This window comes from Vigna unguiculata, chromosome 6 (assembly GCF_037176805.1).
Source record: "Vigna unguiculata cultivar grain cowpea cultivar isolate G323 ecotype 2 chromosome 6, ASM3717680v1, whole genome shotgun sequence".
Taxonomy (NCBI): Eukaryota; Viridiplantae; Streptophyta; class Magnoliopsida; order Fabales; family Fabaceae; genus Vigna; species Vigna unguiculata.
Window position 1 is genome coordinate 40,704,850 of NC_140797.1, and position 140,643 is coordinate 40,845,492.

Sequence of the window (140,643 nt, forward strand, 5' to 3'; positions counted from 1 at the left end):
TTATTTCGAGCTTACTCAAATGCATACTTTCTTTTCACCAAATGGGAAGCGATGACTGAAACTAGTAAACCCAGAAAAAAGTTCCAGTGAAACAGTCAAAAGAAAACTAAAGGTCTGTTATTGATATCATAATATAGCAAACTGCTTCCATAATTGGTAGTAACTAGTAATGAAATCTGCACATGGCATGCTACAAACATTGATTTAGGATAGTATGAAACTACAAATCTTTACCAGCAAGAAGATTTTAGACTGTGGTAGCAAAAAGTCCTTGACTTTGCCAAAATCACAGTCATGGACCAATATCAAAAGCCTTGTTCCACTAGCCATCAAATGAATTTCCAGACAGAAACAGAATTAATCGGTGTTCCTTTCCACCCAACAAGAAGGCACTGTCCATTCTTATCAAACGTGCAAGAACTTCCACAAGGAAATCTTTTACTCACCAAATCTGCTTGGTATAAAGACAAAGTGCTCAGTTCTTTCTCCACCATTCCAAAGCGGGAGAAGAAGGCCCTCCACACATCAATCTTCACATTCCTAGTCTTTCTTTCTGCTCCTTCTGTGGCCACAATGTTTTTGATCCCATGACTCAAGTATAGTGACTCTATAATCATTCGATTCTTCTCATCCCTCTTCATGCAAGCCTCAAGACAATCAAAGAATGCACTGAAGAAGAAAAGAGCCTCAATGAAACGGTTTACAAAAGATGTGGAGTTGTGATTTGCCTCAATTTCAGCTACCACCATCACATTAGGATTCAAGGATCTAATCACTCTCATGATGATTTCAAGCTGGTCTGATTGTTGAATCTTGGCTCTGAGTGCAAACTGAGAATAAACAGCAATCGCTTCCTCAGGATCGATCTCAAAAAGATCTTCTCTAAGATCTAATAGGTCTGGTACCATGACAATGTTGAAAGAGAAGGGTATGTTCAAACCTTGAGCAAAATCCTTCAATCTCTTACCAGTGTCCTCAACCATGTGTCTAGTGGTTCCACTTTCAATAGCGGTAATCTTCAGAAGCTCAACTGGACATTGATGCCTTGACGCAAGGGCTTGCATTAGGATAGCCCAATGGCCCCCCTTTCTGATTTCAAGATCAATAACATGAATCTTCTTTGCTTCAGCTACATCTTCTATTATAGCTTGAACTGCAGTGAACACTGAAATTTGACAAAAGGGAAGCTCTTCATAAAATGCAACAATAGCGGGGTTTAGTTCCTTGGCTGCCACTTCAGGATCAAATGAATGGCCTTTATGCAGATCCTTCGATGAACCTCTTCCTGTTTCTCTATCTATCCTGTGGAGAAGTGCTTCAGCAAAATAATGAACAATTCTCTTAACGGGGCTCCCAGTTTTGCTTGACAATGATTCGCAGTGACTTAGCAACTTGCTTGCACGTTCAAATTGTTGATCACCAACTTTCTCAGCACAAGCCAAGAGGGACTCAGCTAGTGCCACGTCCTCTTTCTCCTCATCAGAGAATCCAGAGAAGGAAACCCCATAAGGGTGAGTTTCCAACAAAGTCAAAGGTTCTGACTCTGAAGATGATGACTGTATGAACCTTGTTCCTGCTATCCTCATGATATCTTCAGTTGAGAGCTTTCTAAAACCAAATTCATCTGTGGCCACAGAATCAACCACTGGCTGCAGGGATTTTCCTTCATTGGAAAACCTCTTGAATCCCTTGCCGTAGTTCTTCAAGATCTCAAGTGAGGCTAAAGGGATAGCTGAGTGTGGCTTATCCTCTGTTGTGCCACACAGTGGAACCCTGGTTGCATATTGTGCATCAAATTGAAGTGATGGAGAAACCATGTCAAACTGAAGGTTATCATCGAAATGGCCATAATCATGGTATGATTGTTGCTGGTGATACTTTTCTTGATTAGTGGATATAAGGTATCCTGGTGGATGATCTGGGGAAAACTCGAAATTAGAGTAAAAGGTGTCTACTCCCCCATAAACTCTATGATCTTCTGCTCCAGAAAAGTGTACCTTCTTTACTTCATTCAGCTCCTCACTGCCCCAGAAAATATCAGTGGATGAACTAGAATTTTCATCCACTGTACTGAAACTAACATGGTACAAGTCTTGCATCACAAACTGTCACTAGTTTTGCTTCAGTATTATCAGATTCATACTAGGTTCCTTGAGTAACCCTTATTGATAAAGTAATTAACCCTTTGTTTGTATTACCCTTATTGATAAAGTAATTAAGGATATGGTTTCTGATTATTTTTATACAAAATTGATGCGTGCTAAAGCTAAATCCGTCCAGTACGGTTAACATTAATGTTGTCACCATAACATGCCGATGTCATCAAGGTGGCCTGCATACAAAATGCCGGTGAGATAATTAAATTTCAATAAATTGCTTGTTTTCTTTTTTATATTTTTTAATCTTTTTCATGTTCTAGACGAATTCTGTGTAAGAAATTTCCTGTAAGGTAGGTCGAGAAGACAACAATACCAGAAAAGTTTGGAAAAAGACAGTAAATGTACATACAGGATCCAATAGACGTGACTAATAAATGTGGTCTAACAAGGCCCATTTAAACCTCAATGGTTTAACAATTGTCTATCAGGAATCAAACACGTAATTTGTCTCTGATACCAATTGTTTGGATCAAGCGCTTACCACTAGGTCAAAAATTATAACCATTATTTAGGCTACAACTCTTTTCACTTAAGAGTGTAACAGTCCAAGTGCCACGATTCGATTGTGACCCGGCCCACTTGGCCTACGCCACGGGACAATTGATGCCACATGCAACAATCTCCCCCCTCAGTAATTATCTTACTAAGAATCACATGTGGATTGTGACTTGGCCCACCTGACTTCCACCACGAGACAATTGTGCAACCCACAACATTGTCATATTGTTTCATTACAAGAAAATCCTTAATTAGAAACAAATTTAATTTTAGAAACAAAAAATAATTGTTACTATAGAGACCAATTTAGATATCAATTTACAAAGTTAAAATTTATTGCTTATTAAAATAGTCACTATTATAAATAAAAAATTATAATTAATCACTAAATTGATCACTAATTGATTAGAGACTAATTTAGAAACTAATTCATTTTGGTAGTCAAAACCTATATAGCTAATTTTTAGTGATCAATTTTCTTTGGTAACTAAAACTATGATAGCTAATTTTAAAGACCAACCAAGGGACCAATTATAATTTTTTATTCCTAATAACTTTTAGTAACTAATAACTTTTAGTTTTTAATAACTTTTAGTTTTATAAAATGGTATCTAAATTGGTCGTCATATCGTCATATCGTCATATCGTCATATCGTCATATCGTCATATCGTCATATCGTCATATCGTCATATCGTCATATCGTCATATCGTCATATCGTCATATCGTCATATCGTCATATCGTCATATCGTCATATCGTCATATCGTCATATCGTCATATCGTCATATCGTCATATCGTCATATCGTCATATCGTCATATCGTCATATCGTCATATCGTCATATCGTCATATCGTCATATCGTCATATCGTCATATCGTCATATCGTCATATCGTCATATCGTCATATCGTCATATCGTCATATCGTCATATCGTCATATCGTCATATCGTCATATCGTCATATCGTCATATCGTCATATCGTCATATCGTCATATCGTCATATCGTCATATCGTCATATCGTCAAAATAATAAAACTACATGTGACGACAATTGAGTAAGGTGACATGATAACATAAGAACTATGTCAACCACTTAAGAGCCACATCACTAAGTTAACAAAAAAAGTTAACATCGAGGATTCAATTGAAAATAAAAAAATAAAAAATTGATTGAGTACTATGTATACTATAAAAATTTATTAGAGATTCCATTGAAAAGGTTCTAAGACAAACCATTGGTCTCTTAATCCCTCATCTATCATTCCCCTTAGACCTTGACTGGAAGCTTATGTTTCTATCACACAAATAGTCTCATACCATTTAGGAGTCGCGGTCTAAGATAGTTTAAATACTTCTTCATCCTTCTACCCTCTAATATATTTTTTAAGGACAAAATTGTGATTGAACACTATGCATACTTGGAATCAGACATCAATAAATAATGATCTTTTACTTATTTTGGGCTCTTCTATATATATATATATATATATATATATATATATATATATATATATATATATATATATATATATATATATATATATATATATATATTTAAAAAAAAACAAGCCTTTCCGTAATTACATTTAAAAAATAAAAACTAGCAATCATTGTAAGACAAAATTACAAAAGAAAAGGACAAATAAAATGTAAGATATAGTTCACGACTAGGCCATCATCCAAATATTTTTGTACTGATTTAGAATGTCCTGTTTTCTTATTTAATCATGGTAAGTCAGCTAATCTGTGATGTTAAATTAATGTATAAAATAAATAAATAAATATGATTATTTCAAGGATCGTCTTTGAGCTAAAAGTGGTAGGCCATATTATATTGAAGTGTGTACCTTTTTGTTAGAAGTTCATTATTTTATTTTATTTTTGCAAAAGTTTGATAATTAATTTGATGTCGAATGATAATTGTTTTCAATTTTTATCATTAATTTTAACCAATAATAAAAAGTGGAAAGTGGAAATTATTTCTTAGATAAGGTTAATTTTCTATTATTTGTTATGCATTATAAAGTAATTTTCTTCAATTATGTTTGAGTTTAAAATTAATTGACAAAAAAGTGAAATTATAAAAAAGAAAAAATACACTCCAAGAATTGTAGCAGGTAACGAGGTACTTTCTAACATTTTAACATGTTTTCTTAACTTCAACTTGTTGATCTATCTTTTTTTTTTTTAATCTTTCTTCACAGTTCCAAAATACAGTTACAAGGAAAATTAGGAAAATTCAAATACAATTTCTATGGAAATGGAGAACACAAGAAAAGAAAATAATATGGGTAAAATGGTCAATAATTTATAGACCCTAAAATTAGGAGGATTAGAGTTAAAAGATTTACAAAGTTTTAATGAGGCATCACTTACAAAGGTGGAAATGGAGATATGAAATTGTACCTGGAAGAGGCATCTCGTTATTTTATCGAATTGAAAGGAGACTATTCTAGCCAGTAACTCGAGTATCAAGGGGCTATTATTTTAGAACCAAGAGTTGTATATGCAAAAGGCTATGATTGAAGAAGGAGGGTCGGTATAATTTCGAGGTGCTTGCAGAAGATTAAAAAGGTGATTTTTAAGATAATTGGTTACCGATTTAAGGATATTGTTTTTAGACCGATCACTTGAATTTAAAACCTGACAACAGTAGCAACGAGTTTTACCGAGGTGGTTTTTTTTAATATGGTTGAAATTAGATAGGGTTATGATCCGATATTCAAGAGATTGGTTAATGGGGGAGATTTGGAGGTTATTTTTCAATAAATATTTAAGTTGTTATTTTTAGGGTTTTTAGTTATTATTTTGGAAAATATTTTAGATTATCTTTAAAGAAGATAATTGTTTTATATTTATTGTGTATATCTACAATATTTGTAATTGATTGTGCTATAAATAAGAATTTTACTCCCATGATCAAGGGATTGATGATTTTGACTTAAGTGAGTCAATAGCTAAGATTGAAATACATCTTTTACTTGTTTCGGTAGTCAAAGGTTATTTTGCACCTTTTTCTATAGCGGAACAGAAATAAAATCCACATGTTTGTGGAGGAGTATATTAGAATATAAATATGGAGATTTGAGAGAACTAAATCAACCTAATCAACCCAAACATGAATTTATACTGTGGAAGAATTTGAAAAAAACAAGTGGGGTAAGGGTTGGGCAACCATAGTTTAACAACAATATCACATGCAGTAGAGTGGCGGATCTTGGCCAATAATATTGAGGGGAGCAAAATAATACACTCAAAATTTATATATTTTATTGTCATTAATGAAATAAAAATTAATACATAATTTAGTGTAAGTGTAACTACAAAAGAAATAACTCTAATAACTATAAAAGAAACCACACATTGGATATTCCTATATTTGAAGATATCTTCTCACATTACATTCCAAAAAATAAATACGAAACCCCTCATCTGTAGTCATTCTTTGAATCTTAGGACATGACTCCTTTAATTGAACAATTAAACTATTAGTATCATGTTTCCTAATATGTACAGAAGTCAAATATATTCTTCTAAAATATAAATCTTGTTATGAATTAATGATTGTCCATTGATTTGATACATTTACTCATATGATTCATTACTCTCTATGGTAAATATTTGTATTAACTAAGTTGATTTGTTTCCTTTATGGATTACATATTGTATCTATAAATAGGACTCTTCCTATGAATAATAATACACAGATGAGTTGCTCCCTATTCTCTCATTCTCTATTCTCTATTGTTTCTTCACTATTATCTATTATTCTCTTTATTATTCACTTTATTTCATAACACGTTATCAGCACGATGCTCCAACCAATTGAGGACTAGTGGAAGCTTTTTCTCTATAACGACAGTGTTATGCGTGTCTCAATCCAGGCTCTTTCTAATCCTTTCTCAAATTATAATTTTACCTTATATTCTTCCTCTTGTGATAAGAATTATTTAACTTTATCAATTTTCATCTTCGTCTTATTATTTTTATTTTTATTATGACGGTGATTATTATTATTATTATTAATATTATTATGTTATATGCTAGTTCTAAACACGCGAAAAGTTGCAAAATTTGGATTTGTGACTCTGGATATTACAAGGAAGAATTCCTTATATTGGAATTTTAAATGTTGAAATACATTTATATGCAATTGATATTGGGATACCATTGAATAAAGAAATAAAGCATCTAAGCAATTAATTTGCTCATGCGACAAAAATATTGTGAAAAGAGATTTCACAAATATTATGAATTTATTTCATGCCTATGTATGGCTGGCTGGACAAAGCAATAAAGCTTTTGATGAAAAATTATGAGATCCGCCTAATCTGCTCCATTCCCAGAAGTGAATGCAGCAATAAATATTATGAATTTATTTCATGTCTTTGTATGGCTGAACAAAGCAATGAGCTTTTGACCTCAAGAAAATCATGAAACATGTCCAAACTGGTTCTACTTCATTCCCAGAAGTGAATGCAACAACATTTTGTTTATATTTTCATGATCGTGATCGTGATTTTGATTATGGACATGATTATAAAGAAAATTTCAAAGACACATTTTGTTACCAGAAGTGGCACAATAATGTGAAAAAAAAGGAAAATGTGAAAATATTGACAAAAAGATGAAAGTATATATTATCATTACGGTGGTAAAGACCATTTGAGTTGTACTTATTGTACACCAGAGCATCTTACAAATAATGAGAAGAACATAGAAACACACTTTGCTTATGAAGATGGTGATTCTGATTATGGCCATATGGATGCTACTCATAATATTGTTATTTTCTTTGCTAAAGCAAATGAAAGCATTGATCACCTAATTGATTATGAGAGTGTTGAAAAAAATAAATCTCATATTGATATTTACGTTTATATGAAAAACGAATGTTTGCACTAGTACCAAAAAGATATGTGTCTTATTGATAGTGCAACAACTTATACAATTCTCAAGAGTAATAAATTTTTCTCTTGTTTGATAATGCGAGACATCAATGTTAGTATTATTTATAGTACTACAAATATATTTGAAGACTCTAGAAGAGCTATTATACTTCTACCAAGAAGTTGAATAGAAACTTATTAAGTTTCAATGACATTTGTCTAAATGGATATTATATTGAGACAAACAATGAAAAAGCTATGAAATATCTTTATATCTCTATGATTGAGTTGAAAAAGAAAGTGTGTTGGAGAAATTATCAACATTCTCTTATAGTTTGTACTACAAGTTTATTAGTACAATTAAAATGTATGTCATAGTAAACCAGAAGTTTACAAATCAAAATGATTGTCTTGTTTGACATGATCAGTTATTATGATGCGAAAAAAAAAGGGTTGAAAAACTCATGTGGACATGTTTGAAGCGTGATAGACCTATTGGTTCCAAATATAAAAACTCTTGAATGAGAAAGGGAGCTAAAATGCAAAATGACCTAATCGAAAAGGTTAAAATCCCAAAAGATTCATTTGACATAATTAATGGTTCGGTTCCAGAAGAACCTCAAGTACTTGAAATTGTTGAAATGATGAGATCTCAATAAATTATGTCATGAATCATAGAATATGGAACCAAAATAAAGTTAACATTGGCAAAAATTTTACTTATAACATAGCGATGAATGTTATGAATGACAATGAGGATCAATAAGCAATGATCATTGAAGATTGTCGACGAAGAAAATATTGGCCAAAATGAAAAATGCAAAGAAGCAAATTGTATTTGCTTACTGAACGAAAGGTTTTTGGACGTATAGTTCGCACACCTGAAGTTGTGAAACTTGTTGGGTACATATGGATTTTTGCGCAAAAATCAAATTAAAAATGATGAAATTGTTAGATACAAAGCATAATTGGTTGTTCAAGGTTATTCACAAAACCTTGTATTGATTAGTGAAAAAACATGTTCACTAGTATTTGATGCAACAACATTGCAATATTCGATTATCCTAGTTGCACAACAAGGTTTGCATTTACATCTAATGGATGATGTTACAACCTATTCGTACGGTTCTTTTGAGAATCATATTTATATGAAAATCCCTGAAGGATTTTATTTGCCCAACAAGACAAATTCTAAAGAGGGTTATTCAATAAAATTGAACATGCTCTTTTATTGATTAAAGCAAGGATGTGTGTGGTATAACCATCTTATTGAGTTCTTATTAAAACAAGGATATGGAAATGATCCTTTTTGTCCTTGTATCTATATGAAAATATTAGAAAATCAATTTTTCATAATTATTGTTTATGTAGATGACATAAACATTGTTGAAACTACTAATGAGCTCACAAGGCAATTGAAAGAATTTGAGATGAATGATCTTTGAAGGGCAAAGTCTTGTTTGAAATTAGAAATTGAGTATTTAAATAAAAGTATTTTTATACATCACGAGGCTTATATGATTAAGGTGCTTAAAATGTTCTAAATGGACAAGTCATGTCCATTATGCACTCCAATAGTTGTGAGGTCGTTAGATGTTGATAAAGACTATTCTTAGACCTCAAGAAAATGATGAAGATCTTCTTGGTCTAGAAGCACCATATCTTAGTGTCATAGAAACACTAATGTATCTTGCGAATTATACTCGATCTAATATTGCATTTGCTATAAATTTGTTAAGCAAGATATAATTCTTCAACTACAAGAAGAAAATGGTTTGGAGTAAAACATATACTTTGTTACTTTAAGGGTACTACGAATATGAGCTTATTCCATCCAAATGATTCAGATTCAGACCAATGGGTTATGGATATGCATGTTATTTTACATATTCTTACAATGTCACAATGGTTGATCACAAACAAGATGTTTGTTCACATGTGGTAGCACAATGGTTTCATGAAGGTATATGAAACAAACCATAGTAGCAACATCGTCTAATCATACAAATTACGAGGAAAGTTGTGAATATGTTTGGTTAAGGTTTATAATTCAACATGTGCAAGAAACTTGTGACTATTCCCGAGAAAGATGGAATCAACAACCATATATAAAGACAATAGTGTATTGTTCAATTGAAAGGATGATATAGATATCCAAAAATTCGTTCATCTGAAAATATGACAAGTCTATTTGTAAAGTTTTTTCCAAGAAAAACTTTTGAGCAAATGACTCACAAATTCGGACTCTGTCACCTTAATGATGTAAGTTTACATGAGGGGGAGAAATAGAATATGTGATGAACAATATTGTATTAAAGAATACAGAATGTTGTACTCTTTTTCCTTCACTAGGTTTTTTTTTTTATCCCAAAGGGTTTTTCCTAGTAAGGTTTTAACGAGGCACATTCTTTATCAATGGACACTCAAGGGGGAGTGTTATGAATTAATGATTGTCCATTGATTTGATACATTTACTCATATGATTCATTACTCTCTATGGTAAATATTTGTATTAACTAAGTTGATTTGTTTCCTTTATGGATTACATATTGTATCTATAAATAGGACTCTTCCTATGAATAATAATACACAGATGAGTTGCTCCCTATTCTCTCATTCTCTATTCTCTATTGTTTCTTCACTATTATCTATTATTCTCTTTATTATTCACTTTATTTCATAACACGTTATCAGCACGATGCTCCAACCAATTGAGGACTAGTGGAAGCTTTTTCTCTATAACGACAGTGTTATGCGTGTCTCAATCCAGGCTCTTTCTAATCCTTTCTCAAATTATAATTTTACCTTATATTCTTCCTCTTGTGATAAGAATTATTTAACTTTATCAATTTTCATCTTCGTCTTATTATTTTTATTTTTATTATGACGGTGATTATTATTATTATTATTAATATTATTATGTTATATGCTAGTTCTAAACACGCGAAAAGTTGCAAAATTTGGATTTGTGACTCTGGATATTACAAGGAAGAATTCCTTATATTGGAATTTTAAATGTTGAAATACATTTATATGCAATTGATATTGGGATACCATTGAATAAAGAAATAAAGCATCTAAGCAATTAATTTGCTCATGCGACAAAAATATTGTGAAAAGAGATTTCACAAATATTATGAATTTATTTCATGCCTATGTATGGCTGGCTGGACAAAGCAATAAAGCTTTTGATGAAAAATTATGAGATCCGCCTAATCTGCTCCATTCCCAGAAGTGAATGCAGCAATAAATATTATGAATTTATTTCATGTCTTTGTATGGCTGAACAAAGCAATGAGCTTTTGACCTCAAGAAAATCATGAAACATGTCCAAACTGGTTCTACTTCATTCCCAGAAGTGAATGCAACAACATTTTGTTTATATTTTCATGATCGTGATCGTGATTTTGATTATGGACATGATTATAAAGAAAATTTCAAAGACACATTTTGTTACCAGAAGTGGCACAATAATGTGAAAAAAAAGGAAAATGTGAAAATATTGACAAAAAGATGAAAGTATATATTATCATTACGGTGGTAAAGACCATTTGAGTTGTACTTATTGTACACCAGAGCATCTTACAAATAATGAGAAGAACATAGAAACACACTTTGCTTATGAAGATGGTGATTCTGATTATGGCCATATGGATGCTACTCATAATATTGTTATTTTCTTTGCTAAAGCAAATGAAAGCATTGATCACCTAATTGATTATGAGAGTGTTGAAAAAAATAAATCTCATATTGATATTTACGTTTATATGAAAAACGAATGTTTGCACTAGTACCAAAAAGATATGTGTCTTATTGATAGTGCAACAACTTATACAATTCTCAAGAGTAATAAATTTTTCTCTTGTTTGATAATGCGAGACATCAATGTTAGTATTATTTATAGTACTACAAATATATTTGAAGACTCTAGAAGAGCTATTATACTTCTACCAAGAAGTTGAATAGAAACTTATTAAGTTTCAATGACATTTGTCTAAATGGATATTATATTGAGACAAACAATGAAAAAGCTATGAAATATCTTTATATCTCTATGATTGAGTTGAAAAAGAAAGTGTGTTGGAGAAATTATCAACATTCTCTTATAGTTTGTACTACAAGTTTATTAGTACAATTAAAATGTATGTCATAGTAAACCAGAAGTTTACAAATCAAAATGATTGTCTTGTTTGACATGACACAGATGAGTTGCTCCCTATTCTCTCATTCTCTATTCTCTATTGTTTCTTCACTATTATCTATTATTCTCTTTATTATTCACTTTATTTCATAACAAATCTATTCTTTTATTTTTCATAAATATATCTACTTTTTTAAGTTTAAGATTAAAAAATAATTTATCATAATCAAATAAAAAATTCAACTATATGCAATTACTAAAAGAAAATTTATGATAATTGAGCCACAATTAAAATCAGTTATGAAAAAACACTTGTATTATTTTCTCTTCTAATAAAAAATGAATATTCAAAGATTTATGAGAATAAAAAGATAATGTTAACTATTAAACTAATATTTTACTATCAAGTTAGATAAAAAAAAGTTACTTTTTTTCTTCAAGAATGAAAGAAAACAGATGGATAAATGAGAGTAAAAATAATGAGTGTGTGTCTAACTTACTTTTTTTTTCATAAACAAAAACAAAAATAAAAACATGTGAGAGTGAAAAATGAATACAAATATGTGATAAACTCAATAGACAATAAAAAAGAAAATAAAAAATATCTTATTAAATATAATTTATTATACTTGATTTTATGTTTTATTATTTATTAACATTAAATGTTGTGTTATAAATATATATATATATATATATATATATATAAAATTTAATTTTCATCGATTTCTAATATATAAACTATACATAATTTAAAATTTTTTTAAAAAATTAAAAATGTTAAATATATAAGTATATTATTTTAAAAATTTTCAAAAATTTTGGGGGCATGGTCTCCTGTCTCTTAAATCATCCGTCATTGATCATGAAGTATAGGAAGAGTATAACAAAGCTAAAAAATTTATTTGAAGCACAGATAGAAAATAACTAAAGAGATAGAGAAGGTTTCTTTTTCTGATTCAATTTTTGTAATTTTTGTTTATGCTATTCTTTTAAGTTTTTCAATAGTTTAGAGTTCTTTGGATAGACATATGTATCAATTTTTTTTTGTCCAAATCAAAATCTTTATCTTTTGTAATATCTTTATCTTTTGTAATATACACTTTTGTTACACATTTGTATACTAGTTTTGCTGTATATCAATTAATGTATCCAAATACATATTCATATTTATAAATTCTTTTTTTAATATAAAATAAAATATCCTTATGTCTTTTGTTGATGTAACAAAAGTTAGATAAATATTTTTTGTTTCGAACTCAAATTATATTAACATGAAGGGCCGTGAGTGGTGTCACAGATAATCTCAAGTTCGTATTTTGGTTGTTGTTATTGTTGAAATGATTATTTTTTAAGTAGATTTGATTCTAAATCAAATACATCATAAAATAGATATTGATTAATGGACATAAAGTGAGAGATATTGAAATCTCTTTTACAAAACTTAATAATTTTACAGCTTAAAACATTAGAAAATAAAATAAAAATTATATATTTATAATAAATTAAGACTTAAACAAATTTAGACTTGTTTTCTAGTAGGAAATACCAAATGTTTCAAGCTGAACAAAAGTGTAAGAGTGGTTGGGATAGGAGGTACTGGTGGAGGTTTCAGAGAATTGTTGGTAGAGGAAACATTTTCCCATGTTATGATTACCATGTAAGAAAGATAGAACTGAGAGTGAGAGTGAGAAGAACTCTGAATATTATGTAAGAAAGATAGAAGAAGAAAAGAGATAGTATTGTAATGAATGTATCTTCGGAAAATATCAGACTTTGGTACTTTCAACATATAGAAAACAGTAATATACAGAGAAAGAAGAGTAACCGGTAAAACAAAATCACTTACTTTCTTGTGTTGAGTTATCAGCATGCTTTGAACTTTATATTTCCAACAAGGTTTTGGTCAAACAAAAACTAAATATGTATAAAAAAATCAATTTCAAATTTCAACTTCATGCTCAAGAACACCAAGAATCAAAACAAGTGCAGCAATTTTTTAGCACAAGGTGGAACGCCAATTACCAATGTTTTTCAGGACAATAAATAAACACTAAAAACCCTGATTCCAATAGATAACTAGCATTAGGCAAGGTCCAATATTGTTTAATAGCGAATGCATATTTCACATTTGCACTAGCTCTAGAAAACCCACCAAAGTTCAAAAATTAGTAAATATACAATTATGTATGTGAATTACATTTTGAAATTAGAGAGTAGTCAAAAAGTTAAATATCATGTGATTACCAGGTGGAAGGGTAAAAAAAAATTGGGATAGAAGAATGAAAATTGGATTAAAGGAAGTATTGAAGTTGATGTGAAATATATGCGAAAAGGCAGGGAGAGGCGAAGAAGAAGGTTGAATTAAGGAAGGAAGAAGGATTGATTAGAAGAGAGACACGTATCTCAGAGCAACCGAACCACTTTCCCCTATTTTTCAATTTCTGTTTCTTCTTCTTCTTCGTCGTTTCCATTCCCAGCCATAATCACTGCTAGCTCTAGAAAACCCGCCTATAATCATGTTATTGGCTTCATTCTTTATTTAGATTTGTCTCTAAAAGTTCAGGATGATGTAAAAATGAGTAATGCGTAGGTGTAAGAAGCATAAGCACATAACGCACTACACCGCTCAATAATTAACAAAAGGTTCAACCATGCTATAGACACAATGTCGACATACTATATTTATAAAGTTATAAAACATTAATGTTTTGGACTTTAATCTTTTTATGCTTATAAATATTTGATGTCCTTTCACCCTGATAATTAAAGTGTACTGTTATCTTTTATGAGATTATTGTTCTGTTGTTTTCTTGGTCTTAATGCTTTTACTATTATTTTGGGGAGAAACAAATCTCAGTGCAGACAAATGACAACAAAAGTGAGAAAAAACAGTGATGTACATGTTTGTGCATCTTATTTTTGTTTTGAAATGGTTTGGTTGTCACTGTTGCTCAATTAGTCATTGAACCATAAACCCAAATGACCAATGCATGTGTCTTGTACAAAGTTGGTCACGAAATGCATGCTCATTAACAGTGCTATTTGCATGGAATCTGAGGGGTGTAATTGTCTAAAGAAAGAATCTCTGCCATTGTTGAAAATAAGCGGGAACCTGCAAAACTTTTAATCTCACATGCTAGTGAACAAGGTTGTTTGACAGTGTGTGACAGTGAAATAGGAAAAAAAAATGAGAGCCATATAAAGCTGAAGATTTTGAGGGGAAGAGAACTTCAGTTATAAGCGGAAATCACCATGAAGAGACAGACTTATAATTCCAGATTTCAAATTAAAACTCAGTTATCCACCACGATATAACTCCCATATAAACACACTTAAGTGTCTTCACGCACTGCAACATTTGATGGATTATTATGGTAACCTTTTTTCTCTTCCTATCACTTGTTTTTGGAATTCTAAATGCTTACATTATTCTAATATAAGTTATTCAGAATTTCAGTGAGAAATGTTGCACAATGTTGTCATATCTATATCTTATCTCCTAGTTCCCCTATCATTATTTTCACTATTAGTGATGGAGCTGTTAGAGAATGCATTTGGTTGTCACAACGCACTAATTTATGCCTCCTGAATCCTACACTTTACTTATTTATGTCTTCTTTCATATCGATTTTTTACGTATAGAACAGTGATTTTGTCTTTTCCTTTTAGGATGGTCATAAGCAATAGTAACTTTCTTAGGTGACTTTGTCTTGAATGTAGTGCGGCACTGCCTCATGCACTTCACCATTATTTAATTCAGAGATAAACAGCAAATGGGACTCTTACATCAAGTTGCACCAAAAGTGACCATCAAGCAATAGTATATAATAGCCTCTAAAGCCTGAACAGAAAGTGCACTTATGAATTAGCATTGAAGGGTGTTGTGAAACTGGAATTTAGGGTGAGGAGCTAGCAAAAGTTTTTGCGATCACTCATTCCTCATTCCTAGTTCCTCTGTGCAAGTTGTTTCACACTAGAATGGAGAGCCAACAGGAAGTGATGGTAGTAGAAAAGGTATGTGAAATCTATGAGGAAATCTCCAAACTTGGAGACCTCAACCCCTCAAGCCATGTTAACAACCTCTTCACCCAACTTGTCACCATTTGCACCACCCCATGTCAAATAGAAGTTTCTCAGCTGAACCAACAGGTTAGAGAAACCATAGCAAAACTGATTAGACTATGTGGAAAAGCTGAAGGGCTTCTTGAGAGTCATTATTCAACCCTCATAGGATCACATGAGAACCCTTTAAACCACATGAAACTCTTTCCCTACTACTCTAATTACCTCAAACTAAGTCACTTGGAGTTCACCATGCTCACCACACACTGCACCCAAGTCCCCTCCCAACTTGCCTTTGTGGGCTCAGGTCCCCTTCCTCTCACCTCGATCATTTTGGCCACCCATTACCTCACACAAACATGCTTCCACAACTACGACATGGATCCTTCGGCAAATGCCAAGGCTCATGGCTTGGTCTCTTCCAACCCTGACTTGTCCAAGAGAATGTTCTTCCACACTGATGACATTCTAAACGTGTCAAATGGCCTCAAGGACTATAACGTGGTCTATTTGGCTGCACTTGTGGGCATGGACCATGAGGAGAAAGCGGAAATTATCAAGCACCTTGCCAAGTTCATGGCCCCAGGAGCTATTTTGCTGCTGAGGAGTGCACATAGTGCTCGAGCCTTCCTCTACCCTGTGGTTGATCCTTCTTCTGATCTCAAAGGTTTTGAAGTTCTCTCGGTTTTTCATCCCACTGATGAGGTTATTAACTCGGTTATTGTTGCACGCAAGCATTTGGTGACTCAAGGGACTTATTCAGCAGTGCTGGCTAGCAAATGCTCTGGTGTTGAAGGGTTTAATCCCTTCATCCATGGGAACGTTATTGAGGAGTTGACAGTTGAGGATCAAGCTTGAGTGGACATGGTGGTTCCTTAATTTGTGTCGTCGTCTATCATAAATGATCATCTTCTAACATATGATGAGATATTATATTAGCCGTTATTATCAAACAAGAAGTGTATCACCATCCTGACATTATCGTTGTTGGATAATAAAACTGTTTAGTTAACATCTTAGTTAGGGATGTAAAAAATATTTGCGTCCACGATATCCGCAGATAAAATCTGTGATGAACAGTTAATACTCGTGGGTAGCGGGTATTTTAATATCCGCTTATAAACAGGTCGGATACGGGTATCATACTATCCCTACTCGCAGGTCCCCATTATTCGCAAAAAATTAAAATTAAAATTTAATTTATATTTTATTAAGTTAAATTTAACTAAAATTAAAATTAACAATATATTTTATTATGTCAAATTTAATTATAATTAAAATTTAATTTAATTTAAATTTTATTTTTATAATTTTATATTAAAAAAATTATAAAATATATAATTTTTTAAATATTTGCAGGTATCGAGTATCCATGGGTACCCGCGACTTTTAAAAATATCCACGAATAATTTTAAACAGATACCCGACAGGTAAACGAGCAAATAGCAGACACGTATCTCAGAGCAACCGAACCACTTTCCCCTATTTTTCAATTTCTGTTTCTTCTTCTTCTTCTTCGTCGTTTCCATTCCCAGCCATAATCACTGCTAGCTTTCACCGCCGACAATGGCCGACAAGTACAACCTCAAGAACCCCGCCGTCAAGCGCATCCTCCAGGAGGTCAAGGAGATGCATTCCAACCCCTCAGACGATTTCATGAGCCTCCCTCTCGAGGTTCCTTTTTTTTTTTCTCCCTAGATCATCTCCGTCATCTGTGCCTTGTGTGCTTTCATTTCGCCAGGTTGTGACGAGGGATTTGTGTGAGATCGCGGTGTTGTGCGTGTGGTTCAATGGGGTTTGTCGTGGTGCGTGGCGAGAAATTGTGAATTTCTTTTTGATTTGTGATTGTGATCGTGATCGTGCTTCTTATGCGAAATTTCTTTGTTTGGTGTTTGGATGGGGAAATTTATGATTTTTATAAATTATGATGAAATTTTCGGGAAATTGTGTTATTGGGTGTTTTATGTTTAAGGGATTTCATTGTACTGGCTGCTCTGAATTCTGTGCAATTTTTAACATTGTAAAAATATGTGAGCTCAAATCTCGTTGTCAATTTGAGTATTTTGCTTTAATTGTTGGATAATCTGTAACTATAAGCATTATTCTTGTCTTCATACTTGTTGTAACCGGGGTGAGTATCGCCCAAACTTCTCAAATTTTATTTTTGAAAAAAAAACAACAAACTTGTGGGTGTGGGCGTTAATAGTTTATTAATTTTACCTTGATATCACTAGCGTGATAAATCTCCTTAAGAGTTACTTGCCTTATCTTTGTTTTTGTCTGTAACTTGTTGCTGGTTTGAAACTCGTAATTTGGTTATTGTGTATTACTTTTGTATTTGTTGTCATATCTTTCTTTAGTAACTTCAGTGTTGTGATTGTTTTCAGGAAAATATATTTGAGTGGCAATTTGCGATTAGAGGACCTCGTGATACTGAATTTGAGGGTGGTATTTATCATGGACGGATCCAGCTGCCTTCAGAGTATCCATTCAAACCCCCTTCGTTTATGTTGTTGACAGTAAGATGTTGCTCCCTTCCTCCTGATTACATTCTTGTGTTAATTTGTGTATCCTTTTGTGGGATTATGTTTCATGAACTGTCTTTTATGTTTGAATACTGAATAAAGATCAATTCCTACTTGCTTACAAATTTAACTTTTGTCTGTCAGCCAAATGGTCGTTTCGAGACTCAAACCAAGATTTGCTTGAGCATTTCAAATCATCACCCTGAGCATTGGCAACCATCATGGAGCGGTAAAGAACACTCCTTTTTACTCTCGACTTTGTTTTTGGTTACTGTTTTGCTAGCTATCTATTGAGCTCCTGGGTCATTTTCTCATAAATGTCGTGTATTCTTCATTCTGAATATACAATATTAAAACTGTTTAGTTGATGATCTGGAATTGTAATTTATTTGACTGCATCCTTTATAATTTTCCATTATTATTGTTATTGTCTTCCAGATGGGAGCATTCTATGCTTTGGGACATAACTTGACCTTCTCTAGATTAAACTTGGCATAGCATTAATTCCCATGTCTTAGATCATCACATTGGTTTGTAAAACAATTACAAATACAACCAGAAAAACTCTGATCAAACTACGTAGTTGCATTTTAATGCTTTTGTAGTTTGCAGAACTGGAATGAAAATGTATCTCTACTGTTTTCATCATTCTTCTTTATGCATTAGCTACATTTTTCATCCTTCTTAAATGCATTATCTTTATGACAACACAGGGTGAGCCATGTTAATTCCTTTGATGGTAAAAGGTCACACTTTAATTGATGTAAATATCTTTTGGCAGTGAGGACTGCTCTAGTTGCACTGATTGCTTTCATGCCAACCAACCCAAATGGTGCATTGGGATCTTTAGACTACAAGAAAGACGAGAGGCGTACCCTGGCTGTAAAATCTCGTGAAGCTCCTCCTAAATTTGGGACTCCTGAACGTCAAAAGCTGATCGATGAGGTAAAATGTTGTTTACTGTTTTCACCTCAGTTTCTGTTTTCTGTAATATATTGTGATGCTGATTATACTTGGTTATCTCAGATACACGAGTACATGTTAAGCAAGGCACCCCCAGTTCCTCAACCAAGCGCCACAGAGGCTTCCGAAGAGCACCCTAGAAATGAGGAGGCTGAGGCGCTGGTTGATTCACCTAATCCTGAGTCTTTACCAGCTGGAGAGAGGATTCCAGATGAAGAAGGTGATGGAATTGTCGAAGAACAAGAAGTCCTTGCAAATGCTAACCCTGCAGGAGTTGAAGTTTCAAGGGAGATTCAATCAAATGTTTCAAGGAATGAAGTGCCCCAAAGGTCAGATACAAGTGCAAGGGTTCACAATCCCAGGCCAGAGACAAGGGTCCAGAAACCTGATGATAGGCTGTTCACGGTGGCAGCTATCGGACTCGCTATTGCTATTGTGGTTCTTTTGCTCAAAAAGTTCATTAAATCTACCGAACATGGGGCACTTTTCTCCAATAATGGATCTTGAGACATTTGTGTTGCTGATGTTGGTTTCAGATATTAAAGTTCTTAGCCCTATGCAGTGAATAGAAATATAGAGCTCTCTAATCTCTAAACTCAAAGAGGTGGTTTTATTTGTTATTTTATTTTTTGTTATACTCTCTTTGTAATTATGGTAATATAGGTGTGCTCCTGCGATAAATTGAGGAGCACGCCCTTTGCTTCTACTTGATCATGTGGAGTAGCTATTATTCCCCTTTCCAAATGCCGTGTAACTTGATATGTATGGACCGACCGAAATTTATCATCAGTGTCTGGTTATCCTAGGTCTCATTATGCCCCTGTAGATTTTTATTCTTCGGAGTGCTTTTACCTTCTTTCTTAAAAAATTGCATTTGAATATTTAAATTAAGTAACTATAAATTATCTATCAGTAAACAAAAATAAATAATATTTATACTTTCGTGAATAAGATTATTCTCTGATATAATCCAAATGAAATTCACAATAAGATTAGTCTCTAATGTAATCTAAATAAAATCAGTCTCCAATATGGAAAATAGTTTAAAATTTTATAGACTATAAAAATTAGTGCTTCAGAGGAAAAAACTTGTAAATTATTTTATTTTACTTCTCTCGACATAAACCAAACGAAAAATTGTACTGTCCCTTCTTTTTCTTTTAACCCTGTTGAGATTGACTTAATCCTTGAATTCAATGCATTATTTTTATTTTTGTGCTTGTTGGGCCTAACGTTAATTTTTTGAATTTTTTAATGAAAAATGTGCATTTCCAGATAAAATATATAATTAATTACAAACGAACAGTTAAAAAAATCCCCAAGATAAAAAAATTGAGTTTGGACTTTATACTTCTTTGGTTTTCATTTATAAAAGCGAATTAGAGTACTCGCAGGGTCATGGTCCCCTCCACCAATTTTTTTCTCTTTTATATATATAAAATTTATATATATATGGTTTAATTATGTATTTTATATTTTCAAAATTTTTATATATTTATTTTGAGTTTAATTATGTTTTTAATATTTCATGTATGAAATTTTAATACATTGTTTTTCCTAATTTTAAAAAAGAATAAATATATTATTTTTAATGTAATTATGTCAATTTTTTTTAAATATCAAACATGATTCATACTATTATTTAAATTTATTACACTCTGTAATACATTTCCATTTAATATAGACAAGGAAAAACATTTGACACATGAAAAAAAAATTTATATAATTAAATTAAAAATATTATATTCATTTATTTATGAAGTTTACGGATTAAAATAAATTAAAGTTTTTCGGTCAATAAAAAATTTTATTATGAAGGATAAAAATGTATTTAATTCTTTACTTTTCTAAATTTTGTCCAAAAATAGCTGCTGCGTACTTGGTTGTTGTATGGTATTAAGGTTCTTCATTCTTTTAAGATTTAATCCAACCTTGTAGAAGTTGTTATAATTTAATTCAGAAACTTCTATATCCAAATATAAATCATAATTTTTGTCTGTGTAACACTTAAGTTATGTTCCAATAACACTTCGTCTGTTTTTTTTCTTTTTAACTGCCATGATTCCTTGAACAAATTTCAGTTAGTTAAATTTTTTCTTTTAATTGGTGGCTGCGATATATAGAGTAATTAGTTGTAGAGATATGGTATATGTTTTAACTTTGTAGAGAATTTTTTTAGCCTTTCTTTTTTGTAAATTGTTTTTTTGATGGACAAATAATAGGAGTAGAATTCTATAGTTTTATTAGAAGAAAATTCTTAAATATTAAATAGTAACCAATTAAGGATAAGAAATAATCGGTCACTATAGTTACAATGACTATAATTTAGATATTGATCTATAAATTAAAATTTATTATTCATAAATTATTATAAATAAAAAATTATAATTAATTAAAGAAAAAAATTGACTAAATGATCCGGATCGTCTCATGGTGGTGTGGGTTGCGATTTCTTGTAAGCAGATGTGAGTTCTGGATACAGTTCCTCTGGGTCCTTCATTGCCGGGCTGTCTGATGACGATTCCACAGAGGCTTCCGTCGGATCTACAGATGTCGACTCTTCCGATGTCGTGTCCTCTGTTGACGGATCAGGCAATGACGGGTCCACGAATGTCGGGTTAGCCGATGTCGGATCCACCAACGGTTCCTCCGATGCGGTCTGAGACTTTTCGACGCTGGGTGAGACGCGCGCGTTGCATATTGCAAAGCATAGGACAAGGGTTATCGAGAAGAGGGTGATGAAGTTGATGTTGAGTTTCATTGTCTTTTGCTTTTGTTTATTACTTTTTGTGTTTTTTTTTTTTTTTTTAAGGTGATTGAGAAAAAAAGGTGTTGGGTGCTTGGGAAATTGGGAAATTGGGGTTTGGGAATATATATATATAAGTGAGGGGGATGGTCAAAAAATAGAATATAATTTTACACCCATTATGTTTCTCTTATATCTATTTTAGAACTTTTTTTTAACTAATAAAAGTATATATAAATAAAATTTTCATAAAAAATAATAATATTTATGGTTGTTAAACAGTGGTATAAAATAGAAACTGTCAAACTATCATGCTCCGTGAAAATAAAAATAGGATAAGGAGATTAGTGATTATTTTCTAATGGTGATCAGTGCGAATGTTTCCGCATTTACTTATGAGTGATTAATGATTGATGTCTAATGGTGGATAGCTATCCAAGGAGAAAATTACTCGTTTGATATCCACTTCTTTTTATCAGAATACAACTAACATATTTTCCAGCTCAATTTAGAAAGTAAGCAATTTGAACAAATTTTACCAGTAAATCATCACCATATATGTGATTTTAATAGTTTATTTCTTAGATCTATAACATTTCATTTAAATAAAATAATTTTATTAAATAAAACATCACATAATTATGAATAAAATAGAACACACAACTAAAAGTGTATGTATATCAATCATTACAGTCATCTATAAAATATTGAGAGGAGAAATTAAGGTTCACAACAATTGTCAATAATCTAACATAAAAAGAGCAACAGTTAACATAATAAGATTTGCTCAAAGAGCAATTAATTTGAAATGTAATTGTGCAACAAAAGGAACCCAAAACCAACTCGTGGACCACTAGACTCCTGCATTCCCATCATGCTGACGGCCACTAAGAATTTTCACATCTGTTCACACCAATTAATTTGGTGATTATTGCAAAAAGAAAAAGCCAAACAAAAAGGGTAAGCTAGAGTGAAATACTTTTGATCATGTTATTGAGCAAGTAAATATTAAATCAGGTTATAAACATACAAAGCAGTAAACACCCAAACCATGTTATAGTAAACAAATACAAGATCTTCAGACTCAATCATCCGGATTATACTCTTGATATAAAATTCTAAAGGAAGTATGCATCTGTGCTGATTTTTAAACTTTGCAGAGTCTAGACAAAGGGGTTATCACTCAACCACACCTTAGGGTTAATCTCATGATCATTTAAGACCATTATCATGTCAAAGACTGGAACCTCCAATCACTCTCACCAGATAAATAATTATGCTCTATATGAACGATTATTAGAGTTTATGTACCTTCATTTATCACGTTCTGCTACATGATACAAGAATGATAAAAAAAAATTATTTTATTTCATGTTATTTAACTTTTTTTAATTGAAAGTTTCTCCGTACTTTACTTGTCTTATTATTTTATAATCTTTCATTTGCTTTTATTAATTAGTTGCTTTCATTTCATTGGTCTAAAATCTAGCTTACCATTCTCTTCATTTATTTTTCAAATCATTATGCTGTTTTTTGTCATTTAAGTTCATGTGATTTATGTTTTCATAATCCTTGTACATTTGTTTTTAATCTCTTTTGACTTGTTATAAATTTATGTGCATTACTTTATAATTATGTTTTTTATTTCAATTAGGTCACTTTAATTCAATTTTTTATTTCTTGCAACTTTTAACTTTTTAGTTCGAAGTTTGTTCTGCCTCAAATTCTAAAACGTTTTGTAGTAGAATTATAATAAAATATAAAAAATGGTTAACGTTTACTTACATCTTTTTAATTCAAATGTTGAATTTTTTATGATATAAACTTTAACTTTTATAGTAATAAGTTTAGTATTTTCATTCATTAGTTGTTTTAAATGTGTAAAATCTCATAAAAATTATACTTTGAGTTGAATATTGTACAACATTCTTAGTCTAAATATTTTTTTAAGATATTATATTTTCACTGAAAATAAGTGGACACTTTGTGACAGTTTAACAATGTCGAAAACTGGTTTACATGGACTATTTCATGTTGTTTTGTATATGGTGATTATAAATCATAAAATAATAACATTGTGACCAACTTTTCATCGTTTTATATTCCAATTTAAGTTAAAATCCTTCAGAAGTATATCCTATGGAAGAGAGAGAAAGTAATAAACAAATAAAGAAAATGAAAGAAAACGAAGAAATAAGGTGAAGTCGAGACACTAAAAGATCAAAGTTTATAATAAGAGAGGAAGATTACAAATTAGACAAGTGATTGATTCTATTTTCTATTTTTATTTTTTATCGAGTTGGAATGATGAAGAAAATGAGTAGTGAAGAATGAAATACATAAGAAATGAGAAAAAGATAGGTTGCGGTTGTAATTACATATGTAATAATTTTTTAAAATATTTAATAAATGTTGTATGTATGAAATTTTTATTACAACAATAAAATTTAACCTAACTCAACTTAACAAAATAAATTTATAAAATAATTCATTTATGAATTAACCTCTTCATTTACGAATTAACCTCTTCATTTACTTTAATGATGACACGACAAATACAATAAATCAAATTAAAATATATCTTAATTTCATATTAAAAGTTTATAAAATAAAAATTATTCTTATTTATAAACAATAAATTATTTTATATTTAATTAATATGAAATTCTTAAAAATACGACTAACTTTCAAATATCTTGAGTATTTTTATAAGTAAAATATCAATCAAAGTTATTTATATATCTTAAGTTTTGATTTTATAGGTCTTTACTCGTTTTATTCTATTTTTAAGTTTCAAATATTTATATATCTTAAATTTGATTTTATAGGTCTTTACTTTACTTGGTTATGATTAATTAGTTACCGCCTTCTCACTCTATATGATTTTGATTTTAGACTATTTATAACTTTAAAACTTTAGTAATAATAGGACAGTAAACATTATAATAAACTTATAGACTAATGTGAGAAATAAATTATTAGATTTATTAAAATATATATTCTGTTTAATTATGTTTAATAACATATCAAGAGGCACTACATATGAAACACACTATATATATATATATATATATATATATATATATATATATATATATATATATATAACTTTTGAAATAAAAATAAAAGACATTTTTTTTACTAAATTAACATGTTTTTTTATAAACTTTTTCTCCTTTTTTTTTTATGTCTTTGTAGTATTATACACCTATGTTTAGATGAATTTATTTATAAATATTTTTAAGATAAGTAAAATAAAATAGTTTTATTGTAAATAATAAAATTAACCTGTAAAGAAAATTCATATCCGATTTTCCTAAAGTTTATATATTTTTTTAAAATTTCTACTTCTCCTAAAATAAAAAAAAGCATATATATCCAAGTAGACGTTAAATCTATAATTTTGTTTGTGGACTAAATATCTGAAAACACATTAAAAATATGAATGAATAACTCATACATCCATTCCATAAAACAAAAATGGTTTGTTTTTAGTTGATGCTTGACAACTAAACTTTTATTTTACAAAAAATACCATAATCTATATTTATATGATAGAGGTACCAATGCCCTAGCCTCAATCTTTCTAAGAGGGGATCATGGAAGCAATGGAGAGACAGTTGCTGACGGTTACGCTGACCATGCCTTCAGCACGAGTCCTAGCCAACTTGAGGTCCTCGAAGCCGCTCTCGCAGGCGGAGACATCAGCCATGACGGAGCTCAGCATGACGGTGACGGTGCCGAGGTCGTGAGAGGTGAGGGCAGTCAAGGCCTGCTGCAGGCTCTGGAGGGCGTTGGTGTACTGCTCCTTGCAGTTAGCGAGTGCGGTGGCCATCTCCGATGAGGATTTCATGTGTTTTTCGACAATGGAGATGGTGTAGTTCGTCTGGAAGGAGCAGGCCTTGATGGCGGCGTCCAGGACACTCATCAGGTCGAATTTGTTGCCGAGGAAGGGCACCACGGTGGAGAGGCAATCGTCGGGGTAGTCAGTGCGGGAGCAGATTTCCTTCACAGAGTCACGGTCGTGGCGGTTGAAGTGGTTCAGCATTGTAATTGTCTTGCTGCCGCGCAATGACCCCATGCGGATTTCGGCGAAGAAAGAGGAAAATGCTTTCTTGAGTTGCCCGCCGCCACCGCCGCCAAAGAAGCCTTCCTCGAAACGTGCTTGTTCCTCGCTGTTTGGTGACTCGGCCGCTGGCGCGTCGGCAATTGACAAGTCCTCAGATACCAGCTCCTCTGGTTCCTGGCCCTCCGATGGTGGATCCGCGGAATCCAGGTCCTCTGATGGTGCCTCGGCGGCTACCGAGTCCTCTGATGGCTGGTCCTCTGACGGCGCGTTCGCCGATTCCGCTTCCTCTGATGGTGGGTCCGCGGATTCGGTTTCCTTCTCTGCAGGGGTATCTGTTGCCTGCTCCGCAGGGGCTTCCGTGGTTGCTTCCTCGGATGGAGGGTCCGCCGATTCCGCCTCCTCTGTTGGCGGTTCAGCCAACGTTTCCGCCGATGCTGAGTCTGTCGATGCTGAGTCTGTCGATGCCGAGTCTGTCGATGCCGAGTCTGTCGATGCCGAGTCCTCCGATTCTGCTGCTTCCGCCGTTGCCTGGTCCGCTGTAGAGTTAGTCAGTTCCTCCGATGCGGACTCAGGCTCTTCAGCGTCTGAGGCGTGCACGATGCATATTGCAAAGCATAGGACAAGGGTTATGGAGAAGAGTGTGATGAAGTTGATGTTGAGCTTCATCTTCTTTTGCTTTGGTTTATTACTTTTTGTGTTTTTCTTAAGGTGGATGAGAATACACAATGTGATGGATGATGTTAGGGAACTCGAGTGTGGGAATATATATAGGTGAGGGGAAAGAGTGCTACGTTATGAATTGACGGTGAAAAAAATAAAATATAATTTTACACCCATTTTTTTCTCTCTTATCTCTATTTTTGAACTTTTTTTAAGTCATAGAATATTACATTTAACTAATAAAAGTAAATATAAATAAAATTTTAATAAAAGATAATAATATTTGTGGTTGTTAAGCAGTGATATAAAATAGAAACAGTCAATAGGATGAGGTGATTAGCGATTAGTGCGAATGTTTCCGCATTGTTTTGCTTACTCATGGGGTGATTAATAATGTCTAATGGTGGAGAGCTATCCAAGGAGAAAATTACTCGTTCGATGATACCACTTCTTTATACCAGAAAATAACAAACATATTTTCTGACTCAATTTAGAAAGTAGGTAATTTGAATAACATAATAAAAGTATTTTTTTTTTTACTATCCAGAAAGCTGGACTTGAAAATATAATTATTTTAATATCTTCCTTCGGTTCCTTTACTTGTTTTATTATTTTATAATCTTTTCATTTCCTTTTATTTAGTTGCTTTTATTTCATTGATCTAAAATCTAGCTTACCTTTTAATTTATTTTCAAACCATTATGCTGTTTTTTTATGATTTAATTTTATGTTATTTATGTTTTCATAATCCTTGTACATTTGTTTTTAATCTCTTTTGAGTTGTTATAAATTTATGAGCATTATGTTTTTTTTTTCAATTAGGTTACCTTAACTAATTTTTTTATTTCTTGTAATTTTTAATTTCTTAATTCGAACTTTGATCTGCCTCGAATTCCAAAACGTTTTGTCAGAGAATTAAAAAAGTAGAAAAAATGGTTAACTTTTAGTTACATCTTTTTAATCCAAATGTTGAATTTTTTATAGTAATAAGTTGAGTATTTACAGTCATTAGCTCTTTTAAATGTGTAAAATCATAACTCATACTTTAGGTTGAAAATTGTACAACATTCTTAGTCTAAATAAAAAAAAATTACAATAGTGTTTATTTTTTTAAGACTTTATATTTTCACTGGAAATAAGTGGACACTGTGACAATTCAATTTGTGACAGTTTAACAATGAAGATAAAAGCGAGAAGTGAAGGATGAAATACATAAGAAATGGAAAAGATAAGGAAAAGATAAGTAGATAGGTAGAGGTGTCAATTTGGCTCATAGTTTATGGACAAGTCTTGGCCACTTATCATTAAGTCTCCTTTTAAGGAGTTCCAAATGAGGAGACCAAACAAAAGTCACAGTTCCCAAAGCTCCTTCTCCAGTGGATTAGGGTCAGAGCTAAGGTGGGTTAGGCTTCCTAAAAATATTACATTAAGCTAAAGTCAAAGATCAAGTTGAGCGACCCGAACGAGTCCTAAGACCCAAATAGGCCGAAGGACCCAAACAAACCTGAGGACCCAAACGGGCCCAACGACCCGAATGGCCTAACGATCCCGATGTGCCCGAAGACTCGCACGGGTCCTACGACCAGGACGTGGCCAAAGACCCGGATGGACACAAGGAACCAGACGGGCCTGACGACCCGAACATGCCACACAACCTAGACGGGCCATACTACACAGATGATTCGGACGGGCGCGACGACCCGAATGTGCAACACAATCTAGATAGGATTGATGACCTGAACGACCCGACGACACGGATGGGCCTGACTACTCGGACAATCTTGAAGGCTCAAACCACCCGGACAAGTCATTGACCCATTTGGGGTTGTCGGGCCCGTTAGGATCATAGGGCACGTCCAAGACGTCGGGCCGATCCTGGTCGTCGGGTCTATTCTTATCGTCGGGCCCGTTTGGGTCGTCAGACTTGTCCTGGTCATCGTGCTCGTCCGAGTCATCGAACCCGTCCGGGTTGTTTAACTTATCTTGGTCGTCAGGTTGTCTGCATCATTGGGTCTGTCCAGGTCGTCGGTCGAGTCTGTATCGTTAGGCCCTTCCAGATCGTCAGGTATGTCCAAATCTTTGGGCACGTCCGAGTTGTTGAGTCCGCTCGGCCAATTCGAGTCGTTGGGCACATCTAGGTCGTCGGAAAGTTTAATAATATATTTTAAAATATAATATTGATTTCATGTTTAAGAAGAAAGCTCATGGGCTAGCCTTGACCCACAGGGCTTTTGTGGAGTTTTTAGCCCTGTGAACTTTTTTGATGTGGACTTTTTTTCAATGTGGACTTTTTTTACACTAGCCCGCATGGTCTAGGACCAAGCCTTGTAGGCTGGGCCAAATTGACACCTCTAGTTGTGGGTTGTAATCATATATGTAATATTTTTTTAAAATATTTAATAAATGTTAGATATATGATATTTTTTATTACAATAATAAAATTTAGTCTAGATTATCTTAACAAAATAAATTTGTAAAATAATTTATTTATAAATTAACCTCTTTATTTACATTAATAATAACACCATAAATACAACAAATCAATTAAAATATATTTTAATTTCATATTAAAATAATAAAATTTTAATTTAATTAAAATTTATGAAAAAAATTTATGAAATAAAAATTATTCTTATTTTTAAACGATAGATTATTTTGGTATATTTAATTAATATGAAATTTTTAACATTTTTTCATAATTGAAAACTTTTATATATGTATTACTGCTAATTTTCAAATATCTCGGATATTTTTATAAGTAAATTATTAATCAAAAGTTATTTTATATCTTTCTGCGAGAATCTTTATTGTTTCAGGTATAGTCATATATTATATATTAGTTTTTTATTGTTTTTGACATTTCATGTTTGTATGCAGGTTTAAAGATTTATATAAGAAAACATTTAATAAATGAAGTTTCATTTTATCATTATTAATTTTGATTAAGCAAATATTCATTCAATGGTCATATATTATTTTTAAAAATTGGTATCATTAAAATTAGCTTTTCAAGAAGTTGTTCAAAGACATTTCATTTTTATTTCCAGAACATTTAAGTCACCTAATTTTAAGATTCTTATTAGAAGTTAACACAATATTTCTTCTTTATATGGTGAGATAATGAGATGAGTTCATGTTCCATAGTGAACGCTCTAAAAACTCACAATGTAATGAGAAGACAATGGAAGCCTGAATGACAACTATATAGAACAAAAAAGAAAGAATATAATATAACATAATTGATCAAATAGTTGGAATTCATTCCACGACAACAAATGATGAAACAACATGTCTTGTGTGACCAATTAAACATATTGGTTTATCTCATATCTCTCTTAGTTTCTAACTTCAAATGTCAAATAATGACTTATAACACTTATACCCCTTTTTGACACAAGTCATACAATAAAGAAGCCTTTCATTGGTAATTACGGCATTCACCATACATCTACCACACCTTGATCTAGCCAAAAAAATTGTCAATTTAATCATTTCTCGAGATTTTCAGTAGTTATAAACCAACCGACTATTTTTTTTAGGTTTAATTATTTGGATAATTCTTATTTTGGTAGAGATGTGTTAATTTAGTCACTGTTATTAAAAAATGTCAATTGTATTTTAATTTTTTAAAAAGTGCTTCAATTAGACTTTTTTTTTGACAAAAATTACTAATGCCGTTAACAGCGTGTCACATGTCAATTTGTGATTTTTTTAATTGTTTTTTTTTTGCAAAAAGAAAATGTTGTCACGTGTCTGGTACCTAGTGTGATTCATGGCATTGTCAGTTCCACATGGCACTTGCCATGTGTCATTATCATTATCAAATGTTCAATGTCATTGTCTTGATTTCAATTTAGTCTTCATATATGTCTTATTGATTCAATTTAGTTCCTACTTTTATGTCTCTAATTCAATTTTCTCCATTTTTTAAATAATTAAAATATTTTATTAATCCAGTTTTTATAAGATTAAAACTAATTAAATATAAATATTTTTACAAAATTAAGTATTGATATTTATATTACAATTTAGTGGTAAAATAAATGTTATACTAATACAACAATATAGTCACCCAATTTCTTTTTTCAAGATAGATCAATATTGTTTCTCTCCACTTTAAGACCAAATTTATTATTTGTATGTATATTATACTAATATTTTTGATTAAAAATAACTTTTTAATATATTACATTATTATGCGTTATTAACTCATGTTTTGTTTTTTTTTTCAAAATAAAATAATATTATCTCTTTTCAATTTGAGATCAAATTTATTATTTATATGAATGTTATTCTAATATTATTCTATTAAAAATGACTTAATACAATAATTTTTATCACTAAATTTTAATATAAATACCAATATTTAATTTTGTAAAAATATTTAATATTTTCATTTTGTTGTTATTAATTGTTTCCATTTTTTTTCATTTTGTTTTTTTTAATATTTTTCTTCTTCTATTCAATACATCATTATCGTATGTATAGAGATGTGTCGGGGTTTAGAAATGCAGGTCAATTTCACACATAAAAGAGAAGCAACTGTTGACAGTTTCTAATGGAGGCAGCATAAAAAAAACTAAACACACCCTCTTTAGCCGAAGGTAAAACGATTGCACAACATTCATTCACCGAAACACTGCTATTTCAGTATAGTCTTGTCTCATTTATTTCTGTTGGGATAATGAAAGTAGTATTACAATTAACACATCCTATTCCTTTACTGAGAAAAAAGTAATTTCAGAAACAGTTGAATAATACACGAACACCAGAGTCTTGAACAGAAGCAGGTAGAATAGTTCGATTATTCCTACATCAGATCGGAAAATTAATGAAGTAACCAACGGTTGTGGTCTTAACTTAACCCTTCACCACAGTGACAGGACAGGTGGCATTATTCACCACATAGTTGCTGACGCTGCCCATTATGACCCTGTAAAAGGAAAACGAAAAACACAGAATGAAATTCGGATCCTTGATTATATCAGAAACGTAAAAAACCTCAGCATCTGCTATGCTGTGTTTTGGAGGATTTGATTGAAATAGTAGGCACCTTTGAAGAGGTCCAAGGCCTCTGTTCCCGATGGTAAGGTAGTCTAGAGGTACTTGATCAACAGCTAAACATAACTTCTCACGAGCATCTCCCCAATAGATCTTCATTATCACCGTAATCTGCCACCCCAAAATCTTGGAACTTACTCTCATGTAATGGAAATTGCACACAACTAACAAATATTTTGTAATTTAAAAACTAAACGCAGATTCACTCTAAATTCAATATTTATAACCCTAGCAGAAAAATTTCCAAAACCATACATTTTTTTGTCTGGCAGCAGTTTGCACTATATCAATTACTTGAGGTTCGGGGTTGAATTCATATTTCTTCATCACCGCAGGTTCAGCGAACTCAGACACAGGTATCAGAGCTGCGTTTAGATCAGTGAATAAGCAAATTAAAATCTCAAACACACGCCGCTCCCCAAATTAGGAACAGCAAAACGACCACGAAACAAATTTTGTTCTACCTATATTTTTACGAATTGTACGTAAATAATTTGTAACAGATAAAATCATTAGAATATGCGAATTAAGGGATTAGCGTTGCTAACGTGAACCAGTGGTTTCCCAGAGCTGCATCTCGCCGTGCTCGTAATTGGAAGCATGGCGAACGACAACAAGAACGAGGTGATCGCCTTCTTTGACCACGTTATCCACCGTCCATTGCAGTGCTTTGATGCTGCACGATGAGAAATCAACCGCCACGCCCACTCTCCTAGCACTTGCCATTTTTTTTCTCTCTCTGCAACAACCTACGATGTGGTCTCTTAGTAATGTTTTTTATTTGTGTTTGTGTCGATGGGATGTGGGGTTCTATTTTGGTTTGTTGTTTTGGTCTGCGAAGGTTTGACACTGAAAAGGCGCAATTTGTGAGGCTGATACTGGAAGTGCGGCAATTGAGCTCGGAGTTAGTGGTTCACACTGTTCCACACATTTGTTGCCTTTGAATTTGAGGTTCGATAATTGTCACACCATCTAAAGAGAAACCAATCATTTCTTTTTGGATTGTATTATACTATGGGTTGGCTTTGAACGAAGTTTGTGTTTAAACTTCAAGAAAATTAATGAACTGTGATTTAAATTGTGCCAGTTCTTCATTTACTTAATAAGTTGCACATTTATTGACATTTTTTTTATAGTAAGAAACTAAAAAAGACAATGTATTAAATGATATAAAAAGTGTATCAAAATAATTTTTTTTTCTTTTTTAAATATGGCGGATTATCATCGGATTACACCAACTGGTTTATATAAATTTTTTTAATATATTGTTAAAACATGTAATATATATATATATATATATATATATATATATATATATATATATATATATATAATGTATAATTGTATAACTTCCGTTATGTAAAATTTTGAGTGTTTCCTAGAAAAATCCAGATATACATATTTATTAACCTTCTGTTTAAGACCATAACAAGGACATCATATGTCGGATTTAAAAACCCTATAGGGCAATGGTCATGTAGTAACAAGGATAAATTTCAGATAACTACGTGGAAAGTTCTTGGATTGGGAATAGGGATACCAACGTACCAATGGTGGTCGGTTCTTTTAACCAAATTTTATTAATTTTATTTGACGTTTCAAATATATTTTATTATAGTATTTTAGTTTGTTTACCATGTGACACATGTTTGTTTCAATGTTAGTTGAGAAACACGATTGAAACGTCAAATTAAAAAATAGTTTAAAGAACTAAATCCATATATTTTTAAATATAAGGAACTAAATTGATTTAAGACTTGACTTCCAAGAAAGACTAATTTCAATTTTTACTGAAAGTTGAAAGACAAAAACATATTTAACTCTAATTTTTATATACTATTAACCATTAATTGTGCTAAAGTCCTTGACGAGGTACGTAATGTTGAATTGTTATCCTTCTACGTGTAAACAAGAGTAAATATTATCCATATATCAAAACTATAAATGTAGTATAAGAATATGGACTCCTTATAAAGATTATTAAATTAAGGCACTTTTATTGGTTGTGTATTTATTCGATTTCTAAAATGCATGTCCCGATAGAGTTGATCGGGACAAGAAACAAAACCCTGATATCATGGAGACTATATTGCTATTAAAAACATGGCATAAGAAAGATGGATAGTATACATTAACACCATTGATGATCATTTTACATGTAGAGGTAGCTTAAGTACATAAAAAAAATGTCTTCTTAGTTAAATTAAAAAAATAATAGACATGATACATAATATATACATATCGAAAAGTATTCAATAATTTTTAAAATACAAAAAAAATATAATTATTATCGTATAAATCTAAATTAAAATCAAATATATTAAAATTATTAATATAAAAATTTATTAAATTATTATTATTATAAAATACTATTATTTTATAAATTAAATATTTTATCATTAAATACTAATAAAATATCTTAAAGTACTGGATAACTGTAATTGATAAACAATTACTTATTAAGGGTAAAATTAAAAAAATAAAAACAGAATTCTCTGCGATGTGAAGAAACTTTAAAATTTAAATATATTTTAGTTAACGTGGATATGATTCGGAGAAATATATTTATTAGGTTTAAATGCATGGCATTAATTTCTAATCGTTTGTAGTCTTTATTATAAATCATTGTCAGTTTAAAATTTAATTAAGTGTACAGTACATTAAGTGTTTTTAATTAATTTTTTATTAAATTGTTTTTAATTATTCTTTGTATCTTAATTAAAGTAATAAATTTATTGAAAGAGTGGAACAAAGTTTAATAAAAGTCTTTAAAGAAGTAGCATACATTTATTATTATTATTATCCATATCTGTGAAAAAACTTTAAAGTTTAAATATTTTAGTTGATGTAGATATGATTCTATCTGTGGTGCAAATATCATAAAAAAAAATGATTTTTTCCTATTTGATATATACAAATCATTTTCCTATTTTACTTTTAAAAACACTTTAAATTTACAATATAAAATTTAAAATAACAATGTCAATATAAAAAAATTAAGCACACATTAAAAAAACTAACATATAATAATTCCACCTAAATTAGAAAAATTCCATTCTATAAAAAATTAATATATAAATTTTTAAAACATTTAATTTATATAATTAATTTTTATTACAATATAGTTTCAAAACAATATGCGATAAATAATATATTTAATTATTTTATTGAACTTTTTGTGGTTTACATGTCACTGTGTAGGAAGTGCTTCACTACTCCCATGTAGTACAAGTGTACAATGCTACCCGGTAACAACAGCATCAAACAGTTTCCTTTATCAACCCGCAAACTTTCTCCTCATTCCTTCATTTCTTCAACCATTTTCCTCCAAACAAAAAATCAAACCAAACTCAGCCCAACCTTCTCTAAACCCTAGCCAACTGCTTTTCTCTGAATCTGCTGTGAAGTTCTTCCAATGGCGTTTTGGTGGCTCTTGCTCGTTCTGGCATTGGCTTTCGTCATCTGCAAGTTCCTTCTCATTCTCATTCCTCCCAAGGTTCCTTCCATTCACGTCGACTCCTCTGACGGTACTCTTCTTTTTCACTCCCTATTGCACGTAAATTTGTTGCCACACTGAAAATGTAATGTTAATTTATTTTTATTACTATCACAGTGTTGGATGATGGGAATCAAACACAAGAGAACGGATTCATATATGTGAGTGTTTATGCATCTGCAATTTTATTTTTCAAATCGCTGGGTGGTGTCATATGGTTTGTTTTATGTCGGCTTTCGCGTTTTGTTTGATAGGCGTGTAGTTTTGCTTTTTCTTTGAAACTTAAATTCCGAATTCAGATTAATTGAAAATGCATGGGTGATATTGAATCCATGGATGTAGTTTAGGGATTAACTTCTTCCCGACGTGGCACTTTGAATATTATCTATTGGAGTTAGAGGTTTATAATTTTGGCCTTTTGTGCTGTAGAGAATATGTATATGGCTGTTTCGATGTCATTGATGATTGATTCATAATCAGGTGCCTCCAAGGGGAACGGCACAGCAATCGAACGGGAAAGTTCAGTGCTATGAACCTGCTACCATGAAATATTTGGGATATGTTCCTGCATTAATGCCCGATGAGGTTTGTGAGCCTATGCTGATTATGAACTGATAGTCTGATGCATGGTTTTAGTATCTAGTTTAAGCACTACTTGTTTTAAGATGCACACTTTTTTTTCTTAATTTTTTATCCTTCGGCATTTTGTGTTTAGAAATTTTTATATTTAGGAATAAGAATGTTAGAATTTTCTGTGGCTTAAGAAAAGTTGGAGTAGTCTATAAGGGTATGATGTTGAACTGATCACATCAGATGAAGTTGACATGGCATTAGCTTCTAGCTAAACTTGTATGTTAAAGTTTCAATTTTGGCATTTGCATACTTGTCTATGTTGAAATCAATTCAACGGAATTGTATTTAAGGTGTATATTTATTGATCTTAAATATGGAAATTGCTTTTTGCCGTCGTTGATCTTAAATATTATTTTTCCTGCATATGAATGTTTGTTAAGCCTGTGCCTAGTTTTAAGGATTGATTATTCAATTCACAATAACATGCTATTACAAAGTGTTTATAAAATATTGGTTGTCAATTTGACTAGATTTATGAGTAAAAGTATGGCAATAATTAACTATAAGTGTGATGCATGTATGAATAGGTAAGGGAGCAAGTAGAGAAAGTACGGAAGGCACAAAAGATGTGGGCGAAGACGAGCTTCAAACAAAGGCGCCAGTTTTTGCGTATACTTTTGAAGTATATAATTAAACATCAAGAACTTATATGCGAGTAAGTGCAGTTCTTCTTCATGGTCATTGAAAGAAGATTTAAATGTTAGTACTTTTTAAACTAACATAATGCTGATATTCTAGGAAACATCCTAGTGTCTTTTGGTTCTAGCTATCACATGGTTTTATTCATTAGTCTAAAATATATGAGTTATACTTATTGCTAAAGAATATTAATAAATTTCTTAGTATATTTTAATTCGTATGCTTTATCCAGAATATCTTCACGTGATACTGGGAAGACAATGGTAGATGCCTCTTTTGGGGAAATAATGACAACGTGTGAGAAGATAAATTGGCTGCTGTCTGAGGGTGAGCAATGCCTAAAGCCTGAGTACCGGTACCTGCCTCGATCTTCTCTCTATTTCTCTCTCTTTTTTCAGTTTGGACCAAAAAACTAGTATATCTATACATATATTTTTCTTGTAAGTGGGTACAGCGTGGTCCTTCTCCACCCCGCAGTATTTGACACTTTCTCCCTTCTTAAAGTAACTTTGGTATATTATCTTTCCCTGGTTTTTATAATGTTCTTATAAATTATTGCCCTGAAATTGTAGTGTTTTATAATTTCCACTGATTATTTTAGGAAAAGAGGTATTACTCTTTTAATACACTTAATGATATTTTATGCTAAAATTACAGATTTTCTTAATGCATTTTCATGACGAGTTTTTTCTTTTTTGTGGTAAATAAAAAAACTTACAGATCCTCTGGAAGAGCGATGTTTCATAAGAGAGCTAGAGTAGAATTACATCCCCTTGGTGTTATTGGTGCCATTGTGTCGTGGAACTATCCTTTCCACAACATTTTTAACCCTATGTTGGCAGCAGTTTTTTCTGGAAATGGCATTGTGATTAAGGTATAAAATGACATAATGCCTGCTATCTACCTTTCTAAAATTGTTCATTCCATGAATGCACTACGTGTTTTCAAGAATAACATTGTTGACTGATATGCTTTAATAGTGATTATATTACATTCATTGACAAACTTATATTAAAACTGAGACAAATGCATGGGTTAATACCTCTGCTCTTACTAGTTACTATAAAATCATGTTTTCAATTTGACAGAAATCCATATGACTCTGATTGTAGGTTTCAGAACATGCAAGTTGGTCTGGATGCTTTTACTTCCGAATCATCCAATCAGCCCTTGCTGCTATAGGAGCTCCAGAGGACCTTGTTGAGGTGATAACAGGGTATAGCCTTATCACCCTTCGTTCTTCCCTTTGGTTTCAGTAACATATGCATCTATAGCTAATAGAGCTTTTCTTACCAGGTTTGCTGAAACAGGAGAAGCACTGGTGTCTTCTGTTGACAAAGTCATTTTTGTTGGATCACCTGGGATAGGCAAGATGGTATGATTCCTTTGGCACTCATCTCTAAATTGTATTCCATAATAGTAACAATGGTTTTTTTGTTTCAATTCTACAAAATAAGCTTCTGAATGAGTTAAGCATGGTAGATGTTTAATAAAGGAATTCAAGAGAGTACACACAGAAATTGTTTAACTGAGTTGTATATGTAACTTCAAAGTTGCTGTAGAACTCTGGTTTAGAGTGCTGTCTTTCAGGTAGAACGAATGCACGGGATAGCATCTACCTTTTAATTTAATAAGTGTCTGATGATTTGCTGCATTCTTTTATATAGATAATGAGCAATGCTGCCGAGAAACTTATACCAGTTACACTGGAGCTTGGTGGAAAAGATGCATTTATTGTTTGTGAAGATGTAGATGTGGATCATGTATGAATCTTTTCCAACTTGGCTGGAAAATGTTAACCTTGCAACTTGTTGGAATATTCATTCTTGAGTGCCATAGTTTTAACTGGCTGATCTGCTGAGTATAGGTTGCTCAAATTGCTGTCAGGGCTGTTCTTCAGGCAAGTGGGCAGAACTGTGCTGGGGCTGAGCGATTTTATGTCCACAGGAACGTATATGCATCCTTTGTCAGTAAAGTTACCAAAATTATAAAATCTGTTACAGCTGTTAAGTTTCCCTTTAAACATTTAATTTGTAAAATGTAACTGCTGCATCTCTCTTTTTAATTCAATGAGTTTATTGTTACAGAATTGCTATTTCAGTAATCAATCAGCTTGTCTTTACATCTGCTCTAGTCATGAACGAAATTCTGGGACCTTGACAGGAACTAAATATTTGTTACAGAAAAAGATAGGGATAAACCCCAATTGTAGAGGGCAAGAATGACTCAACCAGAAACAAATAATAGAACCCAACAGATGTTCATATGATTCATGATATGTTTACATTGTCCCTTTTAAAGTTTGTAGCCCCAATAAGCTTTTCAGAGTTAAACTATTTGCATCAAATAAAATACTGGCTCTGTATCTCATCTCTCTTGAAACAGATACACATGAATTTTTATATCTTTAAACGCTTGAAATTGATATGTAAGTAATTTTCTGGTCAACTAGCAAATTGATTGAGTTGGGTCTAGACAGGTTGGGTTGAGTCTAACCTTGCAATTAAGTTGCAAATAATAAAAGTTAAGGACTAATTTATAACTAATATAAAATATGTATAGGTTAGCTTGCAATTTATAATGTTTTAGGGACTTGTACAATTTTGAAAAGTATTTGTAAATTAAGGTCTTTTTTTAGTGTTGCACTAGGCCAAATCCATTTTGGCCCTAATCCTAAACCACTTTAAGTGAGGGCTTTGGGGACTAAGGCTTTTTCAACAAACTTATTTGGTGGGTCAATAAAAGAGGATTCATTTTAGGAGTTAGTTAGAGTTAGAGAAATGATAGGTTGACACCCACATTTGACCACTTTTTTTACCACCTTAAAATTAACTTGTAACTTAAGACAAATTAACTTGTAACCCATGAAGGTGGTAAAAAAAATGGTCAAATGTGGGTGTCAACCTATCATTTCTCGTTAGAGTTAATATGTAGGTTACGTGCCAAATTGACAATTGCAACTGTACTATCAAGAACCCTTTTCACTTATTGGAGAATAGACGTCTCCTTCAGAACTATTTAGTATTAAGAACTCTCTTTCCTAAAGCTTTTCAGTTATTGATTTCTTGCAGGGCCCACCACTTGCTGGAAAATATGATATGGGAGCTTTATGTATGCATGCGCATTCTGAAAAGCTTCAAAGCCTTATAAATGATGCTTTAGAGAAAGGAGCTGAAATTATTGCACGAGGAAGTTTTGGACATATAGGTGAAGGTGCAGTTGATCAATATTTCCCCCCTACGGTGATTGTGAATGTGAATCACTCAATGAGATTGATGCAGGAAGAGGTAGAAAACTTGGTGTTTTCTTTGCCACAATAATTGTTTTGTTCTTGTTTTCATGTGTTACGTTATCAACCATCTATGTTGCATTTTGATCATAGAAGAAATTGTTCATATCTTGACTAGAAGGCATTGGAGATTTTTAGATATGGATAATTGTTGTGTCTCGTGTCATATATGTAATGCAACTATGCATTTATATTCAAGAATATCTTTCTCTAAATTCACTACTCTATTTCAATGACTTCTTTCTAGGCCTTTGGACCAATCGTGCCAATTATGAAATTTAGCTCCGATGAAGAGGTTGTGAGGCTTGCAAATTTTTTTCTTTTTTTTTTTGATCGGCAAAGTATAAGTATTTATATGTATAGTGGAGTACTTGGGGTACTCCAACCCATATACAAAATGATTCAAAATTTGGGCTTGGATGTGCTGTTTTCTCAGGCAGTCAGAGCCGGGCTAGAGATATAGCTTCCCAGATACATTGTGGGATTGCAGCGATTAATGATTTTGGTGCGACATACATGTGTCAGGTAAATTTTATTTTACTATTTTATCGTTATCTCTCTCTCAGAAGGGGGTTGACCCTAAAGGACTTTAGTAGCAGTGATATGATCTATGCTATATTATTTGCCAATTTGGCTATGGAACCAACTATTGGCTTATTCATGAGAAAAGGCAATTTCTTTACTGTTTTAATTTACTGTATCGACTACTTTGCCACAAAAATGCCCCTTTGGATGGAACTTCTGGTTTAAGTTATAATATATATGAATGTTGTATGAGGAGAGTTTAATTATTTTATTGGTTTTTTGGCTTGTAATTCTGCAGTTCTTTTAGCCAAATGGCTAGGATATGTTCCCTACTCAACCTAGGTTACATCTAATTATAATTTCCACTGAACTAAAGTTGTATTAATTGTGTATTTTCCATTATTTAAGTCGCTGCCATTCGGGGGTGTGAAACAAAGTGGATTTGGACGATTTGGTGGTGCAGAAGGTTTGCGGGCATGCTGCCTTGTAAAAGCTGTTGTTGAAGATAGATGGTGGCCATTCATCAAAACCGTGATACCGAAGCCTCTTCAGGTTATTCAGGAAAACCTTTCATAATTGTATATTATTTTACTTCGTTTGGAGAGGAAAGTTATACTGAGATGGTTCTTTTCTCTGCAATAGTATCCTGTTGCAGAAAATGGATTTGAGTTCCAGGAATCGCTTGTTGAAGCACTATTCGGGCTCAGCCTATGGGACCGTTTGCAAGCATTGGTTAACGTGCTGAAAATGCTTACTGAGCAGAGCTCTCTACGTGGCAGTAGAAAAAAGAAAGATGATTAACAGTGTCAGGACGGGTAACATTCCAAATGGTTCATATTCATATCATCATCATGGTCAAATAATTTAGGGCTTTTGGTTTGTCGTTTATCTCCCAGAATCCAACTGTAATTTGAGCTTTAGCCATTACTCACTACTGCCATGTTGCTGTGCTTATTCGATGACAATACTGGGCTACTTGTCTGATGACGATCATATGAATTTTATATCAATATGTTGATGAAATTACACCATACTACTACCATTCTGGTGTCTTTTTCTTTTATTAAATCAATGTAGTTTTACGGTTAAATTACTTTATCCTCCCTTGGTGCAGCTCAAAAACACTTCACCTCCTCTCATATTATGAAATTTGACATTTTACTACTCATTGTGGTTTGATTATTTGATTCATAAACACTTTGGCTTGCTTGATGCATTTGTTTTTGTTTTTAAAACTAATTTATGGCATTCTTTTAAGGAACTGTTTTTAATGAAAATAAAAACAAGTTATTTGAGAACTTGAATTTGAAAACCTTAGTTTATCTGGGGCATGAGTCTATGAGACTTGGGGCACCGTCCTATGACGCCTCTGTGGGGTGCTTTGCCAATGTCTGCTGGTTCTTGTGGTGCTCCACTCTCGACATTGTTGGGTGAAAAACAGATACTGTCGGTGAGTAGCCTCACTAGACAAAGAATAGGTGGTTCTTGTGTTCAGTTACATTGAAAAAATGAAGGGTGTGAAATTATAGTGTGGAAGAATATGGTTGCGGGTGACGAGTGTTTGGGGTTTAGAAATTTATTTTTAATCTTTCATCAATGAAATCACTCATTTGCAACACTGTTACCGTGAAATAGAAGGATTTTGAAAACGTCTTCTCGGTTTTGAAATTCCCAACAAATTAATATTTCTCTATCTTGCTCCAGTTTTTAAAACTTGAAATTGGTTTTTGACAAAGGTATTTTCCGCTTTTAAAATAAAGGCATGTGAAGTTAAAAGTGAAGACTAGATTTATTTTTTTTTTCGCTTTACGCACCTTTCATCTTAGATAAAAAATTATTCACAAACAAGTTCTTGTCTTTATAGTATCATGACATTTTGCATTTATTTGTGATTTGGCTAAAAAAACTGACTTGTGTTTAAATTTGGACATTCATACTGTCTGTATAGTTATTGTATCATCTTTTCACAAATTTCATTTTTAGTCTTTCAATAATTTATTAACCAGTGAAAGTTTCTTAATTATTGTTTGTCATTGTTTTTATTTTCTCTTATCAACTGTGGTCAGATACAAATTAGCATCTGGACTGTTAATTTGAAGTGTTAATGACATGGAAAAATGCTATTAGCTTGAGAAAGTTACATATATTTTGACAGTGTAGAACAAAAAGACAAGGGGGGTTCGAAATTTTGGAGTTGAAGATGTAAATAAGCAAAAACAATAACTCTCGTTGCATAAATCAAACAAACCATCGAACTAGGGTCCAAAACACAGTCAACAACATTCCATGGCAAGAAAATGAACCATAAATCACGGTCAAAATCCAAACCATAAAAAACAAACAATCCTTAATTTTTGAACCCTTTTGAAACCCTAATTCTCAACTTCACATCTCAAATAAATGCTAAATATCCTTCCATTATAGTGTGATGCTTTTACTAAATATAACACGATACTATGACTTAATGTGCAACTGTCATTAGTTTTTATCAAATTATTTTTAGATTTGGAGAAACAAGTGTTAAAATAATTTAGTGAAATAAGATCATTATATATCATGACAGCTACATAAAATAGAGAAAGATTACTTGATACCGAATTAATATGAAGTATCCTGATCAATGCATAAATAAAAGTAGGGACACATAATATGATTCCAAAGAAACTAGAGAAACAAAAATAGATGTGTAATTAATGTAACTATTGTTTAGATGCCAGGGAAACATATTACTTTAATAAAATACCATTATATCTGGAACTGCCACCGTAAGTTTAATAATTCAAATAATAGGACATATAAAATATGAATTCATTAGGGTTGGCATAGAGTAAGAGGTTTTTATAAGTTGTACATAATATATGAATTCATAAGGGTTGGCATATATTGTAAAAGTTTTATAGGTTGTACATAATATATGTATGCTCCGATTCCTTCTTCTCATCAACAAAATTTGTAATCGAAACAAATCCTATGTTTGCTTACACCTGTCCTTGGAAACCCTACCTGATAAGAGACACGTGGTTAGGTTTCCCTTTATCTGTTATTTTTTGTAATTATCACTTCTCTAATTAATTCTGAAAAAGTGAATAGATTTTGAAGATGGAAGGCACAAGTTTTAATAGAGTTGGCATGAATTGGGGAAATGCAGGATGAGGTTTATTGGAAGAAGAACAGCTAAGGGCCAAAGACTACTTATTGGCACGCTGAAACATGAGAAAAATTATAAAGCAAGGTGGCGCAGAAGAGAACCCAGAAATTTTCACAAGATCTTCAGTGCTGGAAGTATCAATAATTAAACTGGTAGTCAGAAATGATAAGTTCTTTGGTAGCATAACAGAAAATTGAGACAACAAAATAGGAATCTGACAAATGACATTGCCATAACTCCATGTTTTACGGTATTTTCTGTCATTTACAAAGTTGCTTTCGATGACAATCTCTGAAGCAGGTGGTGAAGGACACAGCAATTATTAGTTTAGTGACTAAGCTAAGAGAAGAGCCAAGAAAAGAACGAATATTCAGAGAGTTATTGAACTGTATCCCATTCTTCCTCCTCCGGCAGTACCCTCATCTAATCACGTGCTCTCCTCTTTCTTATTTCAGTATTTGCCGCCTCTATGATGTAATGTAAGCTTATTCAACATTTCTCTGCATGCCCTCATCTTAGTTATATATTGTCTAATTTATATATAATAAATTCTAATTTTTATATACCTATGTATTCACACAGTAATGTTGGGAATTCAAGTCTGAGTTTAAGTATCATATATAAGAAGATATAAAATTAATGTAAAGAACCTACAAATCCTGATAGAGTTAATATTTTAGAAGTAAGAATATGACTATAATTGCAGTATCTATTCAATCATTGCGATATTTTTATATGTAGGGACGTTTAAAATGAGAAAATAATTTGAGAAATTGAAAAATATAGTTATAGTCAGTGCCCTATATACACACAAATAAACATATACGTGTCTGTCATGAATGCCACACGACACATTAACTATTTGTAAATGTCTGTACTTTGACGTTGAATACTATAGTTTTCTGTTATTGAATGAAGAAAATATGGACAAAGTGTCCATAACATGAAACCAAGGAATCGGGATTTGCCTGAGTTGGGGGAGGAACACTGTAGCTTTGTGCTCCTGTTGTAGTTTCTTTGTTCAACAATCCAAAAGCTATTTATTAAGAATAAAAAGTCTTGTCGGCAAGTAACTTCAAAATCCATCTATATGTGCGATAGTTTTGCATGATTTTATCTATAAACAGATGAGCACCATCATTTTCTCTCTCAAAAAATACTATTGGTTGCAAAAGAAATAAGTACAACCATGATTTTGGTTCTTGAGCACAGGAAAATAATATTTAAAATTAAAAAAAAAATGTTGAATATGTGATGATTCCTATCAGACAATCTCACATATAATCTCTATTCTGATCATTATATATGACAAAAGACATGCACCTGTTCATGTAGGAGTGTTTGGGATACAATGTATTGAGGTACATTACAAACATTTTCCACAATGACTAGTGAGAAACAGCTTCAGTAGATTATCACAAATTCTGGCTTTGACTTCGGGTCACAACCAGAGGAGTTAATAATTTTTGAAAATAGTTCAGGTGTGAATAAAAAATATCATATTAATAAAAAAAATTAAATATTATATAAAAATAAAGATCTACAACATTATTGTCTTAAGATTTTGGAGTTAAAGTGATGTTAAATACTTTATACTAATATTATATAATCCATATGAAACCACAATATTTGAGGATTATAATCATAACCCATATATAAACAAGACATATGAAGAAATATAAAAACCCAACAATAATGTATTTATTAATGGAGTTTAATATTTTCATTTGCAAACTTTTCAAAATGCTCTGTGTCTCTGTTTTAATAACCATTAACAAATACTACCTGTGAAGTTATTTCTATTTAGAATAATAATAATAATAATGGAGAAATCAATTTATTGAAATAAACTCACTCTTTTTGTGAATAAATGATTTTGAATAAGAAAGAGGGAGTTATTGATTTGGAGACGTAAGAAGGAGAAAAAAATAATATTTCATTTGAAAAATAAAAATATCAGTCATTTTGAAACTTCTTCGTATGATTAAAACTACAATTTTCTTAGAATGGAGGTAATAAAAAAACTTTGTAAATTAATTGATTACTTCTGATAAAAGAAAAGAAAGTAGAAAGTAATCTATTACCTTATCTGATACTTAAATTTTTTATTATTAAACATAAATATAATTAAATGAAGCGTTTGATTTATCTCAATCCGCATACAAAAAGAGAATATCATTTTAAAATTGATTTCCACAAACAATATAATATGAAAAATTATGTTTAGAATAAAATATATGCTGATATTATGAATAATTAAATCTAAGATCTAGCTAGTTAACTACTCAAAGTAGAAACCCAGGGACTGTTTAATGCTAAAAAACATATAGATTGAAAAAAAAAATACAAAGCTGAAATCACAGAAACACTAATTATTTATACTCACATTTGAATTAAAATGTTTTTCATTAATTATTTATTTATTTGCTTAAAATGTGGTAGAGACTTCTAATACAACAAAACAAAACTACATGAACATGTGATCATATTCTAATTGTCAATTATACCTGAATAGGAAAAAGTTGTATTATACATCATATTCTTGACTATTATATTATTTACTGAAAATAATACATAATTGTGGATATATAAAACAAAATATGTGTTCTCTTATTACAAAGTAGTTGATGATGTGTGTTCATAATTTAAGGTTATGTGTTGTCTCTTGTAGTTGGTTGTTGATGCATGTTTATAGGTCAGCTTTTTTATTATTATGCAGCATTGGGATTAGTTCGTTAGCGTTTTTTTAACATGAAAATTATATTTAGTTCAATTGTAAGAACAAACACAGGGACCCAATTTGCTCTGTGACAAGAGGGGTTATTAGAATGAAACCAATATTGAGCAGCAAATCAAATTTGACTCTTTCAAAAGAAAAAGATGCACTTAGAGAATTGTTCGTGTTAGAAATCAATCATACTTAAAATTATGTACATAATTAAAAATTAATTACAAACTCAACTTCAAATTTTTAATTAATGAATAAGTTTAAATATGTTTTTGTTGTTTATAATATCCCACTTCAAACTGTAGAAAAATTATTTTGATCTTTATTTTTTTGTGTTAGTTTTTTTAATGCTTTTTTTTTATTTTTATAATAATTTGTTAATTTAGTTAGTCTTATTAAAATAAAATATGTTAGTTTTTTTTATTTTTATTACAATATTACCAAAACAAAAAGAAAGAGTATTTTACAGGAATTAAAACAACACAACTAAGACCAAATAAACAACCGAAATTCCACAATAACTGTTTTAAAAACTTTTTATATATGAAGAGTAAAACTAGAAAAATAGTTTATTATAAGGGAAAATGTATATATAAATTTGATTATATTGTTATTAGATTTTATCCTAGTATATATTTCTTAGTGAAATTCTTTTGGAGTTTATTTTTATCTAGAAGGGCTATATTACCAAGAATTTGGATATATATTAAGCCTGGATCGGTGCATTTTACTTCACAGAGCATCATTCTTACAACGTGGGACTTTACAACTTTAATCACTGTTCCTGCATCAGATCAGTTTTGAAATAGAAAGAAAAAACGAACAGGACAATGATAATTTCAACGGGTGCATCAATTCATGTGTTGGAAAATATAGTATGTTATTGTGTTCAAGTGACGACAACAGAAGAAAATGAGGAAGGAATAAAAGAAAACAATAGTTCGCCATATATAAGGGTTCAATGTGAATGTTGGTCTGCATAGATCCAAATCAAGAAAGATCCCATAATGATTTCCATTCCCACTTCCTCACTTGCTTCATTTAGCCAAAGAGAAGAAATGGTTGACCGTACAAGGAGCAAGATTCTTATAAGAGAATATAACGAAGATAAAGATGTTAAAATGGTGAGAAAACTAGAGAGGAACTCTGAGATTGGAGCTAAAAAGGTGGTCTCCATTTTTACCAACATGATGGGTGACCCTTTATCTAGGATTAGGTTTTTCCCTCTTCGTGTAATGCTGGTGGGTGACTATCATCATATCCCTACCTTCCACCTCACATTCTTGCTTTTCAAATACTCCACATAAATTCAAACTTGCTTTTCTGCAGATTTTCATAAACTGTTCTTCACTTTTCTACCATGAAACACATATATTTCCAAAACATACATATACATAAATGGTTTATCTAATGACTTTCAGGTAGCTGAGCTTCTAGAGAGCAAGGAACTAGTTGGAGTGGTTAGAGGAGTCATTAAGAATGTAGGGACTCTTTCTGGGTCACTCTTGAAGATGGGTTACATCCTAGGCCTCAGAGTCTCTCCTTCTTACAGGTAATACTCACTTTCATTTGTACCTAAAAAGATCTATTTTTGTTTTCTGGTTAGTGTTTTAATAATCCTGAATTTATCTTCTTTCATCCTCTGAAATGATCTTGTGAGTGGGTTAGAATTTTTCTTTTTTGCAACTGTATTAGATATATTTATATATGGTATTTACATGATTACAAAAGCAGCATGTCTACCTTAGCTGGGTGAAGCTCTATTATATACACACCTTATCTGAACTATCATCTCTTAAAATATTTCATCTTTTCCATCTCAATTTTCTTGCTCATTGGTATCTCAATACACTTTGACAGAATGATGTATAGGAACATGCTGCTAGATATCAGAACCACTGTTGCTATGTGAACACCTTTTCCTATTCAAACTACACATTGTGAGGCTTTTCATTTCCCATCCGTGATAATTTCCTTCACCTGATAGAGATTTCAGATTCTCCTTTATTGCAGTGTACCTATCTGTCAATTTGTTTGTCTTCTATTGAGATAGAATAAGCTGTCATTTGCATTTTCATATTATACACCTTTGACTAACCTATTCCTAACCCATGTATGCCTTTATCTCGCACAGGGTTTGAATAACTTTTCTACTTTGCTCTATGATAAAAAAATTTGCTTATAAAAAGATGTACCTGAATTTTGAACTTAGTTGAAAGCAATAAGTTGCGGACATTGTTTTAAAACCCTAATTTGTAGTGAATTGAGAAAACATTTCGATATCTGCAGGAGAAAGGGGGTTGCACTGAGACTTATTGCTGCAGTTGAAGAATGGATGGTGAGAAATGGAGCTGAGTATGCATTCCTAGCCACTGAAAAGGACAATGATGCTTCTAAAAACCTATTCACAATCAAATGCAATTATGTGAACCTAAGCTCACTTGTCATATTTGTCCAACCAATTAGTTCCATCACAAAGCACATTTCCAGGGACATAAAAATAGAGAAAGTGGACATAGATCTAGCAATTTCGTTATACAGAAGAACCTTGAAAACCAAAGATTTGTATCCACTAGACATGGACGTTATTCTGAAGGAGAAACTCAGCGTAGGCACATGGGTAAGTTATTATAAGAGGGAGGGCTGGCTCAATTTGCGAAGCAAGGTAGATAATGAAGAAGATCTCATTAGCAGTGAAACTTCAAACTCATCATGGGTAATTTTTAGTATTTGGAACACTTGTGAAGCTTACAAGCTTCAAATCAGAAGGTCTCAACTAGTAAGGTTTCTTCTTACAACCTTAAATCATGCAAGAGAGAGAGTTTTCCCTTGTCTCAAAATGTCGGTGAGTAACTCACTTTGTAGATCCTTTGGTTTCCTCTTTCTTTATGGAATCTATGGACAGGGAGAGAACCTTGGAGAGCTCATGGAATCTATGTGGAGATTCACATCAAGAGTGGGAGAAGGAATGAGGGACTGTAAGGTGTTTATAACTGAGTTAGGGTTTGGTGATCCACTTGCCAACCATGTTCCTCAAACAGATTCCATCTCGTGTATCGATGATCTATGGTACACAAAGAGACTTTCAACCCACGTTGATGAAAACATTGATGAAATATTGATGAGACAAGTGGGAAATGTGTTTGTTGACCCTAGAGATTTTTAGGTTTATAATCTTCAAGGGTTCCATGTGTTGACCTAAATTAGCTTCTACATGATCTCTGTCAGATGAAAAATCTGTTGATTTTAGTCAAGAAACAACTTAGTTACATATTAAGTGTTAATATATTAGTATTCTCCGCTATATCGGTTTTTCCTCCTTTCTATGAATGTTGTTAGGTCTGTCATGTTTCAAATCCAAATTTATATTCCTTTTTGGCCATTAATTTGCTGAACAGTTCACACATCACGAATCTTGTAAGAAAAACTGATAAACCAGAAAACGAACTGATATTAACTTCATGCACAGCTATCAAAAAAGCTTGGTAAAAAGGACCAGATATGTTTTTAGGATTTTACATGCTTAATGCAATTTCATTCATGGTTAGCACTGTTCATTGTCCTTTTATGTCATATCTGTTTTATCACCCTCGTGACCAAGAAGGGTTAATTTAAAAATGAAAACAAAAAATAAATAGAGTTTTCAGTTTTCCTATTTCTTTGAATACACAACCAGAACCTTAATTTATTTTATTTTGGTTCTTAAATTTTACTTTGATTACAAATAATGATCATGATTTAATTTCTTTTCAGTTAACATTTAAAAGTCTATTCTTTTTTGTGAATAGACACTTTGAATGTAATTTAATTTTATCATAAAAATCATTTCAAATGTCAATCCTTCATTATTTTTCCTATAATGTTGTTTAAATATATTTTTTCATATATTAAAATATAATAAAAATGTGAATTAGAATTATTGGGTTCATAATAAGTAAGGTAAACTTCGAGGAATGATAAACATGACATGGAGGGTTATGCTCGTGTTTTAACAGAATTTTGAAAATTGCATTAAGAGAGATATTAGATTTATATTTTTCTCCTTGTTAATAATAAATCATGTTTAATAAATTTTCATTATTTATTATATTTTATTACTTATATTACTATTGAAATAAAAATAGATAAAAATTATAAAAGATGGAAGAAAAAGATAAGTATCTCGTCTTTTTATAGTTAATATCATTTCACCTATATATTAAGTAATAAATTTAATAAATGATTAGCATTTATTGATAATTTAATCAAAAATTGATAATAAAATTTAGAAATAAAAATAGAAATATGAAACATTAAGTAGATAAACAAGAAAATAGAGCCATGATAATAAATATATTCACTATTTGAAGATCAATATAATCACTAAATTTTGGTATGGTCAATTTATTTTTTTTAATATGATCACATAATTTTTATAATGTGATGGTTTAAATTCTCTTTAAAATTTGTGTATTTTTATTAAAAACATTATTTATTATAATCAAATCTTTTATATATTTTAATTAAGTTTTTGGTTGATGGGGTAATATGACTTTTCTCTTCTCCGTTATTTTCTTTTTTTTTCTGGCCTCTACCTATTTATAAATTTCAGATTTTATGCACTGATGAACCTCACATTTATTAATCTACGGTGACAAACAAAAGAACTAAGATGGTGAGGTATAATATATACGTAAACATTTGTTTAAGTTTGTATCTATGAGTTATATTACAATATAGAATATTATGAGTCATATAATTACTATATCAAATATTATGAGTGTCGAAAATTTGTAAAAATTATGAAAATATGAGAAGTATGAGATACAAGAGATATGTTAAAGGAGGAACTTGTTATTTTATTTTATTGACTAGTGAGTTGAAAGATTCTTTCTTTATCATCGCAGTAATTAAATCAAGCTAAGGATGTGTTCTTCGACCTTTGTCGCATCTTACACAATGATAAATCAGCAATGACATGTGAACGAATTCAAAATAATCATCAAATAACTTTACGTGATTTGATTTGAAAATAAAGTCACAGCATTATTGGTCTGAGAATTCTCCTTATTCAATTACGGATTTAAGCAGAATGCGAATTTAAATGAGTGCAAACTTAAACGAATGTTTACTATAATAATCACTTCATCCGATAAATCAAAAATTAAATGATTAAGACTCAATTAAAAAATATAAAAATTTGTAATACATAGTAAATAAAAATTTTAATAAGAATTTAATTAAAGATAAACAAATTTAGAAGAAAATTAAAACTTATCTAAACCTAACATAATAATCTTTGGTTTGTTTCTATACTCTACAAAACTAATTGTTTTTAACTAAGTTATTATTTTTGTTTCTAAAAGTTTGAACCTTTGTTAAAGGTGTTCCTGACGATTTGTTAAATGCATCGCTAACAAATACCTGCAGTTTAAAATCCTTGGTACTGCTCGCGGTTTAAAATCACATTTACTTCTTTGAAATTTATAGAACCTCAATTACCTCTTGAGGTTAATAAAACCTCCTTGTTATGAAACCATTATTGTTGGGTCAATAATCAGCTTTCAAAAATATTTCATGGTATTTCAAACTCCCACAACATTGCGTTTCTTTTTTTAATTAATAAATCTTCAAACAAATAAAAAATTATAAAAGATAAGATTTTAAATTTTGGTATTAATAATTTGCATATAACATTCATAAAAATGCAAAGAACAAAGTCTACACAAAAATTATAAGCTGAAATTATATTTCAATTAATTATATTATTTTAACTCCTTGAATTATTGGTAGAAATCTGCTAAAGGTGAAAAGGGTTTATATAGCTTATAAACCCAAATTAGAAAAATCTTCTGTAAATTGGATTTCGAAAACATAGCATGAAAATTAGTGATAGAAAATGATTTTTTTTTGTTGGACATCGGAAGAAGAAAAAGTGATGGAAATAAAATTGGATAAAAGAGTATAAGTATAATAAATAATCAGGGAAAAAGGCAGAAAGAGAATAAAAAATGAAATGAAAGTGTCATGAATGAAAAAAGTGGATGAATGAGAGTGATGGATTATTTTAAAAGTTATATTTAAATTCTTATTGTCACTAATTTTTTAACTTTTTTTTTTCATACTAATATTTTCTTGCAATTTACTTTTTCTACCAATTCAATCAGGACTCATACATTGCCCTCTATTGATCAGAATGAAAAATTGTAAGACTATCTATACCAAAAATCATTTATGGGTCATTAACATGAAAATTATAAATTTTTAAAAGGAAATTATACTGACATTTTGAATTTATGATTAAAAAATATATAGATTGTTTTAGTTTACGGATCAATAAAATCATATAAATATGTGAATACTTTATATTTAACTCAACAAAATATTACAAATTCAAAGTGAAAAGCTTGGAGTTAAAAAGTGCTACTAATTTACTGATTTGTTAACTAATTTTTCAGTTTTATGAATACAATATTTTAAATTTTAGACATTTCATGGGAAGTCAATAAATGATTGCATAAAAGAGTTTCCTTTAAATAAATTAATTATTAATTAAGGAATGAACGTTCACGCCCCTATAGCTCAGTGGTAGAGCGTCAGTCTTGTAAACTGAAGGTCTGTAGTTCGATCCTGCATGGGGGCAAAATATTTTAATTTTATCCTTTTTTTTGTTTTTTTGTTCTTTTTTTTATCTTTTTTTGTTTAATTTATCCATTTGTTTTTTCATTTTAATTGTATCTTTTTGTGTTTATTTTATTTGGGAAATTTATTTTGAAAAACTTTATGAGAAGGGAAGTTAATTTTAAAAAACTTTATGGATCTAGGTGTAAACGCTATTAAAGTAAATGTTTAGATTATTTTGATTATTAATAATGTAACTACTATTAGTAAAAGGGGTTGTCTTTTTTTATGTACAATTTTTTTAATTTTACTCTTTAAATAACTGATTTTTAAAATTCAAATAAATACTCATAATAAAAACCCTTTGCAATTATCCATAATAAAATTACTTTTTTATAATATTTTATAACCTTTCTTAAGCACTCAATATTTTTCAATTTTACCTTTTACGTAATTATTTTTTCAAATTCAAATAATACTCTTAATAAAAAACAATCCATAGAATAAAAAAACTACCTATAATAAAACTATAAGCAATATTTAACTTTTTAATTACCTTTTCATAAAAATAATTTTATGATTTAATAGTATTTTTATATCAATAATTATTATACTCATAATTTTCTTTTGCAGGAATAAGAAGAAAAAGTAGACATGTATGTGTTTTCACTGTGATAAATTATGTAATTAAACCAAATTAAAATAGAAACTACATAATACTTGTAAAGCAGATAGTTTTGACGGAATTAATTCACAACCTTGTACATGAACTTCTAACTATTCTTTATATGGCAACTGACTATGATCTGATGTATATATGGTGAAAAAACAGGGGCATCTAAAAATCGTATTCAATAGTGAATATCAGTTATTTACCGTCTTCGTAATAAATGGCTCTCAATAAATCCGCCAAAACTGTTAATTAAGCTTTATTCCAACAAGTGAAATGAAAACATCTATAATCTCTCAAATTTGCCAATGACAAAGTATGATTTTTACCAAAGTGGATTATTCAAGACCACCCTGGTAGTTGCTGTCGTTTATAGATCTTAACCAAACTCTGGCCATCAGTTCAAACTAATTACCAACCCAACGCCTCTTTCGAACTGGCCTGTGTTGCTTCATTTCACATGTATCAACAATGGAAGAATCACTGGTGAGCTTCAAATTCTCTTCTGCTTCCTTTTTCATTGTCATGGGTTGCTTAAAGCGCTCCCTACGTTTCTCCATCTTGGCTAAGGAATCGAGAATCCTTTGACTGTCATATCCACCAATACATTGGTCAGAACTACCTTCATTTTGTGACATTCTCTTCTTCACAATGTCAGTCACGGCTGGCCCTTTAGAAGTATCTCTTCTGGCTATAGAAGCCTTCTCAAATGATGATTGCCATTTTTTTGTTACAATCTGACCTTCCTCGATATCCGAGCTTTCTTTCTGCCCTTGATCTTGAAGGTTCTGAACCCATTTCTTGCTTCCGAGGTTGGCGTCAAATTTGCTGGCCCTTTCATTGGATTCACCAAAACCCACTGAATCTCTCATCCGTTTCTTGGCAACACGCTGGTTGACATTTTCAAGCCTATCATTGGACAAGACTCTGGAACTTCTCACTTGAGACTGTCAAAAAATTGCAATCAAACCAAAAAAACAGGAAAATATCAATCAATACATTTAACAAACAAGAAACACTTACGCGGACGTATGCAGAATATCGCATCAAATATAAGAGTGAGGTATGACAAATATGAGCTACAAAATATAAACATATAAACTAACAGAATGAATATTAGCAGTAACAAACAAAGCATTAAAATGAAAACATGGTAAAAGTGTTAGACACCGTTCGGGTTTCATTGTGAAGTCAATATGAAAAAAATTACAACGCAATAGTCATGAAGTTATGTATCAGCCAACTCATGTGTTAAATACAAATCGAATTGAGTATACACACTAATGTTTATTGACAAATCTACTCATGGCAGGACATGTATGGCACTAAAACTAACAATTTTATGAGATCAAGAGAAACTAAGCATGAATATGAGGTTTATCACAAATTAAACATGGTAGAGTTACCCATTTTTCATCACAAATCAACAACAAATGCACTTTCATGCTGCCAATCATCCTCTTTTGAAATTATTTTAAAAGAACTAAAACTTCAGTTTAAGAAAAGCCCACACTACAAAAGTCAGAAACCTTACAGTATACATATCTTAAACATGTAATAGGCAGACAGGCGCATTCAGCAGAGAAAGGTAAAATACCTGAAAAGGCACATTCTGATTGCCCAAAATACAACATTTCTACATAAAAACCAATGCAGGCTTTTTATAGTGATAAAATAATACAACTATTTCGCAGATACATGTATTTATAGAATTGAGTATACAATGCAAACTTGACAAAAGTTGGGAAGAAAAAGAGACAGTCTTGCCCAATTATCTTCCCAGACTGCGTATATAGGTGATCAAAGACTAAACATACAATGCCCATTGAGATCAAGGGATAAATTGTAGTCTACCAATAATAGATACAAATTTGTGACATACATCTAACAGAAAGAGGTATTCAGATCAATATAAATGGGCTAGAAATGTGTGCTATCTAATGTGGAAGATTCAATCAATTAAAATCTAAGCATAAAGAAAACATATACCATAAGCACAACAATTATCTCAAGCCATGAAATCTATGGATGTGGCTATGATAAGGTATGATCATTAGCCACGTTTGATTGCACCAAGTTAATCACCACAACCCCTTACCATATTATTCACATTCCAAGTAAAGATCATGTACTAGTTTCACAAATGCAGATGGTTTAGAAGAATAATAGAAAGTGACAGAATTTTTATCTATTATGAGCAATATCCAAAGCCTCATCCTACAAGAGACAAATTTGGCAAATACTATATTACTGCCGTATACACAATAGTACTTGACAATATGAAATTATGTTAAGATTTCAAAGAACTACACAGATTTGTTTTAGATGCTTGACCCGGGATCCCCAAGAATTTAGCACTTTTGCTTGATATTATGCTGAAACTCAAAAACAACATGACGATCTGGCATTGGTCCAAACTTAAAAACCTTTTAAAAACAATAAAAGTTGAGAAAATAGATAAAACATAGTTAATGTTTAGGAGTGGGGTAGTACAGTTAGCCTTACATGAGTAAAAAGCTACCAAAAATATATGGCGCAACATGTTTCGTAACTCATTCATAAAGACAAAAGTACAGATTCCTGACCATATTTTCCCCATCTTTACCTTTCCTTCCCTATCAATCAAGTCAACTGATTTCCTGCATCTCAGCACTGCTTGTCCACCCTTACTTCTGTACACAATCTTAGAGCTAGCTTTAAAATATTTCTCAGTCTCTCTCTTTGGAACATTTAGCCAATGCCGCTGCAATGGCATATCATCACTCTGCACCTTAGCACACAGAGTTGTTTCATGATGCCTATAAATAATTTCATCCTCAGTCCAGTCCAGGAACTTAGACGGGGACCTGTAAAACTGATACTCTTCTACAGGATAAATTTCATCTTCGACAGTGTTGGTATAATCACGTGACCAGTAACTGCCTCTGCTGTCCCTAGCATGGTTATCTCTTCCACAGCCCCCGAAGTTTTCATTCACTCTTGCACCATATGCATAATTTTTCATTGAATCTGTATCAGATTGTTTATGATACTTAAGATTTGAAGTATGGCAATGTGCATATTTCGGACAGTTATCTTCCATTATCCCAGAACAAGAGTTATTCAAAGTTAAACGGGAGCTTTCAAAATGTCTTCCCCTTCGGTCAGATCTTTTCCAATCTCTACCGATATGTGAAAATTGCTCTTCACAATTAATATATGAAAAATCCATTTCTCTCTCAGCAGCAGAAGTGGCCATCCTATAGCTCTTGCTTACAAAATCCAACTCACGTTCATCAAAATCATCGATGCATTTACTGTCAATAAAATGGGATCTTTCATCCATTCTTTTCCTTTGATTATGCCTTTCCTTATCAAGAACAGATGAATGTTTTGGAAGAAACTGCCTAGGCTCCCTATAAGAGCAAGGACTCGGGTCATAAGCAGAGGACCCAAAACCAAGATGATACCAATCTCTATCTCTCTCCTCGTTATCTACAAAGCAATGACCTGGTTCAAAAATATAATCTCCTACATCCCCATTTTTCCGGTCATATCGATTAGTATTCTCCCTAAAGCTTCCTCGATCTTTATGATAATATTTAGTGCACCTTGTAACCAACCCATCAACAACCTTTTCATCGCCATTATAGTAGGATTGTTTTGTTTCTCTATTATATGAAACATCTCTTTTTCTTCGACTTCCAAAAACTTGCAGTTGGTCTTTTTGTCTGCCATAGTCAACAAATCGATGAGCCAATGGAGACAGATCCCTCTTTTTGGACTTGAGGATGGAAAAAACATCATTACCATTTTCAGTGTGCCCGTTCATATTATAACCAGACTCATATCCTTCCCTTTGGTACCTCCATTCCTTTCTCAATAGACCTCTACGTCTGGAATTATAAGCTCTGTTTACTCTTTTTTCATTGACACTGTTGTTTTTTGAGTTCTTCCAATTAAGTGGGGAAGATTTCTTCATGTCAGTAAGACAAGTCAATGTTTTCCTTTTTATAGGGCTAATTGGACTTGTATCATTATCAGGATGAACACTGTTTTCTGTTGGCTCAGAATCACTATCACTATAGGAAGTCAGGCTATACTCATGATCTCCCAGTGACAGTTCTGACTCAATCCAATGTGGATAAGAACTACATGGTTCGATACCAACACCTTCATCTGCCTTTATTTCCCCCACTGGCACTTCTGCAGTATCTTCAAAAAGTTGATTGAGTTGATCTGGATGCTCAACTCCATTTACACCAAGTATCGATCCAGTTCTGTGAAATGCATAGTCCAGATATAAGTTGTAAAGTGACGTCAAGAACATTTAGAATTTTAAAAATAAACTTAAGTTTCAATAGGGGAAAACATGGAAGTCATTTACAATAAATAATCAATTGAAACAATAAATGCTGACAACTACACACAAGAAATGGCTTCCTCACAAGGGAAGCTAGTATATTTAATTTTACAAGAAAAATTGGATGCAGTTAGAGCACATTGTTATGTAGTATGCTTTTCATCCTATAAGATTTCACAGTCAGTCATCACAAAAAGTTGAGGAGAGAATTTTTCTATATTTGGAAAATAAAAAACCATTTACATATCTATATTACTTTATATTATTGTATTTAACTTGAATTTGACAAATTTATCCATACTTCTAATATGAAATATACAAGAAGACAACTAACCTTCAACGAAGTTCCAACAGATCTATATTAAATAATAAACAACAAAATATAGAAAGGAATCAGATAGACACAGTGTCTCTGACCTTTTCAGAACAGAAGACTCCTCAGCTTTTATTACATCTTCCAATTGATCTTCAGTCACCACTTCATCACGTTCACTGGAAGAAAAGAGAATATTTCTCTTATTGGCTGCCACAGATTCTCCTTCTAATGATGCATCCATTACAGTGCTATTGCCAGAACCAGAACAATCATCAGAGGATTCAAGCAGCTTTATCTGCCCAAAACCAACAGTAATTACTACAAAGACATAAGCAGCTTCAGCACAAATATTGTTGTAAACAGACTGAATGCACACCTCTATCACATTAAAATCCCTATTGCGTGGTCGCCTTACATCTATGGATGGTTGTCGTTCAACCATGCTGTCCTCAACCTGAATTGCTCTGCCTTTTGGCTGAATTATCAAAAATCAGTCATCAAACATTAACTCGGTATCAATATCCAAGTTCATATTTGCAGGTGACAGTTAATAACTTAACTTGAAGAAACTCACAAACAACCAAAAGCTGTAAAATTATAAGGAAAAGATGGAAGGGGAGGAGTGGAGCTCTAAATGTTACTCTTAATGTGGGTGCGAGATGTGTTACAAAATATTAACAATATGATATTAACTAAGGTCAAGCACTAACCTAGTACAATTAATACAAACGCATCCCGATAATACCGTAAATAAACATGACTCTGAACACTTTAATATTCTTAGTCTTTAACAAGAGCCAACAGATGAATATCTGCTTACCAATTCACAATCTGTTGAAGGAAAAGGTACACTCCCTAACACAGCATGATCAGTTTGCTCTCTCACGGCTTCCTGAAATACTTATACCAGGTCAGCAAGATCAGTCAAGAGAATTCTCCACAAGTAACACAACTACTTAATTGTTCTTTTGTGAATATTACGGTAAACACCTGATTCCATTTAGCAGAGCTATCAACTGAAATACCAGTTTGCAAGGATGTTCTCCAAAGTTGCTGCTGTACAGAGTGTAAAACTCTAATCAGTTAAGTTTCTCATAAGTCTAATAAAACCAAATGCTAAATAATTCACCATTATACCATTAAACAGACAACATAGTGGGTAATACAAAAACGGTAGCAGAAATTCTAATAAAGGTAACAAGGGAAATGGATAAATAAATTGTGAGCATCTAAACAGAGAAACCAAGAGACAAGCGTCACGTAAAAGCTAAAACTGAGATCTCTTGGACATAATAATATACCCACCAATGAAGCACAGTATAGTTTCCAAGTGCTCTCATTAAAACCAAAGTTAAAGTAATCTGTTATGTCAGCTCCAGGAACACTCCATGGCTTCTCCATAAATGTATCAATGTTTACATCAAATATGCCCCTGCAATAGAGGGGGAAAATCACTGTAAATGATAAGATATACAAATGCTAGCTAGAATAAAATAACATGCACAGAAAATCATGACCGCTTACTCACACCTCAATTAGTTGTTTATCAAAGTAACAAAATTCACTAAGCTATCTTTGAACTTCGTATCGAAATGCACACACTGACCAGTACCAAGGAAGAACCGATCCATATCCACATTGTACAGCCACAGGATTTGCTGCAAGGCACACTCGTGATGAGCTCAACGCAAGGTTCTGGATGCAGGCCTCACTATTCCTCCTCCCTTTATTCAAGGATGATATGTAGGAAGCCATCCCCATTGCCGCATTGGCGGTCATAATATTCACAAACGACAATCCTCGACTCCTACCACTCTACAGAAATAAACCACAGTTCACCATAAACAACACAACTTCAACAATTTGAAACACTAAAGGAAAATACAAAAATATCAAGCTATTCATAAATTCAATCTATCTTATATTCATTACTGTGTCGGCAAATAATAGTAGTAGAATCACCTAACCGACCTTATTACCAAACAATCTGGAGCCATTGTCATCACCATCATCGCCATATCCGCCGTCGTCGTCACAACCAACAACTCCGACAGGAGAATCCTCGTCATTCAGCACGATTTTCAAATCATCGTCGCTGTCACTGACAGCAGCACAGTCATCATTCACTTTGTCGTTGTTCTTGTCCTCATCCTGGTTGAAAATGTTAGTGTTCACATCTAGTTTCTCTTCTTCCTCTTCGTCTTGTTCTTTGGCGATAGCATTTAGAACTTCAATGTCTACGGCGTAGAGTTCGCCGAAATCATCATCATGGTGGAACTCTTCCATTTTCAGTGACTGCTTCACAGCCACCTAAACCTGTAAATATCCTCACTTTCTTTTTGAAGTATAACCCTTCTGAACTAAAACGTATTTTCTTGACAAAACCCTTGCACAGTCTTAAACCCTAACATGCTAAACTGACTACAGTGAGAGTTAATTATTAATGTAATCTAAAAATATTCTCACATCTTCTTTTTTTTATATTTTGTTTTCCATGTTATATAAAAAAATAAAAAAAAAATGTGCAAGATCATGGTAAAATTATAATTTCTTAAATAATTGTTTAGGCTTAACTTTTTTTATTTTCTTTCTGGAGAAAGTAATACTTTATTTTCATTTTGTCAGCTGAGGAAATTCTTACATCTCTGTACAAGAAAAAACTTAAAAAAAATATCTGATGTATTGAAACGCAACAGAAGATTACTTTATAATTACTTATGGCGACTTAAGAAAATAACATATAATTAACCTTCCTCTGTCTCTAAATACTCAAATTTTATTTATGTGTAAATATATAAATATAAAAGTATAGAAAAGAAATTAAAATTGTTATCTGATATTAATTATATCAGATAAACCATAGGAAGGTAACCGTGTAACAATATAATATCAAGTAATAATCGGATAAAAATAAAATAATTATATAAAATATTACATAATACATGAATAAAATTTGATGAGAATAAAAATATTTATAAATTTTACAAACATTAATTAAAGTTGATAAAATTAAAAATATATTTTAAAAATTATAAATAATAAATAAATATTCAAATTTCAAAATATTTCAAAATCTCTTTATATTCTTTTTCTAAGTTTTAATGAAATATTTCTTATACACTAATAAAAATTAATACCTCATTTAAGTGAAATTAAAAAAAAAACAAATATTAAATTAACATTAATTTAAAATTAGCATTAAATTTAATCTATATTAAATTGTAATAAACAATATTTGTATGATGACATTGAATTATTATATCATAAGTACATGAAATATTTTTATATAATTGAGATGATAAATTATACTTGTGAAAATCAGTTAAAAATAATAATTATATACAAAATCATCAAAATAAAATTTTATAATATAAAAATAAACAACAAAAAGTGTTAAAATAATTGTATGTGTGGATTAACAATAATTTAATACATTATTGATCCAAAGTATACACCTATGTATAATTAATTATATTAATTATATGATAAAATGAGAAGTGATGAATGATTTGAAAAAGAAAATCATATATCAAACTAATCTAACAATTGACATATAATAAAAGTTGTTTTAATAAAACAAAAAACTTTTTAAATGAAACAAAAATTAAACAAAGAGAATAAAGAAGACAAGTATTTTATATTACTTGATAAAGTGAGGATTTATACGATTGAACACTTAAAATTGAGTAAAACATTGTCACGTGAAAAATAAATAAACAAAACATAAAATAATAAATAATTAAATGTAAGACAAAAAAAATATTATAATACATCATTTAAACATAATTAAAAAAATTATATTAAGAGAGATAGTATCTTAAATATATCAATAATTTTTGTGAAAATAGAACAACTCAATCAAATATAAAATATGAAAAAAGCCATTAACATAGAGAAAAAAATATGTAAGGAAAAGAAGAAATGATTATAAAACTTAATTTTAAAGGAATAATATATATATGTTGTTTTGGTCGATTAATAAATGTTGATACATTAGTGATTTAAAGAGGACGAAAATGAGGACAAGAACGAGTATTAGGGTAAATATAGGAAGAGAGAATAAATATGTACATATTCCCTCACTTTAAAGAATATAATATTATTTATGTTCACACTCTGATAGGTCTAGTTTGTGATTCTTTTGGGGGTTTTGTCATGTAATTTGAGAGTTTTGGGGTTGTTAGATTTACTTGACAGTGATGATGTTATTTGATATGCATTTGATATTATACATTGCAAAAGGAACAAAATTTATTACAAAATTTATTTGTTTGTATTCTAGCAAATATATGTTTTGAGGCACTCTCTAATGTTTCTTTCCCGTCATCATATAAAAGAAACTTTTCATTTTGATCTTATTTATTGTGTAATCTGAAAGTTGTTGAAAATAATTTAAAAATTATACAATTTGAAAAAAAAAATGATTTTACAAATTAAAATTGACTTTTTATCGTATGGTTTGAAAGGCAAAAGTAACTTTAACGGTATAATCTGAAAGTCAATAATGGTTAAAAAAGATAACTTATGAATTATACCATTTAAAAATTATTTAACTTTCAATTTTTTAGCTTTCCGATCGGCCTTAAGTCTATTTTTACAGGAAAAAGGAATGACTTTGGAATTACAGAAGTGGGAATTTTATTTATATGGGTGCAGGAAAAAATATGTGGAGGTGCAGAAAGAAATGTCATGTTTTGAGTATAGGTCCAGTTACATTACTTGAATCCTTCTGTAACCTGTGGCCAAGTCTAGTGTTTGCTTCCCATGTTGGTTCTTTAGTTGCTGAAGGATATTCTTGCTTCTTCTAGGCCCTTTAGTAACACTGAGATATTCCTGAAAAAATGTACTGGTGTTTTTGTTCTAGTTGAGACTCAAATTTATGAGCCTTATTTTCTTCTATCAATGAGGCAAAATTCTTTGTAGAGAAAAACTAGGTCACATCAATTTTCAGAATTTATGTTCTTGTTAAATAGTAGTACGATGAAAATTTCTATTAAATTAAAATAAAAATTAATTAACAATACATAAATATATAAATGGTATAGCAGTTGTTATTGGGTCGTTATACCAATTAAATATTACGACTTATCAAAATTCAATTTAAATTTTATAATTAATTGAGAGTTGTGAATTACTTTTATATATATATATATATATATATATATATATGTTTATATATACATAACCAAAGTGAAAATATGACTAACCACATGTTTTGTAACAATCTATCTACCGCGATTGATTATTAGTTTTAAAACTGGACATATTTTCTAAGTAAATTCTTTCTTTTAAAGGATATAAAAAATTCACATAAAAATTTAGGATGAAAAATATAAATAAATTTATAAGATCAAAATGAGTCTTGGAGTAAAAATTTAATTATTTCTCTTGGGATGAGGCATGCTTCTTTAGTATCTTTTTGGTCCTCTTTATAAATTTTTAAAATTTTAGCTAAGGTAGAATAAATGCTTACTTAGTAAGCTCGGCGCATCAAAATACTTGTTTATTTGCTTTCATGTTTCCTGTATTTGATGTTTTATCTTTCAAACCTACTATAGAAAAAATTAAAAAATTAGGTATAATATATTTTTCGTGATTAAGTTAATGAAGAGAGTATAGTGTTAAAACAAAATTTATAGAAATATTTTATTAATAGATTTTAGAATTTTAAAATTTATTGATAAAATTCTTCGATAAACTAGAAGTTTAATTATCTCTATTTTTTTTTACTTACCGATCAATCAATAAAATTCGTGGATAAATTAAATTTTTGATTATTATATTTTTTTTATCAGCAAAATGGACATCAAATTTTTGCAAAATAATAAAAAAATGTTTATAAATATGTTTTTGTACTAGAAAAACTCTATTAAAACTAGAAAGTTCTTAAAACTCTTACATTTTATAAAAATTCACCCACATAAATGACAAGAGGGAAATTAGGATCTGTTTAGTTGGATTTCAGCTTTTTTATTTCTTTTTCAGAATATATTTCTTAAATAAATTTCAGAAAGAATAGAGAGAAAATGCGTTTGGTTAAAAACCTGACAACTATCCGTAAACTTGTTCACACCATAATCCATCATAAACAAAACTTCCTTATTCGTTTTACAAATTGAATCTTTTTTTTTTTATCTTTATCATTTAAAATCAAATCGGAAACTTGCTTTTAAAACACCAAACTTCATCAATCAAATTTTTAATTCTAAAAAAAAAAAAAATCTGTTTCTGAAAACAAATGTCAAATAGATTTTTATTTTTTCCTTTGAATAGCTTTACCCAACTTGACTTATTAGACCCCACGTGACTTTCAGACACCACACTAATTAAAATGGGATCAGATAGAAAGTAGGAAAATGACCTTCACTTCACCCAATAATGCATGTTTGGAACTGGATCTAGTTAGCTACGAACTTGGTCGATTTGTATGATTAAAAGATGAGCAGGGAGAGTAATTTCCCATTTGATTTTTGTGTTAATAATTTTTTAGTACCAGCTACTATAGTATGTCAATTATGTTTCTAATTATGATTAGATTGGGGCAACCTAATAAGGTGTGAAATTTTAAAGTGGGTGCAGATATTAAATGGAATCACATGGTTGGTCACACATGCACGAACAGGGTGACCAGGCTCTCCTCGATCCAAAACCTTAGGTTACTATAATTTGCACACTAATAAATTCATCTTCATGGTGATTCTTTTTACCTATCTGAACAAGAAAGTAGTACGTAGCTGAATCCAAAGGGTGTTTGAACCAAAAACATGTGCCTCTCCGAAGCATATAGAAAGAAAGATGTAAGTTCATCCATCATTTCACAGCTATCGGTAAAACGCTGCTTTGTCTTTTGGCAACCTAACAGTGACTTACAACTGTTGCATGAATGTTGAATTCAGAGGTATCTTTCAATCACATTTTGTCACCAGTTGCTAGGTTATAGACCCTCTTTCTTCCACTATCAAATACACACACCTGCAAACTGGTTTTCTATCTTCTTTTCACGTGTGTGCCTTCTAAGTGGTAACCATTATTTATGGCATGACTTTGCTGGGGATCGATTAATTCATACTCATGCATACATAAAATATAGGTTGACATATAAATGAGATATGCATGATGATGCATGCATGCATGCATGCAATGCAACCGTGTCTACACATGCATGGATATCATTCATGGAGAGGGTCAAATTCTCTTTTTGTCAAAGTTGGAATTAGTAGGTCTATAATATTATGCAGGTGTAACAAAAAATAGAAATTTATGATTAGAAGAATAAGAAGCGGTTTTACAAGTTCATGCTTTCCTCTGACAGAAGTCATGGTGCTTTGTCCCCATCTCTAGATGCTATATCCATGCCAATGTAAAAACAGAAGGGTAAGAAAAGGTAAAATGGAATATTGGAATTGCTTATACATGAACTGAGGCTGTGTTTGAGGAAACAGAGAAAGAGAATTATTTTTTACCAACAAAATTTGTTCTTTCCTTTCAACCTTCTGTTGCCTCATAAATAACACATAGGAAAGGATCCTTCATTTTTTAGTTTAATTTCTGCATGTAGAAATATAAACCTTGAATATATAAATGAAATTCATAACTGATATGACTTCGAAATCTGTTATCAAAATGAGTTTATAGATTATTAACTATGATTAAAAAATCACTGTAACAGTAAAATTTTATGCATAAAATAACAGTTTGTACATTATGAATAAAACGGGGGACCTGAACCTCGAGAGGACTTAAAATCTGCAAACCAATCATAGCATTGTTGTACACTAGGGGTCACCACCACATATCAACCCTCCAGATAGCACCCCTCTCTCTGCACCTTCAATTTTTTTTCTAAAAACCTGTTTGTGAAGAAAAAAAAACAAAGAAAGATAGCTATAGCACTCTGCAATGAGCATGACCATCACAAACTCTTGTCCTCTGATAATCTTCCTTTGCTTCACAATGCCCCCTTTTCTATTTTGTGTGCATTCAGGTACTGAAGCAAATCCCTTACTTTTTTCTTTTGTTTGTTTCTCTAATGATTATGCTTCCTGTGACCCTGAAGCTTACATAATATGATAGCAGGTGAATCGACCCAGATTTTGCATTCTTTCCAGGAAGACAGAAACGGGTCCATAACAGTGTCAGTGAAAGCAGAACATGCTGCCTCTAGAAAAATTTGGTTGCATGGTATCTTACTTTTCAACTATGATGAAAAAAAATACTTTTTTTTTTGTTCCTTTTTTATTTTTGTATTCATATTTGGAGTCCCTTATGACCGTGCCTTTGATCATGATGATGACTTTAGGTTCCTGCACAAGCAAAGACATAAGCATCTCACAAAGCACAAGTTCTACATCAGGAATACCACAGTTCATTGTGCAGATTGTTAACACGTGTGTTTCTGGATGTGCTCCCCGTGACATTCACCTCCACTGTGGTTGGTTTGCTTCTGCAAGAATAGTGAATCCAAGATTGTTCAAAAGGATCTCCTACGACGATTGCTTGGTCAATGGAGGGAACCCTTTAACCCCTAGCCAGATAATCAGAATCTCTTATTCCAATTCTTTCATGTACCCTCTTGCTTTCAAGTCTGCAAAATTTTGCTCATGAATCCAAATATAAGGTAGAATAAGTAGAAGACTTCTAGAAATGATAACCTACCAATCCATGAGTTCACCACCTTGTGGATATTAACCATTGCACTCTTTCTTTAGCTTTAGCTCTGTCATTTCTCGTATGTAAATGTATAATTTTGGTTTGTTTCTGCTATCAATGCCTAGAAACACCAATCCCTTGAAAGGGGATTTCCATTCTATTGGAAAGATGGAATTTTCAAGTAAAAAAAGAAAAGAGAAGATATTTCTGTGGCTGTAGCTGCATGTTGCATGAAGTACTCTAAAATAATTGTGGTATTATTAGTGTGTCTGTGTATTGAAGATAATCATTCTTCTTGATAAATACTTTTTTGGGTAACTTCTTCTTTATACTTTATGAACACTTCCCAAATCAATCCAAAGAAAGAAAGATTATAGTTTACTTCTCTTCAATTATAAAAAAGAATGATACTTGATTTTAAAGTTACTAAATATCTAGTCAGTTTATTTTTTTATTTTATTTATAATTCTAGGAATAAATTGCATAATTTAATTATTAAATAATTAATTTACAATTAAGAAAAACTATTAATTGATATTATGATTTTGTGTATTGTGTTATTATTTTTTGAACTTACATTTTACCGTCTTTTATTTTTAGTTTTTAAATTCTAGATTAAATAATAAATTTATTACTCATTAAATAAATTATAATATGTTTTATATTATTTATAACAACCTATCCATATGTTAATTTACGTTTATAAATAAATCACTATTTGCATATGTGAATTTTGACTTATATTCTACATGCTCTTTGTAATAAATTTTAAGACTTAGGAAGTTGTAATGCCTAATACCGTGTTTTTCACCTTCTTTGCATTCTTGAAGGTGTAAAATAAAATCGTTTTACGAGTACGGAAGATTTACATTAAAGAATTATATTTAAGGAAACAACACGATATTAATATTGTTCTATGATTATGGTATGGAACTAGAAATTAGTTTAGTTAAGAGTATAAGTAGTCTATAAGTAGAAATATTCATTATTCAAGAGCTTATTTTAAGATATAGCAGTTTTACTTTGAATATCATAGTTTACCATAAGAATTTTAGAGTAGGAAATAGTAATCATGTAATCAGAATTTTCATTAAAGTAAGTGTTTACCCATTTTTCTTTAAGTCATTTTTTTTAAGTTTTGCATACACGAATATTAGGTTGATTGCAAGTTACTCAATTGATTTCAAAATGAATGTATGTTTATTTAGAATTGTTATGGTTTGTTCATATCATTAATGTAAGTTTTTTTTTTTTTGTATAACTCTTATATTCTCTCAGAGGAAGAGTTCTTGAAGTTTTGATAGAGTCAATGAACTTAATCCATGTAAGGGAAGTTAGTTTGTTTTCTCGTAATCCTCTAGTTTAATTTATTTGGTTGTAAAAGTGACATAATCTATCTTATTTGAGAAGATTTATTTTTGTGGTTGAACTTTGAATGAGTTGGTATCAAGTTAAAGACTTTATGTGACATGAGTAGTGAATTAAGTTTGATTTATGAATAGGTTGTCAAAATTGTTTAAACTAGTATATTTGACAATTTTTTAATATTGAATGAGAAAAATATATAAATTAAATGCTAAAAGTATATTGTGATGGCATACAATGAATAATAAAAATATATCAATTTAATTAAATTGGTTCGTCGAATATTATGTCAAATTGGTTATAGGACAAACTTTATTTTATTTTAGAAACCATTTAAACAAAACTATTACATATAGGTTAAATCATTTATGGTGTAGAGTTTAGTATTTAGAGATTAGAGTTGTTTAAAACGAAAGTAATTTCATCTATATTCAAATTGAGACAAAATTTAACTTTTATATAATTGTCATAATAATATTTTTAACAAGATTAAATTTTTATTTTACATTAAAATTTATTTAAATATTTATATATGAATGATTCATAGACAAATGGTAGAATTGGTTTAAAAATAATAACTTTATAAATTGAATTGTAAAATTTTAAATAAATATATTTATTTTAAATTGTTATAAAATTGTTTTAAAATTTTATCTTTAAATTTATAAAGTTGTTTTTTTAAAGCAACTCTAACATTTATATATAAATTATAGATATATAAATATTTAATGCAAAATTTAAATAAAATTCAATGCAAAATATATATTTAAATAAATTTAATTTTATTAAAAATATCAATTATTATAAAAATACTATTGTAAAATTTATATAAAAATTAAATTTGTATAGGAATGAAATTGATTTAGTTTTAAAAAAATTTGTAACAAATTGAGACACAATAACAAATATAAAGATTATATTGAGATTTTTCACATTTGTAACACAGGACACTGTCACTGTTATATCACATCATCTCTGTCACGTGGTACAATATTAGTTTAACACGTGACAATTTGTATATATTTTTTAAATTATAAAAAGAAAAAAAAAGTAAATAAAAAAATTACATGATAAAATATGACACATAATTAACACGTGATAATTTGTATATATTTTTCAAATTATAAAAAGAAAAAAAAAGTAAATAAAAAGTCATATGATCACACATAACACATAATTAACGTGATCAATATACTAATGAAAAAAATCTAATTACAATAATTTTTTCAAAATAAATATCTAAATGAAAAAAAATATATCTACATATTTCCCAGGAAAATAGGAATGAATAGAATAATTTATTTTATATAATTGATGGATGAAATGAGTATATTGATTTACTTTAAGTTGTACTACCGATGAGGCATTCGTCTGAACTTTGTGCAGTCGATACAGTCATGGTGCAGTGTGCCTGCCTCTCTTTTAATTTACACAAGCAGAGATTTGAGATAATTTGATGTCTTTGTGTCGTGTGCCTCTTCAAGTTTACTGTGTTTGAGTTTGGTTAAGCTGAAATAATTCCCCTAAACAAAAAGGTAACAATATGAATTTCTATTGATTGTTTCTTAGAAAATCAATTTTAAATATTCTGTACTACTTTTACACAAAATAAAAATGGGGATGTAATCGAAATAGGTAGGATGTGGATAATAATTTTTCCGTTTCTTATTTGTTGGTAAATATTCGTTTCATATTTATATACATATTTATGTGGATATTCGTTATGTGGGTATTTATATATTTTTTTAATACTCACGAATGTTTACGTGTATCTACGAGTATTTATAAAAAAAAAAAATTAATATTTAACAACATATTTTAACCATAAATTCAAATAAAAACACAATGTATAATATTCATAAATTTTAAACAAAGTATAAATAACCTATTTAAATAGTGTTAATGACAATTTGCAAAGAAAATAGATTTTTTTAAAACCAATTGATAAAAATAAACAATTCAAAATTGATGTGTTAATGTTTTAATCATATTTTTTTAATCTTTTTTATATATTGGTATAAAAAATACAAATATTCATTACCTGCAAATATTTATTTATAATATTATTCTCTACTTCTTATAAGTTTTATCTACGGATATTTACGAATAACAATTTATTTTACATAATGTATGTTAGGCCAGTGGTGTTGAGAGTGAGGAGTGGTAAGACTAAACATTAGATGAGAAAATGACAACACCTAGCACTCAGCACAAAAAAGTGCTACCTCTCAAATTTCCTCATTTCTCTTCATTACCATTCAGCGATAACAGATCACAGCCCTTTTAAGTTTCAAAACAACTTTATTGAACATGGTTGGCATAAGTTTTTTTAGCCTTTTCCGTGCAATATCAAAATGTTTAAGTTTTTCTTTAAATTGTCTGCAGGAAACATAAGCGTTTTTCTTTACTCTTTAGATGCTAAGGTAACAAAACTAGTTAGACGTACGGTACGCATGTTTACATTTTGATCGCATCTCTTATTCTGGCACTAACTCTAGGCCGAGCTACGACTCATCAAATTTAGCAATTACTAAATCTGTTGGAGTGAAACAAAAAAGGTATTCCATGATACCTATTATCTCTCCTCGAATTGTGTTTCTCTGTTATGATCTATGAAGATTAAACTAATTTTTTTTATCAATTTTTGGCAAGTTTTGTAACACAGTTCTAATTTTATTTTTATGTTTAAATAGATCTTAATTTTTATTAAATTATTAACGAATAATTTTTTATTTTTTTAAAATTTTTAAATGTTCACGAACTAAATTGAATATAAAACATTAACTCTGACATATGGTATGTGATTGGATTGACATGTGGATATTTAAAAAAGTTAAAATTAAATTAAAAAAAGGTTAAAAATTTAAAAAAAAAATAGAAAAATGGGACAGTCAATGTTGATTACCATCAATGGTTTAAACGGTGCTAGTGAAAAAGAATCAAATTGAACAAAATTGATGACAAAAATTGAGATCTTTTTGAACACAAAAATAAAATTAAAATTGATTTGACAAAATTTGACAAAAATTAGGAAAAAAATATTTTAACCATTTATGAATATTTGTTACTTGACAATGGAGTAAATCTTTGTATACACGAAATAATCCTACTCCACTTGAAAGCATGAAGGAGTCATCTAATTTGCAACTCTTTTTTTTGCATGAAAATATAGTATAGTTTTGATGTTGCAGCCCACATGCAGTTTTTCCCTCAATTTGGTACCCTGCGCTAGAAGTACAGTACCTGGCCTTGCTTTGTAATTATATGTACTCTCTAGTCTTCAAGACTCGCGTTATTCATTCTTTGGATTATTGGTATGGAATCTAATTAAAAAATAAAATATTTTAACAACTAAACTTTTTATAATTTTTCTTATTGAGATGATATTTTTTAAATAATTTTAAAATGTAAATAAAAAATAAAAAAATACTTAAAAAATTTCACTCCAAATTATAAAATAAAATTATCAAAATTTAATTTTAAAAAATTATTTTTCAAGTAAAAACCTGAAAGTAGTTTTTGCGTGAAACTTAAATGTAAAAATCATATAGAATAGAGCAAAAGCTTATTTGGGCCTGAAGGGGAAAGATGATCGATTTTCTTAATCCTAGCCCATATCAAAGCAAAGACCAATAACTTGTTTTTTTTTTTGTCCACGATCCGCTTGTCCCTTCTTGTATTTGATGTTACACAATAAAATATAGTCAGCATTTTGAGAAATTGAAATTGAATTACATCAAAAATTAGTTATTACATTCACTGAAATATCGTGTGAGAAGAAAAAGGACACACTAAAATAAAGATGTTGAAAGTTGAAACTACTCATCCATGTTAGAGCTTCTTATGTCAATTATCAACCACTCTGTGAATTTATTTGAATAAAGATTTCGACTGTGCAATTTTTTCATCAACAAATAACTACCTATTTCACTAACATTTTTTTTTCATTTCTGAGAGTGTGATTTAGAATTATAATTTTACATAAAAATTCTAATTAGTTATAAAATAATTATTCAAATTTATTAGTGCGGCATAGAGTAAAATAGACAGCCAACGTAATAGTTTTTCTTTATATTAACCATTTTTACTCAATACTATATCTTTCTTTTTTTCTCTCTTTAAATATGTAATTCACGCACTATTCTTATTAGGATATTCACGGGTTTGACATCACTTAATTTATTAAAATAATATTGTGTTTGGTTAGGTTGGATTTTTGTATTTTTATAATAAATCCAATACGATCTAACACATTTTAAAGTGGGTTGGATTATTTTAAATCAATTATAAAAATTTAAAAGGTTTGTGTCAATTGAAAGTTACATTTTTTAAGTATCAAACTAATTTAAAAAATAAGATAATTTTCATAAAATTAAGTCACTGTTTTAAATGAATTAATAAATTAAATTGTACTAAATTTATAATTTGAGAAATAAAAAATATAAGACCATTTATTTATAATACAAATATAAAATATATTAAGTTAAATTTAACTTAATTTTAAATTAAATTGGATCAAGTTGAATCATCATATAACTCAAATCAACTATACCCTTAATTTTTGCACTTAGTAGGTTTTTTTTTCTCTAGACCATATCAAATTATTTCTTAAATATTCCTAAAAATACTCTTAAATACTAGTTAGACATTGATGAGAAAAAAAAGAAAGAAATAACAAATGAAAAAGTGTGGACTTATCCTTTCTCAGAGCACTATAAAACAGGAGATGAAAACAGGGTGCGGGATTATGGCTCTCAGATATTTCTGCACTACAAATATTTCGACCAGATATCATGATGTTTCTGATAAAACTCTTGTTCCATCTTCTTTTTCTGTGACAAACTCACGCATGCACAGTTCCACCCCAGAGACAAACACCAAGAACAAGTCTACTGCTGAAAACTTGAAGAGCCTGGTCAACACTCTCGTGCTTCCTTCCATTTCATCTTCTCCACTTCACTCTCTCCACAAAGGTAACTGGGTCAAGCTCATTTGTGGTGCAAGCTTTGAGGTATGTAATTTGTTTTTCACTTAGAAAGAGTTTCTCACACTTGCAATGACACACTCTTTCTCCATACATAGGATGTTGTTGATATCAGAAATCTCAGCCTGGTTTACACTCTTGCTGGAGGTAAGATCTTTTGTTTAGGGTTAGAGTAATATAGCAGACAATATAGTCATTCATGATAATCAGCATGCTGTGTGGCTTTTTTTTCTCTTTTGGACAATTGAAGCTTTTTTTTTTTTTTTCCATGAGTATAAATCCTTGAAGTGGATTCAGCTCAGCCAAAATTATGGCTTTTGGATTTTCATTGTGGACAAAATTTAAATTCAATTCTTTATGTGGTCTCGGTGTTATTCTAACCAGAATTAGAGTTTCATTTCATCTTTTATTACACGAAGTAGCGAGGTTAACATTAATCTATGAGTGGAGAATAACACCAAAAGTGTTTAAGGAAGGATTTGCATTCATCTAATATCTTCCCTCTCATTGTTTAAGTTATGCAAACTTGATCTTATTATTAACTCTTAGGAATGTCGAGTGATCTAAAGTGGATTAAATGGTTGCAGTTGACTGCATTGACTGTGCTGCTGATGCATCAGTTGTTAGTGCCGTGAATGAAGGAATTGAAGCTGCAAGAGATATCGTGTGCCTTAGAAGGCCGTGGGTGATGATCAGTGTCAATGATGATAAAGATCTTCATTTTCGAAAGGCCGGTAAGTTTTAATTGGGTGCCACTACAAAAGCTTCATCATCTTTTATTATCATGGTACTAAAAAAAATCTCAAATGACAAAGATTCAATATGAAGCATCAGGTTTTAGAGCTAATAATATATTACTCACATATGAATGTTCGTGTCTTCTGAACAGAATTTGACCCAGAGGACTGTCCAGCAGACTGTTCACGGCCTTGTGAAAATGTGTGCCCTGCTAGTGCAATATCATTCCGTGGGAAATCTTCGGGAATTTCATATAATACTGAAGCACCAAGTGTACTGAAGGTTTTAACTTGCTTTTACAAACTTTTTCAGAACATAAGCTATGTTCTTAAAATTAAAAGTTTTAATGTTTAATTGACTATAACCCGCAGGATGGAGTCATAACAGAACGCTGCTATGGCTGTGGTCGCTGTCTTCCAGTTTGCCCCTATGATAAAATAAGTGAGAAATTTTCCAGTTCCCTCTGTGATTATATGTTCTTTAACTCGTAATGTTTAGTTACTGTCTCAATGATATTATTTGATTTTCAATTATATAGATCTTTTGTTGGGAATTCAAGTGTGAATCTAAAACTCACATTAAATAAAAATGAGAAAGTTTAATACCATATAAGGATGAAGTCCCAGCCCATTACCTTAATGGTTTTGGGTTAAGAGGTGGTTGTCAATTCTTTATATGTGAGTTGGGTTTATGCTTCATTGGTGTTATATTTTTCCGGTGATCCTCTATCGAAAGACCTAATAATTGATATCAGAGTCAAAGTTACGAGTTTGATTACTGGTAGACAATTGTTAAGAGAGAGATTGTTATACTTTTAAGTAAAAAGAGTTGTGTCTTGACTAATAATTATAATCTTTGGCACAGTGGTAATTGTTTGATCCTAACACTTTTTACACTGATGTAGGAGAGGTAACATATGTAAGAGATGCTATTACAACTGCTGATCTAATCCTGAGAGATGACGTTGATGCTATGGAGATACATACAAGTGGAAGGTAATATACAAATTGATTATATCAAAATAACACAAGGATATTTCTAGAATTTTGTCAACCACTTCAAGTAAAAAAGGCATAATTTTCAATTTCCATATTCATGAAATGCCTTCACCAAGCCTTCTGTGCTTTCTTTCTCTTTTCATGATGAGATACACTATTTCTTTGACGTTTTTGTTTGAATCCATTTCCTTTATGACCTTTGATCCTTCTATAGACAGAGTACTTTGTTCAAACAACTCTGGAGTGCTCTGGGAGATTCAGTACAAAATTTGAAGCTTATAGCTGTAAGTGGTGCTCCTATCTGTTCTAATATTTAAGGGATAGAAATAAATTTTCAATAAACAATTAATTTACTACTGAAATGATCCAGGTTAGCTTACCTAATGGTGGTGATTCAACAATATCCTCCATGAACTATATGTTCTCCATCATGAAACCCAATCTTCAAAGCTTCAACTTATGGCAGGTGTGCCTTTGAACATTCTCAAATTTTATTATGAGCCAAATTTTTTTCCCATATTTTTGTTAACAAGTTCATATTTGTCTTTCATAAACACAAGTTAGATGGTCGTCCTATGAGTGGAGATATCGGGAGAGGAGCAACAAAGGAATCAATCGCCTTTGCTGTTCAACTAGCTAAAGCAAAAGAAAGACCTCCTGGTTTGTACTTATAACTCATTTTATGGTCCTGGAAAACCTTCAAGGTTTACATCTATTCTAGATTCTGTTAATGTTAGTGACACTTAACATGGTAGGTTTTCTTCAACTTGCTGGTGGAACCAATGCTCACACAATTGAAGGGTTGAAAAAAGAGGGACTCTTTCAAACAACTATCAGTGGTAGTGTCCTCATTTTGTTAGTTTTTATCTCTTTTTCTCCACTTCATTATAACTATACCTTGCCTTTGGTTAACTTTTCCTAGAATATTTGCATGGTGATGAATCAGCAATAAACTCATCTGATTCACCACATGCTTTGATTGGTGGCATAGCATACGGTGGCTACGCACGAAAGGTGAATTATTTATTGTATGTGGTTTGTTAGATGTACGTAGATGTTAGTTGCATTTGTATACCTGTGCATTAACCAACACTGCTATAAGATTTTTTATATTACCCCTACCTAATGATGACAATAAGAATTTGCTGGCTTATAGTTATGTGACTCTGTTCTGGCATACCAATTTGTGAAATCTTACGATGTACATTTTGGTTCAGATTGTTGGTAGAGTATTGAGATCAATGCAATCAGAACATGGTGGAGCTGCTTCAATTGAGGATCATTCTGAGTATCTCTTTATGGCTCTTAAGGAAGCACTTGCTTTGGTGGGGCCTGTTAAATGTCTATGATCGATGGCAACTTCACAATCACCCTTCATAGCTGTTTTTGAAAGTGTAGTGTATACCAAAGAAGAATAGAAACTTGTTAAAAAGTAATAAACTATTCTCAAATATAAATTTTAATTTACATTTCTAATCATACAGCACTAATACACTCGATACTTTACTAATAGAAAAAAAGTTTAATCACAACTGATATAAAAAGTCATTTAAAAAAACATTTATTTTTTTCCTACTTGTAAGTTGTATCTCTTTAATTTTCTCTTTCTAAATGATTTTCTCAATACACGATATAAAAAATATATATGGAAAAAAATTATCTTATAACTTTTGAAATGACAATAAAAAACAATAACAACAATCTTAAAAAAGATAAAAAATATTAGTTCGATTACTAAATTTTGGTAATTTTTTTTTATAATATGAGGTGATATTTTTTAAATGATTTTAAAATATTAAAAATGAAAAAATAAAAAAATAGAAAATCATTTAAAAAATATCACTTAGAAAAAGTTATTAAAATTTAATAGTAAAAAGATTATTTTTCAAAAATATTAATAGGTTATCATTGCGTTTCATGAAATTCCTCAATATTTTTTTGAAGACTTTATCGCCATTGTCTATCTACTCACATAATGTACTGAGATCTTGGGAGACAAATTAATCATAACATTGTAACTTATGCATGGTTAAAGTCATACCAATTGCAACTACGCTCGTTGTAATAATGGCAACGAAGAAAGCTCTCGATGTGACTAAATTACCATAAATTTGAAAAAAAAATTATAACTTATCTCATGTTGGATCTTAATCTTTAATCCCTAAAATATTTAGTTGTAATATTTGTTCATGGGATGATGAAGCAAATGAATGTGATATGATAACATTTTAGTGCGGTACGTGTGCCAACATTTATTTATATTTATAGTCATTTATTTCAGACTTAAATTATATTTTTAATGAAGTATAAAAGTAGTTTTAAATCTCATTAAAAATAGAGTCACGTGACTTTTCAGTTGTCCTTTATGTTTAATTAATCTATTTATTTCACAGGCACTATTTTTCACCTGCTTATTTCTTCATTGTTTAGGACATTAGAGAGTTGATGTAGCACGAGCGTTGTCCCTCGTTTTCCATGCTATATATATTTTATTTATAATTGGGTCTCCATAATTATTGTACTACATAGTTCACTCTAACATGGACAATGAGTGTGTTTTTTAATAATTTATCCTGACAGGTCACAATGTTCCTTTGCCATTCACAAAAACTTTGGATTGACTTTCAAGGCATCCCAAGTTCTAATCATTTGAGAATGAGAAACACAGCAAAGAAAATGTAAGTATAGTTGAGGAGAGCACCATGCACATTTGTCATTTAAACATTGATTTAAGCCCTTCTCTTGTATTTATTATTATGTTTATGCAAATAGTAAAAAATTATATTTAAATTGTCCAATCAATGCCAGATTGACTTCCAATAAACATTATAAAAGTTTTTTATTATTTTTAAAATCATTAAGTTTCTTGTCGTATCATAATTAAAATACAAACTCGTTGAACTTCAATTTAGTTTGGATACAATATTTAATTTATGTAAGCTCAATGTATACATTTTATTTGCAAGCCTCTAATTAAACTACCTAAAATTCCTAGTATGTTTAAAATGAGTGCATTGATCACGCATAGTTTAGATAAACCCGTGAGGTTTAAAATTGGTAATGAGACTATCACACTTTGATTATAGATAAAAGTTTTATTTTAATATTTTAATTATTTAAATTAGATTCAGTTTATTTATTTGTGTGTATTATATTTATACTCTAAATATTATGACTAACTCGAGCATCATGTTTCTAAATAAATAATATTATAAAAATACATGTATTACGAGCCGTGGATTCCGTAGAGATTCCAGAATATTGAGGGGGAAGTTTAATTAGTATTATTATGTTTAGCTTGTGTTGCACGAGGAATGATTGCACCAAAAAACAAACCAAAGTTTAATTAGTATTAAAATGTTTAGCCTGTTTATTTCACCAAGACAGGAATATTTAATAAAGATGTAGAGGTATTTTATTCATAAGAATTGAAAATCTAGTGTAACATCTCACATTATAGCATTCCAAAGTATATTATTAAGTGGTAATTACATAATCAAATCAAAGCATGTATATCAAAATAAAGTTCATAATATTATATACAATCTTCATTTTTACTATTAAACAAAAAAAATTAAAGTATTTCATGATACAAATAAATGATAAAAGTGGAGTTTAAACTTAACTCAACCTTACAAAATCAGTTTGTAAGGTGAGGTTTGCATCCCACTTATATACTATGAAATTTCTTTATCTCTAGCCGATGTGAAACTTTCAACAGTAGGAGTGGTTAATATATCATAATATAAACTATATATAGACACATTAAGCTATTTCCAGTTCCATACATTTTATAAAACTCATTGTTGCTCCTCTTCAAACACTATATTATCTTCTACACAGTAGGTATACAACAATAATACATAAGAACACACAAGGTAAACTAGAGATAATTTAAAATTATAAAATTAAATAAAAAAAATACACTAGTAAGAGAATTTACATAAGTTCTAAATCATACATTCACAATCCTATACCAAGGCGCATGAAACATAAACATGCAATGATAGCCACAAACACAACTTCACAACTAGAGGACTGATGTATTGGGTAATACCTTGAGATCATTCACATGTCTATGTTATACCAGTCCTCAAGCACAAGAGTTGTGGTTATAATGCAGGTAGACCCTAATACATAGAGCATGACATGGTAATTTGATATCTCACATAAGTTTGACTATTGTCTATACTCTAGATATGAACCTCCATCGACTCTCACAACTAGTCATCACCATCTATATGATTCCAATCACTAATAGAGTAAAGATGATTTCATCCCAATATCTAATGTTAATACATCCCACAATGAACCAATATTTTGGAAGAATTTCCTCCCTAAGACTAACTACCTGTCATCCGATGACGGAGATTTATTGATATAGGGGGCCATGGTCCCACCAATTTTTTTTTTTATATTTATATAATTTAATATATGATTTGAAATATTTCTTTAAAATGTTTAATATGTTTTATTTTTAATTTTTTTATATATCTGCATTTATATATAAAGTATTTTTTCTTTTTTTATATTTATTTTTCAATTTTATCTTTTAAATAAAAATTTTAAATTGATCAGTTGCTTAATTTTTTTTTTAATTTTACTGTTTTTTTAAATATAATTATAATAAATAAAAATTAATTATAGTAAAATTATAAAAATTATTTATATTTAATTTTATAATCATAAGAATGAGAATAATAATAATTTTATTATTGCTCATTATCATAAAAAGTAAAATACAGAGATTTTTTTTATAATATAAAAGTTATTTTAGGTTTAATTATCATTCAAAAATATCAAGTTGATCATCGAGTTTATTTAGTTTAAATTTGATCTTGATTTTTGAAAAATTAATACAACTTTTATTTTGTTAAATTTCTTAAAACATATCAATAGTTTTTTATCAAAATTGAAGTTGTGAATAAGAATGATTTATTTTGTTAGTGACATAATTCTAGTATCAATTTTGATAAAAAAATTCTTGATTTACTTCAAAAAAATTAATAAAAATGATCAAATTGCATTAATTTTTAAAAAATTGAAACTAAATTAAAACTAAAAAATATTGGAAGACTAACTTAACATTTTTAGATAAAAATAAAAATAAAAAATTAATTAAACTAAAGTTTTGACACCTCCAACATATTATTAGTGAAAGATCTATCACTATATTATCCCATTCATATAAATCTTAATATACAATAACATTAGTAATAATAAGTAAAAATCACAGAAAAATAGCAAAAGCAAAATATAATACACAACGCAAGATAGCACCCACGGTACAATAAAGGTGTCCAACGGGATTGAAAATTATAGTTGGTTTAGTTTTGAGTCTCTTAATTTGATCCCATTGGATGATTCTGAAAAGTGTGCAACGGCATCATAATCAATGACAATTAACAATACATCAACCATACCCTGACTTAAAGTTGACGCCAGCAACATCGTTTGGGTGCAATAGCTGTGCTGTACTTAAATTGACTTGTATGGTGCAACATACCTCCCATTTAAGTTCATATTGCAACAACTTTATTTTCAAATATTTATTCATATCACTTCCAACATACGTTTACCTATGTTTTGTAAGAGTTCAGGTTTTTTACTATTTTTTTTATCGTTTTATATTGAACATTAAAAATACACTGTTTTAATATTTTAAATATATTTTAAATATATTTTAAAATATCAAAATTAGTGATAATCAATTTATTACGAAGACATAATAGAGAAACAACACCAAAAAATCAGTAGAGAATTTAAATTCATTTTGAATCCCAAATATAAACATATAAAGTTAATTTTAAATATTTTTTTAATGATTAATATTTTTTGTTAATAATTTCATTTTGATTAATTACTTGTTTTAAGAAATGCTAAAATAAAACCTATTATTGTTACTTAACAAATATTTACGGGTTGGATATTATTCGTACTTGTTCCGTATTAATTCAAATATGTATTTATTATATATAAGTATCATTAATAGTATTTATTACAAATTTTACCTGTAAATATTCATCATTAAAATTATTTATTTCGTATTAATTAGAAATTTTATATATGTAAATAAGTTGCATAGATATACATTTGAACAGTAAACACGTGCCTACACTAACTCCTTTATTCCATCCATTCATGTAACATTATCATACTTTAATGTTTGAGTTGTTTCGCGTAACTTACATATTTTAAAGAAGAATAATTTTTAACAATCTCTCTCCCTCGAATCTGAAATATAACTTGAACTTTAACTATATTAAGCACCACTCAAATTTCAATTAAGAAATACACTATTTCACTTTTCTAACATCTAAGTTAGACTTGTATATACTCCAAAACACAAATTCAAGCAACCAATAAAATTATATAATCTTCTTATCTTCAACTCCATATTTTAAAGTTATACACTTACTTAAATGGTTAAACTCCTCTTTAATAGTTATATTCACACAATATTACATATTCACATATCTACTTAAATTTTTAAATTGAAAGAAATATTAAGATTATATTTTCTTACGTGTAAATAGTGTATTATGATGACTAAATTGTTTTAATCCATTCCTTCTAATCTCCACTATAATATAATCTATTTATATTTATATAATAGATGACTTTAAACTTCAAAAATTCAAAGAGTCAAAGATATACAATTAAAGAAAAAGCAAAAAATTATAATAAAATAAATAACAAATATCTATAATTTTTCATTATTTATTTATTTATTTATTTTTATATTTCTAATAAAATTTTAATTTTTTACATTTTTCATAAAAAAAAGACTCTTAAGCAATGAATTATTTGGTGATATTCAAATAGACACTTTTACTACTTTCAATGAAGGTATAATTACTCAATTAGTCTGTTCATACATGACATTTATCGTCGTGAATTTTTTTATTTTTTAAAATTTTTTTCTAAAAATTTATAAACTATCATGTGTCATGTTACCGTCATATCACGTGGTAGTTTATAGTCGTAACACATGACAGTTATAATAGTTGTTTTCAATTTAGTTGTCTGTTTAATTTTTTGATTCAATTTAGTACCCTGTTTTTTAAAATGATCATATCATATCCTCTCCAAATTGAGACCACATTATTAAATAAGCTTAATTACAAATAATTTTTTTTAATTTATACATTATATCACTTCACCTAAATATTCAACTTATATATACAAGTGTAAAAAATTACAAAGGTAAAAATATAAAAAAAAAATTTGAATAGTTAGGTAGAGTGATTTGATGTATATATTCTAAAACTTTATTGTAACATGTATATATAAGTTGTAATTAAGTTTATTTAATAATTTAGTCTCAAATTGGAAAGGACAAAGTTAGATCGTTTTAAAAGATATGGTACTAAATTGAACTAAATATTTAAATAAATGACCATATTGAAAACAACTATTACCACTGTTACGTGTTATGACTGTAAATTGTCACGTGACAGTTTATAAAATTTTAGAAAAAAAAATTAAAATATTTTAAAAAATTTAAATTTCACGGCTTGACACATGTTCTGTGGACATGGTGTTAATTCCAAGTTAACGAAAATAACCAAATTGAATCATTTTAAATAATTATGAGACTAAATTGAACCAACTAATACTAAGATACCCGATTGAATCAAACCAAAAAATTAGGAGACTAAATGATTAATTATATCTTCAATATATATATATATATATATATATATATATATATATATTACGCACAGTAACAATAATTTGAAACAGAACAATATATTCTTCTTAGCAATGCAATAACAATTTGACAAAAAATCATATCAAATATTTTTGAAAAATAATTATTAAAACCACATTAATAAAAAAAGTTTTTGAAATGGAACTCAAAATAAATTATACCATCATGGGATATCAAACTGGGTGACAAGTTGATTTAGACTTCAAAGTTTTGATGATCATGATTAAACTGATACTAAATAAATATTGAATTTTTATATTCTACAATGTAATATAAATAAAATATATGCAAATTCTAAAAATTGCAAAAATGAAGGCAGGAAAAAAAAATGCAAAATTACTAGAAGGCGAAACTTCGTAGCTTGCACTAACACGCTTAACTTACAAGCGTGATAGTTAGTTACTTAACATAACTTTCTTTTTCTGTGAAAGTGGTTCACTTATTCCCATTTTACGTGTTCATCCTTACATAAAATAAAACTATTGTAAGTTGTAGTTTTTAAGCAATTTTTAACATTTAGAAAGTTGTTTTAGTAGTCTAATACGAGTAAAATTATCTACTATTAATGTCATAAACAGATTACTTTCGATGAGTTTTTCAGTAAGGACAGATATCTTTATAAATTAATTGTTCATCAATATCTTTATACATAAAGATTCCCGTTATTTACAATAAAATATTAAAAGAAATAAAAAACAATACATAGAATAAATGAGAATAGAAAACAAATGAGAAAATATTTGAATGTAAATAATTGAAATTATAAAAAAATATTGTAATACTTTGTCCATTCCTAATAGTTTCATTACCTAAAGATTTATATAGATATTTTCAAAGTTTCATCCTTTATTATCAAAATACAAATCTATAGATTTGAATCCTAATTACTCATACTCTCTCAATAACTATCCCATGATTTTCCTTTAATCTTAATCAATCATCCTCGCTTTCATTCTTTTGAAAAGACGCTGTTTTAATTCTCAAAATACACGCTCTACTATAAATAGTTAAAATTAAATTATTCTTTTTTCTATTAAAAAATTACTCCGTGGTCTAGTTTTTTGGTTTCTGCTTCCACATCTTTTTCACTGTGATTGAGAGTGCCGTTAACACGATTTCACTTCAGCTTTATTTGCTGCTGCACTGTCACGCCACATTGAACCGTTGAGTGGTTGATTTCATACCAATTTAACTTTTTCCAGTTCTTCATTAATTTGTCTATTTTTTTTTATTCACAGAGGTCATTCAACTGATGTTTACAGATTATAACTATGAAAACAACATATATATGGAACACAAGTAAGCAACAAAATCGACAAAATACCATGACGTATAATGCCATGCTTAGGTCCATTTGCTTTTAATAAAATCTCTTTAAAATTAAATTGAAGCATTAAAGAAAACTTCATTGATTAACATTTAGTTCCCCACACTCCCACACATAATAATCCTGAAAGAGAATCTGATTGGGACACTCTCTGATTCGTAAATATTTCAATGAAGATTGTTCTATGGTGAAAAGTAATTTCTCTTACTATTTTGCATTTTAATTTATATCTAATTTAATTTTAATTAATAAAAAATGAATTTTTATTTTTTCATACTTTCCAAAAAGTCTTTACAAACACGTTCCTCCGAAAGATTATGTAAGCAGAGAGGTGGTCAATTTTCCGTCAAACCAATGAAACAGAATTTATTTCCAAACATAAACTACGGTCACGGAAGGTATGTACATGTAATATTTTCATGCTTTTAAAGTTTCATTTTTACAGACATCATGCATTGTAATCCTAACGTTGTTTCAAGGATTATTACCTTTTATTTTTAATTTCATGAGTAGCAATTCTTATGTTTCAACGAAGAGTGTATAGTTAGTCTCTTCATTGAAAAGACCAATTTCTTAAATTCTTTTATTTTTAATTATTATTTTAAAAAATAAAGCAAAGTTAGCAATAGCTAGCCACCTTACCTAACACGGGCCTCGTTTTCTACATTTGGCTTTGGTCTAACTAACACAAACGCAAACACAAGTCACCACTTGAAAAAAAACGGAACACAACACAAAATTGAAGTAAGTTTTGTACAGCGAGGAAGCTAACTACCACGCCCCACGTGACTCGTGCTATTCAACTCACACATTCTCTCCATCACTATATAAACCCACCTATATCATCCCATCATTTTTCATTTCCCCTCCAACTCGCTCTTGACTCACTTCCTCTCCGATTCCGCGAGGCGAGTGAATCAGTTGAGGTAAGGTACTCACTCTCCAACTAACTTCCACCAACCAAATCCTAGATCTCCATTTCTCGTTCTTTTCACTTCCCTCTGCGCTTCCAATTTTCAATTCTGCGCGATTTAGGGAAACTATCGCTTCTTATTCTAGAATATTCTCTTCTGCTTTTCGCTGTGTGTTGTTCGATTATTGTACATTCGTCTCGAACTTGTGCTGGTAGTGGATCTGCTTCGCTCGCTAGTTTCCATCGTTTAATTTTCAAATCGAATCGCGCAAATCGTTTTTTCAGTTGCTGTGGTGACTGCGTGTTTCGTTTTTTGTTGTTGAATGAAACATCGATTCTGGTTTCGTTCTCTTACTTATATTGTTACGGATTTCAAATTCTGGCTTGCTTGTCATTGAGATTGTAACTTCATTCTCCTCAATTGCGAAGTTTTGGTCGTTAAACGACTCTGCTTTTGTTGGTTTTTATTTCTTCCTCCTGGACATTTCCTAGAATGAGGTTGTGGAGTATGGACCTTGTTTACTACTGTCTTGTTTGATGTTTTATTTTTTCCTCTTTATTTGGTTCACGAGGATCACATGGCTATAGTTGTGAATGATATATAGTTTTTTAATCTTGTTGAATCTATGTTTGGAGGATGAGCCTGACGTAACAGTAAAGTTGCGCCTTGGTGACTTCTTGGGGGTGAATCTATGGTTGCTTAAGATAGTTCATTAATGGTTGTACCTAGATAGAGATTTCAACTCTGTGTTTCATTTCAGCTGATATGGAGAATATAATACATTATTAATTATGTGATCCTTTTTTTGGTATATATTACGTTTTAAATATAACTTTTGGTACGGTAACGGTTCAACTATTTCTTTGCAACTTTTCTTCTGTGATGTAGAAAGTAACGCTCTTGTTTGTTGCCAGATCGATCTGTTTCTTCATCATGGCCACTGGACAACTATTCTCCCGCACTACACAAGCTTTATTTTACAACTACAAGCAGCTGCCCATCCAGCGGATGCTTGATTTTGACTTTCTCTGTGGTTTGTATAGGATCTATCATCTTGATTTTCTTCTTGGTAGATTACAGAAAATGATACGTTGACATTAATCTATGTTCTTAAAACTAATGGAATTACTAATTTTGTGTTCACAGGCAGGGAAACCCCATCAGTTGCTGGGATAATTAATCCTGGTTCTGAGGGATTTCAAAAACTCTTTTTTGGTCAGGAGGAAATTGCCATACCTGTTCATTCTGCGTATGTGTTCTTCGTCCATCTGTCTACACAAATTTCCTCTATTTTTGTTTGAATTTGGGATTCGGTTTGTAGTTGTGGCCAAGAGAAATTTTCCCTTATTCCATCTGTCTCCTTACCGTTTCAACATACCATTCAATACAAAGTGACCAACTTTCAAACATGACATTCTTGTTTGTGTGGGGTGATTTGTCTTAGCCTTATCCTGACTTATTTTGCAGCATTGAAGCAGCATGCGCTGCACATCCTACTGCCGATGTCTTCATCAACTTTGCTTCATTTAGAAGGTCAGCAAATTATTTACTATTATTTGGAGTCTATGGTATCTTGTTGTTGCACAAAATAATTCATGAATATCATTGGATATCTGGAACATGATATCATTTTAAATCAAAGAATATTTTACAGTGTCTTAAATGATCTTTTAGGAGTGGCTACGTATTTCTTGAGTTATTTGCTTATTTAATTAGGATTGGATGTCTAGTACCAAAATATATAGTTGTTAGTGGTAGTACTTAGTCTGTCTTTCATATCATATTATGTCACATCAAATCATTGTCAATTTCAATTATTCAGTCCCTATTTATTTTTCTTTTTCTTCTTTCCCTACCTAAATCCTTATGATGTCAACATGTTCAAATTGATCTACATGCAGTGCTGCAGCATCATCCATGGCTGCTTTGAAGCAGCCAACAATTAGAGTTGTTGCTATTATTGCTGAGGGGGTACCTGAGTCAGACACTAAGCAATTGATTGCATATGCCCGTGCAAACAATAAGGTGGAAGTTGAAATATATATTGATCAAATTAATAGCTATAAAATAGCATGGAAAGACTTATTTAATTTCTCTTGATTTGCTAGGTTGTTATTGGTCCAGCTACCGTTGGAGGCATTCAAGCTGGTGCTTTTAAAATTGGTGACACAGCTGGAACAATTGACAATATAATTCAGTGCAAGCTCTACAGGCCCGGATCTGTTGGATTTGTTTCTAAATCTGTATGTATTCATTCCCTTCTTGTTTATATTGATGTCATCTTCACATTGTAGATCCACTTTTTCTTCTAGCATCACTATTAAGCTTTTGATAATCCCAACTTGCTTGTGTTACGAACGTGCAGAATTTGATCGATGTCTCAGCCAATGCATGCATTTTACTTTTTTGGCTTTAGATACGATACTTTGCTATGTATATTCGTTTTGTACCCAGAAAAATATTTCACCACCAGGAGCTAATTCAAGTCCCAAATCACAGCTTCGAGAAATTTAATAATAATCCTTGAAAAGATAAACATGGATCGCACCTTTTTCGTGTTTATAATTGTTTGTTCGGTACCTTCAGTATGTGTAGATACAAAATAGTGTGCTGGTGCGACAGGACAAATTTGCAATTTTGTGTAGCTCAATTCCTTATCTTTCTGAAAGAACCAAAGAGATAGCCTTAATATATTTTTGTGAAGATTGAGCTCAATCTTTATATTAGATTTCAGAATGGATGGTGAGATTATAATAATTACAGTGGAGTACAGATGTATCGAATTATAACTAGAGAAAGGCACAACATAACATGAATTGTTAGTTTACTTGCATGATATGTTTTTGAGCATCAATAAGCACTCTTTCCCTCCCTATGCTCTCTCCAGTGCTAAATAATGGTAATAGCTTTAGTTACTATCACATGTTCAATGGAATTTCTTATTCAAGCCAAGTAGCAAATAGTGTTGTATGGAAATTTAGAATTTCAGATTTGTGGATTTTTGTGACATGATATAATGTATGAACGGATGATTCTAAAGGAAAGCAACTTTTTGATTACAGGGTGGGATGTCCAATGAACTATACAACACTATTGCCCGTGTAACTGATGGGATTTATGAAGGTAATTATTTGCTGATTTTATCTTTTCGATTTTGTCAACACCATATTGAGTTATATCTGTTTAACTGTAGGCATTGCCATTGGAGGGGATGTTTTCCCAGGTTCCACACTTTCTGACCATGTTTTACGGTTTAACAACATACCCCAGGTAAATTTTTTCTTTCTTCTTGGGGAGCTACCTAAGATATGTGCGTCCTATAAATATCTGACTACAGTTTAGAGCATATAATTTTTTTCTTGTTATTGACCAGTCTGGGTTTATCTCAAACCGCAGGTTAAAATGATGGTAGTACTTGGGGAACTTGGTGGGCGTGATGAGTATTCCTTAGTGGAAGCTCTAAAACAAGGGAAAGTATCAAAACCAGTTGTTGCCTGGGTTAGTGGGACATGTGCGCGACTATTCAAATCTGAAGTACAATTTGGTCATGCAGTATGTCCCAGCTCCTTTAATTTAACCTTGACTAAATTGTAAATCATTTATCATAGCACGGCATTCTTAATCTCTGTTGGCACTTACATAAATCAGGGAGCTAAAAGTGGCGGTGAGTTAGAATCTGCTCAAGCAAAGAATCAAGCACTAAAGGATGCCGGAGCTGTTGTTCCCACATCATTTGAAGCTTTTGAAGCTGCAATTAAGGAAACATTTGACAAATTGGTTAGTATACATATATATTGAAAATTTGCATATGATTAATTGAATTTACTCCCCTCTTCTAATCTTGGAAATGCACGATATTGCAAAGAAATTTCTTTCTTTTCCTTAATTAGTTGTAATGGTTTGCTTATCTCAGGTTGAAGAAGGGAAGGTCACACCAGTCAAGGAAATCACTCCTCCACCAATCCCTGAAGACCTTAGCTCTGCTATTAAGAGTGGAAAAGTCCGTGCTCCAACTCATATTATTTCCACCATTTCTGATGACAGAGGTATAAATCCATTGATGTTGTAATTTAGAGATAACCATCTCTCAATTTATAGGTGGACACTCACATTCGATTGTTCAACTAAAGTTTTGTATTCCAATATTTTCTGAAGGTGAGGAGCCATGCTATGCTGGTGTACCCATGTCTTCCATCATTGAAAAAGGTTTTGGTGTTGGTGATGTTATATCTCTTCTGTGGTTTAAACGCAGCCTTCCACGATACTGTACTCAATTTATTGAGGTAGACTGATCAACACTACAGAGCTTTCCTTGAATATTTTCCTCGTTTCCTTTCTCTGTGTCTTGAGTATGTAAAAATGTTATACACTTTGCAGTGAAACTTATTTTGTGCTGTCAGTTTCTGTTTAGATTTTTTTTTTCCCAAAACAAACTATTGATATTATCTCCCACCTTCTATCTTCTTATTGATCCGTTTCATTGGTCAGATATGCATCATGCTATGTGCCGACCATGGTCCTTGTGTTTCTGGTGCTCACAATACTATTGTGACAGCAAGGGCTGGGAAGGATCTAGTTTCCAGTCTTGTGTCAGGTAAATATATGCCTAATTCTATCAATTAGTGGTGTAGGCATAATATCTGTTGGTTGGGGAAAACAAAACTTTGTCTGCTGATAAATAATGCCATAAAACGGTTAGTAATGAGCTTCTGAATCAGGTTTGCTTACTATTGGTCCTCGATTTGGAGGTGCCATTGATGATGCTGCTCGCTACTTCAAGGATGCTCATGACAGGGTATGATTTGTACTTTTGCTGTGAATCTGGTTGGATCAAATGAGAATATTTGGGAGAGGTGGGATGAAATCATAATGGGTTAAAGAATTAGTTTATAATTTATACAATAAACTTAGAAACAGAGGAAATTTCCAAAAAATTTCAGGCCCTGCCTTCCTAAAAAATACACTGCGAACTTTGGCTTTTATCTCTAACATGGTACTGTTTTCTGTGTCCTGTAGGGGCTTACACCTTATGAGTTTGTCGAAAGTATGAAGAAGAAGGGAATCCGTGTGCCAGGAATAGGGCACAGGTAACCTATTTCGTTGTTCATTTAATTAAGCAATAAATATGTTATAACTGCTGTAGTGTCATAAAAGTATAAATCTAAGGCTTGATTTTTCCCTGTGAAACAGGATCAAGAATAGGGACAACAAAGATAAGAGAGTTGAGCTCCTACAGAAGTTTGCGCGCACACATTTTCCTTCTGTTAAATACATGGAATATGCTGTTCAAGTTGAAACCTACACGCTCACAAAGGCAAATAATTTAGTTCTTAACGTAGATGGTGCAATTGGATCTCTTTTCTTGGATCTTCTTGCCGGTAGTGGGATGTTCAGCAAACAAGAGATTGATGAAATTGTGGAGATTGGCTATCTGAATGGGCTCTTTGTGCTGGCACGCTCCATTGGTCTGATTGGGTGAGTTTCAATTAATTATATACGTCTTTCATGTGAAATGCATTTTTTTGGGTTATTGCACTTTTGGATCTTTGTGGCCTTTTCTTAAGGGATGGCAATGGGTAGGGAGGGTTTAGGGATGACTATATTTTAGGGTTAGACGTCTGTCCTCAAACAAATTTATGCCTATCCTCTTTTTATATCTTATGGGAATCGTATTTTAAAATACTTCTTAAATTATTGTTTTACAAAAAGTAAAATTAAAAGCAAAGGAAACATGGAATTATAAAAAATTGAGTGTCAAACTGACATATATTTCATTTTTTTTTCAATTTCAAATAAAAATAATAAAAAATTGTAATTGTATAATTTTAAGATAGAATATCTACTTAATCCAAGTATTTTCTTACAATATCAAGAGGATTTCAAATAGTAACTATATGTGTGTATGTGTGTGAGGCTTTTTTTTTTTTTTCAAATTTTCATAGTGTTATGATCCAAACAAAGTTTTCTTTTATCAGCATGATGACCTCGTAACCTACTGGATGTGCATATAGCATGTCTTTTGTGAATCTATTGAACTCAGATTTCCTATCTCCTCCAAAATATATTATGCATGGGTTGGTCTTATTCATTGTTATTTAAAATTTCAGGCACACCTTTGACCAGAAGCGATTGAAGCAACCTCTTTACCGTCACCCATGGGAGGATGTTCTCTACACAAAGTGAGAAAAAATTGCGATTGTGAGAACTTTGCATTGCATTAGCAATCTTTTGGGAAATCATGCATCTGAAATATGGTGGAGTTAGACTAGTGTTGTACGGTCTATTGGTGAGGATAAATTTCATAAAGAGAGAATTTGGGTCATTTATATTTTTATTGATGAACATCGATGTATGTGAATTCAATAGGAAATTATCACATAAATTGAAGCTCGTGTTGGCCAAGTTGCCGAAATATTTTGTTATTAACTACAAAAGTTTTAAAACACTTGGTGGACTGTTTTGTCATGCACAAAGTATAACATATGTTAAAGAAAGTAAATATATATATATATATATATATATATATATATATATATATATATATATATATATATGTGTGTGTGTGTACGTGTGTGTTTTGTCTTTATAATTTAAAAAATGTTTATTTTAGTCTGTTTTATCCTAATATAATTAATATTTCACTTATAATATTAACCATAGCAAATCTGTATATATGAAAATTAATTATGATTACATATTCGTAAATTCAGCCATTGTTTTTTAAAGTATTGATTGTATTTAAGTATAAAGTGTTGCAATAGAGAAATTATTCAAACACTTTAAAAATTAAACCATCAAGTATACCATGTAAACTTACCAAAGGTTTGTATAAAGTTTATATCAATACAAAATGCAATATAAACTTATTCAATTATACATAAATACTCTATTTATGAAAGTTAAATCAAAATAAAATCTCATTCCTCTTTCCATGCTTTAATCCGTTTGCACTTATATTTTCGTGTACATGGTGGAATCAACACAGGTTAAACCACATTAACATGCAACGGTAAGTTATTAAAAACAAATTTTTATCTTAAAAAATATATGAAAAAGATATATCTCAATTAACAAAATAATTCACCTTATTCAAAATTAACATACAATAATTAAATAAATATTTAATTAATAAATATGGGTAGTGGAAATCTTTATAGTATTAAACATGAATTGTTGTGACGTAGAAAAGTACTAAATATTTGTTACTTTTAAATCAATTCTAACATTTGTCTATAAATTTAAATAAAATTTAAATAAAATTCAATGTATTTTCCATTTAAATAAACTTAATTTTGTTAAAAATATCAATTATAATAAAAATATCATTGTAAAATTTAAATAAAAATTAAATTTGATATATAGATGAAATTGATTCAGTTTTAAAAAAATCGGGACTAAATTAAGACAAGATAACAAATATAAGGACTACATAAAGACTTTTCACATCCAATACCACATCACACTATCTCTATCATGTGGCACAATGTCAGATTGACACGTGACAATTTTTTATTTTTCTTAAATTTAAAAAGATAAAAAAAAACTTAAAAAAATAAAAAAAATTACTTACTGATACGTGACACGTAATTAACACTATTATTATACTACTAACAGAAAGATCTGATTACAACAAATTTTTTAAAATAAAAATTCAATTAAATCAAATAAAAATAAAGAGACTTAGTTAAAATTTCACTAAAAAAATGAGAATATATGTAATGATTTAACTTATCTTTTATTATCTGTCACTTTCATTTCACTGAACAGTGTCAAAATCACTTGCTGGCAAGACGCAAGTCCAACCACAAGCAAAATATCAGCACACACAAAACCACAAAAAGAGAAACAAAATTCCAACAATAATTAACACAGTTACGGAAAGTGACAAGGCAACCCACTTTAATAATACTAGTGAAAAAAATACATGTTTGTACGTGTGTTTGCATTTTTTTCTCGTATTTTTTTATTTTAATAGAAATTTGAGTTAAAATAATAAAGAATATATAATTGTTAAAATTAAAAAAATATATATGTATAGAAAAGAAGTTTTTAAATACTAAAATATAAACTTCAATCATAACATAGACCGTGTGTTTCTTCCTCTCTGCTTCAAAATTTTTCACAACCACCACCATGAACTGTTCCATCCTCTCTTCCGTGGCGTCACCCACCATCCTTGCCCATTCCTCCGCCACGCCAAGAATTCACCCCTCCACCCCAAACCTTAACCGCCACAGCGTCGTTACCACCACCAAATCCGTCACACCCTCCACCCAAACTGCCACACTCCACACAGTCTTCCACCACCCTCAACCGCTTCGAATTACCACGGAATCAGTCCCGCAACACCAAATCCCTAACATTGGTTTCACCCAAATGTTTGGCTCCACCATTGTGGTCCATCCACTCTCCTTCCGCATCCTCGCTCACTCAGAAAACACGTGCAAAATTCTCGGTATTTCTCCGTTCGATCTCTGCGGCGCCGACGCTCGCTCTCTCTTCACTCGCTCCAGTGCCCTACTCCTCCAAAAAGCCTTCAAAGCACGCGAAGTGAGCCTGACGAACCCTGTGTTGATCCAGTCTCGAACCTCCGGAGAAGCTTTCCACGGCATCCTCCACCGAACCAACGCCGGAATCGTGGTGGATTTGGAGCCAGCATCATGGATCGAGAACTCCGGACTTTCAACCTTTGAATGTGGTGGTAGTGATGTTAAGCTTCTCTGCAACAGCGTTGTTGAAACCGTAAGAGAAATGACAGGGTACGATAGGGTTATGATGTACAAGTTTCACGAGGATGAGCACGGAGAGGTGGTTGCAGAGAGGAAGAGGCCCGATCTGAAACCCTACATGGGCTTACATTTTCCCGCCGGCGATATTCCAGAGGCTTCAAGGGTTTCGTTTCTGCATAACAGGGTGAGGATGATTGTGGATCGTGACTCTTCCCCCGTGAGGGTGGTGCAGGATGAAACTCTGGTGGAGGCTGTGTGTTTGACCAAGTCAACGCTCCGTGCTCCTCATGGGTGTCACGTTGAGTACATGGCTAACATGGGGTGTGTGGGTTCTTTGGTGATAAGTGTTGTTGTTGACGGTGGCGAGGGTTGCATGAAGCTGTGGGGACTCCTTATTTGCCACCATGCTTCTCCTAAGCTTCTTTCTTTTCCTCTGAGAAGTGCTTGTGAGTCTGTGGTGCAGGCCTTTGGGGAAGGGTTGAAGATGGAGAAACAGAGTCCTGTGGAGGAATCTTCTGCTTTGTGCTTCCGTTGAGTGCTTTTCCTGTACTTCGTTCGTTGCTTTTCGTATAATGTTAATCGCCATTAACGTTGTTGTGGTGATGACGTGCTCTGTGTCTTTTCTTTGACTGGCTTGCTTAAGATTATTCATCAAATATCTTCCTGCACTTCATCACAGGTTTTCAAACGATTTTATTCGAAATAGGAGTTGAGTGTTTTTCGGAAAAATATTTCGAAAATTGGTAAGATGTATTTCGGAAAATAAAATCCGATTGATGGATACAGACAAAAAAAATTGATTGGATGCGAAAAACAGCCTTAAATTTGCGGCCTGTAAAAGATAAGTAGGATGGCTGGTATGCAATCCTAAAATAGAAAATTTGCCCCCACGGTCCACATTTTAATTTTCCAGGATGGCACGCTGTATATTTTATTTAAGTAGATAGCATAGTTTTTAAAATAGGTTACAATTCGATTATCGAATTTATTTCTGAACTGGTTTTTTATTTTTTATTTTTGTTTTTTAATATTTATAAAAATAGAAAAAGAGAAAAATAAAGAAAAATAAGTTAAAATAGAAAAAAATTAATTATAGTAATAATATTTGTTTAGTGTTGCAACTTTTTAAAAAAATTAAAATATATATCTTTATTTAAATAAATTACTTAATAAACTTTTGGCGCAGAAAGTTGAAGAAATAAAAGAGTATTTTTCAAAAACGAGTCAGTCTACAAGTTTTTTTTAAAAATTGTTTTTTATTTTGTTTATATATATATATATATATATATATATATATATATATTAACAAAATTTAATTATATCTTTTAATTTTTAATGAATTAATTAATATTTCTAATAAGATAAATTAAAATAATAATTATTTTTACGTATTAAATTATTCTACTATATTAATTAGAATTTTGTAAGTTTTAATACTGTTGATCTTTCGAATAATATAATAAAAATTTAACATTTTAACTATTTTTTATTTTACTTTTCAATTAAAAAATAATTAATTGATGAATCAACATGTACTTTTATACTTTTCTAGTTTAGTGAGGTCAACCAGATAAGTTAAGGCGAATAAGCACTTAATTCACCAAATCTTAGGAGGTTGATGCATTGATTTTTATATTAAGAGTCACTTTATTATGTTTTATGATAAACTAAAAATACTAAAATTAAAATTCGTGAATAATATTTAAAATTTATCAATAAATTAAAATTATTGACGGTCAAAAATTTATATAAATTTTACGCATTAAAAAATTTCGTCGATAATGTTATAAATTTGTCATTAATTATATGTGAATAATAATTCATCGGCAATTATCAATAGAAAAATTTAATCGTGAAATATCACGATTTGATTATTGTTCTTTCTATCCTCTGCCTCAACTGCCATCACTGTGTCGACTTCTCTGATTCAATTGTTTCCATTGTTGTCGATTTCTCCGCCTCAGTTGTTCTCCTCTTCCTCCTTTTCTTACCCCTTTTCCTTTCTTCTTGTTTTTTTTTTTTTCTCACATATCTTTAATTAATTTATAAACTTTTTTCTTTTCAGATTTGACAAGAAATATTGTGCTCATTTATCGGAGAAGTTTACAACAAAAATGATAAAAACTCAAAGCATGAAATTTAGCGTTAGTTTACCCATGGAAAATCATGTCCATAATAACAATTATAGATTACCGATGAAACTTATTCATATATATTTATCGATAGATATTTTTATTGATAGTTTAAATTTTAATTTATTGATGTATTTAGTTTTGTCAATAAAATTTGTCAATAATTTCTATTTTGCTAACAAATTTATTTCTATTAATAAAATTTCATCAATAATTCAATAATTCTTAAAGTGCTATGTAGTTTTCTCAAACTAATAATTCTCGATGAATTTAATTTTTTTTTTAAATTTTTAGAAATTATAAAAAAAAAAGTCATAGTTTCAACTAAATTACATTTCATTTATATAACTAATTCTTATATTATGAAAAAGTATATCTAGTATTTTTTAAAATATTTACATTTTTTATTTAATTTTAATGTCCCAATAAATAATGTAATTTAAAATTATTTGTTACAATCATTATAAATATAAAAATATATAAGATAATAAGTTAAACAACAAAATACGATATATGTTATTACATAAATTAATAAAAACAGTACAAAAATTTATTTTACTTATGAAGTTTTTTTTCTTTCTAAAATTATAAATTAACTATATAAGTTTTAAAATGTTACCACATGATTTAAACATATTTGAATAATAAATTATATTTTAAATTTCCATTACCATTACAATTTAAATTTAGGAGTGAATACTCTGTAAAGAAAGAAGAAAGACGGAGATAGAAAGAGTGAGAGAAAAAAATGTAGCTATTTTTTAATGAACATGTTAATGTCTTTAAACAACTTTATAATATTATTTAAAAACTAAAATTATAAAATATTTATATATTTGAGGATGAAAAAATAATTAATCATTTTAATTTCAATTCTAAAAATTAAGATTCATATTACTAGTGAGAAATTTATCATGTTTGAATTTGAAATTACGAAATCGTAAAGGTGTGATAACTTCGTAATCAAAATAAAAAAATTATAAAATAAAACTTTTTTATGAAGTTTTCATGACTCTCAACAACTTTCATATGTTGTGATCTTCACAAGAGTTTATATTTAAAAGATTAGATTTGTTTGTTCTTAACACCACAATAATATAGTATAATAAATAATAATACACTAACATATTATTACTGATATAATAATAATAAAGTTTAAAATTTTATATAAAACAGTAAATAACTAATTAGATACTGGCATAAAAAATATTAAAAATTATATTTTATTTAAAATTACAATCTTTCAAAGTTAATCTTTCATTTTGAATGTTAACATTAAGTTATTATCCTTTATTTTATAATCATATTTATTATTATTAATAATAAAAATATAATTGTAGTGTGAGGGTTAATCTGGTCTTTAACTATCCAAAAAATGTTTTGGTCTTTAACTGTCCAAAAGCCAATCTAGTCTTTGAACCAAAATCAAAAGGCTGATTTGTAGGGTTGCACAAAAACAACTTAACTGTACTGTACTTAAGTTAACTGTACTGTTTTAAACAAAAAATAACTGAATTATTAATAGTAAAATTAAATTGTACAATTCTTTAATTAAAGTCTGAAAAATTGTATTGTAAATAGTTAACTGTTCACACCCAGTGCACTGAACTGTAATTTTTCCTTTCTCTTGAATCCCATTCGGTCCACAAGCAGTGACACACTTTTGATTCAATCACCACCAAGATTCAACCACCACCAAGACAAATCGAAGTTTCCTGTCTCCGTCGCCTCGCCGCCGTCGAAGGTTGTGCCACCGTCGAAGGTTGCGCCGCCGTCGAAGGTTATCTCTTTATATCTTTAGGTTTTCATTTCGCTTCTTCTTTTTTCTCCAATTCGATCATTCTAATCTTTTATTGGGATGAACCTGTTAGCATCTCTACCGTAGCATCAGAGTGTGCATTCCGTACAGGAGGAAGGGTGGTTAATTCTTATCGTAGTTGCCTAACACCTAAAATAGTGGAAGTACTTGTTTGCACACAAGATTGGTTAAGAGAAACACCTTTCTCTATACTTTTTAATGAGGATCCTAAAGAGCTTGATGAATTTGAACAAGGTGAGTTTATATGAAAACTTTATATACTTTTTAGTTGATATTTTTAAATTTATTTTAAGTTTTCAAAAATGATGAAATATTTTTTTTTGTAGATATAACTTCTCAAGACGAAGTGAGACCTTCAAGTGCAATTAATTTAGATGTATTAAGATGTATTAACATTTTGATGTTGTTTATGGGATAACCTACGGGAGAACCTATGTATTAAGATGTATAAATAATTTGATTTTGGTGTATTGAAGTATGATGCATATTTCAAGTATTATTTCCTAAGCACTTCCAAATTATAAACTTTAGATTATTATTGCGTAGTACAATCATATGTAATTAGTGCAATTCGGTTCAAAATAGTGTAATTTAGTTCAAAAATAGTGCAATTCAGTTTAAAATCAATGCAATTTGGTTCAAAAATAGTACAATTCGGTTAAAAAATAGTGAAGTTTATTCAAAATCAGTGCAATTTGGTTCAAAAACAATGTAGTTAAGTTAAATATTAGTGCAGTTCAGTTCAAAAATAGTGTAGTTCAGTTCAAAAATAATGCAATTCAGTTAAAAAATAATGCAGTTCAGTTCTGACGTAGTGCAATTCATAAAATAGTTCAGTTTATAACAATTAAGTTAAGTTCATATTATAATATAGTACAGTGCAGTTCAGTCTAGTTTATTTTTAAGAAAAACAGTTCAGTTCGTCTGAACGATTTTTCAATTCAGTGCAGTTCATGCAAACAATTTTCTTAGTTCAGTGCAGTTTTTGGTAGTGCAGTGCAATTTGGTTTATTTTGTCCAACCCTACTGATTTGATCTTTAATTGCCAAAAGGTAAATCTAGTTGCTACGCCTAAGACTAATCTAGTTGTTGGACCAATATCAGTGTGATTTGTAACAAATGAGAAGTTTGATGCTAATAACTCAGGTAACTCTCTAATACATAACAAGAGACATGAATTAAATAGAGAAATTTGATGAGCATTGAATAGAAGAATAATCTAAGAGGTCAAAAAAATAAGCATAAAGAGAATCTCGAGGGAGGGAAGAGAAGAAAGACACTTTGAGTGCTCTACTTGATCAAGTCTGAACTTTTTTTCTAAAACAATAATATTTATTTTTTATTTTATTTATTTATTTCTAATTATTATAAAAAACAAAATTTAATGATCTAAAAGTATACCCGTGCATTGTATATAGAAAGAGGAAAGACCGAGAGAAAACTTATTTTATCAATCTACCTCTTCATCGAGATAACAAATGCATTTTATTTATAGAATATAATAAGTGAAAATTTAACATTATATAACAACCAACAAAACAGTTATCATATGATATGTCTTTGTAGTAATGTTTTTCAATTAAAGTTGAAGTTTTACTTTAATAGTCACCCCCAATAAATTATTTTATTAAATATAATTACTTATTGTGAAGATGAGACTGTAGATTTGAACTTGACTAATAAATTATAAGAAAAGTATAATAAGACTGTGTCTAGTTCTTGCTATTTTCTCAAATTTAAGATAATTTATTTCTCTCTCAAATATAAATTAGTTTTTCTTTGTGGTAATAATTTAAAGTTTCACCAGCTCCGTCTGTGTTTTGTAAAGACACGTAGGGTCAGAAAAGAAAAAACAGGGGTCACATAGCATTATTGCTCTCTATTATTTATCCACATCAAATTCAAAACATACCCTTCACTTTTTTGTCTTCACTTTTTTGTCTTCTGCTTAAAAACGTTTTCAATTTCGTCGTGCAATTATTTAGAAGAGCCACAGCACAGGTAACAGTAATGGCTCTTGAAAACATCTGAGAGAGAGATTCAAATTTTAATTAATATGCATGATAGTAGTAGTTATCACTATCCAAGTTGAGAACAAGATTATAGTGAAACTCAGAGTTCCTACACCAGAATTCTCTTCTGGTTTGTGTTTCTCTTGATCCTTCTACTTTTGTACTCAATCTATTATGTAACGTATTGAATCTATGTTTCATTTCAACTGATATGGATGTTACATTTTGAATGTAATAATTTTTGGTATGTTAATGTTGCAAATGTGTTTCCTTCTGCAACGTAGAAAGATTTATCTTTTTCTTCGCCATGGCCACTGGACAACTATTCTCACGTACGACACAAGCTTTACTTTACAACTACAAGCAACTTCCCATCCAACAGATGCTTGATTTTGACTTCATTTCTCGTTAGTATCAGTTCCAGCGTTTTTTCTTCTATGAGGATTACTGAAAATGATAAACTGACATTATTATTTGTTCTTATAATGCTAATGGAAGTTCTGATTTTTTTTTCATATATAGGAAGGGAAACACCATCAGTTGCTGGAATCATTAACCCTGGTTCTGAAGGATTTCAAAAAACCTTTTTTGGTCAGCAGGAAATTGTCATCCCAGTTCATGCTACGTATGTGTTGCTCATATACACAAATTGCATGACCTTTTGCAGCTTCAATTTTGGATTTGGTTTAGTTTAGCTGTTTTCTTTCTATTTTGCAGCATTGAAGCAGCTTGTGCTGCACATCCTACTGCTGATGTCTTCATCAACTTTGCTTCACACAGAAGGTCAGAAAATTATTCTGAGTCTATGATATATATGTTGTTGCACAACTACAATCAAATTTTTTATCAAAATATGTACAAATTTCCCACATGCAGTGCTGGTGGATCGTCCATGTCTGCTTTGAAGCAAGCAACGATTAGAGTTGTTGTTGTGATTGCTGAAGGAGTAGCTGAGTCAGACACTAAGCAATTGATAGCGTATGCCCGTGCAAATAATAAGGTGGAAATTGATTGAGATATTGATGAAGTTAATAGCTATAAAATAACTTATTTTGGTGCTTTTGATTTGGTAGGTTGTTATTGGTCCAGGAAGTGTTGGAGGTATTCAAGCAGGTGCTTTTAAAATTGGTGACGCGGCTGGAACAATTGACAACATAATTCACTGCAAACTCTACAGACCTGGATCTGTTGGATTTGTTTCTAAATCTGTATGTATCTATTCACTTTCTGCATATCTTGACGCCATTCTTCAGATTAGGATGCATATTTTCTTGCAGTGTCATACATAAGCTTATGATAATCTTGTGCCAAACGGTATGTTTTCTACAAATATTCAATGTAGGCTATGACAGAAGGCAAGTTTTTGAATTACAGGGTGAGATATTCAATGAATTATGCAACAGCATTGCTCGTGTAACTGATGGGATTTATGAAGGTATTTATATGCTGATTTTGTCTTTTCTGATCAGTTCATAACAGTATTTACGGTCCATATCTGATGTATTATTGGATAATTAGGTATCATATCTGAACCTGTATTAAGTGATATCTTGTTTCACTGTAGGCATTGCCATTGGAGGAGATGATTGTCCTGGTTCCACACTTTCTGACCATGTTTTACGCTTTAACAACATACCACAGGTAATGCTTTTCTTTTTCTTGAGGAGTAACCCTAAAATATGCGTATCCAATAAGCAACTTACTACAGTCCAGAGGGTACTATGACAATAATTTATAAAATTCTTTTATGTGCTTTTACCAGAATGTTATAAATCATGACCAAGACCCTTAAGTATTTGTATGTTAGATTAAAATTATAGTAGTACTTGGAGAGCATGATGGGTGTGATGAGTATTCCATAGTGGAAGCCCTAAAACAGGGGAAAGTATCAAAGCCTGTGGTTGCCTGGGTTAGAGAGACATGTGCACGGCCCTTCAAATCTGAAGCACAATTTGGTGATGCAGTATGTTTCAGGTCCTTTCACTTTGTTCATGTTCTCAATTAAAGCATTCTTCATTCATTGAAGGTTAACATTCTTAGTGTTCATTGGCTCTTGCATAATATTCAGGGAGATAAAAGTGGTTTTGAGTTGGAGGCTGCTCAAGCAAAGAATCAGGCACTAAGGGACGCTGGAGCTGTTGTTCCAACATCATATCAAACTTTTGAAGCTGCACTCAAGGAAACATTTGACAAATTGGTTAGTATGCATTAATATTAGCCTTTGTATTTACAAACTACTTATGTTATGATCTCTATACATACACTTTTTAACTTCATTTAGTCTCAGCAATTTTAGACAATAAAGATTAAACCATAAAAATTGTATACATTTTTAATAAAATAGTAATTAAAAGTAGGGTTAAATGTGTATAATTCCTAAACTTAGATTCCAAATCGGAAATAGTCTTCTTTTTAAATTTTGATACATTTTGATTCTCAAATCTCATAAATGAATGAATATAATACTTTTAATTCAACAATTACATGTTGCTGAGCAGTGTTCTAGACTGAAATTTGAACTAGAATGTGTGAAAGAGTTCAAACATCAACCTAAACCGCTATTTGACACGTTAAAACTTAACATAGCTATGCTAGGAGAACTATATATCTACTCAAATTTAAAGATTAAAGACTAAATTATATATGAACTTAAAATGTATTTAACCTAAGTATTTAAATATATTGAATTTCTCCCTCATCTTTTGTTGAGTTTTCTCCCCTATGCTGATCCTCTGGAAATAGGTAGCATGTTCTTATTAGTTGTAATATTCGTGGTTACATTATCTTTCTTAGGTTGAAGAAGGTAAAATCACACCAGTCAAGGAAATCACTCCTCCTCCGATCCCTGAGGATCTCAGCTCTGCAATTAAGAGTGGAAAAGTCCGTGCTCCAACTCATATTATTTCCACCATTTCTGATGAGAGGGGTATGTTAGAATCCACCGATGACAATTTAGAATTGAGCTGCATCTCATGTTCTGGACAAGACACTAAAGATTTGATTGCTAAACTAAGGTTTTTCTTGCAATGTTTTACTGAAGGCGAGGATCAATGCTATGGTGGTGTATCCATGTCTACCATTATCGAAAAAGGTTATGGTGTCGGTGGTGTTATCTCTCTTTTGTGGTTTAAACGCAGCCTTCCCCATTACTGTACTCAATTTATTGAGGTAGGTTATTCAATAGTACAGAGCTTTCTGTGAATATTTTCATCCTTTACTTTCACTGTGTTTGTCTTGAGTATTTGAAAATGTTCTACTTCTACACTCTATAGCCAAAACTCCTTCAACCATGCCAATTTTTCCTTTTCAAAACTCCTAATAATACCCTCTTTATGTTTAATATCTACATTTATCACTACTCATTTCAGTTCTTACATTATATATTCAGAGACTATAGAAATCATTTTTAAGTACAGAACTAAAATGTAAAAATGGAGCAAGTAAAAAGTTAAACCATCATTTTCCAAAGCAACTATTGATATATATCATCTTCCACCTTGAATCTTGATGATGCATTACATTGGTCAGATGTGCATAATGCTATGTGCCGACCATGGTCCTTGTGCCTCTGGAGCTCATAATACTATCGTGACAGCAAGGGCAGGGAAGGACCTAATTTCGTGTCTTGTATCAGGTAAACTCATCATACATGCAACCATGCATTCATGCCTTTAATCTGTAAATTACTGATGCAGGAAATGTAGGGTCAACAAAACTTTGTGTGCTGATAAATAATGAGCTTCTGAATCAGGTTTGCTTACAATTGGTCCTCGATTTGGGGGTGCCATTGATGATGCTGCTCGCTACTTTAAGGATGCTCATGACAGGGTATGATCAGTGTTTTCCTGTGAAATCCTTATGGGTTAAAGAACCACTTTATAACATAAATATTCAATGTTTTAATTGTGCTAAAGTTTTTTACAGGGGCTTACACCTTATGAGTTTGTTGAAGGTATGAAGAAAAAGGGAATTCGAGTCCCAGGAATAGGACACAGGTAACATGTTGATTCCATTGATTTAATTAAGCAATGAAACATATAAATGTGAGGCTTTTTTGAAACAGGGTAAAGAACAGGGACAGGAAAGACAAGAGAGTTGAGCTGCTACAAAAGTTTGCACGCACACATTTTCCTTGTGTTAAATACATGGAATATGCTGTTGAAGTTGAAGCCTACACCCTCTCAAAGGCAAAAAATTTAATTCTTAACGTGGATGGTGCGATTGGGTCTATTTTCTTGGATCTTTTTGCTGGCAGTGGAATGTTCAGTGAGCAAGAGATTGATGAAATTGTGGAGATTGGGTATCTGAATGGCTTCTTTGTGCTGGCACGCTCCATTGGTCTGATTGGGTGAGTTTTTACGTTAACTATCATTCATAGCTTCTTCATGTGAACTTCAGTTCTTGGACATTATTGCAGTTTTTGGACCTTTGTGGCTTCTTTATCTCATGCACTCATATGTCTTTTGTGAATCAATCGAACTCAGAATCTCATCCACCTCCCAACAAAATTAATGCAACATGGTTTCTTCTCATAACAACCCCTTCATCGTTGTTTTTGTGTGAAATTTCAGGCACACCTTTGACCAAAAAAGATTGAAGCAACCTCTTTATCGACACCCATGGGAAGATGTTGTGTACACAACATGAGAAAGTTTTTGGAGATTGCAATTATTCTCACATAATTAGCTCTCTTTTGAGAAACATCGGAAATATTCTTACATTTAAAAATTACAAAATAGAAATAAATTATCTAAATGCGGGTGTGTTCTTTTGAGAGAGTGGATTTGAGAGGAAATAAGTTGATGAATTTGTGTAAATTTGAGTGAATAAATTTTAATTATTTTTTTTTTAAAGATTTGGAAGTAAAGTAAGTGGATTTAAGAGTGAAGTGTGTAAAAGTATGTGAAGGAATAGATTGATATGATAGATAAAAGTTAGTACCACAATTATTTAAAAAGATTCAATTTGGTCATTTTCTTGAAGTCTTTGGAGTTAACACCGTGTTCGTACAAGACACGTGTCGAGCCGTGAAATTTCTAATTTTTTTAATTTATAAACTGTCACGTGTTAGATTATTGTCGTGCACATGACAATTTACAATCATGACACGTGGTAGTGGTAATAATTATTTTCAATTTAATCATCTATTTAAATTTTTGATTCAATTTAGTACCTCAAATTTTTAAAACAATCAAATTTCATCCTTTACAATTTGAGACAAAAGTAGTATATAAGTTTAATTATAACTTATATATACATGTTAAATTAATTATTTTAAATTTATACATCAAATCACTACACCTAAATATTCAAATTATTTTATTTTTTACAAGTGTAAAAAAAATTCAAGTATAAAAAATTACAAAGGTAAAAGTGTAAAAAGTAGAATAATTTGAGTATTTAGGTGAAGTGATTTGATGTATATATTAAAAAAAAATTTAATAAGTTGTAATTAAACTTATTTACTAGTTTGATCTTAAATTAAAGAGGACAAAATTAGATGTTTTAAAAAATAGGGGTACTGAATTGAACCAAGAATTTAAACAAATGACTAAATTGAAAACAACGATTATCACCACTAGCACGTGTCATGACTATAAACTGCCACGTGGCATGACAATAATCTGACACGTGACAGATTATAATTTTTTAGAAAAAAAATTAAAAATTAAAAATTTTAAAAATTTCACGGCTCAATACATATTCGGATATGTTATTAACTTCAACTTAACGTACATTACCAAACTGAACCCTTTAAAATAATTTGAGTACTAAATTGAATCAATCAATAACAAAGAGATTAAATTGAGCTAAACCAAAAAATTAAGGGACTAAATAAGTAATTATAGCTAATTAGGAAATAAAGTAAAATATGTTTTCAAAATATTATAAGAAAGAAGGAAAATTTAAAAAGAGTCATGCATCTAGAATTAAAGTAGTTTAAATTTGATTTAAATATGATTTCAGTATTTTAAATTGATTATTCTACTTTTTTTTTCTTTAAATTCAAAATTTTCATTCAGTAGTTTCTTACAATTTTTATTTATGTGATGTTATTATTAGTTTTTTAGGATAAGATGACCTTAGTGGTGGCATTCATAAAGTGACTAACATTGTCATATAAATTTACATTGAGTAAAATGATTCTTTGAAAGCTTATTAAATTTTTGTTAACATTTACATTTTTAAATGATTTTTTTTTCTCATTCTATATAAATGAGTTTGTTCTAAAAATTAAAAGCATAACCAACAACCACTCTCGGTCAACCAGAACATGGATTGTGATTTCAATGACATATTTGACACATTACACATACCTCACTAATGTGTCCATTTAAAAAAAAATGATTTTCTTTTTTCAGTTTCAACATTTTATTTATTACGCACATAAGTTCAGATTATCTTATGATTCTTTTCTCATAAGTTTTGGAAATTCATAAATTTATTTTCTGAGATTTTATTAAACTTTAACCAAACAAATAGTCTAATATTTTGTTTTTATTTCAACTTTTGACTATAAATAAATTTGACATTTTAATTATGTTAGCACTCCAAATTCATCAAATCGTTTATTATGATATGAAAATTTATTAAAACAAATAAATGGTAGGTTTGTGCATGTTAATAGTTTGAACATAGTTAAACTCAAAATACACTAATGTTGTAGACTTTTCAATTTGTTTCAATCACAATGTAGTTTTCGCAGTCTGCAACATTAATGGATACAAATTCTGCAGGTGGGTGAATTATTTTTAAATAAAAACAAAACTCACACGCTCTGAGTTACTTTTAGAACCACGACATTAAATCATACTCTGACATCCTTAAATAAATGTGAACATTATTGGCAGTGAGTTTTTTTTTTTTTTGACATTTTTAGATGCTTTGAATTTTGAAGTTTCACTGCACATGAAAACCTTGTACAAACAACACCAATAAAGCTGTGAAAGGATTGGAGAGTTATCTCTTTCTAAGACAGCCTTACGAATATTGCTGTCTCGTCATCATCACTGTCTTTTTTGTTTTCTGAAAATAAAAATGAAAATTAATAGTCCTCATATTCAAATTAAAAAAAGTAAATAATAAAAGTAAAAAAAAAAAAAAAACTGGTACTATAGCTATAGGGATTTGTTAGAACCCTATGATTGTTGTTGTTGATAAAATTATTCTCTTCTTTACCACTGTTTTTGTTCGTAGAATCTAACTAGTACTAGAATTATATTTATTCCATTACCTTCTACAATGCTACTTTTTATCACTCATCTATCTATCTATCTTCAACAATTGACTCGATATCACCTTTCACATGGCATTATTTGCTTCTTCTTTTTTTCATGTTCCTTCGTTCATCTCCACTAGCCCCCACCCTACACCACTCTTAGCTTAAATATCGTACTATGTCACAAGAAAGCATCTCTACATTAATCATCCAATCTAAACCAATTTTATATAGATACACATCTTTATTTTATATATATTAGTCAAACACTTACCTTTTCTTTTTCATATTTTTGTCACTTTCATTTTTCTAATGATATATATCAAATGTTGATCATTGTATTTTGTGTTTTCAAAAGTTAAGAGAGAAAGAAAAAAGACATGAGATTGGTTTTTGTCATGATAAGCGAAAATAATAATGCAACCCGATTTCTACCTAATTTTTTATTTTGTTAAAATCCTTTTTGTTCTCGTTTGAAAAATTAATTAGACCTCTAGTTTTTATTTCATTCAGTTAAGTCTTCTGATTTTTTAAAATGATCCAATTAGATTTTTTTTCGTTATATCTGCATTAACGTCGTGTTTATACATGTCATTTGACAAATTATTGTGTCAGGTCATTGTTAGTGTCATATGACAATATTAGTATCATGTGTCCGTAAAGTAACACATGACAATGTCTTGTATTCAATTTAATCTTTATATTTGAAATTTTGACTTAATTTTGTTTCAAAATCAAAAAATTATTTTAATATGTATATATAAATTGTAATTAGACTTAATTACTAATATGGTACCATTTTGAAGATGGATAATATTGCTTCATATTAAAAAAAAAATAGAACTTAATTGAATCAAAATTTTAAATGCAAAGACTAAATTGAATACAAAACACTGTCATGTGATTTGACACTATATGAAAACGTGACACTGACACTGCCACAAACGTGACATTTCAAAAAAAAAAACAAAAAAAGTGAAAATATCATGAATTGACATGTGACAATGAATATGACATTAGCCAATTTGACATAAAGAACCTAATTGGATAGTTTTTAAAAATTAGGGGACTTAATTGAGCCAGATAAAAATAAGGGGTCTAATTGGATTTTCCAAACCAATTAGAGGGCAAAAAAATGATTTTAGTTTTTTTTTATCTCTTTTTTTTTCTTGTTGAATGTAAATGTTTTTATAACTCCAAATTGAATATTTATTCTTATATGTGATTGATTTATGATTTTTTTTAAATGAGTTATATTTTAATGTATTTACCGATACCAATAAAATTTATGTGTTATATGGATATGATTATTGAAATCGATGAAAATGATATCAATTTGCGGTCACATATATCTAGGATGATATGTGAATTATGATTTGATTTTGTGTATTAAGTATTATCACATATGTTATAACATACCGATAGAATTTACGTGTTATATGGATATGATTATTGAAATCGATGAAAATGATATGAATTTGTGGTCACATATATCTATGATGATATGTGAATTGTGATTTGATTTTGTATATTAAGTATTATCACATATGTTAGAACATACCGATGAAATTTACGTGTTATATGGATATGATTATTGAAATCGATGAAAATGATATGAATTTGTCACATATATCTAGGATGATATGTGAATTGTGATTTGATTTTGTGTATTAAGTATTGTCACATATGTTATAACATAGATCTCCTAACTTCACTATTGATCTAAACCACATAAGTTAAGATATGAAGTGGTGTTAGGATGGGGAGAAGTTTTTCCACACCATAACATGAGTAAATGTGAGACATGAGTTATAATAAATTTACCTTGATTTCATGATTTATGAGTTTGTTTTTAAATCCACATCTTGAATCTTGAAATGTAATACATGTCTTTTGGAATGTGTGATTGTCTTAAATATTCTTGATGAATAGATTGTGTATTTCATGTAATTATTGAATATTAAATTTTGAATAAAAATGAAATTTTGCGAGTTGACAATTAAAATTATCGTGTTATATATATATATAAATACAAATTTGTTTTCAATAACTTATACATGTATGAGTTGTAAGTATAAAATGAACATTTGGAAACTAATTGATATTTGTTATTTCAGATTATCTTTTGTAAAATTTATATATATATATATATATATATATATATATATATATATATTATTATGTCAACTTACGTTGTATTTTGTATTGATATTTTTTTTTACGAATCCTTTAATCAGTTTACAGTATAGATGATAGTGTTACAATTCTTATAAATCAAATTTTAAAATAAATTAGAAAAAAATAAGAAGCATAATTGGTAACTTGTTTGTTAAATGTTAATGATGTTACTTTTAATTATGATATATTTATAAAAATATTTACAATGTTATCTATGTATAGAATATATCATATCATATTTTTAATAAAATTTTTGATATGCTTTTTGGTCTTTCAACATTTAGTAAAAATTGGAATTAATTCTTATTGAAAATTTTGTACCAATTTAGTCATTCGTCTCTAGAGATGTGTGGATTTTAATCCTTTAAACCATTTTTTTAAAATTTATTTGACATTTCAAATGTATTTCTCAATTAACATTAAAGCGAAAATATGTCAAATGGAATAAACAAACTAAAATACTATAATAAAATGTATTTGAAACATCAAATCAATTTAATAAAACTTTGTTAAAAAAGACTAAATTGATTTAAAATTTTCGAAAAAAACTAATTCTAATTTTCATTACAAATTGAAGGACAAAAAACATATTGAATCCATAATTTTATCAGGAATAATCAATCCATAGATAACAATAATAAGATGATTACTTATTAATTTTAATATGACACAGATTTTTATTAACTTTTCAAATTAGCATTTACATTTATCAAATTATATTAACAAATTTATTTAACAACAGTAAATTTTAATTAAAAAATTATTTGTATTAATTCATTAATTTTAATATAATAAAAAAAGTCAAGATATTTTAAAATATATCTATCATAAGCTTTTTGAGAGAGGGGAAAACATCTATGGAGGGGTGAATTGTGACGTCATAAAGAAAAGAAAAGAATTGGCGAAGTTTGATGGTGACACGAGTTAGTTCTTGTAATTTTATTTTAAAATAGTTTTATTGGAAAAAGAATTGACAAAGTTTGATCCTCCACCAGTCACTTTGACTCACTACCCTTCTCAATTATGTTCGCACGACCCAACCTCTGCCACAAGAAATTCCACAAAACCAAAACAGGAAAAAAAAAATAGTAAGATTTTTTAGAAAAAAGAACAAAAAAGTAACTCTACACAATTACTTTATGCAACAGTAACGTGACATGTTTGACCTTTGACCCTGCGTTTGCTCAGAATTACTTAAAATGAAGGTGTTATGAAGGAGTTAAGAAGATAATAGCATTGATTAATGAAGAATATTATAATTTAATCAGTTTTAAATTTTGTGATGGTTTTCATTTAATGTATAAAGTTAACTTTAGTTTCAGACCACAAAGAGGCATGCTATCGAGCAATCGCATCGCGTCGCGTGCACGAGAAACGCCAAACAGCAAAAGCAGCGTTACTTTGCGAAATTGCTGAAGCTGCCACTGTCACTCTGAGCTTCTTCTTCTTCTCTCTTTTATTTATTTATTTTTATCTTATTTTCACTATGGCTTGAGGTCTCACTCACTCACTGTCTTTTGTTTTGAGAGTTTCACTTCACACACCAAACATAACCTTATGAGAAAAAATAATTAAGAAAAAGAGGAAAAAGAAAAGAAGTGATAGAGGCAAAATTTCCGTGCGCGGTGTCGACTTCAATGGCTTCAGCAAGCGGAGCAGAGAACTCGTCGGTTCCGCCGCAGCCACAAATTCACAATTCGAGAACGAAGCTGAGCCAACACAACATGGATTCCATGAGCAAAGCCATCGCGCAGTACACGGAGGACGCGCGGCTGCACGCGGTGTTCGAGCAGTCCGGCGAGTCGGGGAGGTCATTCGACTACTCCCAATCGGTTCGCCTCACGGCGGAATCGGTGCCGGAGCAGCAGATAACGGCGTATCTCCTCAAAATCCAGCGCGGCGGCTTTATCCAGCCGTTCGGCTGCATGATCGCCGTCGACGAGCCCTCCTTCCGTATCCTGGCGTACTCAGAGAACGCGCGCGATATGCTCGGCATTACGCCGCAGTCCGTTCCCTCTATCGACGACAAGGTCGACGCCTTCGCGCTAGGCGCGGACGTCCGCACGCTATTCACTCAGTCCAGCGCGCTTCTCCTCGAGAAGGCCTTCGCCGCGCGTGAAATTAGCCTCATGAACCCTATCTGGATCCATTCGCGAACCTCCGGTAAGCCTTTTTATGGCATCCTTCACCGGATTGACGTCGGAATCGTCATCGATTTGGAGCCCGCGCGCACGGAGGACCCAGCGCTTTCTATCGCCGGTGCCGTTCAGTCGCAGAAGCTCGCCGTGCGCGCAATTTCGCAGTTGCAGTCTCTCCCCGGCGGTGATGTTAAGCTTCTGTGTGACACTGTTGTTGAGAGTGTTAGGGAATTGACAAGGTACGATAGGGTTATGGTTTATAAGTTTCACGAGGATGAGCATGGGGAGGTTGTTGCCGAGAGTAAGAGGCCTGATTTGGAGCCTTACATTGGTTTGCATTATCCCGCCACTGATATTCCTCAGGCTTCTAGGTTTTTGTTTAAGCAGAATAGGGTTAGGATGATTGTGGATTGTCATGCTTCTGCTGTGAGGGTGGTCCAGGATGAGGCTCTTGTGCAGCCTCTCTGTTTGGTTGGGTCCACGCTCAGGGCACCCCATGGTTGTCATGCGCAGTACATGGCTAACATGGGGTCTATTGCGTCTTTGGTCATGGCTGTTATTATTAATGGAAATGATGAGGAAGGTGTTGGTGGCCGGAGTCCGATGAGGCTTTGGGGGCTTGTTGTTTGTCATCACACTTCTGCCAGGTGTATTCCCTTTCCCTTGAGGTATGCTTGTGAGTTTCTCATGCAGGCCTTTGGGCTGCAGTTAAACATGGAGCTTCAGTTGGCCGCGCAATCGTTGGAGAAACGGGTTTTGAGGACGCAGACTCTGTTGTGTGATATGCTTCTTAGGGACTCGCCTACTGGCATTGTTACTCAGAGTCCTAGTATTATGGACTTGGTGAAGTGTGATGGGGCTGCTCTTTACTACCAAGGGAACTATTATCCGTTGGGTGTGACTCCAACCGAGGCTCAGATAAGGGATATTATTGAGTGGTTGTTGGCCTTCCATGGAGATTCGACTGGTTTGAGTACTGATAGTCTTGCTGATGCTGGGTATCCTGGTGCTGCCTTGCTCGGGGATGCGGTTTGTGGGATGGCAGTTGCTTATATCACGGAGAAGGATTTTCTTTTCTGGTTCAGGTCGCACACGGGAAAAGAGATCAAGTGGGGTGGTGCAAAACATCATCCCGAGGACAAGGATGATGGGCAGAGAATGCATCCCCGTTCTTCTTTCAAGGCATTTTTAGAAGTGGTGAAAAGCCGTAGCTTGCCATGGGAGAATGCGGAAATGGATGCAATTCACTCGTTGCAGCTTATTTTACGCGACTCGTTTAGAGATACTGAGCATAACAATTCTAAGGCTGTTGTGGATCCCCGTGTGGCAGAACTAGAGTTGCAAGGGGTTGATGAACTAAGTTCTGTGGCGAGAGAGATGGTTAGATTGATAGAAACAGCCACCGCTCCTATATTCGCGGTTGATATTGATGGCCACATAAATGGTTGGAATGCAAAGGTTTCAGAATTGACAGGACTTGCTGTTGAGGAGGCTATGGGGAAGTCCTTGGTTCATGATCTTGTGTTTAAGGAGTCTGAAGAAACTGTGGATAAGCTTCTTTCTCGTGCTTTAAAAGGTGCTGTTTCTAATACTCTGCCTTTCTGGTCCATTTATTGGGTATGTTAGATAATTAGGTTGCAGAACTCTGTACCATTTGGGAGAGCATGCCAATCTAACCATTTTTGTTTGGCAAAGTTGTATTGTAAACATGATAGCCTGAGTTTTAGCGGGTGCTCATATACTTAACGGTATTCAGCAGCACCCCAAAAGTAATACTTCATATTACGGTAATAACTAACATTTCTTTTCCAAATATTCAATCACGAACTATCCGTTGTTCTGCACAATTTACACTTAATGGTTCATTTATTAGAATTTCAATAAAAACTGCAACCTAGGGTAGGCGTAAAATTCAACTGTGTAACAATGCAAAGCTTCTTAAAGGGAAAACGAAGAAAATATTTACAGTCCAATCCAGTGTCGTCCTATTTTGGTTATCAGTCTGTCATTTGGGATTTAGGTTATGCTTCGTTTGTGTAAGGGGCTACTTTGGGAAGGTGTAGATTCTGGAAAGAAATTCTTTACTCTTGCTTGATATAAAAAAAAAGGTAAGATGTTTTAGAAAATAAAATGTACTCAATTTCACATTTCCACATTCCTACTTTCTACTACTGATTGAAGCAGAATGTATTTCAATGAGCTTAGAAGTAAACTGTTACCTGTTCCTATGAGCTACATCTAGTTTGGCTTTAGGAGAAATGAGGTATTCAGAATTGGTTGTACAATGACATAACTTGAATTTAATTAGTACAGGTGAAGAAGATAAGAATGTTGAGATAAAAATGAAGACGTTTCGCCCAGAACATCAAAATAAGGCAGTTTTTGTTGTGGTGAATGCTTGCTCCAGCAGGGATTATACAAATAATATAGTTGGAGTGTGCTTTGTTGGTCAGGATGTTACTGGTCAAAAAATTGTGATGGACAAATTTATCAACATACAAGGTGACTACAAGGCTATTGTGCACAGTCCAAATCCTTTGATCCCTCCTATTTTTGCATCGGACGATAATGCATGTTGCTTAGAGTGGAACACTGCCATGGAAAAGCTTACAGGTTGGGGCCGTGGGGATGTCATTGGGAAAATGTTAGTGGGAGAGGTTTTTGGTAGTTGCTGTCCGTTGAAGGGTTCAGATTCAATTACAAAGTTTATGATTGTCTTACACAATGCACTTGGTGGACAAGATACAGACAAATTCCCTTTTTCATTTCTTGATCGGCATGGAAAATACATACAAACTGTCCTGACTGCAAATAAGAGAGTTAACATGGATGGTCAGATCATTGGGGCTTTTTGCTTTTTGCAAATTGTGAGTCCTGAACTTCAACAGGCTCTGAAGGCACAGAGACAACAAGAGAAAACTTCCTTTGCTAGGATGAAAGAGTTAGCTTATATTAGTCAAGGAGTGAAGAATCCTTTAAGTGGTATACGCTTTACGAACTCTCTTTTGGAGGCTACAGGCTTGACCGATGAGCAAAAGCAGTTTCTTGAGACTAGTGCTGCCTGTGAGAAGCAAATGTTAAAGATAATACGCGACATTGATCTTGAAAGCATCGAGGATGGGTAAGTTTTCTAAGTAATCCTTTAAAAGCTTTTGGTTGTCTTGAAAAAAATATAAAGAGTAACACAATTTTGCTTTATAAATCCAACATCCTCACGTCAAAGCTTGCAATGTGCTGAATTAGATGCTAACAATCAAAGCTGAATCGTTCTGAAATGTGATTGCTTAATTTTCAGAACAAATGGTGTTTAGACACGGGTTAGGGACCAAGTTAGTCCTAATGTTGAATATTGTTGGTCCACAGTACTGTAACTAAAATGTCAATAGGCCTGTTTGGATTATATTTTTTCATGATTACTCCGGTAAGAGAAAAATAAGAAAAAACAAAATTAATTTCTCTATAAACTAAAACTAATACTAAAATTAGCTTACTAGGAAAAAGTAAGATTTTGAAGAAGGTAATAGGAAATCAGTTTTATAAATTAGTTCATAATTTTAAATATAAAGAAGTTTATTTCATCTCTTTTATATATCCCCTTTGAAAGACCCGACAGGACTATGTACTTTGATAAATCTTTTCTGTTTTCAATTATTTTTATAGGAAACAACATAAATGATTAAAAAACAGGTTAAATATGCTTTTATTTTCAAGAAAATAAATGTTTTAATTGTGATGCCTATAATTATTTTTCTTTGTTTTTAATCTTATTAGATCATTATTATTTAAATTCTTTTTGATTTTCATCCTTCCAAATTTTAAATCATTAATGTTTATCTCTAGCATTCATTTCAAAATGTAAACTTTGTTTTAAGAATCATGGAAAAAAAATTAGAGGCGTCAGACACTATATCCCATGCACCAGGATGCCAAATGAGATGCTCTCTTAACATTTTGATTAATATGACTAGATTGTATATATATTGAAAACAATGATTTCCAATTTTAGAGAGATAAAAAGTGAAGAATCCTTTATTGTCGGAATGAAACTCAAAACTCCTGTATTATTCAAGGAGTAAAAATATATTAGTCTTAAAAGTTGTTTTCGAGTTAACTTTGACCATATCTGTGTTTTACCAATATGCTTTGAAGTTTTCAATTCTTGCTTTCGTCTGGTAACGTGAAGCAACATCTTGTAGTTTGTGAATACTCTCTATTACATGTTCATCAATGATGTATATCAACTTCATTTGTCTTCTATGACGGTGAAAATAGATTACGTCAGACAACAAAGCACATGTTTGTCATGTAAACATATTCACTACCTTCTCACTAGGATGTGCAAATATGGGGAATTGGCATCTGTCAATATCAATAATTAGTTCTATCTCCATATACCATACTTTGTCAGTTGGTTGATACTTTCATTTCATGTTTTGCTGTCTTAGTTTCCTTTAGTATGCTTACTTGCTTTAATATCCCTATAAACTTACTGTATCGCTTTTATTTGGAGAAAGTCAATATCATGTTTTGTTTTCCTTTTGGGTTAGGTCCCTGGAGCTTGAAAAGGGGGAATTCTTGCTTGGGAGTGTCATAAATGCAGTTGTTAGCCAAGTAATGTTACTGTTAAGAGAAAGAACGTTACAGTTGATTCGTGATATTCCAGAAGAAATCAAGACATTGGCTGTTTATGGTGATCAATTGAGGATTCAACAAGTGTTGGCTGATTTCTTATTGAATATAGTGCGCTATGCACCATCTCCAGATGGTTGGGTAGAGATTCATGTACATCCAAGAATAAAACAAATATCGGATGGGCTCACTCTTCTCCATGCTGAATTTAGGTACTGTGGTGTGTTCATGCTGTTATTTTCATTATTTTTGTTTTCAAGTAAGTGTTTGCACATGATAAGCAACACCTCAACTAAATGTTTACAGGAGCCTCAACCCAATCTCAATATGACTTCAATAATTGAATTTTTTGACCTTGGTAGATTGATATCTTATAATCTTAGTTTCCCATTTGAACTAACTAACAATCTGACAAGTAATTTGTGGGTTACTGAAAAAAAAAAAAATCCCTATGCTTTTTGACTTCCCTTTTGTTCTGTTGTCATTCCACATAATTTCTTGGGAAAGAGATTTCGGAGAAGAAGAAAACAATGTTCTTATCCAAGAGGAAAAAAAATAAAAAGTGCAAATACTGGTATTAGCTAAATACTTACCGAAGCAAGCAACTTATAAATTAGTACTGACCTTATGGTGCTTTTCCATATATTCAATTTTTACTTGGCTATTATTATTTTCGAGTGGATAGTATTTAATCGACTGTGTGGTATTTTTTGTTTTGTGAAGAATGGTATGTCCCGGTGAAGGTCTTCCTCCTGAACTGATTCAAGACATGTTCAATAACAGTCGGTGGGTGAGTCAAGAAGGTTTAGGGTTGAGCATGAGCAGGAAGATTCTAAAGGTAATGAACGGAGAAGTCCAGTATATCAGGGAAGCTGAACGGTGCTACTTTTTCATTCTTCTTGAACTCCCTGTGACGCGGAAAAACTCTAAAAAGGGTTAAACAGGTATTCTGTAGCTGTAAGATTAAACAAAAAGCCCTGCCCCTGCCTCTGCCCCTGATGCTGACCGTTAGATAGTTTGTTGTCGTAAGTTATGCTCTCACCTAACAAGGCAACATATGGGACAAGAATCTGAACAAGCTAATTGGACTGTTGCACTCTGACAATACTTGTTCGGTACAGCAAGAGTGGCTTCTTGTTATGTAGCTAAAGTAACCTAAGTCTTACTGATAAAGTTATGGCAGAGTGGATGAAATGCTGTGTCGCCAATGTGCACAACTTCATGGACAAGTGAGTCTCCTGTGAAATTTTTCAAGCAAAATGCTTAGATCATTAGCGGCTGCAGTAAACTCCAATCTGTTGTTGGATTGAACTGCATCATCATCATCTCCTGCATTGTAGTAACTGCTTACACCGAATGAGTTTCAAACCGAATGAGTTTCAAAGTCTGCAAATAATTGTAAAATTACAGTCTCCCACAAGGGTTGCCCCCTACGTGTTGCTTTCCAACTTTCCACTTTTTTTTTTTTTTTTCATCATTGCATGTAAATCCCTTCCTACTCCATAATAAAAGCTGGGTTATTTATCCTGTATTTTTGGAAATTTCGTGTGAGCTAGCTTTTCTTTAATAAAATAGAATGTGCACCTATCTATCTTTATTATCTAAACTTTTGTTTCTGGCGCTGCTTCAGGAATTTATTTTATTTCAGGATACATGTCTTGTTTGGATCATTTGAGAGTAAAAAAAGGAAAGGAAAAAATGATTAAGAGAGTAGAAAAAGGGTTTGTTTGGATGGAAGAATTATAAATAAAAATTTGTAATAAATTTTATTTAAACTTAGTTGTATATTAATATATTTATAAAATAATTTATAAAATAAAATTTAAAAATGATTTTATGTAAAAAAAATTAAAAATCTAAATTAAAGTTAGAATAATTTTTAACTAAAATAAAAATTGTCATATCAATCTAATAAATAAAAAAATATACTTCAGAATAAAACTATATTGAAATAAATCATCAAAGTTTAAATTAATTAATTTTTGTTTTATTTATTACTTTTTATGTTTTTCATTTTAATTATGTATTTTTTTAATATAAAAAATATATTAATAAAATATTAAATTTATCTTTTTTGTTACTATTTTAATTATTCGTTTTATTAAATTATAATATAATATATTTGTGAATATTTAATAGTTATTTATGTTTATATATTTAAATAATTTATTATGTTACAGTATTATTTTTGTAATAGATTTGAAGAGATTAATTGTAAGTACCATGATGATTTTTTTGCCTAACACAAGAAGCGAAAGAAGCAAAACTGCAACAGATAAAAGAGGTTGTGTTGTTTTGTCTGTTGACTCTTGATAGTTGCAAACCGCTTGTTTATGTGTTGTTCTTCTTTCTTAAACCCTGAGTATCAAGTTTATCAACCCTCACTCCTTTTGTAGCATTTCCAGAGTAAGAATTGCAGAAATGGGAACCCCAGAAGAAGAAGGTGAAGAAAGGCTTCTCAGAAAGATAGAACGTCTAGAAGCTGGTCACGCTCTCCTCAAGCAAGAAATGTCCAACTTCCAGCTCCTCCAAAACCACAGGTCTCATTCGAGGTTTGGTGCTGCTACGTCTAACCAACCCTCTTCTTCTTCCCTGCATCAAAATGGAAACAAGTATCTCAACATCTTGCAGTCAATGGGCCACTCTGTTCATGTTTTGGATCTTCAATGTCGCGTCATGTACTGGTGAGTGCTTATTTTTATACCTCGCCAACTGCGGTCATGTGGGGTGTTTGTTTTAGCAGCATATCTGGACAAAAAGTTGTTTTTTTTTTTATTTGTGGGGTTGTATGATCATCATTTTGCAGGAACCCTAGTGCTGAGAATCTGTATGGCTATGCAGCAGAAGAGGTTCTTGGGCGGGATGGGATTGAGATGCTTGTGGATCCCAGGGATTTTGGTTTGGCCAATGATGTGTTCAACCATGTAAAAATGGGAGAGAGTTGGAGAGGCCAGTTCCCTGTTAAGAATAAGAAAGGCGATAGGTTCTATGCCGTGTCAACCAATACACCCTTCTATGATGAAGATGGAAGCTTGGTTGGGGTTATTTGTGTCTCCTGTGATTCACGGCCCTTTCTTGAATCCAGAATTCCCTTTCTAGGAGCAGAGAGTGCAGAACCTGTATCGAGTTCCAATGGTCGTAGGAGTAGCATTTCAGATAAACTTGGCCTTGACTCTCAGCAGCCACTTCAAGTTGCTCTGGCTTCGAGAATTTCAAATTTGGTTAGTTTTGTGCCTTTTGTGTTTTTGTGTTTGTGTATAGTTTAGCATGTCTTGATGTTTCTAACTGGTAAATCAGGCTTCAAAGGTGAGTAACAAAGTTAAGTCTAGAATCAGGACAGGAGAATTTAGTGTCAATCGTGAAGGTGGGAGCGTAGAAAGTCGTCATTCTGAGCATAGTTTGTCGGACTGTGCTGTTTCTGATCAGAGAGAAGATGGAAATTCCAGTGGAGCTAGCACACCCAGAGGAGATGTGCTAAAATCTCCTTTTGGTGCATTTTCTCCTGCTGAAGAGAAATCCCAAGGGAAAACCATGAGGGACTCCAGTGATCAGAGTGAAGGAAAACCTATTCACAAGATCATAACTTCTAAGGCTGAAACATGGATCCAAAAGAAATCATTGTCATGGCCTTGGAAAGCAAACAATCAGGAAGGATCTGACCAAGAGAATGAGTTGATTAATCAGAAGAATCTGTCTTCTGGGTTGAAGCCAGAAAGCCAGGCAGGCGAAAGCAATGGACCTGTTAATAACGAGGCTTCAGGATCCTGGTCCTCGTTTGTTAATGTTAACAGCACAAGTAGTACCAGCAGCTGCGGAAGTGGTAGTAGTTCTGCTGCCAATAATAAAGTGGATGTTGACTCCGATTGCTTGGATTATGAAATTTTGTGGGAGGACTTGACAGTTGGAGAACAAATTGGGCAAGGTAACTCATGTTCTTTACTAAGGTGGCATGCTTAAGAAAATAAGTATTTCTCTTTTGACAATATCCATGCATCAATCGAAATACATGCATTTGTTAATAATCCTGATATATCTATCTTTATACAGAATTTCTACTTTAGAAAGTTGTTTGCTTCTTTATTAGTCTTTTCACCTTAATTTGATGCACTTGTGAAACCAAAAATATATAGTGATCAGTAGTTATTGTCCATTGGCATGCTATATCAGTTTGAGTTTTTCTATTTACCTTTCTGTTGTTGGTTTGCAGGTTCTTGTGGAACTGTTTATCATGCTCTATGGTATGGATCGGTACGTTCTTTTCTCTTCCTGTAATTTCTGTTTTAAATTTCATCATGCTTAACATGTTTAAGTTTTTTGTTTACGTTACACTATTGGTTATGTTGCAACTCAAATTACTGTCGTTTAAAATCCTTTTTAAAGTGTTCAATTGAAATTTAGTTTGTGCATCATCAGACAAAAATATATTCATGTTTCTGCAGGATGTTGCTGTCAAGGTTTTCTCAAAGCAAGAATATTCAGATGATGTGCTACTGTCCTTCAGACAAGAGGTAATTTACTTGTTATGTTGGGAAATGAAAAATGAGCTAAAGTTTATCCATATGATGAAGTCAGCTTGTGTATAAAAGAATGCTATGATCACCCATACGTAGGAGAGAAAATTTGATTACACCATAATAGACTATCTTCTCTGGATTTTACACACAATGAGATCATCTTTATTAGATTTGGAAAACCTGATATACGAGACTTGACTGATTTGAATCAGTTGAGGAATAACCCCTTAACTATGCAGATTGATAACACTTTACTTTCAATCAAATTAATTACAAAATTCCTTACTTCCAGCGACTAATTGAAGGTCCCTTAAAATAATGTTGTATACCATTGATCTGACAATGTATTATGGAATCAGGTGTCTGTCATGAAAAGACTTCGTCATCCAAATATTATTCTATTTATGGGGGCTGTGACTTCACCTCAACATTTATGCATCGTGACAGAGTTTCTCCCACGGTTTGTCATGTGCTCTATTTCTGATTTATTCAGTATCATGAGCATTCTGATTCAATTTGTTGTGTCACATAATGTTGATTTGTGCTGATAATTGTTGCATCCATTTATGTTTTATCTATTCAGGGGAAGCTTATTTCGATTGCTTCAAAGAAACACATCCAAACTAGAGCGGAGACGGAGAGTTCATATGGCCGTAGATATTGTGAGTACTTAAAAGCAGTATTATGTACAACACCTCTTCCTGTATTGATGTATCTTCTTTGTTTTAAGTAATTACATTTTATTCTTCTGATGCTGATGTTTGGTGAGGAATAGCAGCATGTTCATTTTTGTTTCCCTATTTTTCTTTTTCAATATTATCAATCATTTCAGACATCTATTGGAGCAATACTAGTAGATTTTGACATCAACTTCAATTGTTATCCTAGAAAGGATCTCTATCACTGTGATTGAAGCAATGGTGTATGCTTACTCTTTCTATAGGCACGAGGTGTAAATTATCTTCATCATTGCAACCCCCCTATCATTCATCGAGATTTGAAGTCTTCAAATATTCTAGTTGATAAGAATTGGACTGTGAAGGTTTCCTTACTTATCTTTTTACTTTCTTTATGCTTGGTTGTATTCATTCAGTTGAGGGCTTAAGAAATTACGGCTTATTTCTGTTCTTATTTAGCCAGGCCATCCTAATTTTTGTTCGCAAAACAGGTTGGTGATTTTGGGCTTTCCCGTCTTAAACATGAAACTTATCTCACTACTAAGACAGGAAAAGGCACGGTAGGCTCTCATTTGTGATTTAAGGTTTAAGATTTAGGGTTTAGGGTTCGGTATCGAAAGTGTTTATGATTCTCCGCTTTTCATTCTGCTTTGTAGCCTCAATGGATGGCACCAGAAGTTCTTCGTAATGAACTGTCAGATGAGAAGTAAGTGTGCTTTAAGCTCTCTATTGTTCTCTGTTTTTGTCTCTCTCCCTCTCTCCTTCTCTCATATTCTTACCATAATCCCACTTTGTAATGTTTTTTGCTGCTTCATTGGACCATTAGGTCTGATGTTTACAGCTTTGGGGTGATATTATGGGAACTCACAACCGAAAAGATCCCTTGGGATACTCTCAACCCAATGCAGGTATAGTTTCAATGTGTACATGAACCATGAAAGTTTATGAAAGTGAACATATACAAAACTTGATGTGATAGTTAAAAACTGCTATTTTCTCAGTGAAAGATTTAACATTGTTATATTTATTATTCCACTAAATCTAGTGCTTGTTGATAAACCATTTTACCATAGTATTCGAATTAGGTCTTTGAACTTTGAATTCATTCATGTTGACACTAGTCTAGTTTTTAATTTACAAAATAATCTTAGAAGACAACAGTGAGTAACAGTTTTCACTGTCTACTCATGCCCAGTGAGTCAATATATGAACAGTTTCACTAGGATTCTTGTAGGTTATTGGAGCTGTAGGGTTTATGAACCATCGACTAGAAATTCCAGAAGATGTTGATCCACAGTGGGCTTCTATAATTGAGAGCTGCTTGCACAGGTGTGCATCTTTTCTACTCTGTCATACGTATTTTTAATTTCTTCCCTGATAAAACTATTATCAAAATTTCGAAAAAATCAGATGCTATTGCACTATTTCAGAAATGGAGATTATTTCGTTGTAGAGAATGCTAACTTTTTACATTGTTCATTAACACCAGTGATCCAGCTTGCCGACCAACATTCCAGGAACTGGTGGAAAGGCTTAGAGAACTGCAGAGACAATATGCAATTCAATTTCAGGCAGCTCGATCTGCTGAGGAAGCCACTCAAAAGGAGTTCTCTAGCAAATAGCCACAATCTTTGACCTTCTTTCTTCTTTATCTCTACAAGCTGCTGCATAAGGAACTTTTGGCATATATAATGCAGAACAATCCTCATGAGTAAACCTGTGGGTACAAATACCTCGTTTTGGAGTCTGGCAGCGTTGTTGCTTCATCAGTTTTTGTCCAGTTATCATCATACAAGTAGGAAAATGATTACCGAACTATTTTTAGTCATTTGATGTTTCCTTGATGGCATCTTGGAAGTTCTTAAACTTGGTAGTAGTGCTTTATATGCTTGAAGTCTTGTGGATAGGTTTGTATTTGATATGGAAAATGATTGTATTTTATAGTTGTATAGAAAGTCTGGGAGAAAAAAGAAACATTGTAGGAAGTAGCAGGGAAATGAGAGAAAATAGTGGAAAGCAATAATTTTAGAAATTTATTGATTATGTTGAAGTACCACTCTCTACGTCTCATGCGAGTTTGTTTGACCAAAATGGCCACAATAAAAATTAGAATGCAATATCAATTTATTTAACATGAGACCCAATTTGCTTGATGGATTAAACTATATATTTCATAATGTTTGACTGCAATGTTCATCTTCCAAGAAAACAACCTACTTCATATTCTTCAAACGTTAATTCTTCAGAGATACTGGTCCGACTATACAATTGTATACGAATGTTCAAATATTAGATTAAAAATTCACTCATAATTATACTTTTTCTTGTAGAAATTATACCAAGTATAATTGCTAACATGACTACTATAAAAAAAATACAGTGCATCATATTTTAATAATAATATTAAAATTTATAATTTGAGTGCATTTAAATAAAAATTCTAATTAAACATACAGCCTTGACTTTATTCTGTCCCATGGCTGAGTTTATTTTACGAGTGGAAATGTGACGCTACGAATAAAATCACGTGAAAAGGATAACAAAGGAGGCACATCCAACTTTCTAAAGCAATTCATAGGATGTCTCAATCCTTTTTGTTTCTTATGCCAACGATCATTACGGATCAATTTTAAACATCAGCAGGAAAACCTAACCTTCGAATTGAAAATTACCTTTATGATGAAAAATAATTAAAAAATATGCGGCATGAATTCTCAATGTAAGAAAAAAAAAAAATAACTGGCCCCTAATCTGAATCACTACCATTACCGATGCATCGGCCTTTTGTTAATTTACAACGCCAGTTGAATGAATATGGTTTGAAACTTTATTACACAAAGCGGAAAAAAGTGGTTTACAAACAAAAAATGGGATGGCAATAACTCTGAAGACATTATTATGGTGTATGGACAGTGAAAGGAAAGGTACCATAGAATGGGGGACCGTGGCACTGAAAGGAGCCAGTAACATAATTTATCGGAATCTTAATGAATAAGCAAAAAGTCACAGAATGTGGACACTGCCATCCCATCACTGTCCATTTCAAGAAACAATGGCAAAAATCTGAAATGTAGCTTTATCAATTTGAATGTAACAATCATAACAGAAGATGCCTTTCGCACAAGCATTACACACCACAATTTCACAAGAGCACATAAAAGCAAGGCTCTTTTTTCCATTTGATTTGAACAAATCACATGCGGGGCTTCAACTTGACAAAACTATCTGCTTAACGAGCTAGCATGTGTATGAGACACGTGGAGGTCTTCATGAAGGACTTCTCCATTAGATAATGGATACTTTTATAGCACAGAAAAGTTTAGGGAGAGGACTCAGTTAATCAACAATACATTTATGATTTCTGAATGAATTAGGTCAGAATACCGTTGAGATTCAATTTAAATTAAAAACAATATAAGCTGGTGCATAGTAATTTTCTGAAGCATTGACCCTTGTTCATTATAACGTCTCTAATGAAGCAAGTGCCGAATGGCAGCAACCGCATCACCTTTGTGCTCCCGCAAAGTTCTTTCCGCAACCTTTTTGTCCAACTGATTGAAACAATAATAAAAGTATTGTCAATCCATTGGAATAAAAGTTTCTAGATAGATTGATGAACAATCTGATGAAGTTACCTCTAGCTCATTAGCAATTATATCAACATCCGCTGCATTTATCTTAACAGCAGCTAATTCTTTCTCCCTGTGATTGGATCAAAATATATACTACAGTTAAGAGATTGATGTTATACAGATTATCAATGCAGGATTAGGCAAGAGGGAATGGAGAATTAAACATACAGCTTTTTAGTTTTTTTTATCATTATTCAGGCTGAGTCTTTCAGGTATAAGAAAGTATACATATTCTTCTCCAGTCAATCTTTAAAAGCATCGAAATTCAAAATTATGCTGGTCCTTCTAAATGCAGTAAGTTTGCTAATGTGACATATTAAGTCACACGCCAAGATACCACCTTGTTCTCAACTTGACATGATAGGCTATACATGACATGTCACGTCAGCTAATAAATCTTAGTTTAGGGCCCTCATTTTTTATTTTGATGTTTTTAGGGACTGGACTTAAACTCTTCCACACTCTATTTCTGTTAGTAATGCAATTTGATATTTCAATATATGTACAAGAATAATAGAAAGATATAAAATAGTATAAAGTGATGGAAAGCTTAGGCTAATGAACATTAGTAAGCAGCTACAAGTATCCATCCATCATAATGCAGGTGAAATATAAAACTAGGAACCACATGACTCCTAATACTTTAACACTTCTAGTGTTAAAGAGACCATCAGGGTTGTTTTGTCACAAATCACAGTGCCATCTGAAGAAGGGGGTGGGGGGTATACTAACTGAAAATTCAAGGGTAAATTTCAACCGTGCACCTATTCGTTTTTTATTGATCATTGGGATTTGACGTTGCATTAACGAGGAGAACACCCATTTACAAGGCTAATAAGTGTTGTCAAATAGTGGCCATAGCATAATAATACCAGAATTTCAGCAGTTTGTCACCAAATGTTAACACCATAGTGAGCTTATACTGCAGCCTACGGCTTTTGACATGCTCATTTTGGTGGTCATGGAAAAAAAGGCATTGAATTTTTTTGTCAAAAAAGAATGACGAGTCTTGACTGTTCAAAAATCGTTTATTGTGTTTTCAACAAAATGGACCTGAATAACCTCCACACACAAGCTAAGTTGAATGACCTCTCCACTTCTATATTATAAAACCAAACAACGATGAAGACTGTATCTAGTGAACAAACCATCAAATTTTGTCATGAAACCTCTCTGTTCCTTTCTACGCTTCTTTGTTTCACTCTATTGTCTTTCCTCTCCGCCTCTTTTCCATTACTCTATTCTATTTGAGTCCTTGTTCTCTATGGTCATCATTGCCTCTTTGTTTGATTATTTTTGTTCACTCCTTTTTTCATTTGACTCCAGGGTCCTCACTTTGATATAGTGCTTCTCAATTGTATGTTACATGTCAGTACTTTTAATAAAGGAAACTAATGATGAGGACCATCAAACTTCAAGGCCAGTAACAGGACTGATCAAAGGTGGAAACATTGTCAATCTTTGGAAGAAAACGACACAAACACTTTTGGGTATTATTTCGATGGGAAAAAATTACAAGCTGGACGGATCACCAGTGCAAATATAATGAATAAGAAGGGCAACGTTGTTGGAGTGTCAAATAAGCTCCATATAAGCAACAAAGATGCATACACACCTAATGCCTTAAGATTTAAGTTGGGTGAAGTTTTTAGTTCATTTGAAAAAAATCCAAACTTAGCATAGTTACTAGAATCTTACTATTCATGATTTGAATCCCACAACTTGATACAATTCAACTACCCACGTGTTTGTATCATGAGATGTATCTCAAAAATGACTTCTATGTTTCAAGACAAGAATGAATCTATATGCAATTTTGTATCGTCTATACAAATCACACAATCCAGCTTTCATTTTTCTTTTTTACTTTCCTTCCACCAATTCTCACGGAAAAGTTTGGAAAGTCGTATAAGCTAAAATTGTTAAAAGGAACAGAAATTGAAGGAGCAACTTCTGAACTTATTCTATTTCAGTAATCCACTAATTTATTCGTCACTCACTCATTTAATGCATCTGACAATTTCATCGCTACATATATCCATACTTCTAAGATGAAAGCTTCACAAGCTCATACACCAAATAATTTGGCTTTATAAGACGCAAGGTTAAGTTGCTTTAATTTCTACTTTATAATCATTACATTGAACATCATACGTCATCTACAAGATATATTTCAAGTAACAACCTTGGGAACATTACAACACCATCACTTAGTTCTACTTTCTACGAATCTGACCCTAAGTTACTGATACTCTAGAGTAATAAGTTACAATCATAATCCCCTAGGCCACATGTAGTATACATTATAATGCATGAACACAAAGCAGGCATCGATTTTAGATGCATAGCAAGTATTGAGAATGAAGATGAGGTGACCTGATGCGCATGGCATTGCGATCAGCTTCGGCAGAAGCAGCGATGGAAGCCATTGCCTCCTGAACGCGAGTAGAATCCAATTGGCGATCCTCGACGCGGTCAGTGAGCTTGTCCAAGGCTTTGCTCTGTTGCTGTAAGTCCTTCGAGTCCACCACCATCTCCACTCCCTCCTCTCCACCCTCCATTGTTGCTCCAAACCCTAACACCACCCTTCTCTTCTTCCCTTTCCTCTTCTCAGGGACAAAATTCAAAGTCTCCACAATTGGAACAATGTCGCTGCTCCTTCTTCCCTGATTGTAATCATCGCCCTAAGACCCATGGGCTTCCACCTAAGGACCTTTACAACTAGGCCCTTGTTATTCGAACGCCCTTGTTTTCCTATTGCACCCCCGAATGTTTTACGAAAAGACTAATTTGCCCTCAAAAAACTCTCCATGTTAGAATCGTCATTCAAATCTTAATTTACTTTGTCCTAGGAAACTAATCCTTGATAGATCTAAATTGCGTTAGTGCTTTTTTATTTTATGTTAGACTTAATTTCCATTATTGAATGCCTTTTAGTTGGTAAAAAATTATAGTACATATAAATTCTGCAATTGTTATTGTAATGACAAAAAAGCTATTATACATTTAGATTTCTGATTAAATATTGACGTAACCTTTTTAAATGTATGAATTGTTCACTCTTCAGTCATCAGTGTAGAAAGGGCTTTCTGCCCCGGTTATTTTCCACATTTTGTCTCGGGTCTGGAACCGAGGCATATTGGGGCGAGGCCAAAAGGTACATCTTTTGGCCTCGGTTATCACCCGAGGCCATAGACCCAGTTTTTTGTCTCGGTCTTGGTAAGAACCGAGACATATTCCTTTACTCGTTAATTCTGCAAGCTGGTCCATAATCAAATCTGATTCTCTGCAAATTGGAAGTTCTGAAGGAGTTCGTCTGCCATTGTTCTCATTCAATTTCGACACTGAGGTCTTCTCGCACACCAGAACAAACTCAGAAAAAACAAAAATACACATCTATGAATTCAAAGCAAACACAAAAAATTAAATGCTTAAACGAAGATACCTCCCAGAAACCAAAAACCAATAAAAAACACATTCAAAATCATACAACAGGGCATTCACTTCCCATCTCATTATTCAAAAAAATGCAGATGAACCTGTCCAAACAATACCAACAGTACCTATCAGAAGCTAGGGTTCAGGTGGAGGTTCACCAAAAATGGCAGAGGCAGGATGTCCAGCGCTCACGCTGCCAAACCAGTTCGGTGAGGAGTGGTGGTGGATGCCAGAGGCTGTGAATGGCAACGAGCGCAGCTTGCCGGTGATAGAAAAGTGCGGCGGCTCAGGGGCAAATCAAAACCCCTATTCGACGAGGTTTGGCGCGGACGCTGGAGCGCATGGTGGTGGCCACGGCGGCGGGAGGTAACCTAGACTGACGAGGGTTTGGCGCGGACGCTGTGGGTTGCGCTTTTGGTGTAAGAAAGTGGTGCTCCCCTCGAGTTAGTGTCGTCGTCGACCCCGTGTCCGCAACATCGCTCGCGCAAGGCACCAGGTGGAGGAGCTCCTCGGTGGCGCCTGACTTGCTGAGGAGGACGAAGGGGCGGAATTTTGAACAGAGGCGCTGCTGGCGCGGGGACTTGAACAGAGGCTGTGACGCGGGGAGGAAGAAGGGTTCGCGAATTTCGAACCCTAAATAAACCATATGGCTTCGGTTGTTAGAGGAACCGAAGCCATTGACCCCCTTTTGGCATCGGATCTTCTTGGACCGAGGCCTATACCCCTCTTTGGCACCGGTTTTGAGCGAACCGGGGCCTATACCCTCTTTGGCTTCGGGTATTTGGAGAACCGAGGCCTAAAACTTGGCTCTAATTGCAAAAATGTCATCGCGCCATTATATGCTTCGGTTCCTAGCCAACCGAAACATATAAGGCGAGATAAAATGGACATTCTGCACTAGTGAGTAGTGGTATATATATATAATTTTAATAGAGGCAATATCATACAAAGAATAAAAATATAAAAAACTAACAATTATTACACTCTAAACCAGTATAAAACATAAAGTTAATTTGACAATATTTTTTCTTATGTTATGATTCTTACAAATTTATCTTATATCTGCAGAAAACATTATCTAATAACATGTATTCATGCATGGCTGTAGCAAACTAATATACGTCAGATTTATACAATTGTAACGGAATGATTACAGCCATATATTTTCTATTTAAACTACATTTTTTGTGCTGTAGATTGTCCATATTAAACTGAATGAATTATTTTCCTACAAAAAAGAAGAAGAAATCAGCAAATACTTAATGGGCCAGAGTATGAAAAAATTGCACTAAACTAGTGAAAATCTCGCCATCACCACCCTTATTTTTTTTAACAGATATACAAAGAGATCTTAGTTTAGCTTGGACAAATTGCGAAAAAATTAAACAAAAATAGTAAATTTAATTTGAAGTGATAATTTCCACTGGAAAAGGGTTAAGCAGCTGCGTTTGCTGCCATTTTTTGAGCTCATCAACTGATACTTTATTTATGAACGAAAGTCAAGGATGGATAAAGAGCCACTAATTTTCATCCACTTTAAGATAAATTGTCGGCAGTTAAATTTGTTATTAGTAATCTCATCGTATCTGGAAATGTACCACCATTGTAAAAGCCATTGTGGAATCTGTGTGAAGAGTCAACTACTACCTAATAAAAAGTTATCGGTAACCAGAGAAAAATATACAATGACGCAAGGCATTGGTAAATTTTGCATGATTAAAAAACTTATACTTAACAGTTTAAAATATATTATGAGATGTAAAGTTTTTTATAAAGGTATGTTGATGGAAAATGTATTATATTATTAGCGAAAAAGGAATGGAATGGAAAAATGTGGTTGTCGATTTTCCAAAAGTGTTTGAATGTTTTGGGCAAGTGATGGATGGTAGTACCACGGATATGAGAGTGAAAGAGAGATCTGAACTACGTGAATTAATGGCACGCGCTGTGGCTTCCACTATAAATACTGCTTCCTGCTGGCTTTCAAATCGCAAGCGGCACAAACATTTCTAATTTGAGTTTGTGTGAGTGATAGTTCAGAGATCGATATGGATAAATTACGTAAGAGTGTTGGAACACTTAGTTTGTTCATTTTGCTTGTCATAGTGACAGCTGAATGTAGAAAAATCAAAGATGATGAATTGCCTGGAGGCTTTGAAGGTGGTGGTTTTGGCGATGGTGAAGGTGGGCCTGGTGGTGGCATAGGAGGAGTAGTTGGTGGAGATGACGGGGCAGAAGGTGGTGCTGGTGGAGGCGGTAAAGGAGGACATGAAGTTGCAGGCGGTGGAGTTGGAGGAGGTGCTGGAGGAGACCCAGGAAGTGGATCTGGTGGTGTTGGAGGTGGAGTTGGTAATGGCGATGGCGTTGGAGGTGGTATGGGAAGTGGTGTTGGAGGTGGAGTTGGTAATGGCGGCGGCGTTGGAGGTGGACACAAAGGTGGAGTTGGAGGGGGTGGAGCCGGGGGCGGTGCCGTTGGTGGTAAAGGAGGAGGTGTAGTAGGAGTTGGTGCTGGTGGGGGTTTAGGAGGAGGTAGTGGTGCTGGAGGTGCCGGAGGAGAAGCTGGCCATGGACATGGTGGTGGTGTTGGAGGAGGAAGTGGTAGGGTTGGAGGAGATGGTGGAGCTGGTGGTGCCCCAGGCGGCGATGGAGGTGTTGGCGGCGTTGGAGGAGGAGGTGATGCTGGTGGGGGCTCATCAGGAGGTGGTGCTGATGGAGGCTCAGGTGTGGGAGGAGGAGCTGGTGGTGGCATTGGAGGAGGAAGTGGTGGAGGCTGTGAAGGAGAAGCTGAAGGTGGTGCTGGTTGGGACTTTGGAGGCATTGGAGTTGGTAGTGGTCATGCAGGTAGCGACGGAGAAATTGGTGGTGGGTATTAATCATGCATGGATGTAGCATGCAATAATATATAGTAGTATATTAATTAAATAAATTACTGAATTTTGTGATATGATGCTCATCCATGTATGGATGCAAATAAATATAGATAGTGCTATAATTAGCGAAATATATTTGAGTTTATAATTTGAGTGACACATATATTTAGCCTTGTTAATAAATTTGTTTAATCTATATTAATTAGGAGCTAGGAATGGTACTTTTCTTTCTGGAAAAGTGATTTTCGAAGAAATATAATAATTACAAAATAAATTTCAGTATCTATAAAAAACCAAAATAGGAGATGTAAAACTGAGTGTGAAATGGTAATAAAAATAAATGTGATGTAAAAATATCGGTATCTAATATTTTAAGAGATAAATATATTTTTGCTCTTAAGTGAAAATTGAAACTTTAGATAAATTTAATTTTTTATTTTTTATCATAAATTTAGTATTTTTAATTAAATTATGTTAAGTTTATTTGATAATATGATAACATTAAAATAAAAATGCGTATCAATCGCTCACATGTTAACTAATTTTGTTAAAATAACTAAATACACACATTTTTAAAGTTAAAAAATTAAATTGGACTAAAATTTTGAAGATGAATTAATTTTAATTTTTAATAAAATTTAAAGAAAAAAAAACATATTTAATCCATATTTTAGTTTTAACACATACAAATTTTATATACTTATGAAAAGACTTTCTCAAAACTCCTATAAAGATGATCAACATAAAAATTTATTATTAGTTAGTTATGATGGAGAATATATCATTCTTAATTCATTTTTTAAAAACAACACCATTTTGATTAAACTAACACAATATTTTGACTAAATTTGTATAATTATGAATTAAATCTAAATAAATAATATCAAAAATGGTTTATGCTAATATTACATGTATCAAGCGCGTGTATGATAAAATGTTTTGCGAATTAAGAGGGTTACAACCATACTGGCAACCAATTTTTGCCATCAATATAATCAATAGATAAAAATTGCTCAACGTCTTTCTTAGTTAGCTGCATCGACCAAGGAGCACGTCCCTCCCTCACAGCACCAGGTCCACGGCAATTGTACTCCCCATGGACTATGTTTCTACAGTTTCCATTAATTACCACAATTAATCAATATTCTAATCAACAAATATAATTAATTAAGCTAAATGGATGAGTTTTTCTTACTTTGTGCTACCAGAATGGCTCCAATTGGTCCACCCCGCAGGGACAATGGTCTTGGACAGATATGTCTCAGAAAAAATAACCCTAGAATAAGGACCCTTGGCCCTTCCTAGGTAAACTGCACCAGTGCCATAAACCATGCCTTTGATGAAGATATATCCATTCAGCTCTTCTGCATTTTCCCTATTATGAGCCGTGATTGAACCTTGAACCGTTAACCTTTTATCATCCACCACAAATATTTCAGGGTGCTGCATCAAAATCGATTTAATCACTGCATCGTTCAACGTTATATAACAAAAGCATGCATGGTACATGGTACATGGTACACACTTACATAGAAGATTGTTCTGGCACGACCAAATATGAAATCAATTGAGCCTTGAATGTAGCAATTAGCATAGTAGTGTCTACCTTTTTGATCAAACAGAGTGTTGTGAGTACTGTAAAATGAACAATGATAAAATGCTACTTTTTCTGCTGCCACATACACTGCCACCGATTGGTTTTGCGAGGTATAAGCACGCCCCGTAGGTGCCTCATTCTGCAATCAAAGGAACCACTCAACAATTTTACTTCTGATTACAACAACTGAATCGAAGTTTTAAGGATGTTTAACAAGAATTGACCTGGAAGCTAATCCCAAAGACAATGACGTCATGTGCTTCGATTCTGACGGTGGCAGAAGCCACGTTGTCTGTAGAGCTCTGAGACCAAGTTATGCCGGTTCTTCCTCGCCCATTCCCTCTCAGGAATATATAAGGCTTATTAGATCGTATGCGCACTTTTTCTCTTCACATTATCAAAATGAAAACAAAATTTAACGAGTTTATATTAATAATCTTTTGTTATGGCTAGGTTATAACAAGTGCGAGCAAAGAATATATAAATTTTTTACCTGTATACTCCTTTTCTGATATGAACAATTACCCACTGAGAATTATCTTCAGGAATGGAATCTATGGCAGCTTGTACACTTGTGAAATCCCCGTTGCCATTGATGTCTACTTTGATGGTACGATTAATTCCTAACTTTTGCGTCAACATAGGAGAGTCAGCGATAGTTTCTGCATGGTTGGTGGCAAGGGCAGAATGTGAGATGCAAAAAATGAGAATAGCAGAAAGAAGAAAAGAAGAAGATGAAGGAAGATTAGGCATGTCTTAAGGAAGAGAATGTGAAGTGGTGGCTTTTGTGTGAGGCATGAAGATGGGGAAATGGAAGGGTCTTATAGAGTGCCCACACCGTTCTTTAATTTTGGAGATAAACCTAAAATTCAGCGTTAGTGAATGAAGGGACACAATGCTTTTCAAGTAATATTGTCTATATATTACAGGACGTCCTTAACTTCCTTTAATGAATTTAGTTGCATAAGCCAAGTGGTTAGTTACTCAATAACCTATAATTATTCACGCATACATATTTATAATTTATGTATTTTTTTAATGAAATGAATATATATATATATATATATATATATATATATATATATATATGTTTCCTTCTATTTTACTAATATTAGTAAACAAATTATAAACATCTTTAATGTTTCACATATGATTGTAGCGTCGTACTCATAATTTATGGCATATGAAGACGTGAATCTTACAAACTTCATCTTCTTAGTAATTCTGTGGTGAGATAAAAAAAAAGTTTCACTTCTTTAAAATGCAACTCATGGTTATATTCAACAATAAACTTAACATGTCATTTATATGAGAATATATATAAAAACATTTTTTATGTCCAATTATGAGTTTCAATCATCAATGTCATCGGTCCTTTGATATATAAACAATATTTTGAGTGATTGTCTTCTTTTACAATGGTAAAATAAATCATTCATTCTAACCGGCTTTTTTTTTTTTTTATCAAAACAAACTTTTCAAACTAAAAACTTGAGAAATTTTGTATTTGTAGGCGTTTTGACAATGTATTTAATGTATTTGACCGCACTCCTCTTTCACGAAGTTATTTAAAAAAAAAAATTAAGAAATCGGTTAAGGGGAGGACAATTCATCTTTAATGTCGTTCTTCTCCATCACGACTTAACCTAGTTTTTCAAAAACAAATTCAACCATCCATTTTTTACAAAAACATGGTCAAAACGATTAAGGAATACAAATTTGCCAAAAACTCGTCTCTTAACAAATATTTGATAAAATTCTAAAGTTTTTTTTTTTTTTCATTTGATAAGTATTGATTGACCAACAAAATCATATAGTGAAGCATTAGAATGATTTTTTCAATTATTTAAATACTGTATCCAAATTATTCAAAAAATATTTTATTGTTCTAATAGTAACTTATTTAAATTAATCGGAACTTCAAATGACTATTGTAACTTTAAAGACATGATATTGTTTTTTATGTATACTTAATAACAAACTATCTATTAATTTTTTAAATACTTTATTAATATTATTTAGATACCAAATAGTCTAGGACAAAATACTTAACATTCCATTTTTGTTTTATATAAAGTTCTAATCTCTTCAAAAGTGATAAACGTTAAAATGTTTCATAATTTTTTTTACATAAAATTAATTCTTAATCTCTTGAAAAATTAATGTTTCATCATAATAAGTATTTAATAAAAGACAAGTTATGCTTTTTTTTTTTCTCTTTATTGTAGCTAAAATTCATATTTAAATTGTAAGATTATAAGATTTTATGAATTGTATATGATTTATTTAGAACCTATACATAATTGTAACATAATAAGATTGGATTATCAAACAAGTAAATAGTTTTTTTTTTCACCACTAGTTCAACTTCTTACGTTTATTAAGTTCAAATAAAACCTAAACATAATAAAAATTTAATGCGAATATTATGTATATTATTTGTCACAACATCATCTAACTAAAAGTAAATACAACTAAAACTCATCCTTTTATTTTGTGTGGTTAATCTAATTAAAATTTAATACAATTAAAAATTTATCTTATTGCCATTGTCAACAACATCTACCAACATTCACTTAAATGAAAATAAAATTTCATTAAAATTAATAAATGAGATTTTTATTAAAACAAAATTCAAATCTCTTGAAGGACATTCTTTTATACCATAAACCTTCTTGACCGAATTTCAAACAATTAAAACAAAGTCCAATTAATAGAGTGTGTAACACTGTGTGTTGCACTTGAGAGTAAAATTGTTAGTAATATCAATCGATCATTATCGAATTTAAGAATTAACTTTTACAATAAAAAAAAAGTATTTTCCTTTCTTTCTCTATATCTACATGTGAAGATTTTTTTTTTTTCAGAAATGCTAAGATGAGTTTAAACCCGTGAGCTAACCCGACTCACTACGGGTTCGAGTTGGGCTGGATTGAGAAAAATTCAGTTTTTTAAAAAATGGGTTGAATTCAACTCGACTTACTTAATCTACGGGTTAAACGAGTTTGAGCCGGATTGAAGGTGAGTTGACACACTTAACTCACAAACATTTTTTACAATTCTTTTAATAATTATTTACTAATCATAATCATATAGGTTCACAATTTCATATATTTTTAAATACTAAAATGTTGTTTAATAATATTTAAATTGTTTAAATGTTTAATTAATTTAATTGTCAAGTTATATACATTGATACTTTAATCTTTAACCATAATCTTTATAGTAAATTATTCAAACAGCCGTCTTATAAACAAATTTTTCTAATTAGCATGACAAAAATGTGTAATTTTTTATTTATATTTTGTTGAATAGCATGATAGAAAATATGTAATATTAACCATGTTTTCTTGGACTATATGAACACTTTCTTAGAAACAATTCATCACGGTGAGCATAATGAAGACATTGGTTATTGACTTTACTGGGATTATCCTTGTGTGTTACTTAAAAAATTATTTAAATATTTGAATACTTAAAAATAAATACAAAAATAAGTTTTTTTATATGGGTTGGTGAGCTAACTCACTTAACTCACCAACTTGTGAAGAGTTGAGCTGAGTTGTAAAGTTTTTGGTTCACCATAAATTAAATCTGATTGGATTCACTATTTTTTAATCCGGCTCGTGATGAGTTAGTCCATATAAATAGGATTGACTCACTTTTAACCTGTCTAATCTTTTTATTATAAATAATTGTTTTCTTTTAGTTCTGCAAGTTTTCAAACGACTACCACTCCTTTTACATTATATGTAATATATATATTTTTTGAAAGGTGTCAACTATTCTTCTAGTGCAGGTGGAATCCTAAATCTCACTGGAAAAGTCTTTGTGAGTTTTCTGCTTCAACAATAAGAGAGCTACTGTTTAAGCTCCAACTTGAATGAAATAACAACATTGTGTTTACGATTTTGAAGGGTGACAGAATCAACTTCGATGCACTGTTAGATAATTTTGCCAACACCAGACAAGACATAATTTCTAGCATTGGTGTTCCTGCAACTCTCAGTCTATTCAACAGGTCCATATTTACAGTAACAATGGGTTCCAACGATTTCATCAACAACTATTTAGCACCAGCAGTCCTAATTGACGAGATGAATTTGGCATCTCCAGAACTCTTTGTGACCATCTTAGTGTCAAAGTTCAGGGAACAACTCACTGTAATGTTCAATGTTCCTCAGAAAAAGACCTTAATTCTCGATATGTAGGACCTATTGGATATGTACCAAGTCAGAGGGACAGAAACCCAGCTGCGGGTGATGGTTGTGTCAGTTTTCCCAATCATCTAGCACAGTTATTCAATGTCCAGTTGAAGGGTCTTATTCCAGAGCTGAATTCAAATCTGAAGGGTTCAATGTTCGTTTATGGAGATGTGTACCACATATTAGAGGACATGCTCAACAATTACCCAGCATATGGTGTGTATCAGAGGTGACAAAGAACATGTGCAAGCACCCAAACTTTGTGTGACATTTTTGAACTAAGTAGACCCTTATGTTTTTAATGTGGCAGGTTTTTTGAGAATGCATGTATATCTTGTTGTTCCATGGTCCCATTTCGAGCATTTGCAGGAACAGATCCAAGTATGTTTTCTGGGACCCTTGGCATCCCATTGATGCTGCAAATGTTATCATCGCAAAGCGTCTCTTAAATGGTGATCATAATGACATTTTTCCTATGAATGTTCGCCAACTCATTCAACATTTGACCTGATTTTTTCTGCTAATGAGAATGTTTTGGAGATACTGTCAGATAAACCGGTTCTTGCTGCAGTGCTGTTAGGAAATGTTCAATGTTTCTTGCTAGTAGTGATTAATAAAAGACAGAAAGTAATAGTATAATGAGTTTCACTGAATCAACTCATCAGTTTCGTAGTAGAAAAATATCTGTATTTTTATCTGTCAAGAATGAAAATGATTGAGACCATGGAGGAAATTTTCACAGACCATTGTTTCACTGTGCAACAAAATAATATACTAAATTAGGACTTTAAAAATAAAAATAAAAAGTTAAGCATCTAATTTATTTGCACTCTTGGTTCAAAAAGTTATTCAGTATGACATTGTGTCTTGAAAATGCATTAGCATGCGTTCAGATAAATAAAGATAAACGCAGCCTTATTATAGTATAAATATAGAAGGTATCCCATCCTTACTTTACTTTTTTGTTGAGTTAAAACAAAATTTCTGACGTTATATTATGATTCACACAAATTAATAAAATCATTTAATATAAAAATAATATCACTAAATTAATAACTATGGAGTGCGTATATATATAGTTTTCAAAAATAAGTTAAAAGTTAAAATATTTTCTCCAAATTTTCGTCCAGTTTTGTCAAATCTTTTCTAATTTTATTTTAATGTTCAAATAGAATTCAATTTTCGTCAATTTTGTTCATTTTTTTTGTTAACACGGTTTAAATTATTAACGGTCATGAACAGTGGTGACACGTGTCACTTCATGTTTTTTTTATAATTTTTTTTTATAAATCTCCACATGTCAACGTAACAGTGTGTCACATGTCAAAGTCCATATTTTATATTCAATTTAATCCTATATTTGTTATTTTTGTTTAATTTAGTTTCAATTTTGTTTAAAATTGACCAATTTTGTCCTTTCGAAATTGGAACCAAATTTAATTTTTATATAAAAGTTATAAAGATTTGAATTTTAATATATTTAATAAAAAATATGAATTTTAATATAAAAATTAAATTTGATCTTAATTTTGAAAGAAACAAAATTGGTTCATGCTAAAAAAATGACATGTGACACGCTGCTAGCTGCTGGGTTGACACGTCATCATTTAAAAAATAAAAATAAAAATAAAACAAAAAAAATTGAAGAAGAATAATAAAAAAATTAGAAAAACACAAAATGACACGTGATAATCATTATTCATGTCATGATTTGAATAGTATTAACAAAAACAGACCAAATTGAACAAAATTTACAAAAATTAGAATTTATTTGACCACAAAAACAAAATTAGGATTGATTTGACAAAACTTGATGAAAATTTGGAAAAAAAAAATATTTTAACCTAAGTTAAAATATCTTTAATATGATTTTAAAAACAAACTATAATAAAATTCATATATATATATATATATATATAATAGAATAGAATATAGTTATTTACAAACATTAAAACATAATAAAATTTAGGAATAAAGAATGAAATACAGACCTTTCAATTTTGTTTTGTTATTTTTTTTAACATCCTTTTTACAATATTTTAATGTATAAAAAATAAATTGTAACAGAACAAGAAAATATTGAGGACTTGTTGAAACTTAATGTAAATTATTTAACTTGAATTTGATGCAAAAATATTTATAAAAAATTGACAAATTTCAGGGACTAATTAGAATAGGATTAACATTTTCGGTATTTACTACAAAAATAGAAAGTTTAAGGATAATGAGAGTAAAATTAAAATTCAAGGTGTATGGGTACTTGTAAAAGAGACAAAGTTTGAAAATTAATTAATAAAATTAAAGTTTAGGATCTTTATTGGTTAAAAAAAAAAAAAGTTAAATCGCTTAACAACATTTTTTCCTTTAAAAGACTACTCATCTCAAATCCATATATTAAATGCTTACAAATATAATTTACCAAAATGTAAGAAAAAAGTTAATTTGACACTAGTATAAAGAAAATCCTTTTCAAGTCGCGTGATAAAAAAATTCTTTTCAAAACATAAACGAAAGAGCGAAAATTAAAAAAAAAAAAATTTATAGAGAAAGACTCAAATTGCGATAAAAAATAATTAGAGATAAAAATTACAAGTTTTGTAAAATTATAAAAAAACTATTAAATAATGAACTCTAACAATGAATTAGGAATGCAACTCATCTCCTTATCAATCTATTGACTAAATCATTTCCTTCACGGGCAATGCCTTCATTCTCACGCAGTGCTGCGATTTTTATGCTACAAAATGAAAGAGAGGAGCAATGTTTGAAGACAAAGTTGGTTTTTGCCAGCCTACTAAAAACCAAACTCATTTTCCACACATTGTTATCTTATGAAATTTCTTTGTGGGTCCACAATGTTCATCAACAAGAGTAACAGTTAGTGGAAACTATTTCTGTGTTTCACCTTAATCTTTGTCACATTATAAAACTCACTGCATGTCTGTCTCTTTGAGCAGAAAACCAAACCAAAACAGAGTCCTCGCTTCAACATTTGATACAATTATAGTATCCTCTGATGTCCTTTCTGATGGGTATTTTTCTCACTAGAAGACTCACTTGTGGAATTATCTTTCAAGCTTTTACGTTCTCGTTATTGTTTGGGTTTGGGTTCTCAAACAATGTACCAGCGTCTTTTGTTTTTGGGGATTCGTTGGTCGATGTTGGAAACAACAACTATATCGTTTCACTGGCCAAAGCAAACCATGACCCCTTTGGGATTGATTTTGGAATGCCCACGGGTCGATTCAGCAATGGGAGAACAGTTGTCGATGTTATAAGTGAGAGTTTCGGATTCCCATTAGGTTTTCTATTTCTTTGTTCAAATACTTGTATCAGTCTTATTTATTTCTCATCGTGATGTATGGTTACCAGATCAGAAACTGGGTCTTGGCTTTTCTCCTCCTTATTTGGCTCCCTCTACTACTGGATCAACAGTGCTAAAGGGTGTCAATTATGCTTCTGGTGCTGGTGGAATTCTGAATAACTCTGGCGAGATTTTTGTAAGTTTTTGCTTCAAATAGTTAAGTTTTATGTACAATTATTGTAAGTATTACACCTTTTTATAATGTCATTCAAATTGAACTCAATTTGTGTAGCATTTATGTTAAATAACAGGGTGGACGAATAAACTTCGATGCACAGATTGACAACTTCGCAAACACCAGGGAAGAAATCATCTCTTTAATTGGTGCCTCTGAGGCTCTGAATTTGCTTAAGAAGGCACTCTTTACAGTAGCACTAGGCTCAAATGATTTCTTGGATAACTATTTGACACCCTTATTCTCAATTCCAGAGAGATTGCTGGTATCGCCAGAATCATTTGTAGCCACATTGATATCAAGACTCAGACTACAACTCACTGTAATTTTGCTAAAACAGAAAGCTTTGTTTCAATCATGTTTCTATTCTGCTAGTTGGTCACATGCAATTACTATTTTGCAGCGACTTTTCAATCTAGGGGCTAGAAAAATTGTGGTGGCAAATGTAGGGCCTATTGGGTGTAT

General features: G+C 31.5%; 18 protein-coding genes, 1 non-coding gene and 2 pseudogenes across 32 annotated transcripts in view; 15 read left to right on the top strand and 6 right to left on the bottom strand.

The window, feature by feature from the left end:
- Positions 1-95: 95 nt before the first annotated feature.
- On the bottom strand, positions 96-2,214 carry LOC114187400 (DELLA protein RGL1-like). Its single transcript, XM_028075648.2, has one exon. It carries the CDS (start codon positions 2,097-2,099, stop codon positions 330-332), a length of 1,770 nt encoding a protein of 589 aa, XP_027931449.2. The 5' UTR covers positions 2,100-2,214; the 3' UTR covers positions 96-329.
- Positions 2,215-15,536: 13,322 nt separating this feature from the next.
- Positions 15,537-16,770, top strand: LOC114187489 (nicotianamine synthase-like). Its single transcript, XM_028075751.2, has one exon. The coding sequence runs from the start codon at positions 15,668-15,670 to the stop codon at positions 16,607-16,609; it is 942 nt and encodes a 313-aa protein (XP_027931552.2). The 5' UTR covers positions 15,537-15,667; the 3' UTR covers positions 16,610-16,770.
- Positions 16,771-17,179: 409 nt separating this feature from the next.
- On the top strand, positions 17,180-20,049 carry LOC114186820 (ubiquitin-conjugating enzyme E2 32-like). 2 transcript variants are annotated; one of them, XM_028074854.2, is made up of 5 exons: positions 17,180-17,425; positions 18,139-18,270; positions 18,421-18,505; positions 19,058-19,221; positions 19,303-20,049. In XM_028074854.2, the coding sequence occupies exons 1-5, from the start codon at positions 17,318-17,320 to the stop codon at positions 19,744-19,746; spliced, it is 933 nt and encodes a 310-aa protein (XP_027930655.1). In that variant the 5' UTR covers positions 17,180-17,317; the 3' UTR covers positions 19,747-20,049. The 2 variants fall into 2 exon arrangements, with proteins under 2 accessions (XP_027930655.1, XP_027930656.1); XM_028074855.2 differs by having other exon boundaries at positions 17,274-17,556.
- Positions 20,050-25,408: 5,359 nt separating this feature from the next.
- LOC114189165 (uncharacterized) lies at positions 25,409-26,788 on the bottom strand. The gene has a single exon (XM_028077871.2). It carries the CDS (start codon positions 26,718-26,720, stop codon positions 25,572-25,574), a length of 1,149 nt encoding a protein of 382 aa, XP_027933672.2. The 5' UTR covers positions 26,721-26,788; the 3' UTR covers positions 25,409-25,571.
- A 4,553-nt stretch (positions 26,789-31,341) lies between these two features.
- Positions 31,342-32,597, bottom strand: LOC114188984 (Adenine nucleotide alpha hydrolases-like superfamily protein). The gene is made up of 4 exons (XM_028077675.2): positions 32,324-32,597; positions 32,031-32,140; positions 31,768-31,886; positions 31,342-31,647 (listed from the first exon to the last, which is right to left on the bottom strand). Exons 1-4 carry the CDS (start codon positions 32,499-32,501, stop codon positions 31,575-31,577), a joined length of 480 nt encoding a protein of 159 aa, XP_027933476.1. The 5' UTR covers positions 32,502-32,597; the 3' UTR covers positions 31,342-31,574.
- Positions 32,598-35,027: 2,430 nt separating this feature from the next.
- LOC114188989 (aldehyde dehydrogenase 22A1-like) lies at positions 35,028-41,467 on the top strand. The gene is made up of 15 exons (XM_028077685.2): positions 35,028-35,302; positions 35,389-35,432; positions 35,752-35,856; positions 36,432-36,559; positions 36,776-36,898; positions 37,264-37,417; positions 37,656-37,759; positions 37,840-37,918; positions 38,211-38,306; positions 38,411-38,548; positions 39,615-39,830; positions 40,080-40,141; positions 40,228-40,357; positions 40,766-40,909; positions 41,000-41,467. The coding sequence occupies exons 1-15, from the start codon at positions 35,191-35,193 to the stop codon at positions 41,156-41,158; spliced, it is 1,794 nt and encodes a 597-aa protein (XP_027933486.2). The 5' UTR covers positions 35,028-35,190; the 3' UTR covers positions 41,159-41,467.
- A 5,755-nt stretch (positions 41,468-47,222) lies between these two features.
- Positions 47,223-49,477, top strand: LOC114187496 (putative N-acetyltransferase HLS1-like). Its single transcript, XM_028075756.2, has 3 exons — positions 47,223-47,474; positions 47,655-47,785; positions 48,523-49,477. Exons 1-3 carry the CDS (start codon positions 47,241-47,243, stop codon positions 49,397-49,399), a joined length of 1,242 nt encoding a protein of 413 aa, XP_027931557.2. The 5' UTR covers positions 47,223-47,240; the 3' UTR covers positions 49,400-49,477.
- A 3,306-nt stretch (positions 49,478-52,783) lies between these two features.
- Positions 52,784-52,855, top strand: TRNAT-UGU (transfer RNA threonine (anticodon UGU)). Its single transcript has one exon. It is a non-coding gene; the product is annotated as a tRNA-Thr (tRNA).
- An 815-nt stretch (positions 52,856-53,670) lies between these two features.
- On the bottom strand, positions 53,671-60,554 carry LOC114186614 (uncharacterized). Of its 4 annotated transcripts, none has more exons than XM_028074567.2 (9): positions 60,133-60,554; positions 59,768-59,976; positions 59,467-59,593; positions 59,152-59,214; positions 58,982-59,053; positions 58,538-58,636; positions 58,263-58,456; positions 56,109-57,762; positions 53,671-54,450 (listed from the first exon to the last, which is right to left on the bottom strand). In XM_028074567.2, exons 1-9 carry the CDS (start codon positions 60,445-60,447, stop codon positions 53,911-53,913), a joined length of 3,273 nt encoding a protein of 1,090 aa, XP_027930368.2. In that variant the 5' UTR covers positions 60,448-60,554; the 3' UTR covers positions 53,671-53,910. The 4 variants fall into 4 exon arrangements, with proteins under 4 accessions (XP_027930368.2, XP_027930367.2, XP_085531410.1 ...); XM_028074566.2 differs by having other exon boundaries at positions 59,152-59,217; XM_085675284.1 differs by lacking the exon at positions 60,133-60,554 and having other exon boundaries at positions 59,692-59,812.
- A 5,452-nt stretch (positions 60,555-66,006) lies between these two features.
- On the top strand, positions 66,007-66,968 carry LOC114189192 (TPD1 protein homolog 1-like). 2 transcript variants are annotated; one of them, XM_028077901.2, is made up of 3 exons: positions 66,007-66,145; positions 66,238-66,342; positions 66,461-66,968. In XM_028077901.2, the coding sequence occupies exons 1-3, from the start codon at positions 66,061-66,063 to the stop codon at positions 66,763-66,765; spliced, it is 495 nt and encodes a 164-aa protein (XP_027933702.1). In that variant the 5' UTR covers positions 66,007-66,060; the 3' UTR covers positions 66,766-66,968. The 2 variants fall into 2 exon arrangements, with proteins under 2 accessions (XP_027933702.1, XP_085530299.1); XM_085674173.1 differs by having other exon boundaries at positions 66,012-66,145; positions 66,235-66,342.
- Positions 66,969-72,853: 5,885 nt separating this feature from the next.
- On the top strand, positions 72,854-76,374 carry LOC114187149 (uncharacterized). 3 transcript variants are annotated; one of them, XM_028075294.2, is made up of 12 exons: positions 72,854-73,186; positions 73,258-73,306; positions 73,747-73,893; positions 74,049-74,179; positions 74,269-74,338; positions 74,802-74,892; positions 75,110-75,179; positions 75,266-75,361; positions 75,456-75,555; positions 75,651-75,734; positions 75,818-75,909; positions 76,113-76,374. In XM_028075294.2, the coding sequence occupies exons 1-12, from the start codon at positions 72,854-72,856 to the stop codon at positions 76,242-76,244; spliced, it is 1,395 nt and encodes a 464-aa protein (XP_027931095.2). In that variant the 3' UTR covers positions 76,245-76,374. The 3 variants fall into 3 exon arrangements, with proteins under 3 accessions (XP_027931095.2, XP_085530580.1, XP_085530581.1); XM_085674454.1 differs by having other exon boundaries at positions 75,842-75,909; XM_085674455.1 differs by lacking the exon at positions 75,818-75,909.
- An 8,274-nt stretch (positions 76,375-84,648) lies between these two features.
- On the top strand, positions 84,649-91,262 carry LOC114188120 (ATP-citrate synthase beta chain protein 1). Of its 3 annotated transcripts, none has more exons than XM_085674860.1 (17): positions 84,649-84,867; positions 85,765-85,883; positions 85,997-86,099; positions 86,318-86,383; positions 86,752-86,875; positions 86,959-87,093; positions 87,913-87,973; positions 88,044-88,120; positions 88,247-88,402; positions 88,499-88,627; positions 88,764-88,896; positions 89,006-89,133; positions 89,339-89,444; positions 89,569-89,645; positions 89,867-89,937; positions 90,041-90,325; positions 90,958-91,262. In XM_085674860.1, the coding sequence occupies exons 2-17, from the start codon at positions 85,784-85,786 to the stop codon at positions 91,031-91,033; spliced, it is 1,827 nt and encodes a 608-aa protein (XP_085530986.1). In that variant the 5' UTR covers positions 84,649-84,867; positions 85,765-85,783; the 3' UTR covers positions 91,034-91,262. The 3 variants fall into 3 exon arrangements, with proteins under 3 accessions (XP_085530986.1, XP_027932454.2, XP_085530987.1); XM_028076653.2 differs by having other exon boundaries at positions 84,660-84,862; XM_085674861.1 differs by lacking the exon at positions 84,649-84,867 and adding an exon at positions 85,043-85,061.
- A 1,650-nt stretch (positions 91,263-92,912) lies between these two features.
- LOC114186708 (phytochrome B-2 pseudogene) lies at positions 92,913-94,252 on the top strand (annotated as a pseudogene). The gene has a single exon (XR_014995972.1). The product of XR_014995972.1 is annotated as a phytochrome B-2 pseudogene (transcript).
- A 5,197-nt stretch (positions 94,253-99,449) lies between these two features.
- Positions 99,450-104,514, top strand: LOC114187468 (ATP-citrate synthase beta chain protein 1-like). Of its 3 annotated transcripts, none has more exons than XM_028075729.2 (17): positions 99,450-99,672; positions 99,827-99,949; positions 100,065-100,167; positions 100,260-100,325; positions 100,419-100,542; positions 100,616-100,750; positions 100,917-100,977; positions 101,107-101,183; positions 101,350-101,505; positions 101,611-101,739; positions 102,336-102,468; positions 102,583-102,710; positions 103,071-103,176; positions 103,294-103,370; positions 103,467-103,537; positions 103,606-103,890; positions 104,114-104,514. In XM_028075729.2, the coding sequence occupies exons 1-17, from the start codon at positions 99,591-99,593 to the stop codon at positions 104,187-104,189; spliced, it is 1,932 nt and encodes a 643-aa protein (XP_027931530.2). In that variant the 5' UTR covers positions 99,450-99,590; the 3' UTR covers positions 104,190-104,514. The 3 variants fall into 3 exon arrangements, with proteins under 3 accessions (XP_027931530.2, XP_085530485.1, XP_085530486.1); XM_085674359.1 differs by having other exon boundaries at positions 99,482-99,531; XM_085674360.1 differs by having other exon boundaries at positions 99,529-99,672; positions 99,831-99,949.
- A 5,787-nt stretch (positions 104,515-110,301) lies between these two features.
- LOC114187155 (phytochrome B-2) lies at positions 110,302-117,139 on the top strand. The gene is made up of 4 exons (XM_028075303.2): positions 110,302-112,653; positions 113,391-114,198; positions 115,625-115,918; positions 116,430-117,139. The coding sequence occupies exons 1-4, from the start codon at positions 110,577-110,579 to the stop codon at positions 116,644-116,646; spliced, it is 3,396 nt and encodes a 1,131-aa protein (XP_027931104.2). The 5' UTR covers positions 110,302-110,576; the 3' UTR covers positions 116,647-117,139.
- An 813-nt stretch (positions 117,140-117,952) lies between these two features.
- On the top strand, positions 117,953-122,960 carry LOC114187156 (uncharacterized). 2 transcript variants are annotated; one of them, XM_028075304.2, is made up of 13 exons: positions 117,953-118,390; positions 118,513-118,927; positions 119,004-119,628; positions 119,914-119,954; positions 120,146-120,214; positions 120,580-120,680; positions 120,804-120,882; positions 121,164-121,262; positions 121,389-121,457; positions 121,554-121,603; positions 121,724-121,805; positions 122,132-122,226; positions 122,387-122,960. In XM_028075304.2, exons 1-13 carry the CDS (start codon positions 118,128-118,130, stop codon positions 122,517-122,519), a joined length of 2,121 nt encoding a protein of 706 aa, XP_027931105.2. In that variant the 5' UTR covers positions 117,953-118,127; the 3' UTR covers positions 122,520-122,960. The 2 variants fall into 2 exon arrangements, with proteins under 2 accessions (XP_027931105.2, XP_085531330.1); XM_085675204.1 differs by having other exon boundaries at positions 118,548-118,927.
- Positions 122,961-124,037: 1,077 nt separating this feature from the next.
- LOC114187157 (DNA-binding enhancer protein-like protein) lies at positions 124,038-127,196 on the bottom strand. Its single transcript, XM_028075305.2, has 3 exons — positions 126,906-127,196; positions 124,533-124,599; positions 124,038-124,448 (listed from the first exon to the last, which is right to left on the bottom strand). Exons 1-3 carry the CDS (start codon positions 127,088-127,090, stop codon positions 124,368-124,370), a joined length of 333 nt encoding a protein of 110 aa, XP_027931106.1. The 5' UTR covers positions 127,091-127,196; the 3' UTR covers positions 124,038-124,367.
- Positions 127,197-129,938: 2,742 nt separating this feature from the next.
- LOC114187596 (uncharacterized) lies at positions 129,939-130,996 on the top strand. Its single transcript, XM_028075881.2, has one exon. It carries the CDS (start codon positions 130,016-130,018, stop codon positions 130,838-130,840), a length of 825 nt encoding a protein of 274 aa, XP_027931682.2. The 5' UTR covers positions 129,939-130,015; the 3' UTR covers positions 130,841-130,996.
- A 688-nt stretch (positions 130,997-131,684) lies between these two features.
- LOC114186702 (Pectin lyase-like superfamily protein) lies at positions 131,685-133,237 on the bottom strand. Its single transcript, XM_028074676.2, has 5 exons — positions 132,928-133,237; positions 132,659-132,821; positions 132,367-132,573; positions 132,033-132,280; positions 131,685-131,946 (listed from the first exon to the last, which is right to left on the bottom strand). Exons 1-5 carry the CDS (start codon positions 133,185-133,187, stop codon positions 131,793-131,795), a joined length of 1,032 nt encoding a protein of 343 aa, XP_027930477.1. The 5' UTR covers positions 133,188-133,237; the 3' UTR covers positions 131,685-131,792.
- Positions 133,238-136,205: 2,968 nt separating this feature from the next.
- On the top strand, positions 136,206-137,150 carry LOC114188555 (GDSL esterase/lipase At4g16230 pseudogene; annotated as a pseudogene).
- A 2,400-nt stretch (positions 137,151-139,550) lies between these two features.
- The window catches only part of LOC114187774 (GDSL esterase/lipase At4g16230-like), a 1,693-nt gene continuing 600 nt past the window's right edge, over positions 139,551-140,643 (top strand). The window contains exons 1-4 of the mRNA XM_028076143.2: positions 139,551-139,917; positions 140,012-140,139; positions 140,255-140,500; positions 140,582-140,643. The exon at positions 140,582-140,643 is cut by the window's right edge and continues 200 nt beyond it. Of these exons, the coding sequence (XP_027931944.2) occupies positions 139,656-139,917; positions 140,012-140,139; positions 140,255-140,500; positions 140,582-140,643 (698 nt within the window). The 5' untranslated portion in view covers positions 139,551-139,655. The remainder of the gene's footprint in view (positions 139,918-140,011; positions 140,140-140,254; positions 140,501-140,581) is intronic.

Coding starts and splice junctions, on each gene's coding strand:
- LOC114187400 (XM_028075648.2), bottom strand. CDS start 2,099: ATGCAAGACTTGTACCATGTTAGTTTCAGTACAGTGGATGAAAATTCT.
- LOC114187489 (XM_028075751.2), top strand. CDS start 15,668: ATGGAGAGCCAACAGGAAGTGATGGTAGTAGAAAAGGTATGTGAAATC.
- LOC114186820 (XM_028074854.2), top strand. CDS start 17,318: ATGGCCGACAAGTACAACCTCAAGAACCCCGCCGTCAAGCGCATCCTC. Junction 17,426..18,138: donor TCATGAGCCTCCCTCTCGAG/GTTCCTTTTTTT, acceptor GATTGTTTTCAG/GAAAATATATTTGAGTGGCA. Junction 18,506..19,057: donor TTGGCAACCATCATGGAGCG/GTAAAGAACACT, acceptor ATCTTTTGGCAG/TGAGGACTGCTCTAGTTGCA.
- LOC114189165 (XM_028077871.2), bottom strand. CDS start 26,720: ATGAAGCTCAACATCAACTTCATCACACTCTTCTCCATAACCCTTGTC.
- LOC114188984 (XM_028077675.2), bottom strand. CDS start 32,501: ATGGCAAGTGCTAGGAGAGTGGGCGTGGCGGTTGATTTCTCATCGTGC. Junction 32,141..32,323: donor CTGGGAAACCACTGGTTCAC/GTTAGCAACGCT, acceptor ATCTAAACGCAG/CTCTGATACCTGTGTCTGAG. Junction 31,648..31,767: donor GGCCTTGGACCTCTTCAAAG/GTGCCTACTATT, acceptor TTCCTTTTACAG/GGTCATAATGGGCAGCGTCA.
- LOC114188989 (XM_028077685.2), top strand. CDS start 35,191: ATGGCGTTTTGGTGGCTCTTGCTCGTTCTGGCATTGGCTTTCGTCATC. Junction 35,857..36,431: donor CTGCATTAATGCCCGATGAG/GTTTGTGAGCCT, acceptor ATGTATGAATAG/GTAAGGGAGCAAGTAGAGAA. Junction 39,831..40,079: donor TGAGATTGATGCAGGAAGAG/GTAGAAAACTTG, acceptor ACTTCTTTCTAG/GCCTTTGGACCAATCGTGCC.
- LOC114187496 (XM_028075756.2), top strand. CDS start 47,241: ATGATTTCCATTCCCACTTCCTCACTTGCTTCATTTAGCCAAAGAGAA. Junction 47,475..47,654: donor TCCCTCTTCGTGTAATGCTG/GTGGGTGACTAT, acceptor AATGACTTTCAG/GTAGCTGAGCTTCTAGAGAG. Junction 47,786..48,522: donor AGAGTCTCTCCTTCTTACAG/GTAATACTCACT, acceptor CGATATCTGCAG/GAGAAAGGGGGTTGCACTGA.
- LOC114186614 (XM_028074566.2), bottom strand. CDS start 60,447: ATGGAAGAGTTCCACCATGATGATGATTTCGGCGAACTCTACGCCGTA. Junction 59,594..59,767: donor TCGGTTCTTCCTTGGTACTG/GTCAGTGTGTGC, acceptor CCTCTATTGCAG/GGGCATATTTGATGTAAACA. Junction 58,457..58,537: donor GGGATTTTAATGTGATAGAG/GTGTGCATTCAG, acceptor GGTTTTGGGCAG/ATAAAGCTGCTTGAATCCTC.
- LOC114189192 (XM_085674173.1), top strand. CDS start 66,061: ATGAGCATGACCATCACAAACTCTTGTCCTCTGATAATCTTCCTTTGC. Junction 66,146..66,234: donor TCTATTTTGTGTGCATTCAG/GTACTGAAGCAA, acceptor ATAATATGATAG/CAGGTGAATCGACCCAGATT. Junction 66,343..66,460: donor TAGAAAAATTTGGTTGCATG/GTATCTTACTTT, acceptor TGATGACTTTAG/GTTCCTGCACAAGCAAAGAC.
- LOC114187149 (XM_028075294.2), top strand. CDS start 72,854: ATGAAAAAGTGTGGACTTATCCTTTCTCAGAGCACTATAAAACAGGAG. Junction 74,339..74,801: donor TTGCCCCTATGATAAAATAA/GTGAGAAATTTT, acceptor ACACTGATGTAG/GAGAGGTAACATATGTAAGA. Junction 75,910..76,112: donor ACGGTGGCTACGCACGAAAG/GTGAATTATTTA, acceptor ATTTTGGTTCAG/ATTGTTGGTAGAGTATTGAG.
- LOC114188120 (XM_085674860.1), top strand. CDS start 85,784: ATGGCCACTGGACAACTATTCTCCCGCACTACACAAGCTTTATTTTAC. Junction 89,134..89,338: donor ACTGTACTCAATTTATTGAG/GTAGACTGATCA, acceptor TTCATTGGTCAG/ATATGCATCATGCTATGTGC. Junction 89,938..90,040: donor GTGCCAGGAATAGGGCACAG/GTAACCTATTTC, acceptor CCTGTGAAACAG/GATCAAGAATAGGGACAACA.
- LOC114187468 (XM_028075729.2), top strand. CDS start 99,591: ATGATAGTAGTAGTTATCACTATCCAAGTTGAGAACAAGATTATAGTG. Junction 99,673..99,826: donor TACACCAGAATTCTCTTCTG/GTTTGTGTTTCT, acceptor TCTGCAACGTAG/AAAGATTTATCTTTTTCTTC. Junction 103,891..104,113: donor CGCTCCATTGGTCTGATTGG/GTGAGTTTTTAC, acceptor GTGAAATTTCAG/GCACACCTTTGACCAAAAAA.
- LOC114187155 (XM_028075303.2), top strand. CDS start 110,577: ATGGCTTCAGCAAGCGGAGCAGAGAACTCGTCGGTTCCGCCGCAGCCA. Junction 112,654..113,390: donor TCTTTCTCGTGCTTTAAAAG/GTGCTGTTTCTA, acceptor TAATTAGTACAG/GTGAAGAAGATAAGAATGTT. Junction 115,919..116,429: donor CTTCTCCATGCTGAATTTAG/GTACTGTGGTGT, acceptor TGTTTTGTGAAG/AATGGTATGTCCCGGTGAAG.
- LOC114187156 (XM_028075304.2), top strand. CDS start 118,128: ATGGGAACCCCAGAAGAAGAAGGTGAAGAAAGGCTTCTCAGAAAGATA. Junction 121,806..122,131: donor ATACTCTCAACCCAATGCAG/GTATAGTTTCAA, acceptor GGATTCTTGTAG/GTTATTGGAGCTGTAGGGTT. Junction 122,227..122,386: donor ATTGAGAGCTGCTTGCACAG/GTGTGCATCTTT, acceptor CATTAACACCAG/TGATCCAGCTTGCCGACCAA.
- LOC114187157 (XM_028075305.2), bottom strand. CDS start 127,090: ATGGAGGGTGGAGAGGAGGGAGTGGAGATGGTGGTGGACTCGAAGGAC. Junction 124,600..126,905: donor CGCAATGCCATGCGCATCAG/GTCACCTCATCT, acceptor ATCCAATCACAG/GGAGAAAGAATTAGCTGCTG. Junction 124,449..124,532: donor TAATTGCTAATGAGCTAGAG/GTAACTTCATCA, acceptor TGTTTCAATCAG/TTGGACAAAAAGGTTGCGGA.
- LOC114187596 (XM_028075881.2), top strand. CDS start 130,016: ATGGATAAATTACGTAAGAGTGTTGGAACACTTAGTTTGTTCATTTTG.
- LOC114186702 (XM_028074676.2), bottom strand. CDS start 133,187: ATGCCTAATCTTCCTTCATCTTCTTCTTTTCTTCTTTCTGCTATTCTC. Junction 132,574..132,658: donor TCTTTGGGATTAGCTTCCAG/GTCAATTCTTGT, acceptor CTTTGATTGCAG/AATGAGGCACCTACGGGGCG. Junction 132,281..132,366: donor GTGCCAGAACAATCTTCTAT/GTAAGTGTGTAC, acceptor ATTTTGATGCAG/CACCCTGAAATATTTGTGGT.